The sequence below is a fragment of the Chenopodium quinoa genome, unplaced genomic scaffold (assembly GCF_001683475.1).
Source record: "Chenopodium quinoa cultivar QQ74 unplaced genomic scaffold, ASM168347v1, whole genome shotgun sequence".
NCBI lineage: Eukaryota > Viridiplantae > Streptophyta > Magnoliopsida > Caryophyllales > Amaranthaceae > Chenopodium > Chenopodium quinoa.
The window spans coordinates 8,042,102-8,184,628 of NW_018743955.1; the positions used below are offsets into that span (position 1 = coordinate 8,042,102).

Here is a 142,527-nt window from a genome sequence, read left to right on the forward strand (position 1 = left end):
AGGGAGAGCAGAGGAGAGATAGAGAAGGGAGAGCAGAGGAGAGAGAAGGGAGTAAAGAGGCGGAGTGAGAGGAGAGATAAGGAGATCAGTGTTTTAATTAGGGTTATAAAATGAGAGGAGGAGGCGGCCGCTTTTTTTTTTTAAATAATTTAAGGTCCGGTTCAAAAAGGCACCGGTTCAAACCGGTGGCCTTTATTATTTTGGCACCGGATTGAAGTGAACCGGTGCCTTTTACTCTAGTTTAGCTTCCCACCAATTTTATAGGCCATTTTTGGCACCGGTTTGGACTGAACCGGTGCCAATTAGGGGGTGCCTTTTTGATATTTTCTACTAGTGGTTAAGAAACTCCATTTGTTAAATTAAATTGGAAGTTACTCCGTACATAATATAAAAAAGGCAAAATTGGCCTCAACACTCTGAAGTTTGGCGAAGGTGCATTGAGCACCCTCAACTTTACAAAGTAGCCAAAACACCACGAAGTATGGGATGCAGGTGCAGTGCGTGCCTTTAATGAAATTTTCCGACCAAAAAGGTTGCCTGAGAACGGAATGTTTTATTTTTATTTATTATTAGCTCCCTCTTAATTTTTTTCCCTTTAATCCTACAACTAAACTTCACGTGCCCTTCTCTCTCCTATTCTGTTTGAAACCCACGTGACCCTCTTCTTATAATCCAAGTTCTTCCCCAATTCGATTACCCCTGGTCTCATATCCCAATTCTCCCCAATTTGAAAACCCTAAAAAGTTTGGAATTGGAATTTTTTCCCCAATTGAAGCATGAGCTCAACATCAACTACTTCGTTTAGGAGGAGATCGAATTTGCGTGCAAATGTGAGGGTGTATTGTGGACATCGATTGGCTGTTGTGTTTTGCACTGCGTGGAGCTTCAATGAAAATAAAGGGAAACGTTTCTACGGGTGTTCAAAGTGGAAGGTAATTGTAATTTTAAATGTCAGTGTTAATTTTTTTGATTTGGAATGGAATAAAGTAGATTCATGTGTACATGCAGGTTGATGACTGCAAGTTTTTTGAGTAATTAATGGTCTAGCTGCAGATAATGAGAGGATGGAAGCTGAATTGGAGCATATGAAGAAAAACACAGGGATTCAGAAACAAGCATATGATCATGGGGTTAAACTAAAAGCACTTAAAACAGAGAACAAGACATTAAAGCAACAACTCAAGCCTATATATGAGAGGGAGAGAAAGGGGCTTTGTGGTTTTCTTTTATTTTGCAAGACTGTAGGTTGGTGAAGATGTCTGGGTAGTTGAATTAAGTAGGGTGGGTAGTAATATGTGAGCTGGTATAATAGTATGTATTTGGGTATTTGAATATGTAATAATGGGAACCACTTTCGTGTGGAAAATCAAGATGTACTCTTTTTAATTCAAGAAATGAAAAGGAAAAAGGTTTTTGGTTCATATCTTATGTGTTGTTATTGTATTGTGTGATAGTGTAATAAAATAAGAACTAATAATGACAAAAACAACAACATGTGTACTTTTCATATTGAATGCTTTAAATCACATGGGTAACAACCAAAAGGTAGTTCAAAGATGCTTTTACAAGGACAAAAACAAATTGTATTAGATCTGAACTCTGACTACCTCCTCAGTATACCAAAAAATTCACACCCAAAATACCAACTCTAAAAACTTATTCTGCCATGGCTGAAGGTTGCTGAGCTGCTGTTGAAGCTTGTGTTCCCACTTCTCCACAGTCTGTTAGGATGGAGTTAGTTCCTTTTCTTGGTCTGCCCCTCCCTCTCTGTGGTTCTGAAGCTGCTTTTTGTCTTGCAGATGCAGATCTTGTGGTAGGTGTATGTACAACAGTAGCAGAAGTGTTCTTGGCTTGTGTTCTTGTAGATTTCTTGGTAGGAGCTGCAGAAGGCGCAGATGCAGAAGCAGATGCGGATTGGTTTTTTCTTCCTCTTTTGCTTGCCTGATTACAGAAATTAGTTGTTAGTAATATGTAGTAGCTCTCAATAGTGTTTGTTGGGCATATATAGGGTTGAAGATTACCTTTTGCAGTTGGTTTGTTGGTGTATTGTCACTTGGTTTTAGAGGGCATTTTCTTTTGGTATGCATCTTTGACTTGCATACACTACAACTCATTTTCAAACCATGCCTACTTAATTTTCCTGGCTTTTCTTGTCTTTCATGTGGAGCCTTTTTCCTAGCTTTTCTTGGTCTTCCTGCTCCTATTTTTATATCAGGTGGGTGCAATGGGAAAATTACATGTTCCTAGTGATTCTCTCCCCTTAGTGGTTTAATTGAACCACTATAAGCTTGCAGATACCTTGCCTTAGTCAGGCTTGCATCTACATAATCCTCACATGGTACCCTCAGCCAGTTACACGCTGCAATAACATGACAACAAGGGAAACCATGTAGGTCCCACCGTCTGCATGTGCATGTCTTCAAATCTAAATTTACCACTAAAACTTCCATGCCATGAAGAACTTCAAACTCTGTTCTACCAGATGCCAATACAGTGCAACACTTGGCATACTCTTTGTTTTTTTCAAGTCTTTTCCTTATTCTTGGACAGATTATGTCCTTAGCTCTCTCCATTAGAGTTTTCTTCTTGAATAACCTCTCCATCAAAGCCCTTCTTATGTCTTCAAGCATGTGTATTATTGGTTTAGATATGGCTTCTAGTATCCACCCATTGAAGGTTTCAGCTAGGTTATTTACAACTAGGTTGCACTTAGTGACTGTTCTGAATCCATATCTGCAAAAAGCTTGAGGTTTTTGCTTGATGAAGTCTTCAACAGCAGCAGGAGAGATTGTTTTCATTTCTTTAAGGGCCTTTTCATGGTCTGCCTTGGTGTATGCATACACTGCCCTCCAGAACAGCTTCTTCAACTCATCACCTCCATGTTTCTTGTGCTATGGTGGGTATATGTGCCTTGCACATAGTCTGTGTTCCACAAGTGGGAACCAAAGCTTCACTGCTGCAACAATTGACTGCAAGGTGAAGTGCCAAAAGTTGTGTTTAGCATAGTTTCACAAGGTGTTAGATTATTATGTAAGCAAATTAAACTTTGATTTTACCTTATGTTGATCAGAAATAACTGTGCTATCTTCTCCACCAAAGTCAGGCATATCAAGCTTTAGTGTTTCCAAGAACCAAGACCATGAGTCATTATTTTCAGCCTCCACCACACCCCAAGCAACTGGAAACATTTGGTTGTCTGTAATTAGACATGTACCCTTCCCTTAGAGCTGGAAAGATGATGTACACTCTTTTAAAGACTTGATCACCATCCTTTTCTCTTTCAATTGTCTGCAATTGAAACCTCATACCAACATCACTCTTCTTCAACTCAGACAGATAAGTGGCCAGCTGAGAGTAATGATCAAACAAGTTACCATGAAGTAGTTTGTGAGCAATAGTTTTCACTCTGTAGCAATTCCACTTTGAGAGTCTAACCCCAAACCTTTCCATCACATCCTTTTCCAACTCTTTCCTTGACCAGTTAGGATTGTCTATGTATTTCTGCAAATACTCCTTAGCAAACCAACCAGCCTTAGCTTGCAAATTCTCATAATCAGCCCTGTTGCATGTGTTCTCTGGATTGCATGAGCTGACAACAAAGGACTTATGCTCACCATCCCAAGATGCATACAACTTCCACTCACACCCAGACTTGCACCTAGCTTCCATTTTCTTATTTTTCTCAACCTTGAACCACCTAATGTTGTACCCTGCATACACTGCATACCTGTTCACCATATCTCTAAACTACTCAGGAGAGTGGAATTTAATTCCCACCTGCCATACAAGATTCTTAAAATCAGTGTCCTTATCCATTACTTTGACTGCATTGGTTGTTAGTTCCTGTAGTTCACAATCACTGTCTTCAACATCTGAGTTAGGGATTACATCTTCATCTTCATCCTCATACTCACTCTCCCATCCACTTTATAATGGTATACTTAACAACTCTTTTGCCTTTGAACTCCCAGCCAACTCTTTCTTTGGAATTTTCTTGCTTTTTTTTCAAATTGATTACTGACTGCACATGTTCATCATCACTAGAACTGCTCTGCTCCTGTTGGTAATCATCATCACAGCTGTCATCATTGTCCTCTAGAGATTCAGCTGGACTTAGGTCAAGTTCACCCTCACTCACAACCCAATCACAGTCCTTATACTCAACATCACCACCATCCTCTTCATTAAATGCAAAATCATGATCACTCTCAGAGTTATAATCCTCATTTTCAGTGTCATACCAATCATCTACATGAATGTACTCAGATGACTGACCTGCAACTCTTAAAGTATCTGAATTATCTCCAAATCCATCTTTTCCCAACTCATCTGCATTATCTCCAACTCCACCAAAATCAGGAACATTGTCACCAACATCATTAGGTGTACTTAGATATTCAAGTCTAGACCTAATTTTGTCAAGCCTTTTCTGGAACAGGTTACTTGATTTGTTGTTCAATGTTGTTTTCTTACTTCTATTTGGTGGGTTAGTAGAATGTGACAAAGGTTTGGGCAGAATTGGAGTTTTTTGTTTTCTAGGGCTGGTCCTAATTGGTGGTTGTGGTGGAGGTCTTCTCCTAGATGAAGTGTAAGAAGACTGAGAGGAAGGGTTTGGGACTACTGGGGTTTTTTGTTTTCTGGGGCTGGTCCTAATTGGTGGTTGTGGTGGAGGTCTTCTCCTAGATGAAGTGTTAGCAGACTATGAGGAAGAGTTTGGGACTACTGGGGTTTTTTGTTTTCTAGGGCTAATAGGTCTTCTTGGATTTAGTTTCTTCAATTCATTGGACTTTAGGATTTGTGTATTTGTTTGACTGCTTCCCACAGTTGGAACTCCATTTGTTGCTTGACTAGGGCCTTCAAGGAAGGTGACTACTTCTGCTTCATCCACCCCATGAATGACATACAATTCAACCATCCCATTGACAACACCCACTTTCACAAAATCTAACACTTCACTATCCTTCCACACTCTTACTAGACCCTTTTTCAAATCCAAACCAGGCAAAAGATAATACATACCACATGTATTACTGTATTTCACACCCTCCTCCTTCAACATGGCTAAAAATTCAAAGTAACTCACATAATCGGGGTCAACATTGTCCCAATAATGCACATTTCCCCCAATGTACTGCCAATCAGGAGTTAATATCCCTCCATGATTAAGTTTTATAGTAAACTTCTCATTATCCATCACCTAATTCAATTTCGCAAAAACGCATGGAATTACAACCAAATTAACAAAAAAATTTCCACAATCAAACAATATAACAACAATACCACATCAATTACATAATTCAAGCACATTGTAGTAAAAAATCCAGACTTTTTCCACTACACATTTCAGCAAATAAATCAAAAAATTGATCGCATAATCACAAACCGCAATTCAGTGCGAAAAATGTAAACTTTCTGAGTTAGGGTAACTTACAGAATCTGTCACGAAAACAAATTGCTCACCCCGTTGATGACGTCTTCTGATGCTCTAGCTCTGCAACAATGGAGGTCTTCAATTTCGGGTTGGTGGGGGAATTAATGATCAGAGAGAAAAAAAAAAAAGGAGGGTTTCAAACAGAATAGGAGAGAGAAGGGCACGTGAGGTTTAGTTGTAGGATTAAAGGGAAAAAAAATTAAGAGGGAGCTAATAATAAATAAAAATAAAACATTCCGTTCTCTGGCAACCTTTTTGGTCGGAAAATTTCTTTCAAGGCACGCACTGCACCTGCATCCCGTACTTTGTGGTGTTTTGGCTACTTTGTAAAGTTGAGGGTGCTCAGTGCACCTTCGCCAAACTTCAGAGTGTTGAGGCCAATTTTTCCTATAAAAAATAGTTTTTATGGAGTAAGAAATAAAGGGGGAAGCTAAAGAAATCCTATGAAAATTATAAAGAAAAATAAAAACATTAATGACAAGGGTTAAATCGGTCGCTACAATCTAACTCTCAATCAAACAATACTTATACGAACACCCTATAACCAAGTACAATGGCAAATAAAGGTTCGGTCCACGAGGAACGAGAGTAATTGCAAATCAATCTTAAACCTAAGCTAGTTCGAAATCAATGGAAAATGGTGTTCTAAAATACTACTAATAAGATGGAATAAATCAATAAACTAAGACACTAGGGAGAACGGGAATTCACCAAACCATCGGTAACTACGCAACAAGGAATCACAGAGACAAACGGGATATGCAAAGACTATATGTCTGATCAATATCATGTGATAGGAAGACAACAGGCAATACTAAGCTTGGATTTCTCATGCACTTAACATTACTCAATACATAATCAAACCACATTCAATAATGAAATACTCAATTCACAATCTCTTGTTCAAATCAAGGATATCATGCAATCAAATTCAAGATTCTAGGTTAGCTACTCCTATTATAATGAATTAACATGCAATCGCATATAATCAATTTAATCACAATCCGTTTATCAAAATCAATCCTCAATTACATAGATTACCTAGGCCGGGTTTCATCCCGAAACCCTAGCTAGGAGACTACTCACACATATTCATAATCAAAGCAATAATGAATTCCAAAAGCATAATAGATATAAACATGAATTCTGATTAAGGAATAATAAAGCTTGATTAATAAACAAGAATGAATAATACCAATTGTATTGATGCGAATCAATGGAAAAGTTCAGAACTTTGATATCCGTCGTCAATGAATAATACAAAGAACCTTCGCAAATCTTGCTTCAAATCAATCCAAGAAAACTAAAATCTCTAGGAAATTCTCTAAGAAAACTAATGAATCTCTAATACTAAAAAAGTTCTCCAATAACTCTCTACAAAGGCTCTCCAAACTATCTCTAAAACTGTCTCCGGAATCCTCTTAAAGTTGGGCCTTATATACGTCTTCTAATTCGGAGAATTCAAGCGCGCAGTTAACCCTGGATCAGCACGGCCGTGCTGTATTTGGCACGGCCGTGCTAGCTTGTCAGTAAGTAAACCGGGTTTCTTCTTCAAATTGGCACGGCCGTGCTGAAGTTGGCACGGCCGTGCTAATGCCTAGCACGGCCGTGCTGAATCTGGCACGGCCGTGCTGAATCTGGCACTGGCACGGGCATGGAAATTGGCTTGGCACGGCCGTGCTGAATTTGGCACGGCCGTGCAGCATAGGCAGGAAGGTTGCAGGCACTTTGGTTTTCTTAAAACAGTCACAACTTCTTATCCAGAGCTTCGTTTAAGGCGTGCAATATATCGTTGGAAAGCACTTCAAGTCTACTTTCCAATGCAATTGGAATCACTCCATTATCATTTGTATACCGAAAGTTGTGAGCAAAATAGTGAAAAGGTGTCATATTTGTGAACTGTTCTGCCTTGCCTGCTACTTAACTTGCCTTTCAAGGCCTTGAGAACCGCAGCAAAGCCTTAGCTTGGTGGACTAGGATCGATAATAGCCTGATTACGCACCAATGGTTCGGGACTCGACATAACTTGGTCAACTATACCTGTTATCACACCAAAAACAGACCGAAACCCGTGAAGCACGTAATATGAAGGAAACGAGTGTAACAAGGCAATAAACGACCAAAACGGGCCTAAATACATCCAAAACCACCCATTTATATGCCTTAAAGCGCGCCCTAATGTGCGCTTGTCAATTAATTATACTCAAGAAAAAAAATGTAAAAGGGTCATAGGGAAGGAAGACATGTGGCACTTCAACTTGTGTTGATTTGTGTTTTTAAATACTAAGTATAGATATAGATTTAAACCTATGGTTATATGAAGGCTATTACATAATTTTTTTTTTAATTAGGTCGGATTTGACACTATTAACTAGCTTAATTCATGATAGCAATAATTATTGTTATCGTTACAATCAATCATGGACTTTTTTAACATTAATTAAGAATTAAGGATACATTTATAGACTATATAACATATGTGTTGCAATCATTCATGATCAAGTAACCACTTCCAACTAATTATTTTTAAGGTATTCCCTTAAAATAAAGGTATATGTGTATGTGATATAATATATAAATATACATTTGTGTAATTTGTGTGTATGATAATATAAAAATACGTATATGTGGTTTGTATATATTGTTGGTGTATATTTTCAAAACTTGTAGGCCTCTCCATATCCACATAGAAAAGATTAGAAGATATAGATTAGGAAAGTACATTATAGAATGTTGAAGGATTTTGAATAAACTACTAGGACGGAGAGAGACTACAAGTATACATGTGTGACTATGTAATATACTTGATATAATCATAAAATAAAATATATATCCTGCAATAAATATGACAAAGCAGTAAGTGATGAAAATCATGTATGAACACATCACACATCATATCAACCACACATGAACATACATTTTGAATGTACAAAAGAATTTTTGGTTTGCAATTTTAATGTTTGCACAAATTTCGAAAAAAAAATCCATAATTAGTTTAAAATACCTTAACATTATAAGTTATGGAATAGTTGTAATCAATTCTCCTATAAAAGTAGCATACATATGGTACACAAAAAGTGAGATAGAGGATTTTCGAATCTTTGATGACTATAGTTTCAAATTATCACTATATCTTGCATCTTTTTTCTTCAAATGTTTGTCTACTCTCTTTCTTCATTAACTTAAAAAGAATGTTCTATACAAAAAAATTTATTTAACGTCCTCAATTACCCAAAGCTATATTCACAAATATCCTCTACATTTCATAACCCTTTTGTAATGAATTCAATTGGCTTCAGTCAACTTCAATTACAATTAGGTTATACATGCATATATTGTGTGCCATGATATAAAAACAATATTAAGAAACTTAAACTTTAGTCAAATTCCGTTAAAGTTAGGTTGTGCATGTAAACTTTGTGTGCCATTTTCATTAAATCATCAATTCATCATACTGAATTTGTGATGTGCCCTGGCCTAGAGGCTATGAAGTGGTCCAAAAATTGGATTTATAGTAACGTTTTTTTTCTGTTAAGATTTAGTTGGTTAAGATTCACTCGTCATCTCCACAAATCAAGAGCAGTCTATGCAATGAGAACCAGGATTTTCGTTCCCTCGTAGGCTCGTAGCGACAGAAAGAAGCAAGAGCCGTCAATGCAATGAGAACCAGAATTTTCGCTCCCTCGTTAAACCAAAGAAATGAGATAGATGATGGGAAGTGGGTCATTGGAACAAAGAAAAATACAATAATGACAAATTCTTATTAAGCAAATACGTAGTATATAAAATTTATATCCCCTTGTGTACTTCAGCAGTATAGTGTCTTGTTACAATTACTAATGAATGGCCGAAGTATATGTAAGTAAGCTCAAAACATATATCGAGGAATAAACCAATAAGAAATACTCGTAGCCTATAGATGCTTTCTTGTCTATGGGCTAATCAACTAAAACCTAAGTGGTAATACATTCAAAACTAAAATAAAGGGGAAAAAAATTGTAAACCAAAAAACTTAACCAAAAAAGGCCGATTACAGGATACAATAAAATAATTTTAAGTTAATTCTACAGGATGTAACTGCTGATGGCTAAGTATTGGCCTCCAATTCTGGGCGGGTGAAACATTTAGGAGCGCATAGAACAGAACCTTTGTGTTTAGAGTTGCTTATTCTTCATCTCTGGAGTTTCGACTTGAGAGCCAAAGCTTCTTTTGAACAATAAATACAACTTCATCCCCATCCTGATCTGAATCTGAACTTGCATCGCTTGTTGCAACTGCCTCCCAATGCAAAGCTGACATGTATTTCTTTACATAGTCCACTACGGACTGTTTGTCTCGGAAAATAATAAAACCAGTAGGCCTGAGAGTTCGATCCATCTCAAGTAGAAGATCCTCAGGGCTACAGCTTTTCCTCTCGATGTCAGAGATGATGTTCCAGGCATGGAGTAGATCATAAGTCCTAGGATATGTTGAGAAGGCCTCACACCTAACACAAAGGCAAAGAAAAAGTGACCACTCCTCCACAAGCTAGCGCTTTGTACAGATAAAAAATCAAAATTTGGAGCAATGAAAAATTTACTTTAGAGGATGTGCCACTGGTTACATAACCTCTCAAGGAAAAATAAATGGTCAAATTGGTCAGAGGAGCAAGGTAAAATGGTCAAAAATTGTCTTGCAGCCAGGGTAGCCAGAAGAAACTGGTAAAGTTTTTGCAAACAGCAGAAGCATATTCCGAATCCAAACTCAATTCAAGCAATCTAACGCACAAGAGATCACAAATTCACAACATATGGGTAGTGTTTAACAACTCTCTCTCCCCCCCAACAACCTAGCAGTACTCGACAAAAATAACCTCTAGAAGACTGGAACTAGAGGCCACACAAGCATTCTTTGTGTCAGGACTCTTGAGTTCACAAAATTAAAGTACTACGAGTACTCTATTGCAATGAAGTAAGTGGTCTAATTCCAGCTTACTAAGTGATTTGCTAATTTCTATCATATAATCAGCTCATATCAGCAGAGTTTCAAGATAAAAGCTAGGCCAATAAGATAGTAGATCATATACAAAAGCAAGGATAACAGCAAATTAGCAAGCTTGCTTACCAGTTGTGAGCTGCCCCAATAAGACCACGATCATATACAACCTTAAGAGTGTTTGGTCCATCTTCTGGAACAACATTCATTACCCAGACATCCTTATCCTTCAAAGCAGCAGCAAATGATCCTAAATGTGCCTTCATATCCATCACATTCCTTATAGTATCAGACTGGATCTTGGGACTTAAAAGGTTCCAGTAATTCTCAACTCTACGACCCCACATATCCTGTATCAGAAAAGAAACATCCCGTTGATGAACAACTGTTATTTAATCTGTTCCAATTACTGTCTTCGAATCTTGATTCAAAATTATGATGCATGGCGAGACAAGGATGTTTGACATACCATATCTTTTTCAAACATGTCATTTGAATAGCCAAAATCTGCAAGCCGGGGAGGAGGAGAAGTCAATCTAGCAGGCCAGGGTGCCAACTCACCTCCACCAGCCTTGTGATCATCTACAAAAGATCAATAAAAAAAAACTCAACTTAGTAAAGCAGCAAAGCAAATTCAGAAAATTTATTTCACATAAAAAAACCCCAGGACAGTATAATAAGATCCCCCATTGAAACATAAAAACAGATATCCAGAATAATATTCCAAAAGTAAGAGGGGAATGAACCAATCCAAGCTCAAGCAAATTCTAGCAGATAAGAGGTTCAAAACTAGTCAATACACAAACTGAAGTAAAGAACGATAGTTATGCAGCATTCAGGTCTTCTTCTTTCTTTACTGTTTCAGCATTCTTATAGAAATGGGTGAGGCAGTAAAAATAAACAGGGGTCAAGATGAAAGTAGGAGAAAGCAATTGAAGAAATTACTGCACAAAATAATGATGCCTAATGCTTTGTCTTTTCTTGTTCCTTCTATAGTCTGAAAGATGTTATGAAAATTGAAAGGATTGCTACACTCTAAAATTTAGTGAGCAATTAGTTTGGCTATTTGGAATACAGAGTGGTTGCACCCTGGACCCAACACAGAGTGCTTAAGATAAAATGAAGAAACACTTTGCAGTGGCTTTGAGCCTTTGACATTCCAAGCTAAGAGCAATTATAATCAAGGAATTCAAAAGGGTATTATAAGGCAGAGTAAAAAAGAACACAGCTTGACTGAACAAATGACCAACGAGACACTTATGGGATAGACAAAGCTATGGAGAGACAATTTTTAGGAGTGGAGAAGAAATTAAAATTATATTCATTTTCATTCGTCACTTCACCATATATAAAGGACAATGTAGTAGGATGTTTTGTGAGCTTTAATACTGTATATTCTAGCAAACAAGGGGGTATAAGACTGTACGATCACTATCAATGAGAAATAGTACTTTGGAGAATAAATTCACTTCCGAGATTAAGGAAGAAAAATTATTGAAGTGATGAAGACATCTTCCACGAGGTAGCTTCAGAAGAATTAAAAAATGCAGCACCAGAAAGAAAGCAAGCACGGACATTCACTACTCAAAGGTCAAGGACTCAAGGTATGAAAGATGAGCATGAGAAATACTTACGATCGGAGTATGGTGTGATACATGCTTCCATATTCACACCTAAAACAGCATCTGGGTCAGCATCTGATCGGCAAAGGGGAGGTTGAGTACCAGCACGTCTCTGCAAGTAGCAGTCATTATTCAAAGGCTTGACCCAAATGACAGTTTGGTTTTTTTTTGCAGCTATTTTCCAACACATCCGCTTCACAAGAGCACTCATCTCTCTCCATATCCTTAGATCCTCTTCGTCCTGAGCATATGCTTCAGGAGAAGAGTAAGCAAAATAGCCTCCTGGTCTCAGCACCCTATCTAATTCAAGAAGAAGTATACCGTCCCTTTGAAGCCAATCAATTCTACATCGAGAGCAGTGAGCAAGTTCAAACGACCGGCTAGGATATGGTAATCTCTTTGTGCCTAAAACGCCAAGATAGGCAGGAATTCCTCTCTCTAAGGCAAACTGGATTTGGTTCTGGTGAACATCATTTGGTGCCAAGGACATAGTTATGACATCAGATGAGAGAAGATAACCTCCAAAACTTGCAACACCACACCCCACATCAAGAACAGTCCTCAGCCTGCCTTCATCGTTAATGACATTGTTTGAAAAGTTGAGCATCTGCCAATACCGAACACATTCACATTTAAAACTCAAAAATTCCATTCAGTCATTCGGTAAACACTGTAGGCCTATTCTAGATGTGTGAACACGGGTATTAAACCCAATATTCTGATTCAACCATGAAGTTAACAGATAAGGTGAACTTAGCTGTTGCCAAAACCATGGCTTAAATATTATAATTCATCCATGAATTAAGCAGCATTCTCCATACATATATAATTGAAAAAACTCACAAACTTCGTCTAACATAAGCCTTACAGAGCTATTGAAGAAAATGAAAGATTACACATACATCCACAAACAGTAACCAAGACTGATTATGCTCCAATATTAAGATGAACTTAGAACACCCTCAACTCCATATATAAATGCACAAGACCAAAGAAAAATAAGAAATGCTATTCACAAATGAAGGGGCTTACATTGGCCATTGCAGCAATGTACTTTCCAGCACCATAATGAAAGTGAGTACCTCCACCAGGAAATACAATTTTTTCACCTTTAACAACCATCCAATTTTGATCAGACTTCTCATGAGCAAGGTGAGTGTGAGGTATATTAGCTTTCCACACTTCATCTCTACTTTTAGGCCACTTGATCGGGACCTACATAGTTAGAGTAGCTATATAAATACAGTTTCCAGAAAGAGCTACAAATATACTATCTCAAAATAAAGATAATAGCGCAATCCTCACTTTGTACCCATGAGGCGGAGGAATCAAACAATTGAAGCGCCTTTCTGGAGGAGGGCAATGCCTTTCATAGTGTTCCATCAAAGATAAGTCCAACTTCAATCTCAATTGGTATATCAGATGTCTGTCTAGACATGGAATCAATTCCGAATGCCGATCATCACAGACCTTAAAGATTAGAAGCAAACAAAGTCAAGTAGTGTACAAACTCTAAAGGTTTCTTTTTCAACCTGTGTTACTCAGACTTGACCGTGGTAGACATCACATGTACACAACTACAATTTTATGAAAACATGCCCTTTAAAGAATCCAAAGGTTAAGTGTTATAACATCCTATGCAGAGTGAGGCTATCTAGCAAAAGGAATTGGTCAATTGAAGTGAAATGAAGAGTCTGAATAACATAGCTTTAGCATTTAATTATGTAAACTATCTTTTAGATATTGACAGCGCATGATAGGGGTAAAGACACTTACAGGGAAGCTTTTAACCATAATACCATCATCTGCATCGTCCAGGGAAAACTTGGAGGAGATATCATCTGCATCTTCATCCCCACCCCAACCCAATTTTCTCAAAGATTTGCTTCCATACTCTAAAGCTGTTGCACCACTACTTTGTGAACCAAAAATAGATCCCTGGTATACATACAGAAAACAAAGGACAACTGCTGCACCCACTAAAGCAGTGACCAAGCGCTTCTTTTGTACTTCATCAGATCTCCCTCTCATCTTACCACCAAGTATTTTTCAGGTAAGATTATTCCACTTTAACTGTTTAAATCAGACGATCATGACCGAATCCGCTATTATTATTTTTCCTGTACGCAAAACACAAGCATGATCAGCCTTCACATATACAAGAAAAGTAGAAGAGTAGAAACAAATTAAGGTGTGACAAGAGAAACTGAAGATAAAAGTGGCATTATTCTCATCATTTAAATATGTGCTTGCATCAACTATAGCTTCTCTGCCATTTTAGAGTATGCATCTAATGTTTCTAGGGGTTAACGTGATGGATCAGCAAAACTGATGAAGTTTCTCTACTGTTTTGCAATCAGTTTACCTTCCTCCATACACATAAAATCACCGAAGTACTAAAATCTAATCAGACGATGCAACATAATCCAATAACGACACTCACAAAGAAACGCTTCCAATTCATCATTTACACAATACCGATCATACTTCCTAACACACTTGAGGTAATTGACGGATACAAATCGCTTGATCCACACATACTCCAAAAGTACTTATGATTCCTAACAAAACAAATTGTCTACAAAAATGAGCTGCATCAGGTCACCAAAACCACACCATTAGGATCCTATACAAGTTGAAATCTTTTACGGTTTGTTTCGTAAATCACAGCTAGTAATACCATAAACATGTGCAATTAAGCTCTCCTAAATTTGAGAGTAAAATCCAGGTGTGGGCCTAGCTAACATATCTATATTTCACATGATCCCACAAAAAGATAAAAACACCCAACATACCAAAATTAAGAATACCATCACTATTCACAGAAAGAGCATGACTTTCCTATTATAGTAACCTTCCCTATTGACAGAATCTTACATTCCTTAGCATTGTTATGCATTTCCTCACCATTATTTCACCTCAAAATCGAATAAATAACATTAAAATATCACATTATTAAAAACATTTATACTACGCAGCAATTATCATGAGATCCAATCATTCAATAACATCTCAATATCAATTAATTAATTAATCACATAAATTAATCAATAAACTAATCAAACAACCTCGTAATTCCAGATCTAGCACAAATAAACAACACTTTCAAATCAAACCGACATTCAAAAATCGTAAAGCCGGCAATAAATCAATCAAAATCAGATCTTACAATCTTCAGCAATGACAAACAAAATCAATCGTAAAGCAACGAAAATATTAAAGAGAAATGAATTACCGGTGGATCTGGAATTGAAAAATCGATCGAAGAATGGAGATTGGGGGATGAAAAATTGGGGATTAGAACCCTAGATTTGATTGAAGAAATAGGCAAACAAAAAGAAAAGAGGAGAGAGAAAGAAGAAGGAAATGTGTATGGAAGTGTGTGTGACAGAGTGTGTGAGAGTGAGAGAATAGGGATCTAAAAATGGAAATTTTAATATTTATTTTAATTTGTTTTTATTAATAGTTTATTTAATTAAAAAATGAAAAGTATGGAATTTAGATCTCAATTCAGATAGGGGAGTGTTAACCGGATATTAGGTCAAGGTCGTTAAATAATTACTTCCTCCGTTTTTTTATATTCCGTAGTTGTAATAGTTTGACTTTTTCATTATTTATAAGGCTCATTTTGACTAAATTTGATGATTTATACCTAAGTAAAAATATATCTTGTTAGATTCGTCTTGCTTTGTATGTACTATTTTAATATCAAATGTTTATAATTTTTACATATTTGTAGTAACGAATACTAACGATTAAAATCATGCATCGACAAGCGTAAAAAGAAAAGTGTTACAAGTATTTTTAAAAAAACGGAGGAACTAAATGTGAGTAAAATAAATTCCATTAATGATTATATAAAATTAAATAAATCATTTTGTTCATTTATTATATAGCTTATCAGCGTCAAAGGGTATCAATCGTATCATATTTTTGACTTGATGTTTACTTAGTGTCAACCATTTAATTGTTTCACTTCAAGTTGGTGAATAACTACAAATTTTGAGAATTTGAGATTGTTGTATTACTTGTATAGGAGTGTGATATTTTGATGTTACTTTATGTCAAGGAGTTTTTATTGCGGATTCCCCTATTCCAATAGCTTATACTTTGTATGTGATTTAAAAATAATTGTCTTGATTTATGAAGTCATAAATGAGTGTGCGTAGATGTGTTATGTGTGTCGACTAGTGAGTGAATACAGAATATACGTTTTATAAGTACAAGGGTCTGTTTTAATTTACTGAAATAAACTAAATTGGAATGATTGGAGCTAAACTGAACTGAATATTTTATGAGAGAAAGAAATTAAGAATTGAACTGAACTGAATGGAGCTAAACTGAACTGAAAATAAGTTGAAGAGAACAACCCTTAATTATAATTCAAGCAAGATTAATTCTTCAAATATTGCATGTATTGATATATTTATACGAAATAGTCAATATTAAACTAAAAATTTAATAAATGAATTGAAGAGCAATGGATATTTACAAGCATTACAAATTTAGTGTCAATAAGTTTGATTAGGTTAAAGTTTAAAGATATTTCATGTCAAATTTCATCATATAAAAATACTAACAATCACTTAGAAATTGGTATTTATCATGCCATTTTAGCAAAAAAAAAGTATTGAAAATGTTGAATATGTGAGGATTAGAGCAACTCCAATGGTTGTAGCTAGGGAGTTGCTTGCTATTTCAATAATTCCCTAGCTACTAGCTTGACCATTGGAACTGGAAAATTCAATTAGCTTGACTTAGAGTTGTATTCTTGTATAAATAAGCTATCTTACCATAATTTCCAATTGAGAATTTTACGAAAAAAAATACAAATACTTTTTTATAGTGTTTTTTTTGAATTTTTTTACATGGTTTACATAACCTATTTTAACCGACAATTATACATTAAAAAAAATAATTACATAGATATTTATTAGACTCGTTTGAAACGAAAGATTAGTAAATCAGAAAACAATGTAAAAAAGGCAAGGGAAAGAAGATAATATGCTACAATATTTTTCTTCGAACTTCAAAAATATAATCTTGCGACTACTTGTTATAATCCTCTTAAATGTATGATTAATACAGTAAACTATGAAAAAAGGTTGCCGACGCGGGCCATGACAAGTTGTCAAAATCGAAAGGAGCAAGTGGATCTCACTCTATAGTGAGTTAAGAGTCTACTCTTTTAGGGATAACACCATTATGTATTTATTTATTTATTATGTCACTTTTTAATTTTATTTTTTTGTTGGTATATAATGCAATATTTAATGTCAGATTTCAGTCGCCAAATTCCGTTAATTTCCCACTTTAAATTATTATACTCGTAATAAAAAATTAGAATATGGTACGAAGATTATAAATTTGGGTATAGATCCATTATTAATAACGCGTCATGGTCGAAAAAAATAACGCGTCATGGTCGAATTTCTTGGTTAATACGAGTACTACTTGTTGCTTTTTCTCCTCTCCCTTTTTTGATGCTGACATTTAATACCGACACTTTTTTCATTTTTAACTATAACCGACAATTTTTTGGAGGTGATGATTTGGTATTGTTGTTTGGCTAAGGGTTTAATGGTCTATTATCTTCAGTTTTTTTTAAGTTCAATTCAATTCAGTTTAGTTTTAATAAATTCAGTTCAATTCAGCTCGGTTCACTTCTTAATTTCTTTCTCTCATAAAATTTTCAATTTATTTCACTTTTGTTCAGTTCCAATAAATTCAGTTCAGCTTTAATAAGTTCAGTTCAGTAAATTAGAAGGGTCTGTTCACTTCAGCTTAATTTTAGTTCAGCTCGACTCCAATCAATTAAATTCATCTCCAGTCGGTTTAATTCAGTTTAGCTCGGCTCAGTTCAGTAAATGCGAACATGTCCTAGGGCTTATTCTAATTTACTGAATTGAGCTGAACTGAACTAAACTAAACTGAAATGGTTGGAGCTAAATTAAACTGAACTGAATAAATAGAGTTTAAATGAATTATTTATGAGAGAAGGAAATGTCCAACTATTGAGGAATCGAAAAATTAGCTCACAGTTACCGGACTGAAGCCATTAGGAGTTAAACGGAACTGATTGGAGCTGAACTAAACTAAAATTAAGCTGAAGATAATAGACTCTCAATGCCTAAATATATATGGGCATTCAAAATTCTCACGAGTTTCATTTTCAACCTCTTGTTTGGTTGACATAAAAAAATGAAAATTTCGAATTTACTTACCTTACTCTTTTTAGTAAGTTAAAATTCTCATGGGAATTTACTTTCATTCTTAACTAAACAATTTTTGTTGAATTTTCATAATTTTGACAATGAAATTTATTTCCTACAAAATCGAAACTTTATGGGAATTAAGTAATTAACATTTCCCTAATGAATCAAATGACCCCTATATTATTTGTATTCTTAAAAATTAAAATATGTCCAATTGTATACGAAATATTCTTTATCAAAATACGTGTAGAAAAAGTAAGAGAAGTGGATATAATTCCGTTGTATTTGTCTCAATTGCTTACAAAATACTTTCTTTATTTCGAAAATTTTGATTTTTTTTGCGATTTTTAACACGTGTCTTTGAAGATTTTATATTCATTTTCATTATGCAGGAATTATAATAATAAATATTAAAAATATATATATAATGAGACAAATCTAACAATATCTCATATAACTATATTATTTTTAATAGATTTTGATTATTGTAAGGTCAAAGATTTTAAAATCTGGTCCATATCTACACAATATGGTAAAAACTTAGGGACGAAGGATGTACCAAACAAAGCTTACTAGATATATATATTCTTATCAATTGCTTAATGTCAAATAAAACTTATGGTCTGTTCTAATTTACTAAATTAAACTGAAATAAATTAAATTGTTTATGAGTGAAAGAATTTAGGAATTAAAATAAACTGAAATTACGTCGGAAAGAACAGGTCCTTGGTATAATAGGTTGGAAATTCACCTTATATCCTTAAGAATATAAAGTCAAAACTTTTCGATTGTAATATTTTGGTGTGATCTCTTACCTTTCCTCCTCATTTTTAAATGTCCTTTTTACCATTAAAATAATCAAAGGCTTTTCAGTGCAGCTGGCCACATGGTGCGGCAGGGGTTACTTGTATTCTAGGTTACTTGTTTCTGGAGTTACTTGTAGGATGTTACTTGCATTTTAGGGTTACTTGTATTATGGGGTTACTTGTATGGATTACTTGCAGGGGTTGAGTAACACCTACAAGTAACCCCAGACCAAAACCTCGTACCAAATCAGTAACACCCTGCAAGTAATCCCTGACCAAAAACAGTAACACCCATACAAGTAACCCCAAAAATACAAGTAACACCTACCTACAAGTAACCCCTGACAAAACCAGTAACACATATACAAGTAACCCCAGAATACAAGTAAGCCCCGACAAAACCAGTAACACTATACAAGTAACCCTTGTCGCACCATGTGGCCAGCCACACACAAAAATTTGTGTAAAATAATATGGTCTCAATACTTGTTTAAGAGAAATAATATCACTAAACAGGTCATTAAGGAAGAATATAAGATTATACTAGGTATATGATATTTATAAATGTTGAGCCCATGAGAAAACCCACATATGAGTTGTGTGCTGTCCCACATTAACTGAGTGTATGAGTGAGAGTTTGTATAGAGATATGTATCCCACATTATTGTTAAGGCTCCCGTTAATCCCTCTATGTTCCGGCCATTATTGTTCAATCCCATAACCTCAATTTCACTTCTTAACAACCAAATCTTTATTCTCGCCTACCGAACAAACGATAAGTATTACGTAAAATTGACCTATCTATTAATTGCGTTTTTTTTTTTTCAACGTTTAACCACAACTCTTCCTACTCGTGTGCGTTAACATGGGTGGGTTATACATGAAAATATCGAAGCAATTATGATAACGGACCAAAACAACGACACAGAACACATAAGTGCATATACAATAAGTTAATTGAATAGTATACACTAGACCCTAGTGTAGGTACCATAACCTACACCCCCTACAAAACGCAGCGTTTTGCGTTTTTCCCCTACCCCCACAAACTACAGTAACTACCCCCACTAACCACAGTAAAAAAAAAAACTATCCATATCAAATTATTCTCTCTCTAAAAACCATCTTCTTCATTTTTGTAGAATTTCTCTCTCATCAACACCGTCGAATCGGAACGAAATTCTCTTCAAATTATTGCAAAATTGCTTCAAAACACTTCATAATTACTTCAAATGTCTGATATTCGAGATGAAATTAAACAATCGCAGCAGCATTTTGATAAAGAGTAAGTAATTTTGTTCATTTGATTACGATTTTAGTACAATTTTTGTATGAAGCATAATTTTGGTTCTTTTCCTTGTGATTGTAGAGTGATTTTGCAAAAAAACGCTTTAGAGAAGAACATGGAAGATAAAACTGGAAAATCAGAGCAAAATGTTACCAAAGAGTAAGTAATTTTGTTCATATTCTTGCGATGACAATTATAGTGCGATTTTATGTGTGAAACCTAATTTTTGTTCAATTTTTTGCAATTGTAGTATGATTTTGGAGAAAAATACTTCACAGACGAGTAATTTGTTGAAAATTTCTGAAGAAATGTATGAACCCTAACTTTTGTAAAACCTAATTTTTGTTAAAATTTTTTGCGATTGTAGTAATTGTTCTAAGATTTTACTGAAAATAACTAAAACATTAACAATTTATTAAATAAAACAGAGACGATGATGATGATGTACCTCTTCAGTCAAGAGTAGACAAATTGAAAAAAAAACCGCCAAAATGATCCAATTGTAGATCCGGAACTTTTAAAAGATATTGACAAGTCAATTGGTACGGATTTAACAATGTCTCCACTACCAAGGTAATTAGTCATTTACAGAATATATTATGTTCATGTCTAATATGCTAGTTGTATTTGATAAAATTGGTTTTATCTTTGTTTAATATGTTATTTGTATATGATCATATTTGATACTCATAATGTTCATTTATAGATATAGTTATGATCATATATTTATATTTGTTCATATGAGTATTTATTGAGATTTAAAAACAAAAGTACATTTCATTGAAACATCATTGTATATGATCATATTTGATACTCATAATGTTCATTTATAGATATAATTATGATCATATATGTATATTTGTTCATTTGAGTAGTCATTGAGATTTAAATAACAAATATACATTTCATTAAATCATCATGCACATATATAAATATGATAATAATCATTTCAGTGATATGCATTCAAACTAATGTCATGTAATTAATTTATAATGTAGTGATGTGCCATTTAGAGTGATACACTTGCTTCAATTTAGAGATGGGAAATCTGAACCATTAACTCTAAAGAAGGTTATACAACAAAATGAATATGGTAATAGTTATGAAAGATACACTTTAAACAAGTAAGTTTATATGTATAAAATAATTGTTTTTACATTCAATTATTGTACATTGTATATATATACCAAACTTATTAGGTAATTCTTAAAATTTTAGTGAAAAAAAAAAAGGTTCGAGTGAAATTTGTTATGTCAAAATCAAGACCACCAGAGACAAATCAAACAATAAGGTATAAAAGCTTTATACAAAATAACTAATTATCTTCTTCATTGTATAAATTAGTTCATACTTTAATATCATATTATATAAAATAATTCTGTTTTTTTTAAGTGAACAAAGTGAGAACATTCCTGCTACTAATGCAACAACTAAGAGTGTGTCTGCTACACATAACACAACTGACAAAGAGAGCAGGGATGAAAGGTATACTAATGATCAATTTTATATAAACAAATGTTCATTTTTATAACAGTATATTTTATGTACAATTTATGTGCATTTTTTATTTAAAGTATTTCTTAATATTGATTTCAGCAAGCAAGAAGAAGTTCAACCAAAAGTGCAAAGCAATCCAGTAAAGAATAGTCTTGGCCAAAAGTAAGAAAACTTAAATGTTCAATTTAGATAGACTATATGTTCATTTGAAAATCAGTACAAAAAAGTTTGCTCATGGCCAATAGTAATATAAGTTATATGTTCATTTTTTTATTTACTAATCAAAATTGTAAATTCAAACATATTTTTAATGAAATATCAGAAAACCCAAAGATGATTCAAGAATAACAACATTAAAGGACAAGATGCAAGAAATACATTTAGACATAGAGAGAAACCCAAAGTATGTTTAAATTTAAATAATTGAATTAATTTAATCAATTAATGAATATATTTCAAAGTTAATATCATACATTTACAGAAAGTACAAAGAATCGACAATCAGAATTATGAGAAATCTCAAAAGAATGGAAAAGGCAAGCAAGGAAATCAGGAAAGGTAAATGATCATATTTATTGAATATTTTTGTTTAATAGTCATAAATATCAATTTTAACAATACTATTACTTTTGAAGGTGAAGCAAAAAAGAAAGAAAAAGGGCCAATAGAAGAGAAAACTGTGGAAAAAGGTAAAAATTTTAAAATGTACATTTTTATTACAAAAAATGTTCATATTGGAAAAGCATAATATTAAATATTCAATAAGATTAAAAAAATTAAATTTTAACTAAATAAATTTTAATAGAAGTACAAGAAGGAAAAAAAGGGACTGAAAAAGAGAAAAGCCCTAAAGACAAAACTGTGGAAGATGTCTTTCCAAAGACAACAAATGTAGAAGGTAAAAATTTATAAATGTACATTTTTATTACATAAAATGTTCATATTGGATCTACATAATATTGAATGTTCAATAAGATTAAAAAAATATATAAATATTAACTAATTAAATTTTCATAGAAGGACAAGAGGGAAAAAAAGAGCCTGAAAAGGAGAAAATCCCTAAAGAGAAAACAGTGGAAGATGAGTCTACAAAGACAACAGATCCGAAAGGTAAATAGTGGAAAATGTACATATTCATTACCTGAAATGTTCATTTATATTGTATATAGTAAACTTTTGTCATCCAATTTAATAATGTTTATTTAATCTTTTATATTTGATCATTTCATATGCAGCACAAATTGCACCTGATTTTGTTCAAATTGAGGATGAAACTTATCTTCTAGATCAAGATGATGATAAAGTTTCCACAAAACTTAGTGAGGAGACAGCTCCATCATCACAAAAAAGTGATCAGTCAACCAAAATGAAAACAAGATACAAAATGGTTGCAAGGAAAAACAAAAACAAAAGCCTTGTTGTTGTGCCAAGTGGTAGAATTACAAGGAGCCAAGGTAATCATAATACTTTTCTGTTACACAATAAATATTACACTTTCAAATATACTAACATAAATTTTTTTAAAAACAATAGATGTTCTGTTAGATGAATCTAAAAAGGGAAGCCTGAAGAAGGATGTTGAGCCTGCTAAAGAAACCGCAAAAATAGGACAGAAGAGAAGAATGTCTACAAGGAATTTTCCTATTCAAAAGGAAGCTGATGCACCACCTCCAGCACCTACTCCAATAAAAAAAATGGCAGGTGCTCCTGCTGAATATCCTCCAGACCAAGGCAAAAAGGGTAAATGTTCAATCTTAATGTATAGAATGATCATTTATGATGGTATATCATTAATGTTCAATTTCAATATATAGGTGGGAAAAAGAAAACTCTAGAAGTGAAGAAAACTTCTAAGGTTGCTGGCAAAAGAAAAGCAGGTATATAATGATATATTATAAATGTTCAATTTCTATATATAGAATGATCATTTGAGAAAACAATTTTGTTCATTTTATCATTTGCTTACTGTACATTTTCAATACTTAAACAAAATTATATATTTAATTTTCAGATGTCAGTCCTGCCAAGAGAAATGCTGGAAAGAGAAAAAAAATACAAGAAGTACCATCAGATGAACCCTCTCAAGATCCTGACAGTGATGATGATAGTGAAGAGTCAGTTTATAGAGCAGAAGAAGAGCCTGTCAGTGAGGATGATTATGAGGTGGAGGAAGAGGAGGAAGAGGAAGAAGTAAAGCCAAGGAAGAAACAGGCAAAGAAAGGGAATTCAGTGAAGGCAAAGGTTGAAAAGGAGGAGCAAAAGATGGTACTGTATGATGAAGGAAAGATTGAAGGTAGGAGAAAAAAGAAAATGAAAACTGAAATGGTTCAAGCAATAGAAACTGATGAAGTTGAGGAAATTCAGGAAGATGAATTTGAGGAAGAGAAATCTTCAAAGAGAGGAGGACATGTGAAGTTCATTGCATGGATAAAAAAGATGACACCTACCCAAAAACAACAAATTATTGATATAGGGTTAGGATCACTTCTTGACATTAGTTTACCTCAACTTGATCAAAAGTTCTGTAACTGGTTATTGGGAAGTTTTGAAGAAAATAGCCAGTATTTTGAACTACCAAAGAATGAAAAAATAGAAATTGAGGTAGAGGATGTTAGGGTAGTTTATGGCTTGCCTACAGGAGAAATTCCAATTGTTGAGCCAAAGTCTGATAAAATTAGTGAGGAGTATGCAGAATTTCTGAAGAAATGGAGAAAATCATGGTCAGGAAAAACTCCATCAGTGAGTCAGGTATGATCAATTTTAAATGTTCATTTTAAATACATTAAATGATCAAAAGTATAAATGTTTTGTTCATTTTGTTTGCAGATTGTGAATGGATACATAAATGATAAATTCACCAACAACAGACCACCAAGTGAACATTTCATTACTAACTTTTTAGCAGTGGCTGTGAACTGCTTGATGAAATGTGTATCAAACAATCAATGCCATTTCAAATTTCTTTATTCTATGATGGACAAAGAAAACATAAAAAATTTGAACTGGTGTCAGTTTGTATATGACTCACTTATCAAATGTCATGTTGATTGGAGAAAGCAGCAAGGCAAGGGGTTCTACAAAGGCCCTCTTCAATTTCTGATGGTATATTCTTAGATACAAGATGTTCATTTAAATTTAAATAAATGCACTTTTTTTTATTGTTTATGTTCTGTTCCATGTTTTCTTTTTTCTTGTAGTTGTTCTATTTTGATAGAGTTCAGAGGTTAGACAAAAGGCCTCCAAGAACAATTCCTATCATATCTGCATGGAATAGAGACATGGTTCTTGAGAGGTTGAAGATTGAATTAGAATTGGGATTTGGGAGAGGGAAAATTCTACCAAGGATTGCTGCAGAAGTTGAAGAAAGTCCTAAGGTTATAAAATGATCACTTTTGTTAACATAAATGTTCATTTGTATAATCTGAAATGTTCAACTGCATAATTTTTAATATTCATTCATATAGGTTTTTATGGATGATTTTGTTTCCCTGGTAAAAACAACTTGTTCAAACCTGTCAAAGCTTTCTTCAAAATTGGTGAAGGCAAAGGATATCTTCCCTGGAAATGACTTGGTGAAAAAAGTTGATGAAGTTTTAGGAAAGGTGGTAGCTAGGGAACCATCAATTCTAAGCCAAGATGAAGAATTCTTTGGCAGTGAGGATTTCCTAAATGCACTTGCACAAGCTGAGAAGAATCTGATGCAAGGGTCTGAAAAGCAAACAACTGAGAAGCAAATGACTGGGAAGAAATTAACCAAAAAGGGAAAGGAAAAAGAACAAGAATATGACATCAGAAAAGCTTTCAGCTTGGGGTTGACTCCACCTTCTCCAGCCATTGGTAAATTCTAACTAAAAGAGACTATATATCCTAATTTTTATATGAAAAATTCTAAATTTGTGGTCTAAATTGTCCTAAACAGAAACAGGGCCCACCTTTTCAACACTTGGTGATATAATTGAACAACCAATAATTTCAACAAATGGTAATATGTTCATATATTTAATAATAATGTACATAAACTTAAGTAGAAATGTTCATTTCTAATTATTATGTGTAAATACTATTAACTTAGTGTATCTCCAAAATGATGATTTATAATACAGCTGGAGAAAAGGATGTGGGTAAAACTTCAGCAGCTTCAGAACAAAGAATTGAAGAATTTTCTAGAACTGGTATAATGTTCAATTAAAAAGTGTAAAATGTTCATTTACAAACAAGAAATATTCATTATTAATTGTATTATTTTGTTAGACGCAGCAACTGGTTCAAAACTTGATGCTGACACTAGGTCAGATAATGAAGGATTGCCTAGAACAGGTATAATGTTCAATTATAAATACTCAAATGTTCATTTACAAAGAAATTATATTATATCTAATTAAATTTTTTCTTAGATGCAGGATCTGGTTCAGTGGTTGATGCTGACCCTAGGTCAGATGGTGGTGAAAAAAGTGATGATCCAAAAAACACAGTTGGAGGTGGAAAACAAAACAAGGAAGATGTTTTTGAAAAAACAAAAAATGATGAAAAAGTGGAGGGGTAAAATCCTGAAGACATGTCTTACTATTAGGGTTATGTAATGGTGTAGGATAAAATATCTAGATGGAACAATTTAACTTATGTTACTATCGTGTTGTAACTTGAAACTGGTGTTTCTCAAACTATTGTATGTGTGAACATTATTTTGTTGAATATGTAATATGAATGTGTGGTTTATGTTAAATCAATAGGTTTATGTTAAATCAATATCTTTCATTTTATGAATTGAAAATGATTCAGGGTGTTACATAAGAAGCTTTTATTTTATTAATATGTACTGACATTGTTTCACTTTTCAGTGAAAACAAGAAGATTGTTGCTTCATCCTCAAAAGTCACAAAAAGGTACATTATTTATATTAAGTAAATGTTCAAAAATAATAATGAACATTTTCATATACCTAAATGTACATTTGTGTTATGTAATATGACCAGGAATGATGATAAGAAAAAGTCAATTGCAGAAAAGAAGAAAAAAACTGAAAAGGAAAAGGTTGAAAGGTATAATTTCAAATTTATTTATATACACTCAAATGTTCATTTATGTTCCTCATAATTTTCTTAATTTAACAATATTTTATATTGAACAACAAGACCAAAACGCGAAAAGAAAACACTTCCTCCTGCTTTCCGATCTCCTTACTTGGTCAAGTACAAGGATCTGTTTAAAGATGAGAAAGCCATGAACCAAATTGCAGTAGACTTTGCTCTTGGTGGAAAAGATGAAAGGTAATTACTTACACTAATTAAACTTAAGGTTTAATATCTTTTATAAAAATATGTTCACATTCATATTATTAAATGTTCATAATGCAGTGCACTCTTATACTATGATGGCTTGAATCTCATCAATAGAAATGAAATGAAAACTCTTGGAGATGATGTTGAAGTGACAAATTGTGTCATAGATGGATGGGCAAGGTTTCTTAATCATAAAAAGCCGAGAAACAAGATTTATTTCTCAACAGTGCTTCATGTTAGTCTTTCTTCTTTTTTTATATTATTGATTCTATTTTCCTATGATAAATAATTGCTAAAAATTCATTTAACTTCTATATGTTTGTTTGTATTTCAACAGCACATTATGTGCACAAATAGAGTTTGTCAAGAAGGATCATCAATGAAGACAAGAATTAATGCCTTCATAGAAAGAATTGACAATGAACTGAAGTTGAATAAAATTGACAGCATTGTTGGATATAAACAGGTATTAATTCTTGTTTAATACAAATGTTCAATTACCTTCAATATATTGTCCAATAACATTATATAATTTGTTCAGGTCTTCTTCCCAGTATCAACTTCTCAACATTTTTTTCTGTTGTGCGTCAATCATATAGAAGACAAAATTCATATAATTGACAATAGAAAACTACCAAAAAAGGTATCAGTCCAAGCAAAATATGAAGAACAACCAAAAATGATGGTGAGATAATATGTTCATTTATAGTTGACTACATGATCAATTATATTTTATTAATTGTTCATGTCTTCATCACAATACAAACTTCTAAACAATTTTTACTCTTTTTTCTATCAGTTAAAAGGATTGGCAGAGTACATGAAACACCTTGGATATCAAGATGCAAAAAGAATTGAAGACTACACAGTTGTTTTGGAAAAGATGAAATGGCGTAGCAACAATGACTATACAAACTGTGGAGTTTACATTATGAAGCATATGGAAACCTTCACTGCTGATCCTAATGAGAGCTGGATTTGTGATTTAAAACCAAACAATGTAAGAGTTATAAATGATCAATTATTTAAGATATAATATTCATTTATGAAACAGTAAAGATTGTTTAATTAAAATTTGACAATTCATTTTGTTCAACAGGTGGAACAAATTAGAAATCTAAGGCTCCAATACACAGCAGAACTGATGTTATTTGAAGAAAAACACTGAATCAAGAGCAAATAGAAGGAAAGCTAGAAAATTTGCAACTTTGTAGTTTCAAATGTTCATTTACAACTATGTATATGTTCATTTCTTATATATGACTATTTTTTTTTTTTAGAAGTAGACTTATGGATTTTATTTTAATATTATTGTAATTGATATTTCATTTTAATCTTTGAATGAAAGTTTTTTATATAATAGATCGAAAATTCAAAATTACAAAATAGTAATTAAATCAACATTACAAAAAAGTCTAATGTTTATAAAGTTCTGGAATACTAATTATTTATCTTTATTAGCCAAACGTTTAGCTACACTTGTATCAAAAAAGGCTAACAACCTATCATATTTAGAAGAAATCTTTTTAGAACCTAATTGAACATTTCTTGATTGAAGAATTGGAACACGAGCACCTTGATCATTTCTTTGAACTGTGGGAGGAGTAACTTGAACATTCTGAACAGGAAATCCTTGATCATTTATTTGAACCGTAGGAGAAATAACTTGAACATTTGTTGATTGAACATTCCTGGAGTTGGATATGATCATTTCTGGATTGGTGTTTGAACAATTCTGAGTTTGATTTTGAACATTCCTGGGAACAGTAGGTTGAATAACAACAGGAGATTTTGTTGACGCACTAGTATGAATTGGAACTCTTGGATTAATTTGAGAGTAAGTTTTAACACCAGAAGCACCTTCATTTGCACCAAAATTAGAACAAGGTTGAACAGCAGAAACACCTTCAAGATTTAAATCCTTCGCCTTTAAAAAAATTAAATTGATCATTAATAAACCAGTATATGATCAGTTACAAACACTTATACAAACAAATATGGAAAAAAAAAACCTTAGCAATAGATGAAATATCAACATCAATAGATATGATAGATGAAAGAGAGCTTTCACCAGTAGCCTACAAAAAAACCAAAAAAAATATAAAAAATAAAAAATTAAATAAAAAAAAATTATAATATAGATCATAAATGTTCATATACCTGATCAAAATCATTGGAAATACTATGATTTGATTCCTTAGAACTAGAAGGAATTTCTTCTACAACAGCTGATTTTAAGCCGACCTATATTTTTAAATTATAAAAATCAATATTAATAAAATATAAATAAAATGTTTTTTTTGGCACATTTGAATTTACCTGAGCCCGTTTATTGCTCAAAACAATCAATTCAATGGGATCACTAATAGAATTAGCATAAGTAACAGCACAACCGTTCTCATCAAGTTCCTATTTAAAAAAAAAAACATAAATGATCATTTACGAAAACTGAAATGATCAATTTGAAAATATGAAATGATCATATACCTGTACAACTGCTTGCCCTATACCCCTTTTGTAAGGAGTGTACAGAGACTTTTTCCTCTTGAAATTACCCTTTGCCTTGTTACACTGCTTCTCCAAGGTACTCTTAGGCCTTACATTCCTCTCACCTTTAGGCCTAGCTTTTGGAGGATTCTTGATCTCAAGATCAACAATTTCAACCTCTTTAACAGGTTCACTAAAGTCAATTACACCTGATACACTCTCAACCTTTTCTTTTAACAGATTGAAATAACACTCAACCTCTGCCCTTGCATTCAAAGAATTCTGACAACTTGTTATCAACTTAACAAACTTTCTGATTGTTTGTGACCTCCAAACACTAGTAGCCACAACATTTGTCCTCAAAGTAGGTTCTTCAATACCATGACTACACATGGCAGCCTTTGTCCATCGTTTCATTATATACTCTTGTGGAATATTACGCACACAATGCAAATGATATACTCGAAGAGAATGAGAACAAAGTAAACCAGTCTCACTAAAGTACATGCATGTGCAACAAATTGCATGTGTTTCCTTATTAAAAACAACTTCATGCTTAATTATATCCTTCCCAGGCCTCCAAAGAAGATATGAATATTCTGGAAAACGCAAACCATTATCAACATGATCATAAGCTGTCCCCCTAATGAACTCCTCTTCAAAAAGAACATAAGCTTGAATAGTGTACAATGATCTTGCATGAACTAATATACCAATATTAGCAAAAGCTAGGTGCCTATTACCCCTCAGAGTATTGTAATCTCTTGCACCTTCCTTACTTCTCCACTCAGAAATGACATCAAGAAAAACATGATAAAAATCACATAAACCTTGAGTCTTATTAAGACGTTGTGAAACTGACTTATTAGTAGTTTCACTACGTTGAGAAGACAATATACCACCAGACCAATACTTCTTAGAATAAGCAGGACACCACATTTCCTTTATTTTATACAAATCACATAACCAATCATCATTTTCACATTTGTATTTATCACACATCCTGTATAACAGAAATGATCATATATTAATTTAAAAATGAACAAAATATAAATTAAAATATGTACATTTGTGTAAAGAATAATGATCATAAACAATATGGACACTAATAATATTATGATAACATACATAACAAAGTAAATTGTATGATCATATGTAAAACACTAAATGTTCATATATATATCACATAATAATCAAATATATCACATAATAAAAATAAAAAATAAATATAAAAAACAATAATTTACCTTTTCCAGAAATATTCAAATTCAGCAGGAGTTTCACAATACTTCAAAAGATATCCAAACAAATCTGTAAAGCCTTCCAAAGCTCTCAATGCTCCAATGTGTTTCTTAGAATTTTGTTCAAGATGCCATACACATAAACGATGATGAACAGTTGAAGGAAAAATGTTTCTTATACCCGCTGCAATCGCTTGTGCTTGATCAGTCATAATTGTAATGGGACTTTTCCTCCCCATTGAGTGCAAAAATGTATCAAACAACCAATCAAAAGACTCGGTGCGCTCATTAAGAATAAAACCCATACCAAACATGACATTGTTACCATGATGGTTCATCCCAACAAATGGAGCACATATCATTCCATATTTATTAGTTCTATAAGTTGTATCAAAAACCAACAAATCTCCAAAGTAATGATAATCTCTCATCATCCTACCATCACGCCAAAAAAAAACTAACTAAAGCACCACTATCATCTTGTTCAAAATCATAATAAAAATCTGTCTCATCCACATGTCTCTTGGCAAAATATTTAATCAATTGGTTACCATCACATCCTTCAATTTGGGCAGCTTTTTCAGATGACAATGCATTATAAGCATCAGAAGCAGTAAAACAAAGATTAGGAGATCCCCCAACCTCCTTCTTTAGAACCCTCAAAGAATCAGTAACTTTGACTCCACTCAATTTCATTGTTGAAATGAAAAGAAGCTGCTCTTTATTCACATCTCTTTGAGACCTTATCAAATGCCTTTTTTCAGGAGGAATCATAGCATGATTATGAACCATTTCATGTCTTGTACATGTATAGACCCCTAAATGATCAATATGAAACTGCACAAAAGCTAAACAACCAGTTCGATGATCCAACTTCTCATAAATCCTTTTATTCTTACACTTATTATCTTTGAATCCCTCATTACAACAAACAAATCTTTTCATCAAAAAAGAATCATCTCTTCTTCTCTTACTCTTCCCAATTCGAATTCCAAAACCTTTCCTAAAAGCATATTCATTATACGCTTCGAAAGCTTCATCTTCAGATTTAAATTCTTTATCCTTTAATTCAGACTGTTCTGCTTCTAAATACATAATATCATCATTTTTTTCCACTGCACAATATACAATTATAAATGATCATAAAGAGTTTCATGAATGAACAATAACAAATAAGTAAAATGTTCAATATCAAAACAGCACATGATCAATTGCAAAAAGAATTTCAGCACATAATATTTTGAACAATATTTTCATTATTTACCACTACACATAATATCGATATAAAAATGTAAAAATAAATGATCAAAAATGACTTTAAGACTGAACATAAACACATTAGTAACAATGAATAAGAAAACATAAACGATTAATTGAAAGTATAATCTACAAAATATACGACAAAAACACACAATTCTAAAACACAGAGAAAACAACAAATGAAACAACAAATGAAGCAACAAAATGTTCATACAAAGTACAACAATCCAAAAACGTTCATCATAATGTAATCAAAGTAGTAAATTCAAAAATCGAAAGTGAATAATAATACATCAATTAAGTTCAAATTAACAGAGCATTATAACAGAACAAATTAGGGATAATTAAAAATTGAAAAATTATGATCACAATTACTCACATTGTTGCACAAACGAATCAACGAAACGAAGTCCAGAAGGAAACACACGCTCGCAATCGCGATCAAAATCAACGCAATCTCCAGATGCAGAATTCGCCATTGATGATCGGTAACAATTAACGAATTCGTTCAAAAAATCAAATGAAGAAGATGAATTAGCGAGAGAAAAATGTAGATCAAAAATGGAGGTTGGTTGATCAATTGAAGAGAGAGAAAAAATAGGGTTTAAAATCATATATATACATAAATTGAATAATAAGAATCAAAGGAAAAAGGAAAAAAGAGGAAGAAAAGAAAAAAAGAAAAAAAGGAAAAAAAAAAAAAAAAAAAAAGGAAAGAATCGCAAAAGGAAAGAAGCTGCACATGAGAACTCAATACCAGCTACAAAACGACGTAGCATAGGGGGGGTGTAGGGAACACACCCTACACTAGGGTGTAGGGTAAAATTTTCACTAATAAGTAATGTCAGAGTAAGATCAAAGCATTTTGTTGGGCCAAACCACGCCACAATGACCCAATATTGAAATATGAAACTGGACCAATGTTAATCGAGATGATAGTACATAGCTTATGTGAGTGCCTTACAGATTGGAGGAATAACAATTTGGCAATATTGGGCCCATTGTAAAAGTTGGCTCTTATCCATTTGAATTTTAAGGTGCCTTTTATTAACCTGATTTTTACTTTACTAATCCCTATTAGAACTTATTTTAGATATAATTTTATTTTTTTATTTTTTTTTGAAAGAAGCTCAAACAAGCGGGATTAGAATTAATTAAACGAGATCAACTCCGCCAAGGCGACAAGGCCTTGCGGAAAGTCAGTTTACAAACACTTGCTCAAAAGAATTAGAAGGCATCAACCTGGCAGCCATATGAGCTACACAGTTCCCCCCTCTTTTGACATGATAACACGAGAAAAATAAGAACTCCTTAACACAGCAATGTCCTCGAAAACCAGATTAATAGGGGCACGACCATTTCGTTTGTTGTTGATGGCGTTAACAACAGTAGACGCATCACATTCAAGCTCCACCCCTGTCCCAGCCCAATCTCCTAGCTAAATACACTCCCATTCTGGCAGCCAAAGCTTCAGCCATAGCAACCTGCATCTGAGCCTGCAATCTGCGCACAATCACATCAAGAATCACACCATGACAGTCCCTAATAACAGTAGCCAAACCAACACCCCAACCTTCAAATACAGCAGCATCCGTATTAATACGAACCACACCCGCATCCGGAAGGACCCAAGAACCTCTAGAGACACCACCAGCACGATTCGACACACAAGACACTGCCTTCATATGTTCAGAATAATCATGAACAAGTTTGACAAAACCCAGCACACCAACCTCTCTGCTCTGCCAAGGCTCCTCAAACACAATAGAGTTCCTGTAAGCCCAAGCAGCCCATGCCAAAGACACAAAGAGCAAAAAATCATCATGATTAACCTTCAAATGAAACCAAAGCAGTCTCTCTGAGAAGGAAACAGACGGAGCATCCCCCAACAACTCAGCAAAGGGAGAAAAATCCCAAATTCCCCTGACCTTCGAACAAAGAAAAATGGCATGAATAATGCTTTCTCCCTCGCAACAGCAGATTTTGCACAACCCATCACTTCGAATGTGTCTCTGATTAACCCTCATCACAACTTATCAAAACTTATTTTTTCTGAACATGTCTTATCTAAACTTATTAACCGTTATAGAAATTTATCTGAACTTATTAACCCTGAAAATTTAAAATGAAAAATATCCACAAGACTATATTTTGTCTCGATTTCCAATCCTCCATTCTCACGTCAACATAATATTTTTCTCTTAAATGGTATGCCATCTTATTTTATATGGTATACCGAGTGTAAACGATATGTTATTTTTTCTAAATTAAATCTTTCTAAACCCTAACTCTCAATTCACAATTTTTCTTAATCATCATCAATATACACTTCTCGTATCACATTCATTGTTGACGATGTACTATTTTAATCACTAGCATCTTTAATTAATGATATGTAAAAATTATATGCTTTTCGTATTTAATCAATTGACTTAGATAGTTAAATAACCACATTTTCTATGAGACGTTGGATGTTCAAATCTCCTTATGCTTATATTTTTATATGGAGTAGTTGTGATGTGGCATATTGATTAAGGTTGATTGAATGGTGATGTGGCATAATGAGAGTTTGAATAGCTGACATGGTGTAAGTGAAAAAGTTTACATGACATATAGACTTTGTTATAAACGCTTTTTAATATATTAGTATAGACTATTATGAGATTTAAATCTCATAGATTATATTTTTGTTTAACAAAATCATAAAGGCAGCGAAATGATGGCCTAATTCATTGATTAAATAAGCATAATCTAATAAAGATCTTTATAATTAGTGCAAATTAGATATTGAGTGTGACAAACATTGATTAAGACTATACAAAATCATGAGGTCTAAACACCACACACACTTTCAACTCCTCAAGAGTCCCAACTTTGAAGTGACATAGATATATTGACAGTAATGCCACGTGGCAATTGTTGAAAATTAGCAGGAAAATTGGTAAGACAGAATGTGGGCCCAAAGGCTAAGGCTAAGAGGAGCCCACTGGGCCGACATTAAGGACAAAGGACCACGTGAGTGAGTGGGCCCAATAAAGCCCTTTATGTCAAATCAGAATCCAATGGTGGAATTTTTTGGGGGAAAATCTCGTACCCTCACCTTTTTTATGCTTTATAGCCGAGAAACTTCAAGGCTAAAATGGTAAAATCGTAATTGTTTATTAATTTTAATTGGGAATGATTATAAATAAAATTCTTAATCTTCTGTACAAGTAAAAGGTTTCTGAAAATGACGACTCCTTTAGTTCACTTCAAGTTTATTGAGATGACCTTTGAGACTGTTCTCTGAAATTTTGCATGCTTTTTAATTTTTTTTTATTTTAATAAGGTGAAAAGAGTCCAACCAGGGATTATCTTGAATCCGCCCTACTCCGATCCGATCCGAAGAAAAATGTCCAAATCGAATCCAAGAAATAATTATCCGAATCCGACTTCGAGTCAAAGGAGGGTCGGAGTTGGAGTCTACTTAAAACTCGACTTATTCGATCCGACTCCGACTTTTTCATGTACTTATAAACTTCCTCCGTCCTGTTAATATTACAACAGGGAGGAAATTACGCCACCCAAAATACATTTTATATGATAAATATCTATTATTGTGTAAGAGTAAAAATCATAAAACTTGATATTGTGAAAGTATTTAATAAGATGAATCCAACAATATCTCACTTGACTATATTTTGCTTAACGTATAATTCATATTATATGGTCAAACAAGAGTGATGAATAGTGCTAAAAGTCCATTATTGCAATATTAATAGAACGGAGGAAATATTCTTTATCATTTAATTTATGAATTTATTGGTCTTTAAAGTTGATTATATATTGGTTGCTATGGATAATTGGGTCAAAATTACTTTTAAAGTTTGAGTCAAAGTCGAATCGGGGCGGAGTCCGAGGATGGAAATTTAAGTCCGATCGGAGTCGGATGTCGGAGGCGGAGGCAGATAAAAAATCCGACAGCTTGTAGGGTCGGAGTCGGATTTTGCATAATCCGATCTAAATCCGACCCATTGCCACCCCTAAGTCCACCTAGCTTAGGTGAAAAGAGTCCAACTCTTAATAATAATAATAAAAGGTAAAAATCAAATAAAATTATTTGATACAGTATACTCCATATAAATATTGCAATAATTATCATTTTAAAAAATTAACAAAATTCTAAGAGTTGCAACATTATACTATTTGCACATGCTTTTTTTTTTTCTCCTCATCATATACTCCCTCCTTGTTTTTATAAGTGTTACAATTTGACTTTTTTCACTATTCATATAATAGTTTTAACGAACTGATTAATTCACTAATATATAAAATATAAATTAGAAAAATAATCCCAACTTCCATAAATTTTTGTACTACCTCTGTTAACAATTACTTGCAACTTTGGAGTATTTTATAGCTCTCAAATAATACCCCAAAGTTGCAAGTAAATGTTAACGGATGTAGTAGAATAATTCCAACTTTGGATTATAATACCTTTTTAAAAAAAAAAAATTGATTAAAAACTTTAAATGATGCTAATTGTAATGTAATTCCACTTTGTTTGCCCTATACCCATTTTTTTATATTAAGGTTCATTGACTTTGATTTGTGAATTCTTGTTGATAAAAAGAAAAACTTATGTATATTAGATCCATATAATTGGTGAGAAATTCATCTTTATGACCTTAAAATCACAAGTTTAAGATTAAATCCTTCCAACCATAACATTTAGGTGTGTGAATTTTTAAGTTACCATTTCCCCTTACTTTTTAAGCTCATAAATGGGATGAAATATGTACTCCTAACGAGGTGTTAAAAGCACACCTGATCCGACCCAATCCGAAAAATATCCGATTTAAATTTAGACTCGCGTGAACATAACAATTTAATATGACTTAACTTTAAAAATTTACCCGATCCGACCTGATCCGATTATTCGAATTGACACCCCAATTTTAAGACTGTTAAAAAAAGTAAAAGGGGAGGAATTAAATTCAAGGCCTGGAAACCCACCTCCGCTTTGGTCTCCCAAATTTCTTTTAAATTACATATTCCTTTAAGAGAAGAGAACCAAACATATTTCAAAAAAAAAAAAAAAAAAAGAAAAAAAGAGAACCAAACAGCTTATGGCCATTTCCTAAGAATTGTATATAGAAAAATATTTTCCTTAAAACACTCCCTCGCAGCCTCGCTTAGTCCCGTTTTTTTGCCCCATTGCAAATAATTGAGTTAAACTCTGAAAACATTGACCATAAATATCCATTAATGTACTAGAGATAATATAGTCAAGTGAGATTTTATTGGATTTGTCTCATTATATATTTTATTAAATTTTTATAATTTTTACATGCATAGAAAATGAAATTATAAACGTTATAAGATGCGTAGTATTATAAACCGTAAAAAGTCAAATAAGGCAAAAAATATAGGGATAGAAGCAGTACTAATTATGTAAGGGCCTGTTCTCACTGACTAAACTCAGCTGAACTGAACTGAACTGAATTGAGTTGAACTGAACTGAACTAAACCGAGCTGAACTGAACTGAGCTGAACTGAACTGAGCTGAGCTGAAATGAATATTTTATAAGAGAAGGAAATTAGGAACTGAACTGAGCTGAGCTGAGCTGAACTGAACTGAATTTCAACGTAAGAGAACATGCCCTAATTATCATAGGAATTATGTATTGAAACTTGAAAGATATTTATGTTCAAATTATGTACTCAATCTATATTAAAAATTGCGAAAAAGAAAAAAAAAAAGAACGAATAAGAATCTCAATCTACAAGAATTACGTAATATTGATAGTTGCATCAATGATGAGCAGTATAGACACAGTAGACACGAACATAAAATTATCTTTTTAATGATAAAGTTTTGTGTCATTTATTAGCAGTAGAATTATGATAGATACTGTACGTTGTGAATAATAAGAACCTGTGATGTGCCATGCATGATGACTTGTAGCATAAGTTCAACTACCACCTAAATTATTCTTTGTCAATATGCTGCCCTTGTTTTCTCCATGCTTTTATGCCATTAACTTGTTTGCCCTTTGAAGTTCATATAATCACAACATATTGCTAAATACTCCGTCCGTTCTAGAAATATTGCACTATATTAACGACGTGTTATGATTCAGACCAAGATATTCATTCAATACACGAGTATACAAATTAGAATGTCATTAATGATGAATGTACTTTCTTGTGTGTATTCAGACAATTTCGCTAGTTGTTAAATTAAATGCAATTAAAACCCTATTATTATTAAAATAGTGTAGATTTGAATTGAATGTGATAGATACTTTAATCTAAAGGGAAATTTATAGATATCTTTATCTGTAACGTACTTCAAACTGCATTGTTATAAATGCATACACAAGCCACCATTAATCTTAATCACTATGTCAAGACCTCATTAAGAGTTGAAGTTAAACGAGCCTCTATTAGTTCTTCCATTGGCATCATTAATTGTGTGCAGTGAACTATCAAGAAGGACAAAATAAAGTAGCTCAAAACAAATGATAAGCTAGAATTTACTTTGAAAAGAGTAATTAGTTTACAAGATGACCTATGATCTTTGAGTGTTGAATCAACTTATGTTGGAGAAGAGGAGATATTAATAATCTTACAAGTTTGCAAGTTTGAGGAGCAACTTAATTTCATTTTAAGTCAAGGTTCATTGCTCACTTTTAGTTATTCATTTAATTATCTATTTTTGGGTTATCAAAATTAAGCATGTGAGTACTTAATAATTTAAACCATACTTATCTTGTCAGAATTCCAAACTAATACTATAATCTATCTCTAAATTATTCATTAATCCAAATTCCAAACCTGTTGCGGAGCACTTGGCCTACATACAGCGTATCCTAACTAGGGTTAAATGGTTAATAACTTAATATGTGACCAATATTTTTTTTTTTGAAACAATATGTGGCCAATATAAAAACAACACATTATACACTTATTGGATCATAACGAAGGAAGAACTTTCTTTTAGTATGAATTTGGTTCAAATTCATGTATTATCAATACATAAATTTCATATTTCCGCATTTATCCCGATTCAAAATGGAATTTCCTTCGATCAAAGAATTAAAAATGGTGATCGAGAATAGTTTAGCTATTATCAAAATCGATCCTTTTGATCACTAAAATAAATTTCATCATGAAAAAACAAACTTTTCTTGTATCGGAGGTAAGTAATTCATTATCATTTATTAGTGATCGAGATTCAAATTAAGGCCTTTAATAATTCCTTCTTTTGGACTAATTTTCAATGATGAGACCCTTAAACTAAACAGGTAACTTTTCACTTAATTATCATATTAACTACATTATCCGGTCATTTAGCTCAACATTTAGTACTTTTTATTTTTGATATGATGCAAGTCTACTCTCATTTTGCTACAAGCCTACAACCCTTAGAGATGCACTTATCAACGTATTAAAAAACAACCACCAACTCGACATTGTGACAAAAATCCTACCGGAAGCTTGTAGGAACGAGGGTCATACCAAGACCATGGGTACCAAACAGGAGGTCCAATTGGTGACAAACTATTAAAGTCGCTAGACAATGTATGATGCACAATCTTAGATTGGTGGTACATCACTACGTAAGTAACTTGTTTGAATTCATGCTTCATGCATGTTAACAATGTCTTGGACTCTTACCAATGCACATATATAAAAACAATACTTATATGATAAAAATCTCCTCATCTGAAAGTATGTGACAAAATTTGATATTTATATACACCTAATTAATTAAAAAAAATATACTATATATTAGGTAAACATGCTAGCCCAAAAACATGAGCCAAGGACAAAATTGTGAACCAAAGTAATTAATACAATTATTTGACCTACTTATCTGTTGGCCCTCCATTCAATCATCAAAACATAATTATTCATCTACATAAACCTATATATATAAATAATATAATTATTAATTATATATAATCTACAACATTAATAATATAATTTATTAGGGCATATAGATCTTAGGCTTGGCATCTTGCACATAGAATACGTATTTCCACTTTCAGCCATAAATATTGTTTTAATTAAGATATAATATATGATCAACATATCATTCTAGAAATAGGCAATAAGACTCAGCCAAACAGTTGCCAAAAAAGGAAAAGAAATTTAGCAACAATATCTGATTTTGTTGACGAAAGCTAATGTATATTTATGTGAGGTGGCTTAAAAATATGGAAGTCTAGTCATCAAATTAGAAGATGTTTCCAACAATAACTCAACCAAACAACAAAACGAAGCATCACTTTTTATGTCCAAAATATTTTGTCTGCCAATCTAATTTGCTATATAGAGTAATGTCAATTTTTATACTTCGAGTAAACTTAGGGTGGTTCATGCACATATTCACATACATATATCATGTTAATTTCAAATTAAAACTCAAGTGTGTAGTCCACTTAAACTTGTTACATGAATTCCTATATTATGGGGTATAGGTAATGACAATTCATGAATTCAACCATACATACATTATATATTTTCGCCTAGATATAATGTTGTTGGTTTTATTCTCGTATCTTAATCAAAAAAACCCTGCGTGCGTGCATCTAAGATAATAGTTGTATTGTGGTGTTACCATAGAAGTTCCAATTGAACCATAAACATCATCTCTAACAAGTAACAACATATCTATATCTATATATATTACGATCTCTTCAAAATTACTTCCTCTGTTTTCTTCATAAAAGTTATAAAGACTCAAACAGTTCCTTGTAATGAATGTCATGTAAGCTTGTAAGATAGGCTAGACTCCATCTCCCTGAAATGGATCTTGATCGAGTATTATCACCTAAATTAGCACGATTAAACACCAATTAAGTAGATCTAATTTACTAAACAAGCACAAAGAAATTGAAAAAGAATGATTTGATTTGAAAGGATTTAAGGGTTGTTGTTGCCTGCCTGTTGGAGTGCCTTGCAGCAATAAACAAAGGATCTTTTGCAATTCACTCTAAGCAAAGAAGTACAAACATACTTGACATAAGATTGATCACTAGTTATAATCTTCCGGCTCACTTAACAACAATATTCTAATCACCTCTTAATTACCTTGCTTAAAATTGTAATTATGAATGTCCAAGTAATGAAAAGCTTAGCTTAACTCCCTTGTCATTGTTTATAAAAAAGAAAAAAATGCACTTGATAAGGCTAGTTTTGAAGCTAAAGAACTTGGATTGTACATTATCAAAGACTTTATAATCCTTATTAAGGAACTGTAATTAATTATTGGCATCATAATTAAAGGACACTAATTTTAGCTAAACAGTATCGACCGATGTCATACATTGCTATAAATTCAAGGTTTATTGTCTAATTGATAAGTTGTCAAGTGTCTACACAAACTAAGAGGTATCAGAAGTAAATGAAGAGTCCGAGTAACTAAGGAAGACACCGGATGTCTGAAATAGAAAAATTTAGGTTATCAACAAATTCTTAACATCTAAGTGTTTCAATTCTCCAATTAAACAAAACAAGAATTTTCAGTAAAATTCTTCTAAATACTTTGTCAATAAAAATATTTCATACGACCTTCATATATTCTTCATGAAAACATGAGAGTAGTGTATATATATGACCTCTAATTAGGCTTTAGTTCACAATCACTACCATCCTCCACTCAACTATTTTTTAATTGCCTTTTATAATGGCTATAATATAATATGAATGTGATGACTTATACTTGTACATTACAATCAAAGTTATTGAACTATAGATCTTAATTACTATTTCAATGGTTACTATTGATTTAATTTGTAGCCAATAGTAAACTTAATGAATGGACGAAATTGTTCCCCTAAATAGATATAATTGATACATGTAATTAATTACATGAAACAATAAAAATACGGTATAATTACCTAGGATCCCTAATTCCTAGCTAGGAACTAAACTACACATTTAACAACCTTAAATAGTTTCACATTTATCTTTAAGTAGAAAAGTGCAAATGTACAACTATACAAGATTTTTTTTTTTTTAACAATATATTCTTAATTACTATTGCATGTCGAATTCCTAGTTATGTTTCATTTATTGGATACAATTAGACTGTACATATATAGTGAGCAACACAAGTGATCTAATTCCCAAATTAGGCAAAATAAAAATTATAAAAATGTCATAAAAATAATTTGTAGCATGCAACCAAAAATAAACAAAAACCAAAACCCTTGAAAACTTCCCTTAAATGCTCGACAAATCTGACAGAAAATCTTCACAAAAGGGTCTCTTCCATTTTCTCCCCCTTTTCCTAACACATAGTGTTTTGATTTGACTACCCAATTACCTTCTCCACCTCCATTTTTAAATTAATACCCTTTTCTATGATCTCACTTACCACATCCACAAAATTAAAATTGAATTTAAATCATTAAATAGTAAAAAATAATCATCATATTTCAATTTTAACTTCAAAATTTTAAATTTTTTTCACTTGTCATCACATATTGTTGACATGAAGTATGTAGTAGAAGATACTAGGTATAGTACAATATAACAAGATCATATTATATTAGTACTAAAAATCTTCCATTTTCATTTATACCTAAATTGGTTGTAGTAGAGACTACTAGAGTAGTTCCATAGTTGGAATAATAATGACTACTAAGAGAAAAATTAATTAACTAGGGTACACATAATTTAGAATAATTGAACTTACCATGATATATTATGATTGATAACTTATTTTTATGGGAAACTTCTTTCCCCAGCACCACCACCACCCCCATTTCCATGATGTGCATCCATGGTGAGTCCAGTTAGTAATCCGATGCTGCTGCCGCCACTGGACTCACCATGGAGGTGGTGGTGCTGAAGAGGCGGCAGCGGCGGGGGCTGGGGCATTGTCCGGGAGGACGTGGTCGCAGGCGGAGGCCGCTTGCGCTTCTTCTTCTCATAGCTGATGCCCCTAGCCTTAGCCTGGGAGTCCCTGACCTCGCGAAGGTAAAGCCTAACGGCTCGAGCCCCGAATGGGTTACTCTCAGGCGGGCCACCGTTCTCCTCATAGGCCGCCCTAAGACGGCCTATGAGAGCATCGAGTGAGCCCCACGCTTGACGGAGCGGGCAAGGGCAGGGGGCAGGTGGATTAGGGTGTCCGAAAAACGGGCAGCCCGGATTATGAACCTTAGTCTTTCCAAATTGATCCAAGTACCTTAAAAACTCCAAAACGTGGGCCCCACTACAACGGGACAACGTTAACGGAGGACGGTGGTTTCTCAAATACTGCCCGAAAGTGTTCCAATCTCTTCTCTTCTGATTCTCGTACCTACTTAACTGCCCGTTGTTGTTGTTGGCCGTTGTAGTAGCAGAAGACGATGACGACGGTGGTGGGATAAGATCCATTACTTACTTCTCACAAACAATGACTCAAGTATGTTTAAGGTTTCTTTTCTTTTTGGTTGTTATGTTTTTTTGAACAAAACAAGATATAATAACACCTTTGTTGAAATTAAAGGAAGAAGGAATATCAAATATGAATGATATGATGATGATTATGATGATTGTGTCTTTCTTTTTTTTTTTCTAGCTTTTTGGGGAATATTATGTAAATAACTAATTATTGTACTAATTTAGTAAATAAATGGATACTACTACTAAGTAGCTAGCTTTTTTTTGGGGGGGAAATATTGTGAAAATAATAAGAAGAGGAGGAAGAAGATGAAATTTAGGGCAAAAAAAAAATAATGGAGAGAGAAAGTGTAGTAAAAAATTGAGGATTGGATAATTGGGATATGAAAATGGAGAAAAGCTGTATATAAATCTTTTTTATTTTTGATTTTTTTTTTATTAATTAATTTTTTTAAGAAAAAAAAAAGTTGAGACATGATGAGTTCTTTTTGTTGATTGACGTTTCATATGATAAATTTACAAAAGTACCCCCAATTTGGAAAATTTATAATTTTGCAATTTTTGGGTCGAGTCTTAGAAGAACTGTAGCTTTTTTTTGGTAAAAAGGGTGGTAAATTTTTTTAGAGGTAAACCTTAAAAGCAGTACAAAGTACTGTACAGTAGGTTCTTATAAAAACATAATCCTAGTCATACAATATTTTCCCAATAAATTTATTATTATTATTATGACTCTTTATAAAAAAATATTATTATTACTTTCACGACTTGTTATATTTTTAGACGGCATACTTTAATTATCATGGAAAAACTTTATAAACTTTAACCATTTTTTGCCACTACGTTATGCAATTATATTCATTTTATTAAGTTTGTTTCAATGCATATTTTTATAAAATTTAATTATATATTACAGAGTAAAACGGTTCTCTTTCTTTAATTCACTCATTTACTAGAGAATTTTGGTTTTGACAAGTTTTAAAATAAAAACATGTATAGAGAATGTACAACAAAATGCATAAGTTAGTAAAATGTAATCAACAAAAATGAAATAGTCTAACTGTGGATCGAAAATTCATACAAACTTTCGAGAACAAAAGGAGTATAAAATCACCAAACATGATTATATATATATATATATATATATATATATGTGTGTAAAGAATCGAATAGAGATGAGCGATTGAGGTACTTTGAAATGTTTGTAATGGACACATATATATATAAGAATATTAAATTCTAAATGATCACTGCTCCTTTAGTTACACCCAAAATGACCTTGGTTAGTTTAATACTTGTGTTATGCTTACAGAGATATGAGATATCGTATATTGTCGATTGTTTTAAATCACCCTTAAATCCAAAACAAATTAGTAATGACAAGTATGAGTTCCAAAACATATACTTCCTCTGTTTTTCTTTTATTGCACCATAAGGACTTTTACACTATTCACTTAATTTCTTTGACCATTATTTGTGATTTATCCATTAGGAAAAACATAGTCATGTGAGATCTAGTTAGATTCGTCTCGAAATTTACTTTTCAAATATCAAATTTTTATAATTTTTACAAAAGTAAAATTGAAGATATTAATAATTAAAGTAATGCATTGGGAAGTGTAAAATCTCTCATGGTGCAATAAAAAAAAAACGGAGGAAGTATATAAATTTCAACATTGGACCTGGCTTGCTGCCCGACTCAATTTGCTTGACCATAATTAGCCCCTATTCACTCTCGTCTCAATTATTTTTGCCAATAGGCTAGATTGTCCACTCTCTAGTCTAGCTCTAACTTGATGGTCACTTAGTTTGTTTAGGTATAGGCTCACAAAGTCAAAAGTTTTTAACCATCATATTTATCCCCTCACCTGATTTGCCCCTTTTCGTAAATAGACAAGAGCGTGTCACAGGATCAATATTAAAATTTATTAACCATGACAACGATGCATTTGTTAAAAATACAAGGATTGATAAGCACCTTAGCCTTAAGACTATCCTCGTTCTCCTTGATTATACGCATAAATGATTTAATTTTTTTTTTTTAAAAACATGAATGAGAGTAATTTAATCCAGTAAATCTTTTTGCCTTTTCTTCTTATTATTATTACAATTATATTTTGACAGATTAATTACTATTATTATTATTATTATTGAGTAATTTGTTTGAATTTTTTTATTGGAGGGCCAAAAATGTGAATTTGACCATGATGTTGATAAGTGGTGTACTAATTCATGGTAAGTGCCTTGTTTACTCTTCATTGACACCCATCTTCTTTTGTAAAGTATCCCTCTATTACCGGTCATTGTAAGACTTTTGGATTCTTTTTGTACCCTTTAAAATTAACTTGTTAACATTCATAAAATGTCAATTATTTCCTCAAAAAAATGTCCGATCGCTTATTATATTATTCTTAATCCAATTGTGCTATTAGTCTATTACTTGGGGGCCTATACATGGGTCATTGATAATGTGCAGGCTATGCCATTATTATTAATGTGAGTTGTGGTGCAAATGTGAGTTGGGTCTTTGTGATGTAGTGTGTGAGTTGTAGGGTTTGTTTGTAACTTAATATTCCTCACTGTTGATTCAATTACGATATATGCGCTCCTTTATTCCAGGGAAATACTATACACACTATTAAACTACTTTGTAATCTGTATTTAATAAGTATCAATGTATTCAATTATGCAATATAAAAACTTGCGAGTAATATTTTAAAGTTATACATCGAGATGTATTTAATAATTTTACAAGAATTTACATGATTCATATATTTTTTTTTCTCCTCAAAATAAAAATTCTAAACTCTATAGGAATGTTTCATTAGTATTATGAAAATAAAGGATCAAACTTAATGTTAAATAAAAATTGTATACAAGTAGATTTTAGGGAAGATTTTATAAGAGTGCCATTGTAATAATTAATTGCTTGTATATATATATATTTTTTATTATTATTAAACTTAATTTTTCAAGGAAAACACATTATGAAAATAATACCTTGAAACTTAAAAATTTAAAAATCAAATTAAAACCCACATGATGCTTGTGTAAACATCAGTACATCATCATCAATAATCCTAACTGAAATTCGAGGTCGTTGAAATAGTTCACATTTATACACTAATCGTACGACCATTTGAGATAGATTTGGGGCTAAATTATTGGATATTATATTTGTATTACTTTACTACGGTTGTAGACATTATTTAATATTTATCACCTATTTCATCTTCCCGTGAATTAAATTAGAATCCCAAAAATGTAGGTCCAATCAAATTGCTAAAATTAAATTAACTACTTGTACATTTTACTTAATCAAGGCTCTTAAATCAACATCATCATCCCGACAGCCAAATCAGACAACTTGGAATAATATCGAACACCTAATATAATTAAGCATGTTTAGCCCCTATTAACACGTCCGTTAAATAAGCTAAGCTAATGTACCAACATGCTTCTTATATACTCTTATCATCTATTCTCTTCGTTTTATTTAACATTTAACGTCGTTTTAAAAGTAATATCACTCAATCTCTATTTTTAACTAAGAATGTAAGACCAGTAGATCACAACTTTACCCTTTCATACAATATATAGCCGGGGATGGAGAGAATACTCATTTTTTTCGGAATAGGTTACTCAATATCATATTCACATAATTTCAATGTCAAAAAAAAAAAAAAAAAAAAACCTCCGTAATAGTTGTCATTTTTTAGTTTGTCCCCCTTACTTGATTCAAGCTGTTTTCAAATATGTATCCAAAAATTGTAGGTATGTGAGACATTAAATCTTGGGTTGAGATATTTTTAAATATATTTTGTACATACATTTATATATTTTTTAGTCACATGACACATCTAGTCAACATAAAAATTTTATAATATTTAATAAAATGAAATCAGATTGTAGCAATATTATAACCAACTATAACGGTATATAAAATGTAATTTATATGGATAATAATTAAGAATCAATATATTAACTATTTCAATAATTATAATTTTTTTTTGTTAATCTAGATAATGTCTGCCATAAGATAATAAAATATAGTTAAAAATGCAAGCTAAAACCTAGTTAGCTACTAGAAGTAGAATTAGAATATAAACTTTGAGTAATAAATTAAACCAAGAAAAGGTTAATAGAATATTTATGGTTGATTACACTCCAATCCACCAATAATACACGCATCTTTCTTTTTCCACATTCTACTTTGTACGGAAACATCTGTGTGATTTACTCTGTATTTTCTTTTCTTGGTTTATACGTACGTAACTATATAAAACTGTGGACAAACCATAGAATGAAGTAGGTTATTTACGAGTAAACGAATCGCTACCCTCTATCAGTTAAAGTATGCATTAATTATAAATTACGTGTACACGTTACAATATGAGGTTCTCTTATTCGGTAAGGTGAATTGAACTCGATAAGACTGTAAAATAGTGAATCACATATGTGTTGTTTGAAAGAGATTAAACGTTCGTTGACCAGGTGATTGTAAAGCATATTGTTACAAGTAATACAAGACAAAGAGTTGGAAGAAGAGATTATCATTCATGCATAAAATTATTAAACTAGACTGTTTATTTATTTGTTTGTTTGTTTTAAGAGCTATTCAAGGAATGATTCAAAAAAAAAAAAAAAAAAAGAACTATTCAAGGAAAAATAAGAATTTTTGGAGATTATTGGAAAAACCTACTTTGTACAAAATATATAATGATGAACAAGTTGTTCGCCACTTGATCCATATTTTTTATTTGAGAAACACTTAATACATGTATAAATAATAAGATGTACTTATAGTGATATGTTATTCAAAATTTCCAACACATCCAGAGTGTGATCCAAAAATCAATCACGAACAACAACAAATATTGCTTAAGTAATTTTTATTTATGAAGATGTTTCCAAATTTTATTTTTGATATACAATATAATTTTACACTAAGTAGACAACTGATATTAAAATTTACGCGCATTGTTATGTCTACTAATGAAATCGAAAGGACATAATGTACTACGAAATATAATTTTATTTTAATACTCATCACCTGTCTGATCCAAATCAATAACATACTTTAATAATTTACTTTTTTCAAATTTAATTTTTTTTTGTTGGGTGTTAGTCATCTAACAAGTTTTCTTGTACTTTAATTAATTTAATTTAATATCGTTTCTTCATCTTAGGACTTTAACAAAACAAAAGTATTAGGATTACTATCATAATTCTAGTAAATGTCTTTTCAAATAGTATTATCGGTTTCACTTTAGCTTAACACCATTCAATTATGGAGTTAATATTGAACCCAACCTTGTTAATTAATTAATTGTTATTATTAGTTGGGAGGATCTATCAATAGTTGTCACTCATTTAATTTGAATATTAATAATAATACCAAGAATAATTTTGGTACGTATGTACGGACACGTTTTGCCCTCATCTTTTGGTACAGTAGTGATCCTACTACTTAAATTAATTACAATTTCCAACCCAATAAAATTTGATGAATTAATTACAACTAACAACAAAGATTTTTCACTGCAGTAACCGTACAAGAGATTCTTCATTCATCAGTTTCTGTTTAGTTTGGGAAGGAGCGATTAGCTCACTCCCACTAAATTTGGAAAGATCTACTCCCAAGTGCAATGAACCACTGCCAAGTTTAGCTATATGGAGTTTTTTTTTATTTTTATTTTATTTTTTATAGATTGCCCTTTTTGATTTACGGACTCCTACACAATTTTTGAAGTAGAGAGGGACAGATAGAAAAATTTAAAGAAAATTCATAAAATAGAGTGCATCTCAGCGCGTAACTGTTATACATTTACAAAGTATATAGGAGGGTAAAAATGTAAATTTGACAAGCTTTTGGAGAAAAGCCGACTTTATAGTGGTATATTATATGTACCATTATGCATGTATAATGTACCATTAAAGTATAAATTGTCTTAATAGTACTTTTTGTATACTATTATGCATATAGTGATACTTTTTACCATCCTATAAGTTGAATATTTTCTCTCAAAATACTTATCACCTCTCACCTATAATGCATGTAGTGGTACATTTTTCCATCTTGTATGTTTGTTAAACAATAGCAGCTATGCGCTAAGGGTTAATCCATAAATTGAAACTTTCATTAATAAAAAATGGTGCATTTAAAAAAATAAAAGAATTTAATTTGAGCCCCTCGTATAATGAAGATCTATGTATTCATATTTCTTAGGATTTTTTTTTAAAAAATAAATATTGAATGATGTATATGTTTTAGTCTGATCTCTAACATGATTTTGTTTTTAGGGTTTAGGCACAGTATTCCTCAATTGAATTGAATTCTTTTAATAACGAAATTCTAACATAATGAATAAATCGTTAGTTAATTGAATGAGCAGTACAGTCATTTATGCCACATTATTGACCAATCTATGAAGTTATCATTGTATGCTAGAACCCCTATGATGTTTTTATCTTTTCTAAATCTAATACAACTCCGTAGTTTCATTTTATTTTTTCAAAGTCAAGAAAGTGATTAGATGTGTGAGAGTAGTTCAAATGGGTAGAGCTTCCCTCTCGATTTCAAGAAATCTTGCTTGGTATCGATTGTCATCACCTGCCCTTATGGTTTCTAAACACACACAAAAAAATAAAATAAAATGATGAGAAAGTTAGAATTACAAAGTTTAACGAATAAAATCATAAGATACAACAATGATAGAAAATACTTCGTAAATAGCATATATCATGTGATGCATATTTTCAAAGGAAAAAAAATGTAGTGATATATGTTTAAACTTTAAATGTAACATGTTTTATCAAGTGCAATAAGAAAGTGTAACCATTATTTTAAAATGAGAGTATTTTATTTCATCTCAAAAAAAGAGAAAGGACGGATATAAAGCAGACATACTAGGTTTGTCTTCCGAAAAGGACCAACCTACACTATCTTTTTGAATAATGGAAGAGATAAACATCACTACATGAGGAAAATCAATGAGAATGTAGGGTTTAGATGCCCTTAAGCCATAAAATCAGTCACTTGGTGTTTAGATGACCACATCCTTTTTCTTTGTACTGTGTTAGTGTTCTTATGCTAACATTTTAGCTTTTCTACACACTCAACTTTACCTACAAATTCTCAAAATAGACCACAAAAATTTAAGTTAGGAAAGCCAAATACTACATAACAAATTACTTTTATCAATGTAATACAATATAGAGTTTTGTAAGACTCATAGTCAAAGTAATGCTACTATAACGTAAAGTGAATTAAAGATTACAAGAACGAAGTATTTAGATACCGAGGGAGTATATTTGGAAGAAAATAGGTAAGGTTAGAGAAGTATTTGATAGCATGAATTTGGTACAAGGCCTAAAGGGGTACTCCGTAGAGTGAAGCAAGAAACCTTCACAGTCCACATCTCGTGTGATGAGACAAAATCTGAGTAATAGCCCACATCAAGATGCAGATTGGTCCACAGATTCTCATTGATAAGTTTTGACTAAATTGGGGCCCGATTTTTTAAATTTTTTTTATACATATATTTTTTATTTTTATACTAGTAATTTTTTTTTTTTATTTTTTTTTTACTGCAGGAGACTTCTAATTTTCTATATGTAGTTGCCCTTGCATTAATGTGCCAAGATATTTTAAAGTTTAAACAAATGGATTCTCTATACTCCGTACATGGTTAATTGTAAATTCTTGAACTTGTATCAAAACATTTTAACAATGTATACGTTTGACTGGTTGATATTATGAAAATATCGATCAAGACTAAATTAGCATATATTACTTGACATTAGATGTTTTAAATAAATATGAGATCGAAGTTAGTATATAAATAATGTACATACATTCAAATTATTGTAATGTTAAGGGCACCGAGGATAAAATAAGTTCAAACACACCCATCGTATTAATTATGCCATGTGGAAAATAAGTTCTACTACAAACACGTATTGACTACAAGTCCGAATTTGAACCAATAAAGTATAAGTTGAAGTTAAATTAGGGGTGAGAATGTAAACCTCAGCTGATAGGAATGTTTCAGCTTGCCAACTTCAGTTCTATCTGTTATACTTGTACTTCTTAGTTTTGGGACCATTTTTCCATCTCAACTTCAAAATCAGATAAAAACAGAAAGCAAAAAGAGATACCCGTATTTGCATTTAGATATATCACACGTACAAAAAGCAGGTACTGCATATGAACTCGGACATATTTACAAACATTTATGATTAAGAAAATTACAAGCATATATAGTTCTATAGTAATAACATTTTCCCTGTCTTTAAGGCGGGCGCGATGGCGGCATCTGATGAATTGACCTTCATACATATAGTACATAAAGCATACATTTTCTTCTGTGTTATGGTTTTAATCATATAATACAAAATTGCAAGCCAAAAAGTATCAGATGTATATCACTGCAGCATGTAGCATTTCACCCACAGAAAACATATCATTTTAAGGCGATTATGAAATGGCTCAAACAGCATACACCTTAATCACTTGGTCAATATTGGTGCGGCATACAGGACAACCCCATTTCTTGGCTTTTATTTCATTCAAACACGACATGCATCCAGCCATGTGGCCACAGGGCACGCATGCTCCCTCAACTGGGGCATCGAAGCATATTACACATGAAGAAGATCCAGCTCTCTTGCTTCCATCTTCTGTAGTATAGTCCTTTTCAAACATGTTGGGATCAATTGTTGGATAATGGATTGGACCATCAGGCAGAACCTCATCGGTTAGAGTTGGGGCTGATGGAATTGGCATTGGTGTCGGAGTGTTACTACTTGATATAGCAGAAGTGCCGCTAGGCCCTCCTTCCTCGACAAATTGTTCCGAGCAACTTCCTTTGTTTGAAGTAGGGTCAACTTGACCATTGAGGGGAACAGAATGAATAGCGGTAGATGAACTTGCTTCACTGGAAGCATGGGCATGGTCGAGGGGGATACCCTCTTCCATAGCCGACTGAAGAGATGCATTTATTGCCATGGCTAATTCCAAATCTTCCTTAGGATCAGGTGAGGTATCCGCAGCAATTGGTGAGGCTTCGGCAGCAGCTGGCGGGGCAGTTATTGGAGCAACTGGTGTAGGAGTATTAAAGGGGAAATTGGCATGCATCACCTAATAAAAGCAAAAACAGGTTAAGGCAAGCTGAATGCTGTTCTTTCTCAATGGCATGTCAACAAAAAGTGAATGAAATAGGTGCATATTTGGCAGAAACAATCATGTGACTCCTATGTAAAAAATGTCAAGTCATTACCAAATAATTTCAAACCCAAGAATAATATTGACAGATGTATTAAATAAATATTATTGATGCAAATAAATTTTCTAATAACGTTACTCCGTCGTAATTTTAATAGGTGCATATTTGGCAGAAACAATCATGTGACTCCTATGTAAAAAATGTTATTACCATAGAATTCAAACCCAAAAATATTACTGACATATGTATTATATAAATATTATTGATGCAAATAAATTATCTAATAACATTAGTAATATTAAAGTTAGCATTTAACTTCTACAATTTTTTTTATACGAATAATCAACCACAGGCTGGGAATCTAAGTCAAGACATTTATTTTCTTTTGGTTGCTAGAGAGCATGCTGGACCAAGAGCTCTCTTTTTCCCCTTTTAACAGGGGGCCGGGAGAGAAGGTCTACAACATCACATCTATGCTCTTTCTCCAGGTGTTTAAATAGTTTACAAGCAAGTCAACTTGCATTACTAATTAAGAATAGGAACTGAGAGCAAGAGCAAGAGCCAGAAATCAGGTCCAAGGTATGTTCTCCTTTAATAGAGTTCAAGCAAATGAAGCAGTAAAGTCCACAACTTTACACAAGGGAAACGGAGAAGACTGGAAAAGTGATTACATTGAACACAACAGTATTATTCATTGTTAAAAGATTGAGACAACACACTTGAAACAGATACACTAGTCATAAAATAGCACTACAGATGTCACAAGAAGCTGTATCGTGAGATGAAAGGATAGCAGCTTTGTAAAAGGTTATACCTGTGGTATCCCCTTGCATGCACTACAGAACTGCTGAAGTTGTTGCTTGTCACTTTCATTAAGTGGTGCGAGTTTAATGCGTTCCTCTGTAAAGGTAAAAATTAAGTTCAGAGCACATTTCAAACAATTTTAAAAATAGTTCATTCAGAAAACAGAAATAAGTCTGAACTCTAAAGTTAATGATTGGACTTTGAAGTGTAGCAATAGCATGCTTGTTGAGGAGCATTCAACACGAACCTAAAAGATAAGCAAGTGACATATTGATGAACACTAGAAAGTTATAGTCCATGGCAAGCAACTCTAGCATATATGCCAAGTTCTCCAAGAAGCTATGCTTGTTATACGTATAATGAGCAGAAATGATAAAACTTTGTGAAAGTTATTTGTCCATCATGTACGAATAAGTTCTCATTCACCTAAACCAAGGTTCATTTTCACTAGTACAGGATATCCTTCTTAACCTTTTTATGATATCATAACCAAGTTTATGATTTGTGGATGAGTCTAGCACAATTTACCAATTTAAGGCCAAAATATATGAGGGTCATACCTATCAGTAAATAGCTAACATATGGCACACGCCTAAAGATGACATTCTATGGCTCAATTCAAATTTCAAAGTGGTCCTTAGATGACTTACGACTAACATGTCGAGGCCTACAACTTCTCCTTCTTCGACGCCTTGGAACTAACAACAAAGACAAAAACCAATCAAGGACTGCAAATGACATTAATTTCTTTGAGCAACTGGAGAAGTGGGATGGAATTATTACTGGCAGATGCTTCGGATATTGTTACTGCAGGATCAGGCTGGTTAAAATCTGGTTCCTCCATATTGGCCCTCCATAAAGCAATAGAAGTACGAGGTTGAGCATCCTAGTTAACCAAAAAATAAAGAGTACGAGTTAAATTAGATGTTGAAGCAAAACTTTCTCGGCATAGGAAAATATAGATAGCTTGGGAGATCCTCAACAAAAAATGTTTGCATGAAACCTGTATATTTGTATAAATGGCAAGCTCCAACTTGAAAGGTTTTCTGAGATTACGGGAACCACATGGAAGAACAACTACCCACCTGAATCAGATAATTTAAAAGAGGGATTAGGATTTCGTATATTCATTGATCATCAGAACATTCAGAAGAAAGAGCTGCTAACATGATCACATAAAAACTAAAGCAAGATCAGAACCATCCTATCCAAAGACACATCAAGAAGTAAGCAGCAATTCATCAACAACCCAATCATACACAAACTCCAGTAGGCATAACGGCCCAACAAGATGATTAGTTATATGGTGTTTACACTTACACTTTTCTAGAAATGAGCTGTGGGGCAAGTAGTTCCAGAAATCCTGGTCCATAAAGCTCTCGCAACCAGCCAGAGTATAAGCAGATGTGATTCTACAAGTATCAAAACAGAAAGATAAGAGTTAGTTCCGTGTAATTCTCACTATTTTCATGAATAGTTAACAAAAACTAAGGTCTTCAGAGCAGAGAATTACAAAAATGATACCTCAATTGCACGAACTACATTGCTGTAGCCTTTTGCCCTAGCAACTTCTAGTGGGGTTTGACAATCATCATTGACCATAAGAGCATTTGCTAAAAACAGAGGGAGAGCAAATAAATTAAAAATATAGTAAAATCATAAAACTAACAGGAAAAAAAAATAAAAAAAATTCCAACTTTCAACAGGAAAGAACAGGTTGTGCTAGTGCAAATGTAAGAAACTTCAGTTCAGTTTTTTTTTTTTTGAAACTACATTTAGTTCTGATCAGACATTAGAGAATAAATTCAACAGGTACAAACGAAAAGCTCAAGTATAGTCTTCTAAATTAGTGCCCGTAAAAAATCAACCCTCACATTCAATCTTAAATCATGGAAATGATATACCACATAGAAAAATAAACATACCTCCATGCAAAAGAAGCAATTTCACAGTATTTTCCAGGCCCCGTTTTGCAGCATGATGTAAAGGTGTTCCTCCATTACGGCCTGGATGCATCATTCACAATAAAAAGCAAATCAGTTAAATATGCAGGCAGTTTGTTAAACTAGAATAAGCAAGCAACTTCATAGGCAATGATACACAATCTAGAATACTCAACCATTACAGAGAATCGAAAGGCAGCCAATGGCCAATTAGCTTATACATAATTATATAAAACAGAATGAAACGTAAGAATAAGCCATTCATGACTCCATACCATAACATTAATGTACAAATCATCTGCCTACACAAGATTAACGAAGTAGAAACATAGATGACATTAGATTTATGATTTTTAACAAAAGATCTACACAAAATGTGCAAAATATCTCATTCTTAAAGTTTAAATAAGCATTCACAGGTAAAAAGGGCAGCCTCTTAGCAATCAACTACAACTTTAGCTAATAACAAGCAATATGATCAACTTAAATCAATTTTGACACGAACAAATCACCAAAACAAGCAACCAAATGCTATCGAGACAGGTCAAAATCATTCCAAACAAGCTCAGGGATTTAGAATAACCATAGCATACAAAAATGGCAACAATAAAGCCAGTTTTCGGTACCTGGGCGATATGCATTGACATTGGCACCCAACTCTATTAAAGTTTTAGCAACATTATAGAGTGCTGGATTCAAACAAGCAAGGGCTAATGGAGTCTTCCCTTCTCTATCTAAATACTGCAACACAATCATCAGTTCAAACAAATTAATTCTATAAACCACCAACATTATTAACATTAGTAAAATAAACTAACACCCCTTTCCTTAAAATACAGAATTGCATAAATTCACATTTTTAGTAACCTAAAATCAATTGACAAAACTTAAAATTCAAGACCCATCATTTATCTTTACTTTCTTAAAGTACTCTATAACCCAAATCACACAAAATCCAAACCCAGAATTTAAAAACCCTAATTTTCCATAATTTCACCCCAAAATTAACAAAATGAAATACAAAAAATCAAATTATTTTCTTTATAAACTAAATTATTAGGAAATTACCTCAAGTCCAGCACCTTCACTGCGTAGAGATTTAATGCCATCGATGTTGCCATAAGAGACTTGCTGGTACAACAATTCATCCTTTGATTGTTGCTGCCCCATTTTTTTAAAATTATAATTATAAACAATTTTCAATTTTGAAAGTGATTTTTTTTTTTTTAAAATAATGATAAACCCAACAATCTAATTTTCTGGGTGGAAAAGAGAAGGATAAAAACAATACCCTTATCAACAATATTCAAGAGAATTTTTTTAGGGATTTAATGATATAATTATCCCAAATTTCAGAAATTTCAAGAATATGTGTTTGTCGCTTGCGTGTAGGAAATGTTCATAAATGAAAATGAGATATTAAATAAGAAAATGATGGAAATTGGGTAGTTCGTAGTAGATTTTCCAGTATATTTTAATAATGAATTGATAATAATGACATTAAATACCGTGTTTTCATTTCTTGGTGGTTAAGAAAAATGTTTACAAAGGAAGTTTCCTATTGTACAATAATGTATGCTCAATACTCCACAAATTTTAGTCTTAGAAAAATAAGTGCTACTCCGTAATAAACTAATGCGGAGTAGCTATTAATGTAGTCTTAACTTTTAAGCCGATAACTATGAAGTATTAGCTCGTGACGACTTCATTAGAAAAGAGTTACAATCTTATGGAGTATGTAATGGTAATTGGACATGATCACATGATGAGGTGTTAAAGTAAGTTCCTAACTTACTGGAAAGGTTGAGTGACACAATCGTACATTAAACATTAATAATATTGTCTTGTAATATCATCATGAAATTTTAAACTATTACATATGTTACATGGAGTAAAAATCTCTTTAATACTTATGAAACAAGTAGATCAAATTTGTTAATCTAAATAATTATCCATACTTTGGATTTTTTTACAAATCAATCCCTAACAATAACAATGTCAATGCAGGTTATATTGACCTGCATCAGCATTGTTAATTTATACCAAGTATGATACTTTAATCCGTAGACCTGTATGTTAACATAATAGTGATTACAGTAGCTGTTATTTACAGAAATTTGTAAATGAAACATAGTCTAAGTCATTCAATTACTGGTTGCAAGTTTGTTACAAACTTTGAGGTAACTGTATGTAAGGTAGTACATATTTATACCTTCTCTACGATCTAGAATGTACAAAACTATAGTTCAACAAAAATCCAAAGGTTCAACCGAGTACGACTCTACTAGCACTCAATCCATGAATGGAAGATTAAAGAATAGTCAGAGCTGGGCAAAGAATGAATGGACTGTAATCTTCTATACAATCAGGCTTCAGAAATCTTCACAACATTCAGGCTTCAGAAAACTTTTGCATCTCATCAAGTTCGAGTTCAAATTTAACAACTGCTGCATCCTCCTCTGAATGCAAGTTACTAAAATAAGATAAAACACCAAGTAAATTACAGTCAATAATATAATTATGCTATAACTACAGGAAACACATAAAGTTATCATAATAATTAGTTCACCTGTTTTCAACACGTCCATGATCCTCCATTGACTGGAACCTGTAGATAACTCTACCCACTATGTCCATGGTTGGAACGGGACCAAAGGTACGGCTATCATTGGCTTCCTGCAAAGACAAATTGCACATTAATAGAAAGTAGAACCATGTAATGAGCAAGACATGGGAGAGGTACATTAGGAATTGTACAATAAATCACTTAAGAAGCTTGAGGAAAAAGGCAGAACATAAGTAAAGCAGGAAAGCAGAATCAGGAAATCTATACATACAGGAGGGAAGGAAGAAAAGGAATTATGAGAAGATTTGAGGACTTAAATGTAGCCTTTTGTAGTTATAACTCAAGTCCCTCCCAAATACATTATGATGACATCGATCTTCAATTTTCTGTAAAATCAACTTTATCAATCAAAGCCACCATTTCCATTTTATAAAATATGCTGATTCATAACAGAATATTACCTCATTATGCAAAAGCATAAAAATCAATGAGAATTGAGCGCTAGCAAGGGGGTGGGAAAGAATAGATATGAGAGAAATTTATACTCCGTAGCAACTAGTGGATAAAGGTGAATTAAAACCTGAGGCTCATGAGTTAGTTCATCTGAAGGTAAAATTTATAATGCTTGCCTGCTAGGGTGCAACAGTATGATTAGTTTTATTTTAAAGGCACGTTTACAGTGTTTCTATTCATACTAGTCATCTCTTTTGGCTTTTACGATTTGTAGGATTTTTCAAGTGTTGATCTTGATTTAAGCCTAACTTGTAAAGTGTTCTGATCTCAATTATAAGTCTTTTGAGCCTATGGTTTCGATGGTTGGACCAGTGTGTGTGAGATAGAGGGAAGAGGGGGGGGGGGGGGGAGGAAGCACATTGATACTAGCATGAAAATAATAGTTAATCCAATCAGTTCTTGATATGATAAAATTATGTACAAAGGTGAGAATTCATACTTAAAATACACTCAGGACATAGTAGTAGTGGGTTAGTGATAGTACCATTCATCAAATATGGTAGAAAAAAGCACAATGTATTTCTTCTTGGGCAATAATATGCCTTCAGAGAACACACAGCTTAAAACCAGGGAAAATAGCATCATAAACTAGAAACAATTTCAATTTGGCACAAAAAATTGTCAATGAGAGAAAATTAAGCAACACGCAACTGCCGATTATTGGCAAGCACAGAATTTTACAGCATTTTTCTTTCCAAAATTTTAAGACATGCTCACATAAGCTGTTACTGAGTATAATATAACCAAACACCCAACTGCGCAAATACTAAGGTGGCTCCAACGTTAGCCAAGCAATAAAAAATTGTCTTAAAATTGAAAGACATACCCTTGCCTTCAACTCTTTGTTGTCTGAAAGAACCCAACAGTGATCAATGTTAATGACAAAAGGCTCGTCTTTCTCATCAGTGGACACCATTTGATGTCCTCCTAAAGCAGCCAACCTTCTTACTAAAGCCTTATCTGAATCCAACGGGTTCTTTAGGAGGACCACATCACCAACAGACACTTGTCTATATTCCAGTCTGAACCTGATATTCGGTTGACAGGGTTAATTAGCCATTAAAGCTTGCACTCTGAATATCTCAAAGCAATTAGTTTTCAAACAATAAACTTCAAACCCAAATTGAATTGTAGAAACAAGTCCAACTAAAAAGATCTGTCAAAATTAAGCCTAAATAGTATATACAGCTTGGTTAAGGTATGTTTCCAAGATTGGCGGGACCTTGGGTGTTAGAAACACTGCCATCTGTAATAAGGCTGCTTAATTGGGGTGGAGGGCCAGATGCTTACAAAAAGGATAGCATGTAGGTCTAATGGTACACGCTGTGTACATAATAAGGAAGAGGCTTGAGATTTGAGACTTGAAGGGGTATGAAGCTCCTAAGGGTTCAAGCTAGACATGAAAGTATAGTTGTAAGGAAGAGGAGGAGATTTATGGTAGCCTTCACAGCCGGCAGTGGCTGGATGCTAAATATTAAACTTTTAGAATATGCACAGCCATCTTTGTGGTTTAGAGCCTAGAATCAATTGGGAGGGAAGTGTATGGAGTTGGAATAGACAGTCTCTGAATACATGTAGGTTTATCCTATGGCTTGCTATTCATTCACAACTACAAATAAAAAGTAAGCTTGAAAAACTGACACTAAACACAAAACACATCACAGAAGAAACAGAGATGAACTTGCAGCAATTAACATAAGAGTGTTGAAGAAGAATTACTTAAGATTTGGGCAGGGCAAGTTGCGTATAAGAAGAGTTTCATGTCTTCCAGGAATTGTTGGTGCCATCTCTTGACCCTCAATCCTATACAGATAAGTCATTTTCCTCTTGATAAAGTCCTTACACCAGTTAGCCAAGGTATCATCATCTGAGATTCCATCAGCAAGGCGTTTCTACATTATAATGGAAAATATCAGAACACCTTGCATTTAAAAGACAATAAACAACAAGCACTGAGTCATGCTTTACTTTACAATGCTCTCTGAAGTAAACAAGTTGACTTCTTATAGAAATAGAAGCTCCTAAACTTAGGTTATTACCATATGAGACTTATCTAGGTTTCTCCAAACAGCTACCACCCAACAAATTTAGATTTTCAACAACTAGCAGAGGAACAACAAAACAACAACGAACTGGATTCATCTTCACCATATGATAAAAATTTCCAAGAATAAACGCCTTATGAGTATGGTTATGATCACACATCACTTAATTATAGGTATCGAATTTCATCTGAACAAACTATCTGCTCATACCAAGCTGCCTTATTAATAACCAATTGGTTCTGAACTTCTGATATCCTATCACCATTTCAAACTCAAAGAACCAAACTGCCAAAAAGGAAGAAAATGCAAAGTTCTACTGCAATGAACATTAAAGTTCAGTGTCAGCCATAGTCAAGAAATAGAGCTCCTACTCCAGCCAGGAAGATCATTCTGGCTGAACATTGAAGAACTTCATTTTTAATTCAATGTGCTATGTTCTATTAGCAGCAATTTTGGTTTCTTCCTAAGTATACCAGAGATTTAATATCTTGCGTTCGACTCATCATGTTCTTCGAGCCAACAAGGGTAAGCACTATACCAAACCTTCATTCCCATATTCTTGACCCTTTATACATACACGAGATGCCCTCTTTTGCAACGACAGTTGCTAGAGAGAACTCAAATAAGCAAATAGTATTTAGACAATAACTTTGTATGCCCAAGCTTCCAAAAGTGAAGTAACTTTTAAATTAATTTGAGTAATAAACTAAGTTCAGGAGGTTTGCAATGTTCAACCAATTCTTTATTAGTAGATGACCACCCTACACAAACTACAAACTAATCAATGCACCACTGCGAAAACCCTTTTTTCCAGCTTCGTATTTTGCATCGATTCTTCGTTTTACTTCAAGTTTCGGATACTCTGTTAAACTGGGTGTACACATTGGAGACTTGACACCCATTTTGGACCAAAAACAAGCAAATTTCTTATAAAATGGACCAAATACACTCCAATTTACACACCCTAACAACCCAAATAATTAATCTTGTGAACAAGAAACTTCCCCTAATCAATCTTGGAAAGCAATACATTGCAAAAGTAACATTCAACCCAAAAAAATCTTAATTTCTTGCAAAACCCTAAATAACTTAAACCTTCATTTCTTTAGAGAATACTGTAACAAAATACAACTGTCGAAATGAAAATGTCAATCCATTGCACAAACAAGCAAATGGGGCCAAACCCAGAAACAATATAGTGATTGCAGAACTAAAAATGGAATTAAAAATGCATTAATCTCAAAAAATAACAAATACCCAGAAGATTAAATCAGTAATAAAAGACAAATATTATCAAATTGACATTCAAAACAAATGAGAGAGGAAGAGAGAGAAACCTTAGTGGAGAAAGCAGCAGTGTAAACAAGCTTGGTTCGACCATAAAGATATATTGAGGGGATCCAGAATTTGTTCCAATTCATCTCTTTTTTATTTAGTTTTGAACTTTCCTACTTTTGATGCAAAATTCCAAGAAGAAAAGAGAATGCAATTTGATTTTCTGAGTTTCTTGAATTAGAATGTGGAAATTATTGGACAATCTTGGAGTAAAATGTCGGAGTATAAGAGTATGTTGGTAACTAAATGTTTCTGGTTATATAGTTCACTCACACGGTGAGCCTAGGCACAAAACAGTCGTTGGTGAGGGACTGGGGGAGGGAGGGCTTCCAAAATCCAAATGGATATCTGCATATTTGGTACACCGGTCGGAGTTGTTAGGTTAATAGGTTGTGTGTCGGTACGTATTATTATTTATTAACGAGTTAATTCCATGTTACTTAATACAGAATACTTATCTATTTGGAGACTTGGTAATGCAAAAGCTATCGTCAAGGAAGGTATTATTTGGAGACTTGGTAGTGGAACAAGTGTCAATATTTGGAGAGATCCTTGGGTAGCGGATGAACAAAGGCGTTTTATTACATCACCCGAAATTGAGGAGTTGAGTCAAGTGAGTGATCTGGTGGATTTTGGAAAAATGGAGTGAAGAGAAGATCTCATTGCTGCCAATTTTAATGAAAGAGATAGGAAATGCATCCTTTCGATTCCTTTTTCAAAATCACTTGGGCTTTTTCAAAAGACGGGCAATACTCAACAAAGACCTCGTATATGCTTGGTAAGGGTTGTGATTTTGATTTATTTCACCAAGCTTGGGTGGAGATTTGGGGCTTTGAAGCATCACCGAAGGTGAGACATTTTCTATGGAGGATGTGCACCTCCACGCTCCCAACAAAGCTGCTGCTTTTCTCTCGGCATATAATTGATTAACCCCTATGTCCATGGTGTGGCATTGGCGAAGAATCTGCTTTCCATGCTCTATTTTTCTGTGACCGTGTGTGTGAGTTATGGGATGAGTGTGGTTGTGGTGCAGCAAGACCGAGAGAGGATGAGGGGGTGTGTGATATGTTGGTTAGATGGAGTCAGCTTGGCGATAGAGTTAGACAGAAGGCAGCTTACCTTGCTTGGGTAATATGGACTGAAAGAAATAACAAGGTGCATTCTGACCTTGCGACACCAAATGACATTTTGATTGCCCGAGTCCGTAGACTAGCTGATGAACATGGTGCTTACAGCAAGAAGGTGTATGCAGTCCCTAAACGCAAGTCTTGTCCCAGCTCGAGTAAGTGGATGGCTCCTCCTCTAGGGGTGGTGAAGGTTAATGCAGATGCGTCGCTGTGTGATGAAGGGTGGGTGGGAATGGGCGTTGTTGCTCGTAACCATGAAGGCAAGGTTCTGTTTTCAGCAACTAGGAGAGTTAGAGCTTGGTGGCCACCGGAAATAGCGGAAGGAAGAGCCTTGCTGCTGGCCATGAAGCTTGCTCAGCGCTTTGGGGTGGACGAGGTGGTCCTCGAATCAGATTGTCAAGTGCTGATCAATAGGCTCTCGAAGGCTGCAGTTTTCTTCACCGATTTTGATACTGTTTTGGAGGATATCGTGTCGAGTAGTTGTGTTTTTAAGTCTTTTTCTTGGTCTCATGTCAAAAGGGATGGGAATAATGTAGCCCATCACTTTGCTAAGCTAATGACGTTCGGTGTCGAACAAGTATGGATTAACCATTGCCCTGAAATGGATGTCCCTTATGTACTCTCGGACACTTTGTCCCTTGATTAATAAATGCATTAGCTCGCTTGCCCTCAAAAAAAAAAAAATAATACTTATCTATCTATTTATAAACCTATACTAAAGACGAAACCTGGAATGACACTTGTCATTTCTTGGTTAAAAATTTCCCGCCTTTTTTTAGACTTTTTTGGAACTTATAACCTAATTAATTACTTCGTATAACTTAATGAAATTTGTTGGATTCCATTAGACATAATTAAACAAATTGGACTTGATAGAAACTCATTTTGAACATGAAAGATTGAAATACACTCGTACTTCATATAGTATTTTTTTTTAATTTTTTTTTAAAGGTGAAGTGGAACCTAATCTTTAGCATTTGCTGTTTAAGCTTGAGCTTGAGTGTCCATTATCAAATGTCAAACTTGCCAATTATACCAAACTAGATACGAAGTATAGTAAATAAATTGAAACTCTCAAACTTTTAATAAACCGCCTTAATAATTTAATGAATCTAATTACATATACTCCGTATTAAACCACTCTCCAAATGAATGGCAAGATAGCCTACAAATCACCTGAATAATGGGCCATAAAATTTTCGCATCTACCAGAATACACATTTGGCTATTATGTCATTGTTGCAAATGTGACTTTGTCAAAGAGTTGATACTTAAACAGCTAATTCAGCACCTAAAACTAAAACCACACATAACTAATACTCGTACTAAACTGAATCTTGCTGCTAAAACATTCAGTTAAATCGGAGTCGTTTACTCTAGCTGCCTTTGTATCATCCCAATCTTGATAAAGTCAGGTGAACTCCTTATGCTGCAAACCTAAAGAAACAAAAGGGCATAAGAGAGTTGGGGAATGGTGAAAGGAAATTATGACGGGAATATAATAGCAAATACCTGTAGTTCTGTATCTAGCACTCTCATGTTTGAGAGCCCTTACTATTTTTATCATCATTGAGTTGCACTTCAGCAGGATCTAGCTCTACGAAGAGGACTGAAGCATCATCCTGCAAACTGTCTGTACTGCAAGATTCATGGAGGGAGTAAATAGTCAGATTCTGGTGCTTGTCTTTGAAAAGTGGAAGCAACTAAGCCAGTTCAGACTTGAGAGGCTTACCTGTTCACCACAACATTGTGATTTTCAGCTGTTCGAAACCTGTAGATGGCTCTACCCACAATGTTTGTTATGGAGATTGGTCCGTATGTACGACTATCATTACTTTCCTGCAAAGACACAATGTTCGAAACAAAAATGTCGATCCTCATCCCAAAGTTTGATAAGAATATAATCCAAGTGTGAGTATAAAAGTTGAATCAGACTGGACACACACTTTGCAAGTAGGACACTAACAGTTGCTGTCAAAATATGACCAACTTTCTGTGCATAGCTATATACAGCACAAAGTAATTCAGTTATAGATCAGCTAAACTGCTACAACTTGGAATGACCTCGAAGGAGAAGTCTGTAAGGACTGTAACGCATGTTTGGGAGCTTATGTGCATGATCAAAATCTCTACTGTCAGTCTTCAGTGAAGCCTTGATGAGCACAGTGCAATCCTTATTCTATTTTTATATTGTTATTTTTTATAAAGGAAAACAAATTTGTGTTGCTATTCATGACAGAATACTTGCAAGTTGTTTTTATTTGGAAGTAAAATTGGAAGTCGTTTTAAGAAATCTACTAAATTGAAAAAACAAATCTGAGTGAGGGAGGACAAAAAGTCCAACAAATGAATTGAACTTTATGGACAAAAACATGTCTGCTCACAAAAAGTCATAGAATAAAAGCCAATGAAGTGGATGGTACAATAAAACTATGGAAGTAAACATAGTTTGTTAATGGCTATCCAGTAGCTCGCTACTGTTCTTAAAAGAGATGTCTAATCTTGTTGTTCAAAACCCAATGTCATCTCCCCAACCACCCACCCCTGCAAAAAAATGGGCAAAAATAAAAGCAAATATAGGAGCCAATGAAGGAAGTTTTTTTTTTTTTTTTTGTGGGGGGGGGGGGGTGTGGCAGTGCGGTCAGGGACTCTCACTTATAATTCCTTCCCACAGAAACAATGATTCTGTGAAAAAGGTCAAAGTGCACAGTCCGAACGAGTAGCTAGCACAAGCAATAGTTCCAACATGCATACAATGTGGTCATGTCAAAGGATATGCAATTATGCATCATTAGCATTGTGCTTGCATTTGCCTCTAGCGGCATTTTATGTCTCACCAATAAGAGAATACTAGCATAAAGTAAAGGACTGGAGTGAAAAAATTTACAAAGGGATAAAATATGCTTCCACAGGTTAGTGTTTACCTCTGGCTTCAGATTTTTGTTGTCAGAAAGGACCCAGCACTGCCCATCTTTTAAAACAAAAGACTCATCATCCTTGTTAGTGGAGATCATTTCATTTCCGCTGACAGCAGCCAGTCTACTGATGTACACATTCTATACCATATTTTACCCTCATTTTATAGCTATGTTCGTATGATTTCTAAGCTCTACGGAGCTATTTCTCGCTAATATCCTCCTCTCTAGTGTGGCTTGGTCTATTTGATTGATTTTGTAGGCATATGAAGATTTCCGGATGATTTGGACTTGTTTTGGATAGCCACGAAAGCTTATTAAGATGGAGGAGAATTTTACCCGTGTCCGCCCTCATTGCCCTGGCAGCCAGGGCGAAGAAGGAAAGAAGAGAATCCACAAGAGAGAAAGTATGAAGAGTTCAATTTATGTCCGCCCGGACCGGGCAGCATTGCCCGGGCAGCCCGGGCAGATGAGGTACTACACGAGGAGGCTACGTGAAGAAGCATTTGGGCGAGTTTGTCTGTCGCGCCCGACCGGGCGGAGTGTCGAAGACCCCGTTTTCCTATTTTTTCGGGATTTCTTAACTAAGGGATATAAATACCCTTTGTAAACCCCGACTAAAACATACTTAGTTATTATTTTCTAGCTTTAAAACCTTCATTAGAACCCTAATATTCTCTCTAGATCTAGATTAATTTGCACTTTCAAGTTTTGATCTTTGTTTATCAAGAATTGGTACTTTTCTTCATTCAAGCAATTGATATTCATCTTTATTTCTTCCTTTACTTTTAATTGCTTATTAATCATGTTTTCTTCATTGAATATTGTTTTTGCTTTTGTTAATATGTGTGAGTAGTTTCTTTATTCCAAGATCTAGCGGATCCCGAATATGATTAATGCATGAATTAATTCTTTAAATTCTCTAATAATAATTGTAATTGATATGCTTAATTGATTATGCTTATGCCAATACTAGATTAGGGATAATTGGTATTGTTATTAATCCATTGTTTTAATCACAACGGGAGTTGGGTTTTGACGGATTTGAATAAATCAATTAAGGGTTTGAAGTTTATCACGGGAGTAGTTGAATGGATGATTAGGAAGTTAGAGTAATGTGCTTAAGGTCTTTAATTTACATGATTCCACGGAAGTAGGCTTGATTGTGATTAGAGAAGCCATTGATAACTCGGGAGAGACCATTGGTATTATTCATGGATTACTTTTCCTCATTAATCAATTGAATTATGTGTTAGGGGTAGAACGACTATTGCATTAATTGTATTCGTGGTGAAGCTTGATCTTGGATGTTTTTAGCATTGAATTGTCATATTGTTTAGATTTAATCGTTTTAATTAGTTTTTTAGATATTGATTCTTACTTATTTTATTTGGTTACTTGCTTAGTAATTGCTTGAGTCTATTTAATTAGTTGAACCATAGTCTCTTGGGATCCGACCCTTGTTTGCCCGTCTACATAGTAGTGGTCTAGTTAGGTTTATTTTTGTTAGGTACGCGACACGCCTATCATCTACTAACCACATAATCATTTGTATTCAAAGGATCCTTTATAACAACTACATCACCCACGTAAATTTGATTGCCCCAAAACCTGAAAATGAAATTTCAATTTAGACTGCATGCAACCGCTTCGACATCAATTTGCAATTAGAAACTCTATAAGAGTAAGGAAAGAGATGTCTTTTTAACACCTTAAGAAAGAGAGAATAGTAAATTTATAGAGGACACCTATACAAGTCCAAATTGAGAACGTCACAGTATCAAAAGACGTCTCTATGCCTTATAGAAAAGGTCTTGCTAAAACACGTATGACTGTAAACTATAACAATGTTCTCATCTAAGCAAGAAAGGCACAACAATCAAACAATAGAAAAGAAAATCAAAGGCTATTACCTAGCATTCGGATACAGGAGTTTCCGAACAAAGAGAGTCTCGTTAGCAGAAAAAGTAGGCTCCATTTCTGAACCCTTGCTCTGACATAAAAAACTCATTTTCTCAACAACTGCATGCTTCAATAAAGTGTTTAAGACATCTCCACGCAAAAGTTGACTTGCATTACGTTTCTGCATCATGATGCAGAAGACATAAGAAGAATCACTACTTCAATCAAATTAAGTGTGAAAATCTCAATTGGTTTATTAAGTGACATTTACTGGGGATGCCAAACATGGAATTTACATGTAGTCCAACCAAAGAGATATGATTATCCAAATTCAGCAGTACGACATTCAATCATTCAGTTAAATCACAAGCATCTTTAAAAAAGTGTTCATCTATGGCCATATGTTATCATTAATTTATGGGTGAATACTTTTGTATCTCTAATCAATCAACGAAAATTCATGGGAGGGTAATCAACACGATAAAATCTGTACCAACCGTATTAAGAAACAAATTATGCATCGCTGTGTCACTGATAATACCTTTCAACTGTTCAAGCATATAATAAGTCAAGAGTTATTTAGAAAATTAACATTTCTTTAGAAATGAGGTGCTAAACTGGGTATTTGGGGATGTTCATAAGTTTAAAATCCACCATAATCCAGCTGAACAAGAAGTTAATCAATCCACCAAAATGACTACTTTTATCTTTAACATCATCTATATTCTAAATATTTATGGGACAAATTGAAGATTAAAGTATCTAAAATCAGAAACCCTGAATTAATCTGGAAGCAATACTACTAAAAATGCTTTCAATCATAACTTCATGTCACAAAAATCCCAAAAAAATTATAATCATACAGTTTAAAAAAGGCCACAAATTCTGGGAATTAACCCAATAAAAGTATGCAATATAAAATATGGAAATCAACCCAGAAAAGTAAATAATATAAAATGTAACTCCAAGACAAACTAACCAGAAAAAAAACATGTAATATAAAATTATGCAAACCCAGAAAATACAAAATTGTTCAAAAATTCAAAATTTCATAAAAAAAAAAAAGAGAAAGAGAGACCTGCATAGTAACCAAGGCAGCAAAACGGCATTTTTGACCCAGATACTCCAAACCAAACTTGAGGCTCCAAAACCTATATACTATTGGCCACATTCTATTCCAAAAACCCACAAATTTGGCCTATTTTTCTTTCTAAATCACTCCATGAATAGCCCTAAATATGCAGTTGAGAAATGAAATTTGTGTAGAGTATATAAAGAGAAAGAGAAATGAGAATGAGATCATGGTTTTGTTGTTGCAGACCTTGCACCGGTACTGGTATAAGTGGTATGTACTCTTTCAGCTATAAGCAGTGCATAACAAAATGCTCTTTCCGCTCTATAATGTACACCAACACCCAAATTGCGAAACACCTCATATTTTGCAAATGGGCGAATTCGACATTTTTAATTAATAAGTTGGGTTAACGTTGTAAATTTGTCTAAAAAAAATTGTATTTTTTGGCAAAATAAAAAGTTTTCATTCATGAGTGTACAAATGTTCAACTTAGCTGTGCTATTTTGACTGTTTGCACATCTCAATAACCGGCCATGGAATATGACATCTCGATCCAGTAATGTGTATACCTCTACAACCACAATAGGTCAATAGGTCCTACGTCGAGGTGAATCATGTGACACCAATGTATACCGAGTACTCATGATATTAAGACGCACAAACTTGCCACACCCAAATTTTGTACTATTTTAAAAATTAAAGATCATCAAGGCTTTTTTAGTTTAACCTTTTTCAATATTTCTAATTCTACAAAATGAAGTAGAATTTTCAAAATTAGGGAAATTAGGGAATTGTAGCTCAACTAGCTAGTACATAGATAGCTATAGTATCTATTGATCGATAAAATTAGCAATACTATGAAGTTTATATTGGCGGTAAAGGTTGTCCAAACGTATACTCTCTTTGTCCCTATTTATTTGCTCTACTTTTCACAAAAGGGTGTCCCTTAAAGCAAAATTGCTCTATACCAAGTGGACCACAACTTTATTATCGCACACTTACTTTCGGCCCATCCAGTTTTCTTTCAATAATTTATTCATCCAAAACTTACAAAAACAAAATATGAGTAGACGAAGACAGAAACAAATTTCAAACAAAAATTCACAAGTGAACGGGCAAGTGGTTCATCAATAAAAGATGAAAATTGTAACCTAATGATTTTATTACTTCTGAAATATTCTCACCGTTTGTACAACTATAAATATAACCAACATACGAAATACATGAGAGGAATACAAGATATCTACTTGTAAACTCTAAGGTTCAAATTGAATAAAAGAATGCTTGGCTACTACGGTCTACGGAGTAGTAAAGTGTTTCTGGACCAAAATTTCTTCAAATACATACTCCAATTCTCATCTACCTAAGATAATTTTCTACAACGCTACCCGACTTCGATGACATCAAACAAGAGATTTACGAACATGTTATATTCCTGAAGGGGCTGCATTGTTGGCATTGCAAACTTCTTCATTGGGTGGCGGTAGACCTAAAGTGGCAGCCGTTGGCAATGAAGTACGAGATGATGGTTTTACACTATTTGGTGGTGCAGGAATAAACTCTCGATAAATACTCTCCCTGTTTTCTCGCCACCAATCCTCAGCCTATGTTGCTATATAAAGTACAATTTTTTGCTACAAAATATGAACAAGTTAAAGAAGGGTGAATGAGACAAGTATAGAGAGTCCATTATCAAATGTCAAACTTGCCAATTGAATCAAACTAGATATAAATAAAATGAAATCTCTAACTTTTGATAAACCACCTCATTGCTTTATTTAATAAATCTAATTACATATACTCTGTATTAAACCACTCGAGATAGCCTATAATCACCTGAATAACGGGCCATGATGAAATTTTCGCATCTACCACTATGCACATTTGGTTATGATGTCATTGTAGCCAATGTGTCTTTGCTAAAGCTGAAATTTAAACAACCAGATCAGCAGCCAATGCTTAAAGATGCTAAAACTAATACTAAACTGAATCTCGCTGCTAAAACATTCAGTTAAATCGGAGTCGTTTACTCTAGCTGCCTTTGTATCATCCCTATCTCGTCAAAGTCAGATGAACTCCTTATGCTGCAAACCTAAAGAAACAAAAGGGCATAAGAGAGTTGGGGAATGGTGAAAGGAAATTATGACGGGCATATAATAACAAATACCTGTAGTTCTGTATCTAGTACTCTCATGTTTGAGAGTCCTTACTATTTTTATCATTATTGAGTTGCACTTCAGCAGGATCTAGTTCTACGAAGAGGACTGAACGGTCATTCTGCAAACTGTACGCACTGCAAGATTTAGGAGAGAGAGAGAAAGAAAGCAAATAGTCAGCTTCTGGTGCTTGTCTTTGAAGGGTGGAAGCAACTAAGCCAGTTGAGAGGCTTACCTGTTCACCACAACATTGTGAACTTTGGCAGTTTGAAACCTGTAGATGACTCTACCCACAATGTTATTTATGGAGATTGGTCCGTATGTACGACTATCATTACTTTCCTGCAAAGACACAATGTTCCAAACAAATCCTCACCCCAAAATTTGATACGAAAATAAGCCAATAATCCCTTGTGTAAGTTAAAAGTTGAATCAGACTGGACACACATTTTGCATGCAGGACACTAACAGTTGCTTTCAAAATATGACTAACTCTCTGAGCAGAGCTGCAGAGCTAAATACAGCACAAAGTAATTCCGTTATAGATCGGCTATACTGCTAACTTGGATATGACCTCAGAAACCCAAGAAGCACTAAAGTTGACAAAGAGTGACAAACACAGCAAGGATTGGTCAATACTGAAGTTTGTAATAACAGCTAATGGCATCATCAGTGTGTTCAAGCTAGCAGGGCTGCAAGCCAAATTACAGACAGTTTGAAGCCAAGACTCAGAGAAAAATGGGAGGCTCTTGACAAAAGGAAGATTATTATAGATATTTTTTAAGGCTAAAAAGATTTTGAGGTGACTTTCATTAGTATTGACAAACTGGTAAGCTTTCTCATGCATTTATTGGTGGTATTTGTAAAAATTGTAATGAAATGGATGTTCAATGTTCGCTGCTTAATATTACAGCGGTGGCACATTCATGCTATAATTTTTTATTTTTTTATTTTTTTTATTTTTTTTTAATCATGAAAGGATATTATTATGGACTCATTTCTCAATATCCTCTTAAGGACATTGAAAAATTAGGAGGGATTACAAGGTGAGCTTCAGAGTTTCAATCGTTCTCTTTCATTTGTACTCTTATACGACCTCTGTTCCCGAAAGAACGACCCATTTGGCCTAATTTTAGTCCCAAAAAGAATGACCCATTTGCATTAAAATCCCCACCAATTTGCAATAATATTTGTGCAAAATTAGCTTCCCCATATAAAATTTTGTTTCTCGATGTACTTTTATTACTTTCTCTCTCTACTTTTTTACAAACTCCATGTAAATTTATCTTTCCAATATACTTTTAATTCTTTTTATTTAACTTTCTTAATACTCGCGAAATCAACCCAAATGGGTCGTTCTTTCGGGGACGAAGGGAGTACTATACAAAAACAAAGACTTTATTAATTAATAATGCAGATGGGCAGTATGTAGACTTGATGAAGCATAAATCAAAACTGTTCAAGGGCAAATTTTGTAGAAACCGAAAAAGGGGATTAGTTTTTGGATAGATTTCAAATTTTCAAGTCTTTAAGATGAAACTCAAATTTTGCAGATCAAAGGAGAAGTCTGTACCGCATGTTTGGCAACGATGTGAATGATCAAAATCTAACTGTCGGTTTTCAGTAAAACCTTGACGAGCACAGCGCAATCCTATTCAATTTTTATTTTGTTATTTTTGATAAAGGAAAACAAATATGTGTCGCTATTCATAGAATACTTGCAAGTCGTTTTAAGCAATCTACTAAATTGAGAAAACAAATCTGAGTGAGGGAGGACAAAGAGTTCAACCAATGCATTGAACTTGGTGGACTAAGTAGACAAACATGTCTGCTCACAAAAATTAACAGAATAAAACCCAATGAAGTGGATGCTACAATAAGACTATGGAAGTAACATAGTTTGTTAATGGCTATCCAGTAGCCCGCTACATTTCTTAAAGGAGATGTCTCATGTTGTTGTTCAATACCCAATGTCATCTCCCCAACCCCACACCCCTGCAAAAAAAAAAAAAAAAAAAAAAAAAAAAAAAAAAAAAAAAAAAAAAAAAGAAGGCAAAATGAAAGCGAATATAGGAGCCAATGAAGGAAGTACTACTATGGGAGAAACGTTGTTAATGGCTATTGTTCTTCCCAATGGAACTTCTAACTTTGTTATTCAAAAGCCAGTGTCATCTTCTCTACTCCCCACCCAAATAAAGAAGCAAACATTACACACATATGCACGGGGGGGTGGGGTGCAGTGTGGTCAGGGACTCTCACCTATAATTCCTTCCCACAGAAACAATGATTTAGTGAATATAGGTCAAAGCGCACAGTCCAAGCGAGTAGCTAGCACAAGTAATAGTTCCAACATGTATACAATGCGGTCATGTCAAAGGATATGCAATTATGCATCATTAGCATCGTGCTTGCAGTTGCCTATAGCGGCGTTTTATGTCTCACCAAAAAGAGAATACTTGCACAAAGTAAAGGACTGGAGTGACAAAATACAAAGGGATAAAATATGCTTCCACAGGTTAGTGTTTACCTCTGGCTTCAGATTTTTGTTGTCAGAAAGGACCCAGCACTGCCCATCTTTTAAAACAAAAGGCTCATCGTCCTTGTTATTGGAGACCATTTCATATCCGCTGACAGCAGCCAGTCTTCTCACCACATAGTTATTTGAGTTCAAAGGATCCTTTAAAACAACTACATCACCCACATGTATATTCTGTGGATTTCCCCGTACCCTGGAAATGGAATTTCAATTTAGACTGCATTCAATTGCTTCAACAGCAATTTGTACTTAGAAACTCTATAAGAGTAAATAAAGAGATCTTTTAAACACCTTGAAAAAAATAGGGAACAATAAAATTTATACAGGACACCTATACAAGTCGAATTTGAGAATGCCACAGTAATCTGAAACTAAAGTTGAATAACAGAAGAAATCTCTTGCTAAAACACAAAAAACTGTAAACTATAACAATGTTCTCACCCAAGAATGGCATAAGGATCAAACAATAGAAAAGGAAATTTCACTGAAGACAATCAAAGACTATTACCTTGCATTCAGATAAGGGAGTTTCCGAACAAAGAGAGTCTCGTTAGCAGAAATAGTGGGCTCCATCTCTGAACCCTTGCTCTGACAGAAAAAAGTCATCTTCTCAGCGACTGCATTCTTTAAATAAGTGTTTAAGACATCTCCACGCAAAAGTTGACCTGCATTACGTTTCTGCATCATGATGCAGAAGACATAAGAGGAACCACTATTTCAATCAAAAAATAAAACTGTGAAAATTTCAATTGGTTTATTAAGTGACATTTACTGGGATGCCAAACATGGAATTTAGTCAATTTACATGTAATCCAACCAAAGGGATATAATTTACCAAATTCGGCAGTACAACATTCAACCATTCAGTTAAATCACAAATTCACAAGCATAAGTGTTCATCTATAGCCTTATCTTATCATTAATTTACCCTTTAATGGGGGTATACTTATGAAAGTATCCATAATCAATCAACAAAAAGTTTGTGGCAGGGTAATTAATGTGATAAAATCTGCACCATTCATATTAAGGACCTGTTCTGTTCAACTTAATTTCAGTTCAATTTAGTTCAATTCAATTCAGTTCCTAATTTCCTTCTCTCGTAAACAAGGGTTGAACATTTCTGTAGACATGAGGTGCTAAACTGGGCATTTGGGGATGTTCATAATTTTTACAATCCACCATTATCAAGCTGAACAACAAGTGTAATCAATTATCTATATCCAATTCTTATGGGCCAAATTGAAGATTAATAAATTATCAAAAATCAGAAACCCTTCATTAATTTATGGATGCAATATTACTAAAAACGCTTTAATGCTCAAAAAAAAAAAAAACTTGAAAAAAATTATAATCAAACAGTTAATAAGGGCCACAAATGCTGGGAATTAACCCAATAAAAGTATGAAATCTAAAATCGGGGAATTACCCAGAAAGTATATAATCTATGTATGTAAGACCAATACAAAATACCCAGAAAAAACATTATGCAAACCCAGAAAATGTGAAAAATTTCAGAATTCGAAATGAAAAGAGAGACCTGCATAGTGATCAAGGCAGCAAAATCGCATTTTTGACCCAGATAATCCCAACAGAGCTTCAACCTCCATAGTTGCCGCATTGTATTCAAAAACCCCACAAATTTTTTTGCCTCTTTCTAAAATCACAACCCTAAAATTTGCAATGAATTCAGCAAATGAAATTTGTGTAGATAAAGAGAGAGAGAAACAGAGATGAGAATGGGATCATGGTTTCTTTGTTGCAGACTTATAGTGGTATTTATTTACTGGTATATGCTTATGGAGTGCTTAGAAATGCTCTTTCAGCTCTCTAAATTGTACCAACACCCAAAATAGTGAAACACACTACTCTATATTGTACCATTTGCCAAAGTTAACCATGGGACGAGGTTTGTTAGAGGCCCACTAATTTCGTGTCGTGCTCACCTGTAAATTTTAAACTTTGAAAGACATGACATCCCGACATAATAATATATGTGCTTCTCGAGCCACAATGGGTCCTATGTCGATGTGATCACATCAATATTTACTTAACATGGTGAAATATTAAAATACACAATCTCGTCACACCGAAGATTTTACTCGTCGTAAAAAAAATAAAAATAAAAATTAATAATCAAAGTTATTCAACTTTAGCCTTTTTCAATATTTCTAAATCTGTAAAATATAAAGAAATTATTCAAATTTAGGGAAATGTAATTCATAAGAAATTCATAAGTGAATGGGCTAGTGGTTCATCAAAAGATGAAAATTGCTACTTAATGATTTTATGTACTTCATGTATATTCTCACCATTTGTACAACTGTAAAATTAACCAATATACGAAGTATATAAGAAGAATACAGGAAATATACTTGTAAACTAAGGTACATATATTGAATAAAAGAATGCTTGGCTACTAGTAAACTTTTTCTCGACCAAAATTTCTTCAAACACAAACAATTCTCATCTACCTAAGATAATTATGCAGGTATGACATAATTTTCTACAACGCTACCAGTATGGAGCGCGACTTCTATGTGACATCAAACAAGAGATTTATGAACATGTTATGTTTCTCAAGGGGCTGCATTGTTGGCATTGCAAACTTCTTCATTGGGTGGCGGTAGCCCTGAAGTGGCAGCTGTTGGCAATGAAGTACGAGATGGTTTTACACTATTTGGTGGTGCAGGAATAAACTCTTTATACACCCTCTCCCTGTTTTCTCGCCACCAATCCTCAGCTTGTGTTGCTACAAACAATTTTTTGCTATAAAAAATGACAAGTTAAAGGAGAGTGAATGAGAAAATTATAAAAGGAATCAAGCTCTACTGCAGTACTGTGTAATAAGTACATACAAATGTATAACAAGCTAATGAATTGATCTTTTGAAGGGTATTACCTGAATCTGACTCGCTTGAAGATTTTAGTACCATTAGAAAGTTCTAAATAAGTTATATAAACCCCGCGTTCTATTTGCTCTGTACGTTCATCTGATCCTGATCCCTCATTCCTTGATGTACTAGATAGTTTTGAAGCTGCACTTTTGTTCCCTTGATTAGGTGTAAACTCCGTAGTAGGTGAAGGTGATTGATTAGGCTCCTGAACTCCTCCATTTTCTTCAGACCTTTCATTAGCTGAAGATTCTGCTTCGTTAGATAAAGGATGTTCACTAGCCTCTTGAGTCCCATCTTCTGAATCATGCTTAGTAGTTGTATCAGTTGTATCAGATGACGAAGGTGTTTGAATAGGATCTCGGACCTCATCTTTTGAATCATGTCTAGTATCTGCTTCAGTTGTATCAGATGATGGAGATGTTTGATTAGAATCTTGGTTTACACTAGAATCTTGGACCCCATTTTCAGATTCATGGCTAGTGGTTTCGGTTGTATCAAGTGATGTAGGTGCTTGATCGGAATCCTGGATTATAGTAGAATATTGACCGCGATCTTCTAAAGTATGCCTAGGAGTTTCAGTTGCATCAGTAGACAAAGGTGTTAAATTTGAATCCTGCATTGCATTTTCACCAGATGTTGGTAGGTCTCCCAGTATAGTGGGGTTTAAAGATAAATTCTTGAGTGACGAAGGTGTTTGATCAGAATCTTGGATTGCACTTTCACACTGGTCATCTAGTATTTTGGGATTTAAAGACAAATTCTTGAGTGACGAAGACATTTGATCAGAATTCTGGATTGCACTTGCACTTTTATCATCGACCTGATTGCCTTCACTTTGTTGGCTCTGCTGCTCACGTTGTGCTTCAGCTGGCAAGTTAGTGGATGCTTCATTTTGAACCTGTTGGTTCTGCTGTTGTGTCTGTAGGTCTACCGACAAGGAAGTTTGAGGAGTGGATTCTTTATTTTCACTCTGTTGGTTTTTCTGCAGCGCTTGTAGATCTACTGGTGTGGTAGTTTGAGAATTAGATGCTTCAGTTTCATTTGTAAAAAGAAAGGCTAATATTTGGGTTCGCATTGCCTGGAGGTTTACACTTTGGTTGGCTCCACTAGGCATCTTCTCAACAATATCCTTCAACTAGATGAACATAGAAATTGCCAAGAATCATTCATTGAATATTAGATTTTAATAGACCAGAGGGGACCAAGACTGAATAGATAAAAGCATAGGAGGCAAGTCGATATATTTTCCTATATAATGAAAGACATGAAGATCTTGAACACATACCTGAACAGACAAGGATTCAACAGCTTTCCTTGCAGATTTGCATTTGGAAGATTGGTCAGCAGCGAGCAAGGAAGCTTCTTTAGCATTGTTCTGTAGTTTTTGAATCTCATCGTCTTGGTAGTCACACTTTTGCTTAAGAGTTTTAATCTGATATCAAATGAAAGCAATACAATATCTAAGTAACTTAACCATGACCAAAATGTAAGATTAGTAGGTCTCAAAATAAGTAGAGTAAACAATACATGGTTCTGAAACTTTGAGACTTCTTGGCTCAAAAGTTCATTTGACTTCTTGAGACTATCAAGGATGCCTCTAGAGATTACAGGAGTTCCAGATCGAGGAGGACTAGGTCTCCTTGTATATGGTGAAGATGGTCGTGCAGGTAGACTACTGGGAACCGGAGGTGCTGGAGGTGGTGTTGGTGTAGAAGGCCTCAAAGCGCTTTGAAGAGCACTTAAAGAACTAGGAAAAGCAACATCTTTAAGCTGCTGAAATGTTGGCACTTGTGAGGCTCGAACCATAGAAAAAGAATCTAATTTTCCTCCATACCTTTGACTCTTGACCTCAAGGTATTTCACCGGTTCAGTAGTGGGGGTCAACAAAAGCTTTGAAGACCTTGATTCAGGTCTCTCGGACCTTTCCTTGGTGCCATCCATTGAACGTCGAGGAGCAGAAGTAGGCCTTTTGTTGAAAACTGAGGCATTTCCAGAGGCAGTAGCCCTAAGTTTACTATAGCAAGCATCACAAACACGATGTGGCTTGCTCGGTGTAGGAGCAAGCGCTGCTCTAACGGCCTTTTTAGAACTACATGCATGACAATGTACAAGACCACAATTATAGCAGTTGTGCCTTTTTCTAGTAAAACCAAATGCTTGCCGACACCCTGAGCAAACAGATTGATCAGCTCCAGAAACCCACTTATGGATGCATATTACAGCAGTCAAATTTGAGCCGCATGCTACACTTTTCACAAGCCTCTCTCTCAGTGCCTCCACCATTGTTGGGGACTTCCGGTCTTCTACATCTCCATGCCCAAGTCTTCCGTTTGCACCTTTACCCCAAGTGTATACCTCACTTCTTGAAGTCAGGACTGCAACATGATGTGCCCCACACGAAATTTCTTCTACATACTCGCCTATTAATTTGTCTTGGACTAAACTAGGTGATTTCCCATCGGCTTGTGGATTTCCAAGTTGACCGTGTGATGGACTGCCCATGGTGAAGACATGACCTGATGTTGTAAGAGCGACTGTAAAATTATGTCCACATGCTATCTGGTTAAAGCTGTAATCAATGAGTGCGGACACACACGTAGGAAGCAAATATGCATCTTTATTCCCTTGACCCAAGCGAAATTTGTCACCATCTCCCCAAGTGAACAATTTTCTAGAAGAAATGCTACTACCAGAAGTTGAAGGACTCATAACCTCCACAATAGCTGCAGTATGCCAAACTCCGCATGCAACCTTAACTGTTTTTAACCCGCTTAATAGTTGAACCTCTTTTGGGTAAGAAACACTTTCTCGATCTCCATGGCCTAAAACTCCAAAAGATCCATCGCCAAACGTGAAGAGCTTCCCATTAGAAGCAGTCAATGCTGAATGCCAAGTGCCACAAGCAATGGAAATGACCTGAAGACCTTCTAAAGGACCAGAAATTCTTTTCGGAATCCAATGGCAAGCATCAGTGCCATGGCCTAGAAGTCCAGCATGATGAATACCGTCACCCCATGTAAATACATCACCTGATGTTGACACTGCACATGAGTGGTACTCCCCACAGGCAACAAAGTCTACAGTACTGACTGCGAGAAATTCAACAAGATGAGGTCGAGTGAAATCTCTTTCGATTCCATGACCAAGTCTTCCTCCGGATTCTTCACCCCAGGTGAATACCTCACCTTGTTTAGTCACTAGAGCAACATGTGAAACTCCACAAGCAATTTGTTGAACATCAAGAACTACATTGGATTCCAAGGGTTTTGGAGTTAAGACATCAACCTTTGTCGAATTTGGGTTTCCGGATCCATCTGTTAAACCTCCATCTGACCATAGTTCACCCCATACATAAACATCTCCTAATGACTCAATGTCATCTGGCCCTGAACTTTGACTTGAACAAGTTGGTGTGCTAGAGATACTAAGTCGAAAACCATCTGCACTAAGTCGAAAACCTTCTCCTGTGCCTCCTCTTAGTTGCATATTTGCTTGCTCAGACCCAACATCTGAACTCAAAGGACCCAAATCAAGAGATGGCCTACTACGTACACTTGAAGCAGCTTCTAAAACAGGACGACCATGTTGAGAATATTCACCCTCATTTAACTGAAAACAATAGAGCAAGCTAATCAATCATATTGCTTTAAATTAGTTGACATTTCAAGGAATAAGAGAAGTCATAGAATCTTACACTAATATTCCATGCCATTATTTGAAAAGAAAAGAAAAGAAGATAGTTACAAAATGTTTACATCTACTTAAAAACTTAAATTTCATGAAGAAATGGCCAAACTCACATCAGATATCTCACTTCTAGTGCGTCTATTTCGCTGCAGACCAATTAAAGCCTTTAGACCCGCGAGCCAAACTTCTGCCTCTGCTTTATCTTTACAAATCTATCACAGAATAGTAGTGATCAGCTTGAGAAAAAACAACCAGAATAGCTCAACAACGTCAAAATAAAATTTGTATAAGTAAAAAAACAAACAGTACAAATCCAAGTGCAACTAACCACGTCAAGAGATCTGTCACCGTGATTGTATATAAGAGAAAATGATAAGTAATCCTTTTCAGGGCGCAAGAATCTACGAAACACAGCCTACAAGAAAGATTTTGGAAACTAAATTTAGGAATTTGATCATATCTCAAACTAAACCTTCATAGGATGAATGATAATATACAAAATTGAATGTAGAAAAAAGGTTAAGTAGCCCTTTCAATTTCGTAGTAGGTCTAACCATGATTGGTATGTATATAAATTCGATAGGTTTATCTTACAGTTCTTTGTCCTTGGATGATTTTTGAGACTACAGATAACTTCAAATTCCTTTCTTCTCCATGTGATAGCCAAATCAGAGTTGTTTCATCCTGCAAATTTTGCATCAATAATTAGCTCCTACATTACCAAAAAAAACACTCATAACTCACAGAACAATAATTCTGATGGTTCTTAAGACTACAAATAACTTCATACTCATTTCTTCTCCACATGATAATCAAATTAGACTCATTTCTTCTTGCGAGTTAAGAGTTATTTTTTGTACATAGAAAATCTTACTAAGTTAATAAGTTTGTAACATGACAATTTAGATGCAATGTAATATATTAAATGGAAATATAATCACATTATAAAAAGCAATGCAAACTCGAGTCACTAATCAAAATAGCCTAAAAAACCAGGGGAAAAAGAAGAATAGGCACCGTGGAAAGTCTAAATGGGCAAAACTTGGGCTTTCCCTTCCTGCTGTACTTGATGAAATGAGTACCTTTTTTCAAAGTAATTAGTGCCTAACACAGTTTGAAACAAATAGATCAGTTTGAAACAAATAGATCATATGTTAAATGAGAATTAATCACCTCAATTCTTATAGAAAACTTACAATTAGATTATGAATAAAGTCTTGAATGTTCAAATAACTGGATTTATACGAGTTCTAAGCAAAATTATCAACCACAGTTTGAAGACGAGAAATATGTTAAACTTCAATTACGTTAAGTGTTTCAAGCCATTTTATAATTATGATTAATTTTCAATTCATATTCCCTTTCCCTTCCTCTTGTCATGCATCCTGACTTTATGTATAATTCCTCTAATTGCTAGATTATATAAAGCTCGATTTTTATCACTATTAACCTAGTTCACTCTAACATCCAACTAACTTAATCTTCTTTTGATTCTACAATACGATAAATTAATCTTGATGCAAAATTTGTGCTACGTATTTTTTTTTACATAGATTAATCATTTATGCAAATGGTTTATGGCATACAAGTATAATAATGTCCTATACATAAGCAACATAATTGAAAATGCACAAACTAAAAAGATTACTCAGCATATAACAACTCATGCATTATACAATCATCTATTCATCATACTAATAAACATATTGGTGGCAAATTAATCAACAGAACACCCCACATAAACATAAACTCCAAACTAATACCCAAACATGGCTTATTTTGGTGACACAATCTTTATTATGCATCTGAGTGCATTTAGACACAAGTCTAAAAATGTACTCTATCAATCCCTATTTCTCTTTATTACGTGAGTAATAAATTTTTGAAATAGGCGGGACGGAGGAGTACATTTTTTGTTCATATAATCCCATTTGAAGAATTCAAAAAAAACAATAAAAGTGCACCCGAGTGTATTTAAGAATTTTTATCTAGTTGTTTGAGTTTTAACCTCGATATTCGGAATTCCAGTCAGCCCATTAACACAAATAAAATGTTAAGAAAAATAAAAGAGAATTACTTGGTCAATATCACGGTCAGAATGGCCATAATTAACAAGATCTGCCATTCCATCTGAAATAATTTTTGGAAACACAGCAACTCTGCTTTTGCTTCTCTAACTGCATCTGTTCTTCCTTCTCCCTCTTTATCTTCATAGATAGATGTTAATTTCTTTCCTTTTTACGGCCTCTCATTAAAATTATTATAAACCATATTCAAGTAAATATGAAATAGATTATTGTAGGATTAAATTGGGCAAAATTCAATAATTTTTATGGAGAATTAATGATGATATTTTGGAAATCTGGATTAGAGAAAACTCATAAGGAAACAATTTTTTATTTTTTTTTTAATTGAAGAGAAGAAAATGAATTAATTAGAGAAAGAAGAGAGAGAAATTGTATGTAAGACATGAATTTAGAACCCATTTTTGTAGTTTCAGCGATTTTGGCGCACTTGCATGGCTATTTTTTTTTACTTCCACACAACCTCAACAAATCTTTTCTTAAAATGAAAATTCTCTCTCTCTCTCTTTTTTTTTTTTTTTCTTTATCAATATTTTTTTGGGTGTTTATCTTATGTGCTTTTATGAATTTATAATTGTTTTTGTAGTTCGTCAAATGAGAAGAGTACAAAAAAAAAAATAATAAAAATAAAAATCCACTCCTCTTACTTTTGCCAAAAAATTAAAAATATAAATGTTAAGTTTATCATGAAAAAGTGATTTACACAATATGAAGCTACTATTTTTTTTTCAAAAAAAGCTACTATTTTTTTTTTATAAAAGAAAAAAAAAAAAAAAAAAAACTATAAATGACCTTTATTTTTAGATAATATTTATTGATTAAAAAATACTTATTAAAAATGGAGGAAGAATGCCTGTAAAAAAGAATGCACAACAAAATTTTCCTCAAAAAAAAAAAAAAAAAAAGAATGCACATCAACATTTGGAATTTTTAATTCTCCTATACTTTTGAGAATGGAATATGTTACAATTGAATGTAAAAATGCACAATCAATTGGACTCGGGTGAGGAAGAACACACATCGCCACACCAATGTTGTGGGTTCGATATGTGCACCCAAAAAAATGTTGTGGGTTCGATATTAACCAGGCTCATGAGGTTCCCCCACCCTCTATAATGGGCAGCGCCGTACCTCATGTGAAAATGTTCATCAGTCAATAGGGTCCTTATTTCTCTTGAAAATGTATTCAATATCCTGCATTACTTCCCAAGGCAATGGCCGCTCAACTGTCAGAAAGGCATCAATGTCTTCTCTAAGCTGATCGACTGAAGTTGCACCAATGATCGAACTTGTCACTAATGGATGATCTCTGACAAAGCCAAGAGCTAGCTGCACAGGAGACAGACCATGTTTTTTGGCCAGCTCAACATATTTGGCAGTTACCACCTGAAATTAGAGATGCAACATACGATATCAGTATCGCTGGGACAAGCAAGGATCCTTTTGACATATATTCAAATATTTCATGGAAGCAAATATCATAGACTACCATAAATAAAAGAAACATAATCAAGGAATTGAAGAATCTTATTAAGAGTGTTTCAGTGACTACCTGACTGTATGACGAACAAGAAATAAGATGAATATACATCATAAAAGATTTGTTTGTTTAGATAAACTACTTACCTACCTTTGCATAGGGGTTAATATATCTTTCCATATAACCAGGGAAAAGATTCAGCCTTCCTTTCTTAGCAGCCAGACAATCAGGATCCAAATATTTTCCAGTGAGGTTTCCACCAGCCAAAGGAGAGTAGGCAAGTAGACTAATGTTATGATTGTTTGGATGACAAACTTCAACAAGGTCAGCTGCAAGCATTTTTGGTTGCATTCAGTTAGCTTAAGGATGGACTGAAGTATGTTACCATAACTCTATTTTTGTATTAAGTATTCAAGTCTGATTCTTGATACTCTGACTCAGATGTGAAATCGGTATCTGAACTTCAATACTCAGTTGGCCAGAACTCGATACTCTGACTCAGATGTGAAGCTCGGTATCTGAAACTTTGATACTTAGTTGGCCACAAACCGCACAAAGTGAGCAAAATTTTCAAAAATATTCATATACTAAAGAGGGACCCCGGGGGGAGGGGGGGGGGGGTGGCAAAAGGTTATGTGAGATGCTCAAAAAATTGTCTTCAGATTAATCTTGAACAACAATTAGTAAACAAGAGTGTTTAATCTGATGATTCAGAGGTATAGGCTAAGGTAGTAGTTAACATTTAACAAAGTTAACCTGAAACATTTTTCACATAATTTGCAGACAACTAATGTGAAATGCCACACAGAAATGTCTTACATTTTGGGAATAGTTTCATGATTTTCGACTCACTGTCTCGTGTCTCTAATATTTATGATGTTAAACATGTCAAATGACACTCAATTACGCACTCAAATATGGTTGTAGCAGGGTTGAACAGGCATAAAGAACACAGTATTAGATGTAGATGCTCAGAGTCACAAATTTCATAAAAAGGCCAAAGCAACAAATAAGAGTGAAGAGCCCCAAGGGTCAATAATGATGTTGCTTGCTTACTGATAGGCATGAAGGCTAAAACTTCAAAAATGTGACAGGCATATATATTCCATGTTACCAATTGTGGACTAGAAGGAAGCAAAAGCAAAGTCATATTAAACATCACTACTCTAACTTGATAACAAGAGTATACTTAATTAACATGCACAAATGATGAGTCTCCCTTTGAAAGTAAAACCCAAAAAGCAGGCAAAATTTACAGAAAATGAAGATAAAAATGGTAAACTTGCCTTCAAACCGACATCGAGTGAGTAGATTGTAGCAGTTTTGAATGCTAACGATCTTTGGAAGTCCTCCAACTTTTGCTGCATGGACGAACTCCATAACACCATAACAACTTTCATTCGAGATACCAATGTATCTCACCTACATGTGTACGTGACAGTGTGTTAATGCAGCAAAACAACAACAATAAAACAGAAATTAGTAACAAAAAAAAAAACAATATAATAACTTACATGACTAAGATGCATGCCAACAAGGAAATTTCACGCCAGAATTTTGGCACACAAGTTAATAAACTACTACTAAAACAACAAAACGGAGACAATAAAGTGGGTGGTCCTTGGAAGTTATAAAATGGAGGCAAAAGGGAACAATTAAGCAAAAATAAGACAGGAGAAGATCCAGTTGAAAGGACAGGTGAGCCGCGTGAAGTGATTATGTGCTTCAGTTGATATGGTTTCTAAGAGAGGGAGTAGCACAGGCCACAGGGCCTTGCCATGGTTTCTCTGCATACTACAAGCAATTAAAAAAAAAATCTTGAAATGAAGGGAGTATTATTCTCATATATATAATACACTACTTAATATTGATGATATTTCTCCTTCTTAGGCAAAAATAATAAAGGGAAACCTTTATTATATAATAAAAAAAAAGGAATTACAAAAAAACTTTAAAGGTAAAATCTTCTCATGAGATATATAGTACTACTTTTAGAAATTAGAACTCAAGAAATGGTGGCTAGTGAAGTTCAATATCTTGTGAGTTGTGACCAATTACAAACTTGATCCTCATTTAAGACAAGCCAAAACACCAAGTCACTCCAAAATATCATGTATTAAAGCAGTTATCCATTATTCCACATCCAACACTCACCCTGATATACTATGTAGCCAACATAAAACTTCTTCAGAGCTAACTTTTAGAGTCTAAATGTTTAAATCTGACGAAAGAATCCTGCACCTGATTGGAATTAGTTGGTTGTTTATTGATTTATAAGAGAGAAGCAAGCAATTCAATGTTTAAAGCTACAAATTATAGATGAGGAAAGCAGCTCACATGAATACATGATACGTGCATTTTAAACCTCTGAGAGCATAAATAAATGCATTTTTGAAAACAATTCCTTATGTTTTCCCATATGTTCTTTTTAATTTATAGGCTGGGTTAGGGCAGGACCTTAATGAAAATTAGAACGTCTGCAAGATGCAATGACCCTCTTATGCTTCCTATAAGCTGTTTGTACCTTTCCTTCATCAATAACTTCTTGCAAGGCCTTAAGTTGCTCCTCAAATGGCGCACCTTCCCTCCATTTGTTGTAATCATAATAAAAATCACCAAACAACGAAACATAGCGATCTGGCCTGACAAATAAGCATCTCTTCTTCACTTTCTAAGTAACAAGAGGCAAAATTAAAATTCAAAGCAGGGGAAACAGAAAAACTGATGCTACTTGGCTCTTGAGAAAAAAAACAAAAAGTGCACCGAGTATTATCTCACCAATGAATTTGTAATAAATCAATATAGTCAGTGTTAAGCCTCTTAAGGCTTTTCTCCACACTTTCTTTTATATTAGCAGCATCCACACGCACCTCTGCATTGTCACGGACATAACTGACATGCTCTGAATAACCACATACTTTTGTTGCTATAATAATCTGAAGATACAAATGAAACAAAGTGTGAGATTCAGCAATCCAAAATAAACAACCCAAATAATTATACTAAGTACAGAAGATTATTTTTGGAGATTGGATTCTAAAGATGAACTTGACAGAACTTTGAACATTCAAGACTATCTTTCCCCAGTCAGTCATGTAACTGTAAGCATACCTTATCACGAGGCTGAGACTTCAACCAGCTACCAATATAAAGATCAGTTCTACCTTGTGTTTCCTTCTTCATTGGGATCGGATACTGTACAACAATTGCCAAAATTCAACAAGCTAAACAATAACATAAGTTGCACATATGCAGAAGAAAATTGTCACATGTTTGTGAGACTGTAACATAATAATAATCTCAAAACCTTGATATCACCCTTAATAGCATCTCAAAGCAGATTTGAGCTTAAAAAAACCATTACACGCTATATTAAATTACAATAGTAGACGACCTTCCTCTGATTAAAAAAGTCAAATAAATCAAGACTATAAATGCTAGTGAAAGGTATTGCTTGCTGATGAAACTTTCATCTTGATTTGTATGGTACATTTATTTTAAAGTAGACACAAAACAAGGACGATACAAAAAGGCATGGGATGCTTACAGCTTCTGCAGTGTCCAAGATGTTGATTCCCTGATCAAATGCATAACTAAGTATGTCGTGAGCTTCTTTCTGTATTTTGTTCTCCAAATGTCATCTGGGAACAGTTGCGATGGTTAACATTTAGAGAAAAAAAAATTGAAACAATACAGAAAAGAACGTGTACAAAAAATAGTAAGCATTGAATGCAGCTCATACACAAGTGAAAAACTAAATACATCAATCCCAAATGATAGATAACAAATCAAGAGTAAGATAACATAAAATGAAACACTTGAGTGATATTCAATATATTTGTTCACATGCACTTTAACCAAGTTAAATCAAAAACAAAAGGAGTAGACAAAAGAATAATTTATCTTGGATCAATTTAAGGCTAATAATCCTAATATATATTCTGTACATTTATAGTTGATGATTAGAGCTGGACCCCCTAAGAAACTTTACTGGCTAAAGGCCACCCGAGTGGGGTTTATGAAGAAAATCCTCCCATGAATGTATAAACCCCTAAACCTGAATACCTGATTCATGCTTAAAATCCTACTTCATGGACTTTAAAACAAACATTCACGGGAAGGTTTATATTACGGAGATTATAAAAAAATGGATAAATGATGTGATGATATGATATGGAGCAGCATTGTTTTTTAATCACTATACAGCTAAAGTTCATTTGTGTTGATAATTGACAATGGTAATTATGCTCTTCATATACTAAATATAATATCAAACAGTTATACCTCACAACTTTTTATGCACAACCCTTTGAGTTATAGAAGGGCAACTAGGTGCAAACATTATGCTTACACAAACCAATAAAAGGGGTTTCAACCAATCCAAATTCCATCCATTACAACTAATATTAGTTTTTGGCAAGTTTAATCATTTAGAAAATTAGAACGCTTTCAGCATAAAAAACACAAAAGCTAGGACCTAAGTTTGAAGAGTTGACTAGCTTTTAGGATATATTAATTATAAAAGCATAGATTGCCTCCAAAGCTAAGCTATCAATACTGACACCAGACCACCAGCAATCCTTGACACCCTCCAGCACCATCCAACTCATCGCCAAAGCCACCTGATTACATCAACATCCTCTCACTGTCTCACATCCCCTACAATACCCCACACGGCACAACCACCACATTTAGGCCACAAGACGCCAAGTTTAACCATTGCCACTCTTTACCATCAAATGACGTACAAGACCCACTACCTTCACCAAGCACAGAATGGTAAACCCCTTCACTCACCCTGCAGAGACTACTGCGAACACCTCCTGCACCCTCTCATACCACTATAGACATCTCATGTATTTGGCAGACAGGACTTAGGATATACCACATAAGTTATATGATATAACTATGTAAGCTACTTCGAGACAGGACTTAGGATATACCCTCTCATACCAACATTGTCAAATTTTTTATTCCAATTTCTAATACCCATGTTAGCAGCCATGTACAAAAACCAAACTAAGATTTGGCCATGTCTTGTACTAACTCCCCTTCATTAAAAATTAATTTTGTTTTTTTGTCTTTCCAAATTTTCCATTAGCACTTATTATTTAACATACCAAATGAGTTAAAATAGTAATAAATTATCGAGTCTAACAACATACAAGCTCAGCAAGGTTTCATCCTAAAACTAATTAGAAATAGGTGGAGTAACTCACCAATCTTATACTTCGAATGTTAGTCATACTCGTTTCCCTCATTCAACAACAGACAATAAGTTCCAATTCACATTTGTGTTACTCTCTGTACAATTAGTTTAAATAAGTACATTCAACACCCACTCTTAATCTCAAATTAGCCTAATTCCGTATTTTGGACTCTTCAACAACAATAAAAGACCCTCTCCTTCCCCTACCGGCCCTAACTAACACATTGTTGGTGAACCACGTAAACCGTTCCCGTTTGTGGGTTCCTCAAACATAAGACATTGTTAGTGAACCACGTAAACCTATGTAAACAAACTGCATTAGACATTGCTAATTATAGACAACTATTATGACACTGCATATATCAAAATGAAAGTAAGAGAGAGAAGAGTTTACAGTGCCGAGGGTGATTTCACTAATGAGAAGATCAGAGTTGCCAAGTTGATTGAATTGCAAAGAGGTTTTCTGGGTTTCTCCAAGCTTAGCTTCAATGGCGAAATTTGCAGCGTAGTTTCTATTCCTACTAAAATGCGGCGAAAAAGGGCGGCGCGTGAAGTTGAAGCGAGTTGAATTGCCATTGTTTCTGAAGAATGTGGTGGTGGTTGTTGTGGTTAGAGTGCCAGACGCCATAGCTTATCTGGATGGACGTTACTGTCTTCTTGGACAAGCTCCATGTGGCAAATTTTTTTATCCAATGGTAAATACTACCTCCATTTTATCTTATTTGCAAAGATTTAACACAAATTAGGAGTCTCGAAAAAAAAAAAAAAAAACCCCACAAATTATGAGTTGAAAATGTAAATAATTTAAAACGGAGATGATATTTGAATTTTGCCTCAGTTTGATTTCATGATGATTACTTGTAGCTTTTTTTTTTGTTTTTTTTTTTTGTTTAATTTTCATAAATTACACTAATTTTCCACTAGGATGTCAATGTTTTATCATGCATTTATCAATTACTAATGTGATTATTTTTTGAGAAAAGTAATATAATTATATTGCTTAATTCAATGATCAATACTTTCTTCTTTATTTATTCTAAATGTGACTGTAAAAAGAGAGTTTTTTTTTTGTTTTTTGTTTTTTTTTTTTTTTTTTTTTTTTTTGTGGAAAGTAAAAGGAGAGAAAAATACGAGTACATACTGTAGTTAACTCAAACTTTCAGCCTGTCAAAAAGAAAATACTGATATATTTAGTTAGGCAATGCTGTAATTTTCAACACTAGTAAAATTGAGAATACTCATTGACTCATTGTACAACAAAATTTGGATATTATTTTCCCAATGACAACGTTAGAGAATAATAAACATATGATACAATTGAATGTAAAAATGCTCAATCAATGAATGGGATTCGAGTGAGGATTAAGACATTGCCACACATTCACACCAAGCTCATGGGGTTCCCCGGCCCTCTACAGTGGGCAGCGCCATACCTCGGATGGAGATGTTCATCAGTCAATAGCAGGGTCCTTGTTTCTCTTGAAAATGTATTCAATGTCTTGCATTACTTCCTGTGATAATGGCCTCTCAACTGTCAAAAAAGCATCAATGTCTTCTTTAAGCTGATCAACGGAAGTTGCACCAATGATCGAACTAGTCACAAATGGACAATCCCTGACAAAAGCAAGAGCTAGCTGCACAGGAGACAGACCATGTTTGCTGGCCAGCTCAACATACTTGGCAGTTACCTCCTGAAATTGGAATAGCAACATGTGATCTTATTATCACTGGGAACATTCAACAAGGAGCCTTTTGACAATTTGACATAAAGCAAAATATTTCATGGCGGCATAATGAATAGACCACCACGAGTAAAACACAACATTATCAAGGAAGCATCTTATAAATGGTGCTTCAGCAGCTGACTGACTGTATAACCAAGAAGAAGATGAGATGAATATACAACATGAGAAGATTTATTCCTTTACAAAAACTACTTGCATACCTTTGCATAGGAGCTAATATATCGTTCCATATAACCAGGGAAAAGATTCAGCCTTCCTTTCTTAGAAGCCACATAATCAGGATCCAAATATTTTCCAGTGAGATTTCCGCCACCCAAAGGAGAATAGGCAAGCAGACCAATGTTATAATTGTTTGGATGACAAACTTCAACAAGGTCAACTGCAAGCATTTTAAGTGCATTCAGTTAGCTTAAGGATAAATTTAACTATGTTCCCATAACTCTTAATTTTATAGCAAGTATTCAAATCTGACACTAAATCCGTATCTGAAACTTCAATACTCAGTTCGCCACAAACCACACAATGTGAGTTAAAAAAAAAAAATCAAAATGTCATACTTCATACTTGGTATATGAGAGAAGAAATTTGGGGGGTGGGGATAGGTTATGTGAGATGATCACAAAATGGTCTTCAGACATATCTACAGTTAGCAAACATGGGTATTTTATCTAGTGATACAGAGAGATACAAAGTAATTAACAAGTTAACCTGAAACATTTGCAAATGAAATTGCAAACAAATAATAGCCAATACAGAAATGTCTTGCACATCATTTTTTGAAACAGAGTTCTCTGGTACAAATTTATGATGTTGACATGTCAGTATTTAGATACATGCCCAAACATAGCTGTATCTGGGTAGAAAAAGAATGAAGAAAATAGTAAAACCCAAAGAGCAGGAACAAGTTACAGAAAACGAAGATGGAAATGGTAAACTTGCCTTCAAACCGACATCGAGTGAGTAGATTGTAGCAGTTCTGAATACTCACGATCTTTGGAAGTCCCCCAACTTTTGCTGCATGGACAAACTCCATTACACCATAAGAACTTTCATTCGAGACACCAATGTATCTTACCTACATGTGTACATGATAGTGTGTTAATGCAGAGAACAACAATAAGGGCAGGAAGTAGCAATAAAAAAAATAATAAAAATAACATACAAGACAAAAATGCAAGCCAGCAAGGAAATTTCACGACAAATTTTAGCACACATGTTAATACTTTTTAAATTTTCTAGGCCCGGTTAGGGCAGACCTCATTGAAAATGATAATTTCTGCAAGATGCAATGACCCTTACATGCTTCCTATAAGCTGTCTATACCTTTCCTTCATCAATAACTTCCTGCAAGGCCTTAAGTTGCTCCTCAAATGGCACACCTTCCCTCCATTTGTTGTAATCGTAAGTAAATTCACCAAACAAAGCAACATAGCGATCTGGCCTGACAAAAAGGAAAAAAAAAAAAAAAACTGCTTCACTTTCTAAGCAACAAGAGGCAAAAGGCAGGGGAAAACAGAAATATTGATTTTACTTGTTCTTGAAAAATAAAAATGCACTGAGTATTTTCTCACCAATGAATTTGTAATAAATCAATATAGTCAGTGTTCAGCCGCTTAAGACTTTTCTCCACACTTTCCTTTATATTAGCAGCATCAACACGCAATACTTCTGCATTGTCACGGATATAACCGGAGCGCTCTGAATAACCACATACTTTTGTTGCTATAATGACCTGAAGAAACAGATGAATCAAAGCTAGGAGATTCAGCAGTCCAAAATAAACAACCCAAAAGTCGAACCAATAAATCAATCAAAGCCTTAATCCCATAAGTGGGGTCGGCTACATGAACCAAAAGTGATTAATCTGTGCAAGTACAGAAGAAATCTAAACAATAGAAAGGCAACTTAAAAGAAGAATGTAGCTAAAGATTATTTGGTGATTGAATCCTAAAGAGGAATTTGACAAATTTTTGAACATTTAAGACCATCTCTCCCCAAAGTCCAGTCAGTCATGTAACTGTATGCATACCTTATCACGGGGCTGAGACTTCAACCAGCTACCGATATAAAGATCAGTTCTTCCCTGTGTTTCCTTCTTCATTGGGATTGGATACTGCACAACAATTGCCAATAATTCAAAAGGCTAAACAATAACATAGGTTGCACATATACAGAAGAGGAATGTCACAGGTTTGTGAGACTTTAACATGATAAAAATCTCAAAACCTTCATATCGCCCTTAATAGCGTCTAAAAGCAGGATGAGCATTAAAAAAGGCATTACATGCTAAAATACAATAGACGAAGTCAAATATCAAGACTATAAATGCTAGTGAAAGGCACTGCTTGCTTGTGAATCAAGGTAGATACAGAAAATAAGGTAGGTACAGCAAGGGATGGAATGCTTACAGCTTCTGCAGTGTCTAAAATGTTGATGCCCTGATCAAATGCATAACTGAGAATATCGTGAGCTTCTTTCTCTGTATTTTGTTGTCCAAATGTCATCTGGAAACAGTAGTAAGATGAACTTTTAAATTTTTAGAAAAAATATGGAAAAGAATGTTTATGCAAATAATAAGCATTGAATGCAGCCCATTCACAAGAATGGTCAACAAGTAAAAACCTAAGTCTATTTGTCCAAAATGAAAAAAGAACATGAAACACTTTAGTGATCTTCAACATAATTGTTCACTATATAACTGGGTTTTGATTCATAGCTCTGTTTCTTGTGAAATTTTAACAAAGATCTCATTGTATATTTCTGGGTTTTATTGTTATCTTGCAAAAAAATGGAGAGAATTAAGCTTAATTTCTTGCATTTATTTTTGCTACTTTTAGTGGGTGTCACTGTATGACAGAATGACCCAGATGAAGTTTCTAAAAATTACATTGTTACTCTCAAGTCTCCACAAATACTTTGAAATAAGTTCATTCAACAAGTAATTTATCACAATGCTTTTATGTTAAGGGGTAATTCAACAAGTAACACTATCTTATTCTTAAATTAGCCTAGTTCTATGATTTAGACTCTTCGACAACAATAAAACCCCCTCTTCTTTGGCTATCAACCCTAGCCAACACATCATTAGTGAACCACGTAAACCTAATAGTTCCCATTTGTTAATTTCCTTTACCATTCAAAATAACCTAGAAATTCAATAAAAGGGGTAATTCAACCACTAAAACTCTTTAATTCTTATAAATTAGCCTAATTCTATGATTTGGACTCTTCAACAATAAAACTCCCTCTCTTCGCCTAGTGAATGTAGCTAACACATCGTTAGTGAACCACGTAAACCTACAGTTTCCATAAGTAAATTTCCTTTATCATTCAAAATAACCTAGAAATTCAATCAAATTCAAAAGGGATAATTCAACTACTAAAACTCTTTAATTCTTAAATTAGCCTAATTCTATGATTTGAACTCTTCAACAACAATTATTCTCCCACTCATTTGCCTAGCGGCCCTAGCTAACACATCGTTAGTGAACCACGTAAACCTAATCGTTCCCGTAAGTTAATTTCCAACATCATTCAAAAGAACTTAGAAAAAATTCTACCAAATTATGAGTAATAATAATACTAAGCATACAACTAAAACACAAAATTGCATGAATATAATTGAAAGTAAGAGAGAGAAGAAGAATATACAGTGCCGAGGGTAATTTCGCTAATGAGAAGATCAGAGTCGCCAAGTTTATTGAATTTCAAAGAGGTTTTCTGGGTTTCTCCAAGCTTAGCTTCAATGGCGAAATTCGCAGCGGTGCTTCTCCGCCTACTAAAATGCGGCAAAAAGGGGCGGCGCATGAAGTTGAAGCGAGTAGAATTGCCATTGTTTCCGACGAAAGCGGCGAAGATGGTGGTGGTTGTGGCGGTGGTTAGAGTAACCGACGCCATAAGTTATCTGGATGTTTCTGGACGGACAAGCTCTATGTGGCAGCTTTATACTGTTTCATTTTTTTAAAAGGGTAATACAATCGTAAGGAGGAATTAAGGATTTGTCTTTAGTGTCTCTTAAGGGCGTGTTTATTTTTAGTGGTTTGACTTTAAACAAGTCAAATCACTATTTAACTAATTAAATAAAATATCGCCAAGGAAACTCCAATTAACACTCTTAAAATAAAATTTATTTCATGAACTTACCTTTATTTATAATTTAACTCTCTCTAAACCACCACTACCATAAGTGAAGTTATTTCATTGCATTTTATCATAGTGACCATCATTCTTGAATATATTGACACACTAACTAGATTAGAAAAAAATTATTCAATCGCTTATTCCTATTACTATCTTCTTTAGGCAGCCATTATCCCTCATAGATGGTCTTTGGTCATATAAATTTTCCACCACCTCCTCCTTTTACCACCACCCCCACATAGATCAACCTGATTTATGGGCGGATATGCTGAGGAGGGATAAAGGGAAGGTCGTTGTCATACTCGTAGATGGCGTCGCTGGAGGCAATGTTTTTTTTTTTAATTTTTCAGTATGGGTTAAAATGCCTTTTTTCGTAAAAACAAGGGTATGTTTACTTCATCATAATTTCATTTCAGTTCAATTGAGCTCGCTCCAATCAGTTCAGTTCAGTTCAGCTCCTAATTTTCTTCTCTCATAAAATATTCATTTCAGCTCTATTAAGTCCGGTTCAGTTCAATTCAGCTCCAATCAGTTCAGTTCATCTCCAATCAATTCAATTCAGTAAATGTGAACAACCCCTAAGGCGGAAATGCGTAGAAATTTCAAACCACCACTAGACGTTCACAAATTAATTTCAAACCACCACTAGATGTTCACCATATCGTCAGTTAATTAATAGTTACCTATACAGCTAATAGATACTACCACAACTAACGTTTGCCTTCATTCACAACTAATTTTACCGAACACACCCTAAGAGGGTTTGGTAGTTCAGTTAGAGATTTTAGAGGGGTTTCAAATTAACGATGCGCGCATATTGTCTTGTATCAATCCTAAAATTAGTTGTGTCACGGCCTAGGGTTTCAATTTTTTATTTATTTTTTTTTTTAAAAAAAAAAACCATACGGAAATTAGCTTAAAATTGAATTGAATGAATTTTCAATTAAGTATAACTAAAATTGTATCTATCTAATTTAAACTTTGTTTGCTGCCTGTAAATTAAGCTAACAATTTGTTGACTATTGTTGACATGGTAATAGTAAGGATTGTTCCTCACAATTTGTGGACTAATTCTAGTTTCTTATTTACAATTGTGTTGACTTAAGTGAGATTTTGGTTCAGTGTTATTTTCTCTTTACCTACCAAAAAAATAAGTATTTATTTGATAGTGTTATTGTAATTAGGAATATTTCTCAATTTAATTGAAATGAAATCAATTTAAAAGATGAAAACACAAAAATTAGGATTCAAAAATTATGGACCAAATAAAATTAGATGACTTGTTAACACCTTAGCATATTTGGAGAAAACGATGTGGGGAGCTCATTTAGCTTGTGACATAGTGGTCACAAGTTCAAGCCTCAAGATTTATTACAATTTTTAAATATAAAAGCTAGAGTGAAGTTACATAAGTGTAGTTTGAATAATCTTTTTGCATAATGATCTACACCTTATTTTAAATACTTATTTGATTCAACTTACACATTGCTACAATCACTCCATAGAACATAGGAAGAGCAAATCAAACATTGCTTCTCCACTTTAACACCTCATATACAGAGCCATGAAACTACAAGATCAAAAACTCATGCATCACACCATCCAAGTGTTAGACATAAGCGCTTGGCATACATGCATAGAATATAGAAGACTACCAACATGCTCACCATTAACGTGTCATTGAAACTATCCTTATATATATTCCAATCCCCTTAATATTTTCTCTAATTCATTAATTGCCTTTAATCTACAATGGCTTTTACCACCACTAATAATAATAACGCAATTCTCTTTTTAGTACCTCTATGCCTTCTTGTTTTCCTTATTACTCCCTCCTTTGCTCAGCTACCATTTCTGCAAAGGCGGCCGCAACAACCAAGGGGCCAGCAATGGCAACATGATTGCGATATCCAGCAGCTGCAAGCGGCTGAGCCAACTTGCCGTCTTAGGGCTGAGGCCGGGGTGATCGAGGTTTGGGAATCTAACAGTGAGCAGTTCCGTTGTGCTGGGGTTGCGGCTGTCCGTTATGTTATTGAGCCTAAAGGCCTTCTCTTGCCTTCCTACACCAATGCTCCTTATGTCACCTACGTAACACAAGGTAGTGTACTACTTCCACCGTTTTTATTAGTTGTCATGTTTAATTTAGGCACACATATTAAGAAGATGAGATAGAATAATAAAGCAAGTGAGGTACACTAGTAAATGGAAGAGAAAAAGTTTACCCAAAAACATATCAACCAAAAATAAACTTTTTAAAAAGAAAGCATAACTAAAAAAACAGAGGTAAATATTTAATCAACATTTAAGTGCTTGTTACATAATATGGAGTATTAATTTTCTTGTTGTACCAAAATTTAATTTCTAATATCTTATTCTAATAACATGATGTTTAAAAAAAATGTTTTGGGTTTTTTTTTTTTTTTTTTTTTTTTTGGTGCAGGGAGGGGTATACAAGGAGTGATAGTCCCAGGGTGCCCTGAGACCTTCGAGTCACCACTAGGTTCGGCTACGTCTCGAGTAGGACAACGTGATCAACACCAGAGGGTTTTCCGAGTTCAAGAAGGTGACGTTATAGGATCACCTGCCGGTGTTGCTCAGTGGACTTACAATGATGGGGATGCCCCTATTGTTAGTGTCACCTTGCTCGACCTTAGCAATCCTCATAACCAGCTTGATCTCAATTTTAGGGTACGTCTTAAGATAAGCCTCATAAACCATAGGCTACCACTATTTTTTCTAAACTGTCACGGCTTATTTTATCATCCTAAAATAGTATATGTGACTATTAATTTCGGACAGAGTATCTACTAAAATTAAAATGTGAACATAATACGTGAAAATGTATATTAGTGGTGAATAAAATTTTGAATTATTTCAATTTTACATCTCCCTTTCATAAATACAGAGTTTCTACCTAGCTGGAAATCCCCAAGGAGGTCAAGAGCGAGGCCCTAAAGAAGTTGCAGGGAAGAACATCTTCAATGGCTTCGACGATGATCTGTTAGCCGATGCTTACAATGTAGACACCGAGACAGTAAGGAGTATGAAGGGCGAGAACGATGAGAGAGGCAGCATTATTCGAGTCGAACGTGATCTCGAGATATTAAGCCCTGAATGGGATGACATAGAAGAGGAGAGAACAAGGAGACTAAATGGGTTGGAACAAACCTTATGCTCCTTAAGCTTTAAACAAAACATCGATCAACCTTCGCTTGCTGATGTTTTTACCAAGCATGGTGGTCGTATTAACACCATTAATGGCCGTAAACTTCCCCTCTTGCAATATCTGCAACTCAGTGTTGAGAGGGGAGTGCTCTACAAGGTAAAACATCTGTCTATATAAATTGTACTCGTTCTGTTTCTTTTTGTTGCTCTTTTTTTATTTGAAATCTTTCTAAATTTTAATGAAAATAGAATTTAACACGTGTTAAATTAATATTAAAAAAAAATAAAAAAATAAAAAACCTTGTAAGTTCTTTATGGTTTTTAATGTGTATTTTTATACATATGTATGTCTTTATGGTTTTTAATGTGTATTTTTATACATATGGATGTCTTTATGGTTTTTAATGTGTATTTTTATAATATCAAAAACTTGTAAATTATTTAAAATATGTACAAAATTAATGATACCTATTTATGATTAAATGTGTACGTAGGAAAAAAAAAATGTAATTTAAACAACTTTTTGAAATTATCATAGTACTGCTTGTATAGTTATATGAACAATTATTTATTGAAAGGAAATTTAACTTTTTCATATTATTGTGTGTAGAATGCACTGATGACACCCCACTGGAACATAAACGCCCACAGCATAATCTACATAACAAGGGGTACGGGTCGGATCCAAGTAGCCCGAGAAAACGGGCGGTTAGTATTTGATGACCGAGTCCAAGAAGGGCAGCTCTTGGTAGTCCCACAGAACTTTGTGGTGGTAAAGAAGGCAGAACAAGAAGGGCTAGAATGGGTGTCGTTTAAGACCAATGACAACGCGATGATTAGTCCTTTGGCCGGAAAGCTATCGGCCATCCGAGGCATGCCGGATGAGGTGCTCATGAGTTCTTATGATATGTCTAGGGAGGAAGTGAGGAGGCTCAAGTATGGAAGGGAAGAGTTAAGTATGTTTAGTCCTAGGACTAGGTCATTCTAGAGAAGTTTGTGTTATGACTTTGTAATTTTGTGTGTATAAATTTAAGTGGGTTTCGTAGTTGTTTTTAGAATGTAATTAGTTGAATAAGAGAAAGAAACTTTACTCACCTATGTTTTTATCTCTGTTTTGGTTTGTTATATGAGATTAATTAAAATAGCTCTTTTTTTTTTTTTTTTATTTTTTTTTTTTTTTTTTTTTTTTTTTGTACATGCATGCATATGATTAAATTGGCCTTTACTATGCCCTCGAATTTGTATTTTGAAGCTAAAAAGATATAGTTAGGTCTTGTTCACTTCACCCTAAAAAAATAAGGGAAATTCTCGTTGATAATCATCAACTTTTGCTTATTTTCATTGGTAGCCACTTGGTATATGAATTATCTTTGGTAGCCTTCAACTTTTAAAATGTTACTTCCGTAACCTTATATGGTTAAAAACTGTTAATTGGCTGTTAAGTTTAACTGAGGTTTAGTTTTATAAAAATTAAAATAAGTTTAAGTAATGTTAATTATATTATAATTTGATTAATAAAAAATAAATAAATAAAAAAAACACCCTTTCCCAACCAGTACTCCAGCCACCCCCTCTCCTCTCCCCCTCCGCTGTCGGCACCGCCCTACCCTTTCCCGCCGGCGCCCAATTCCCGATACCCCAGCCTCAGCCGTCCCTCCACACTACTACTCATGCTGCCTCCCCTGCTCCTTCACGCACCAAACCCACAACACCAGCCAGCAACCGGACAACTCCCCACAACCGTCACATAGAAGCTGTTGAACAACCAACGATCATCGCACCAACCCGCAGCCAGCAGCACCAAACCGTCGCACTACCGAGCAGCGCCGCAAGCTCCAACTTTAGCCCAATCAATCCCACCCAGCAATCGAGTCAAATATCACCACCATGCCCTCACCACAATTGAACCACCATGGAGAACATGGATTACGCTTCAAAGGGAATTGTTATTCGAAGATTACAAAAACCATCTTACCTCACAAACTATTTCAATGGAAGAGAGAAAGCTCAAAAGCCGTATCGATGGAGAACTCAGAGAGTAAAAGTAAGCTATAATGAGGCTTAGATCTACCTTTCATCAAACAATTTGGGGGAGAATTAAAGAGAATTAATTACTAGTAATTAGCAAAGGGAGGAGAGAAAGAGGAAACAGCACGGGGATGGAGGAGAGGGAAGGAAGAAAGGATTTTTTTAATTATTAATTTTAAAGATTAATTAATAATTAAAATTACTCTAATCAAATCTTTCAAAAAAAAATGACTCTAATCAAAATTAACTTTTATTTTAATGTTTTTAACCATATAAGGTTACGGAAGTAAACCCACCTACAATAGGTGGGTAACAATTTCAAAAAAGGTTACGGAAGTAACATTTTAAAAGTTGAAGGCTACTAAAGATAATTCATATACAAAGTGGCTACCAATGGAAATAAGCAAAAGTTGATGGCTACCAATGAGAATTTCCCAAAAAATACTATTAAGTAAAATTAATTTCAGTTCAGTAAAAATAAGTTCAGTTCAGTAAAATTAATTTCAGTTCATCAAAAATAATTTCAGTTCAGTAAAAATAAATTCAATTCAATAAAATTCAGTTTTCTTAAAGAAGAATTACAACAGAAAATCAGTAAAAAAAAATAATTTTAGTTCAGAAAAAATAATTTTAGTTCAGTAAAATTAATTTATGTTCAGTAAAAATAATTTAAATTCAGCAAAAATAATTTGATAACCTGTCTTCAAAAAAAAATTGATAACCTATTTTGATTCAGCAAAAGTAATTGGACAACCTATATAAATAAAAAAAATAAAAATAAAAACTTATTTTGATTGTAAATTAAACTTTAATGACTTTTATTAACTGTTTTGGGTGTTTTTGTCCCTTGGAAGAGTTACAACACGAAAACTGATCCGCAGTGAACTGTACCTGCAAAACAAACGGAGACACCGGTTGGGTGGTGCTCCGCCTCCGACGCACAAGTTAGTAACTTGAAACGGAATAGAGAGAACGGAAATTTAGGTGGGTATCTGCTCGGATTCCAAGCTCAGGTCTTTCTCTGATGTAAGAGAATAAGGGTGTAATAAAATGATTGAATGTGTCCCCAAAATGGGGAAATATCTCCCTATTTATAGGGTCGTTGGAAAAGGTGCCCCTACCTACGTCACTTGACCTAGATTCTACTGGGCTGCGCCGTTTTACGGCGCTCCTAGGAGTTTGGGCCTTTGAAAGCCGCCATTTCAGAAACATATCTGAGGGCGCCAAGTGTCAAGACTCAAGAGGATCTTGAGCCACATGGGTCATCCTGATCTCGACACGTGGCAGCCTCTCATTGGTCCACGTGTCTAGGGTAAAAATACCCTAAACATTAACTGTTACTCGATTAGACCTGTGCGATGCACGAAATTTAAAAAATTATTAGAATGAAATGAATTGAATATATTATTTATTTTCCCGTGCATACTTATAAATTAGATCATAAAAACATATCTTTCATCATAAATTACTAAGTAATAAAATATAAAAATCAAAGACAATCTAATAATTTTTTATATGGAATATTATTTGTGCTAAAATATTATTTGTGCTATTGTTCGCTCACTTGCGGACTTGCCCCAACCATATGTGCAACCAAGCTATCGGTCACTCACTTACGAGATATATAACTCAGACTTGAGCCGACACCTAAAGAAGGATAGCTCCGATCCCTAAGGCCCTGTTAGCCTGTTAGGTGGTACTTGGTAGTGTTTGAGGTAGCGGTTAGCGTTTTGATGATCAGTCAAAATACTATTAGAAAAAATCTGAGAGTGTTTGACAAGGTAGTGATTCTTGTAGTGGTTAGCGATAGAGGTAGCGTTTAGGTAGCTTTTCTCAAACGTTTAAAAAGTAGCGTTTAGAAGTAGTGGGTAGCGTTTGACAAACTTTTTATTACTTTTTAAACAATATTTATATAATTTAACTATATATTTTAGTATTGCACCCGCTGCTTTTGCCAAACAATCATACTATCAACCGTTATTTTGACGGCTAACATCTACCCACTTCTAATTGACCACTACTTGCTACCTGCTACTCGACTGCTAAAAGCTACCGTTACTTTTGCCAAACAGAACCTAAATAAGTAAATAACTCGATAATAACTTTTTTCGATTTACAAATAGGGTTGCCTTGCTAATTAAACAAGTTTAGGCTTAATGTGGCATCTAATTTACGTGGACACTTTTTAGGGGGTCAATGATTAGTGTACTTCTTATAAACGGCTTAATCCCAAATACGTATTAATCCTTGTATAGGATATATGGAAAACATATCACTTACAAATACAATAATAATATATTATTTTCCTATAAGATAGAATTTGATTTTGTATCTACGGAGTGTTAGTTTCACATTATACGATAGGAAAATTTTTGTATGTGGCTGGCCACATGGTGTGGCCAGCCTATATAACGGGCCCAAAGTTTCGAAGCCCAAAATATAACGGACTTTTATGTAAAAAATAACGGACCCATTTGGTACCCCGTTATTTTTTTTAAAATCGTTTGATTTGAAATTGTGTTTTTGTATCTCTTTTCCTAAAACCGCCATTATTATAGAGTTGCCTCTTCATTCAACCGCCATTATCACAGTTTTTTTTTTCTATTTTCTCTCTCATCTTGCAATTTTCTCTCTCATTTCTCTCTCTAAATTATTTACTCTCTTTATTGCTTTGCCTTCGTTATGAGTTTAACTTGTTTTTTGTGTCATCTAAGTTTAATTTTCTGATTCAAAATGGTTAAATTCAAGATTATCAATCGCAAAGGAAAGAAAGGATCGTCTTCTTGTACAAATGTTGTTGAAACAGGTATTTTTAAAATTTTAATTTGTATTTCTTTGATAATTTTGCACATTGTTGTTGTTTTTCGAGTGTTTAGATCAAAGATTATTTGTATTTTGTTTTGATTTTGTGTTATTGTTGTTTTTTATTGTTATTCGACTTAGATTTAAAGTATTTTACCTATATTTTGTTGTTTAATTCATTTAATTTTGTTTTTGTTTTTAAATTTTTGTGTGTTTTTTTGTTAGGGTTACGTGTTTGATGTTAGGTTTTTTACTTTTAATTTTGCGATTATTCTGTTTTCAATCTGTTTTATTGTTTTAAATGCTTAATTTGTATTTCTTGAATTGTATTATATCTTGATTTTAGTTGTAGGATATGCTTAACTTTGTTGAGTTTTTTTAATTTTTTTTTAGGGTTACTGTTATTTTTATTAGTCATTATTTCTATGGTTACTTGTATTACTATCTTATATTGTGTTACTTTAATTGCTTTTTTGTATTTAAATTTTGTGTTTTGTATTTGGTTAGTTGTATAGGATTAGTTGTATTTTTTGTAAACTAGTGTTACTTGTATTAGTAGTTCCTTATTGAAGGATGTAAATGTTATGGTTACATCTATTGAGTTACTTGTATTTAGTTATTTGTATTGAGTTACTTGTTTTGATGAATTTTACACTGAGTATTATACTCTTACTTGATTACTTGTATTGAGTTACATGTATTGAGTTACTTGTATTTAGTTACTTGTATTGAGTTACTCGTTTTGAATTACTTATATTGGGTTACTTGTATTTATTTTAAAACTATGGTTACTTGTATTTGTTGTAATCTATTGTTACTTGTATTATTAATGGTTACTTGTATTTGTTATACATAGAGTTACTTGTATTGATTGTACTTGTAATTAATATATAATGTCTTAGTTTGACTTATTATAGTGTGTATCACTAACTCAAACAAGTATTCTAATTTATTTTGAATTTGTTTATTGAACAGAAAAACATAATGCTATAGGTGATATTGAACAAGAGAAGGAATTGAATGCTGAGGATGTTAATGCCAATTCTGACAATTTAAATGTTGAGGATGTTAACTTAGAAAAAGATAATGCAAATGCTGGTGTGAATGCAGAGCATAGTGTGAATGTTGAGGATGATGTAAATGTAGAGGGTTTGAAATCTGATAAAGTGAATACAGAGGATATGAAAGCTGATGAAGTTGATAATACTCCAGTAGAGGATGTTAAACCTGATCTTAAACCTGCCATTGCTAAAAGAGGACGCAAAGGTCGAAGAGCTGCTGCAACTGCTACTCAAGATAGTCAAGTGGTCGAAGTTGTAAAACTTGAAGAGGGGTATGAAACATTATCCTGATTAATACATTTATTCTGTTTTATAGCTTTTATATGTTGTTTCTGTAATATGGTTTAGTTTTGGTTACATGTTTTATTATTATGGGTTACTTGTTTATTGATTATTGGTTACTTGTTTGTTGATTATAGTTTACTTTTATGGATTGTTTGTACGATTTTTAATAATTATGAGTTGGAAGTGAAATAGAGTTACTGATTATTTGTAGTGTATAACTACAATTTGAAATTGATTTTTTATTTTGTTTTGTTTTAGGGAGGATGTAATTGTTTTGAGATGTAGACCGTCTGGTGTTTTAGACATATATAAGAAGTTATCTGAAGATCAAAAGCAAGCAGTTGAATCTATTAGGTTTGGGAATATATCATTGATCAAGTTAAGTACCTTTCCAACAGAAATGATTCGTTGGCTTTGTAGTTGTTTTGATCCTGCAACTTGTATCTTTAATTTACCTTCTGGAAAAAACTTTCAGCTTACAGCAGCTGATGTTTATGACGTCTTTATGATTCCAATGGGAACAACACCTGTTCCTATTTCTCTTAAAAAGCAGAATTCTGATTTGAAGACTGGTTGGAGGAACTTGTATGGGAGTAAAAACCTTGATATTTCAGTCCCCCTTTTGTGGAATAAAATGATAAGTGATGATGGGATAAAAAAAGGAAATGATGATTTTAAAAGATGCTTTGTCATGTATATTATGGTTACTCTGCTTGCTCCTACATCAAATCGATCTGCTGACTTTAAGCTAGTTTTAGCTTTAGAGGATGTTAACAAAATCAGTACATACAACTGGTGTCAGTATGTATTAGATGACTTATGTGAGAAATTGTCAAGTTGTTCTCTTACACAGAAGTATTTTCCTGGTTGTCTTTTATTACTGCAGATAGTTTATTTTCATAGAATTAAGGTGGAAGGAAGTACAGTTGATAGTTCATTGCCTTTAATTAAGCATTGGACTTAAGAAAATTTTAAAGAAAGGTTGGGCAATGAAAGTGGGAAGTATGGTCATGGTATGTTAGATGAAGATACGTATCCTGTATCTAAAATTGGTGATACAGTTGATACCAAGAAGCAGAAAAGTAAGGAAACAAAGTCTGTTGTTTCTAAAAATAAAGGTGAGAAAGTAGAAAAGAAAAAAGAAGAAAAGAAGAAAGAAGTAAAAAAGAAAGATGTTGTTGAGGCTGAAAGAAAAGTTGTAGGAAAGGACAAAAAGAAATAAAATTTGAGTTCAAAAAAGAAAGTTGAAGAAAAAAAAGAAGAGAAGGAAAAGAAAGTCCAAAAACAAAGTTTGAAAAGGAAAGAGCAGGCTGAAGAAAAAGATCAGCCTAAGGAAAAAAAGAGAAGGCGTAGGCTAAGAAAGGCTGACTTTTATGTTTTTGAAAAGGAAAATATAATTGATTTTGATGAGGCTGGAAATGAGATTGAGAAAAAACAGAAGAGAAGACTTGTGAGTGATGGAAATGAAATGGAAGGTGATGTTGTAGCTGAAGATTTAAACATGGATGATGCTAATGATGCAGTAGATGATGATCATGGAATTGAAGATTTAGTAGGTGCTGATGTTGGACAAGAAGATGTTGCTGGTTCTTCTCGTGTTATTTCTTTTGAAGTTCCTCATGAAATTCAAACAAATGATGAAATTTCTGAACTTGCAAAAAATGTAAGTGTTTTAATTGTTTTTTTTTTTTATTTTATTGAAGTATTAATGCAGTTACTTGTATGTTTTTTAAGTGTTAGTTGTAGTTACTTGTACATATTCTTATATATGTAGTTACTAGTATTTTTGTTTAATGTTAATTGAAATTACTTGTATGTGTTTTTTTGTGTTACTTGTATATTTATTAGCTTTGATTGGAGTTATTTATACATAAGGTTACTTGTGTTAATTGAAATTTGTTAACTTGAGTTACTTGTATTTTAATATAGGGTTACTTGTATTAGGTTACTTTTATATGGTTACCTGTATTTTAATATAGGGTTACTTGTATTTTAATATAGGGTTACTTGTATAGAGTTACTTTAATATAGAGTTACTTGTATAGAGTTACTTCTATGAGGTTAGGGTTACTTGTATAGGGTTACTTGTATTTTAATATAGGGTTACTTGTATATGATTACTTGTGTATATTTTTTTTTATTATTAAATTTGTTAACTTGAGTTTGTTGTTTTGGTTATTTCTTATGGTATTACTTGTATATTTTGTATTTGAGTTACTTGTATATTGAGTTACATGTATGTTTAGTGTTACTTGTATAATAATTAGGGTTCATTGGATTTATTTTTATATGGAGTTACTTGTATATTTTTATTTTATAAATTTCTTATATTGAGTTACATGTATGTTAAGTGTTACTTGTATAATAATTAGGGTCCATTGGATTATTAATCCAAAGTTTTTGGTTTAAAATTTGAATGTGATTTATTTGTAGGATGTGGAAAAGAATTATATGCTAATGCAGAGGGATATGAAATTAATGTCATATCAATTTGAGCGTTACGTTGAATCAATGAAGCTGCAATTGAACACTGTTGAAGTTCGTTCTAAAAAGGATAAATCTCCTGTTCTGTCTCAGCTAGATCCGATATATAATGATCAGTCATTCTGGGATCAAATCGACAAGATTGTGAAACAGAATGTTGAAATGAAGAAAGTCGTTTATGAAATGCCATTATTTAACCTTTTTTCTTGCACTGATCCAGAATCAAATGCTAGGTTTTTATCTAATGAAGAAGTTCAGAACATTTTTAAAAATGATTCTGCTCAACAAATTCCTATCGAGGATGTTCCTATATTTGATGATTTAATGGGGGTTGATCGTGCAAGATCAGTTGTTGAAGATGTTTTGCAATCTATTAATCTAAATGAGATTAATGATAATGATGATCCTACTGATGATGCACAAGGACAGAATGGAGAACAAAGAATTTCTACTGCTTCTGAAGTTCAGAATGAAATGAAAGGAACATCTGCTGATTCTGATGTGCAAACTGATGTACATTTAAAAGTTCCTGAATCATCATCTTCTGTTGCTTCTGATGTTCCTGATGTTAATCCTTTGGCTATGGTTCTTTACAGTCCAATTGTTGAAAGTCAGGACATTCAGTCATCTAGCCAAGATAATCTTGAATTGGCAACAAGTCAAGATATTTTTCAAAGTCTTGAAACTCTGGCTACACTTTCAACTCAAAATGAAATTATTTTGTCAAGCCAGGAGTTCAATCAAAGTCAGATAGTGGTTTCAAGCCAAGAATTTAATCCTTCTTCTCAAGAGGATATGAAGGAAATTTCTGAATATGTTATCGAACTTTCAACTCAAGAGAACACTCAAAATATAACAAAAATTCCTAGTGCTGGTGATGTTGCCCTTCCTCTTTCAACTCAAAAATGGCTTGATGAAATTAGAGAAATACAGAGAAAGACAACCCTGTTACTTCAAAGAGAGGGTTATCTGATAAATCTGCTACTATTTCTGGTGAGGCAGCTGAAGGATCTGATAAGAAAAAGAAGGCCCCTCAAAGAAAGAATCCTCAGAAAAAGGCTTCCACTCAAGCAAAAGGGAAAAAAAGAGAAATAAAAGAAGTTTTGACATCTTTTGTGGCAGGTTACACTCCTGAAGAGTCAATGAAAATTCTTAGGGAAAAATTTGATGAAGCTGGGATGCCAGATGGTGAGGAGATTAAAACTTCTGATGATACTGCTGTTCAATCTGCTGAATTAATTAGCTGCGATATTGACTGTGGTGCACATGGTGCTTATAAATTACAGTTATTATCAAAATTTATGAGGCTTAACTGCAAGAGAGTATCAACAATGAGGAGTTTACGGCTGATGGTTGCAGATTATTGTTTTATTCAAAATTATTCTGGAGTGTCGATGTCGTAAGTTGTTTTTATGTTTTCTTTTTATGTTGTGTTAGTAAAAACTTTTAAAATATGCATTGTGTGTTACTTTTGTTATTAGTGTTACTTGTATAGGATTACTTATTTTATTAGTGTTACTTGTATAGGATTACTTATTTTATTAGTATTACTTGTATAGGGTTACTTGTGTTACTTATATTCAGTTACTTGTATAGGGTTAGGGTTGTTTTTATAGGGTTACCTGTATAGGATTATCATTATTGGTGGTTACTTGTATAAGGTTACTTGTATTGTTGGATACTAATTACTTGTGTTTGTATAGAGTTACTTGTATAGGGTTACTTGTATAGAGTTACTTGTATAGAGTTATTTCTAAATTAAATTCACTTAGTTATATCTTTTACTATAGAGTTACTTGTATAGAGTTATTTCTAAATTAAATTCACTTAGTTATATCTGTTACTTGTAAATTTTAATTATTTGTGTTATTTTTAAATTTTTATGTATTACTTGTAAATCAAAGTCATTTATATGTGTTACTTGTAAGTTATAAAATTTCGCTTAAATTATATTTTATTTACTTGTAAATTTTGATTATATGTTGTTTTATGGTCTATGTTACTTACTTTTATTCATTTTTAAACAGGGAGATTCTAGTATATTTTAATGAGTTCTACACTTTACCTAGAGAAGAGTTTTTGACATTGTACCAAAAGGAATTGATTTCAAGTCGAATTTTGGATTGTTTTTTTATCTTGTTGAATTATGTTGAGGTTAAACAAGATAATCAATTACCAAGATTCTTTTTTGGTGGTGAACATATGGTAATTCTTAAATACTTTTTTTTTATAATTTTAAATTTTGTATGGTGTATGTCTTATATCATGTGTTTATATATTCTTTATGTATACAGTTGCCTCTTTTGCGTTGTATATGTAATGGAGATGGTTGCATATATGAAAATGAAGTTTTTGGAGCATGGGATTTGTGGACTGAATCAGTTCAGTGTTGTGAATTATTGGATGCATTGTTGATATGTTTTTGTTTTACTCTTTGTTTACTTGTATTCTATTATTTGATTTATTTTTTACCAGATGCTTTAGTTGAATTTAATTCTTTTGTGCAGATATTCATACCAATCTATCATGGCAATCACTATTCTGCTGTAGTGATAAATTTTTACACTGAAACTGTTGACTACTTGGATAATAGAACCTATTCCATGCATGTTGAAGTTGAAGAAAAACCCAATTCAAAGAAAGGGAAAGTTGCAACCAAAGGGGGTACTAAAAAATTCAAAATTACTACAAATTTTGATGAATTTCACACTGAGTATTATACTATTACTTGGTACTTGGTAAGTTTTAAAATTTTGTTAAGTTAAGTTGTATATTACTCTTAATTTCTATAATTACTTGAATTTGTTTATTTTGAGTTATTTTTAATGAAAATGGAAAATATGATCTTGGAATAACTGGGGTTACTTGTAATGAAATTATTGGGGTTACATATATTGTGGATTACAAGTATAATATGTAATTAGAATTATTGGAGTATAGTTTATAGTGTAATTAATTACATGTTAGTTAGAGTTACTTGTATTTTGAGTTACTTGTATTTTGAGTTGCTTTTTGAGTTACTTTTATTTTTTTTTGTAATTTTGAATTACTTGTAATGAAAATGGTAAATATGGTCTTGGAATAACTGGGGTTACTTATAATAAAATTATTGGGGTTACATATATTGTGGATTATAGGTATAATATGTAATTAGAATTATTGGAGTATAGTTTATAGTGTAATTACTTACATGTTAGTTACTTGTATTTGGAGTTACTTGTATTTGGAGTTACTTGTATTTTAGGACTTTTGGAGTTACTTGTTTTTTGAGTTACTTGTATTTTTTAGGACTTTTGGAGTTACTTGTATTTAGAATTTCTTGTATTTTTAGGACTTTTGGAATTACTTGTATTTTTTTTTTGTATTTAACAGATTTTAATTGTATTAGTTGCTTTTGTAGTTTATTTAAATTGTAAACCTGTAGTTCTAATATTTATTTTTTTCTAGAGGCTTTATATGTCGAAATATTTGGTTTTAAAAGGCCATGATTCTGGAGAATTTGTCAAAGATTTCCCCATTCAAATGATCCCACTTGATTCTCAAAAGTGCTCTTCTGAAACAAATGATTGTGGAATCTTTTGTTTGTACCATTGTGCCACATTTGAGGGGAAAGCATTCAAATGTAAAAGTTTGACTCAGGTATAATGATTTTATCTATACTTTTATTTAATTTTATTTGCTATTTTTATTTTTATTACTTATTACTCTAAATTTGTATTTTAGGCATTGGAAAGACGTCGTTTCAGAGCAGAAATATGTGCATCTCTGGTTTTATGTAATTTGAATTTAAGACGAGATGATGTTTTAACAAGTGTGAATGCATTTTGTGACAATAACGAAGAGATTTATGCTGAAGTCATACTTAATGAGGAAATAGAAAAGACTAACAATATTGCTCATTAAATAAAGAAGGCGAAGAAGGTTAGTCTGTCTAAAAGCAAAAAAAGGAGTTTGTTGAAGAAAAAGATGAAGGTTAAAGAAAATACACCTGATAAAGAGAAGGAAGAAGAAGCCTTTATGATTGCAGCAACTATAGCTGCAGAAAAAATGCAGAGAGAATTAAGGCTGCTGCAAAACGGTGTTCTAAAAGAAAGAAGTAAGAACTTTTGTAATAAATTTTAATTAGTTATATTGAACAGTTTTGTTTTAATATGCTGAACACTTATTAGGGGGTTGTAATATTTAATAGTATGACAGTCTTTCATTTGTTTATTTTAGTACATTTTAATCTAAAATTATATATATATATATATATATATATATATATATAAGAGTTATGTTACTTGTATTTCATTACTGTTATAGTTTTACTCAAGATAATTTTAGTTAGTTACTCTTATTGTTTTACTTATCTACTAGTATTGGTATAATTGATACTGTTAACTACTAGCATTGGTATAATTGATACTGTTAACTTATATTAAGTTAATTTTATTGAGTTTAGTTTGGTTATTTGGATTTTGTTAGTTTTGGTTACTTGTATTGTTTGTTACTGTAACTTATATTGTTGGATGCTAGTGGCTTGTATATAAGTTATATAGAGTTATTTTATGTTAGATTTGATTGTATAATAACACTTGTATTGGTGGTTAATTGTATAGAATTAGAGCTACATGTATAAGATTACTTGTACTGGAGATTATTTGTTTTATTGGATACTAGTTACTTGTATAAATTAACTTGAATAGGATTACTTGTATTGGTGGTCACTTTACTTGTATAAGGTCACTTTTCTTACATATGGTTACTTGTATTTACTTGTATACGGTTACTTGTATACGCTTACTTGTATTTGAATATAGGGTTACTTGTATTTCAATATAGAGTTAGTTTTATTTTAATATAGGGTTACTTGTATAGGGTTAGATTTAGTTTATAGGGTTACTTGTATGAGGTTAGGGTTACTTGTATAAGGTTACTTGTATGAGATTAGAGTTACTTGTATATGGTTAGATTTACTTTTATAGTGATACTTGTATAGTGTTACAGTTACTTTTATAAAGTTACTTGTATTTTAATATAGGGTTACTTGTATTAGGTTACTTTTATATGGTTACTTGTATTTTAATATAGGGTTACTTGTATTAGGTTACTTGTATTTTAATATGGGTTACTTGTATTAGGTTACTTTTATATGGTTACCTGTATTTTAATATAGGGTTACTTGTATTTTAATATAGGGTTACTTGTATTTTAATAGAGTTACTTCTATGAGGTTAGGGTTACTTGTATTTTAATATAGGGATACTTGTATAGTGTTACGGTTACTTTTATAGAGTTACTTGTATTTTAATTTAGAGTTACTTGTATAGGGTTACTTTTATAAGGTTACTTGTATTTTAACATAGGGTTACTTGTATTAGGTTACTTTTATATGGTTACCTGTATTTTAATATAGGGTTACTTGTATTTTAATATAGGGTTACTTGTATTTTAATATAGAGTTACTTGTATAGAGTTACTTCTATGAGGTTAGGGTTACTTGTATAGGGTTACTTGTATTTTAATATAGGGTTACTTGTATATGGTTACTTGTATTTTAATTTAGAGTTACTTGTATAGGGTTACTTATATAAGGTTACTTGTATTTTAACATAGGGTTACTTGTATTAGGTTACTTTTATATGGTTACCTGTATTTTAATATAGGGTTATTTGTATTTTAATATAGGGTTACTTGTATTTTAATATAGAGTTACTTGTATAGAGTTACTTCTATGAGGTTAGGGTTACTTGTATAGGTTTACTTGTATTTTAATATAGGGTTACTTATATATGGTTAAATTTACTTGTATAGGGTTACTTGTATTTTAATATAGAGTTACTTGTATAAGGTTACATGTATGAGGTTAGGGTTACTTGTATAAGGTTACTTGTATGAGGGTAGAGTTACTTGTATATGGTTAGATTTACTTTTATAATGTTACTTGTATAGTGTTACGGTTACTTTTATATGGTTACCTATATTTTAATATAGGGTTACTTGTATAGAGTTACTTTTAATATAGGGTTACTTGTATATGGTTAAATTTACTTGTATATGGTTACTTGTATTTTAATATAGGGTTACTTGTATATGGTTAAATTTACTTTTATAGGGTTACTTGTATTTTAATATAGGGTTACTTGTATAAGGTTACATGTATGAGGTTAGGGTTACTTGTATAGGGTTACTTGTATAAGGTTACTTGTATGAGGGTAGAGTTACTTGTATATGGTTAGATTTACTTTTATAATGTTACTTGTATAGTGTTACGGTTACTTTTATATGGTTACCTGTATTTTAATATAATGTTACTTGTATAGAGTTACTTTTATGAGGTTAGGGTTACTTGTATAGGGTTACTTGTATTTTAATATAGGGTTACTTGTATATGGTTAAATTTACTTTTATAGGGTTACTTGTATTTTAATATAGGGTTACTTGTATAAGGTTACATGTATGAGGTTAGGGTTACTTGTATAAGGTTACTTGTATGAGGGTAGAGTTACTTGTATATGGTTAAATTTACTTTTATAATGTTACTTGTATAGTGTTACGGTTACTTTTATATGGTTACCTGTATTTTAATATAGGGTTACTTGTATAGAGTTACTTTTATATGGTTACCTGTATTTTAATATAGGGTTACTTGTATAGAGTTACTTCTATGAGGTTAGGGTTACTTGTATATGGTTACTTGTATTTTAATATAGGGTTACTTGTATATGGTTAAATTTACTTTTATAGGGTTACTTGTATTTTAATATAGGGTTACTTGTATAAGGTTATAGTATGAGGTTAGGGTTACTTGTATAAGGTTACTTGTATGAGGGTAGAGTTACTTGTATATGGTTAGATTTACTTTTATAATGTTACTTGTATAGTGTTACGGTTACTTTTATATGGTTACCTGTATTTTAATATAGTGTTACTTGTATAGAGTTACTTCTATGAGGTTAGGGTTACTTGTATAGGGTTACTTGTATATGGTTAAATTTAATTTTATAGGGTTACTTGTATATAATTAAATTTACTTTTATAGGGTTACTTGTATTTTAATATAGGGTTACTTGTATAAGGTTACATGTATGAGGTTAGGGTTACTTGTATAAGGTTACTTGTATGAGGGTAGAGTTACTTGTATATGGTTAAATTTACTTTTATAATGTTACTTGTATAGTGTTACGGTTACTTTTATATGGTTATTTGTATTTTAATATAGGGTTACTTGTATAGAGTTACTTTTATATGGTTACCTGTATTTTAATATAGGGTTACTTGTATAGAGTTACTTCTATGAGGTTAGGGTTACTTGTATAGGGTTACTTGTATTTTAATATAGGATTACTTGTATATGGTTAAATTTACTTTTATAGGGTTACTTGTATTTTAATAAAGGGTTACTTGTATAAGGTTACTTGTATGAGGTTAGGGTTACTTGTATAGGGTAACTTGTATTTTTATATAAGGTTACTTGTATTTTAGTGTAGGGTTACTTGTATAGGTTACTTGTATTAATATCTTGTATTGGTTATTTCTATTGGTTATTAGTAAACTACAAGTAATAATTTGATTGCAGTATGTATAAAAAAAATAAGTCTAGTATGTATTAAAAAAAAAATATGTCTACTATTATAGTATGTATCCCTCACTTATACTCGATAATTCAAAACCTAAAATAACTTTGGGTTCTGAATTGGAGTTAAAGTTCCAAATTCTCTGGCATTTCCTTTTGCTTGCATTGCTTTTGTTTTCTTTGCTTTAGGCTGCTTCCCTTTCTCAAAGTGCCCTTTTATTCTTTTGCTTCTTCCTTTTGTGTTAGCTTTTTCTGGATCTATGACTGCAGGAATATCTAGTTCTGGTGATGCTTCTTGATGATCAGCTGAAGTTTGCTGTTGATTACTTGTAGCTTCTTGTTGATCAGATGAGTTTTCCTTCTCCTTGTTCTTTTGCCATTCCCTTTTGAATTCATCTGCCTTCTCTTGTATCATTTTGAAATGTTCTTCTACCAAGTTTCGTGTCTCTTTGTGGTCTTGACATTTTATTAGTAGATTGTAGCTTCTTCTAGCCATTGTGTGACGCCAAGGCATTAATTTGTCTGACTGAGATTCTTTTTCTGCTCCATCTTCATCTTTCTTTTTCCAGACATGTGCTTTTGCCATTTTAGACCATCTTGTTGAAATGTATAAGCTAGGAATTCTTGTCACATTATGATGATGCAAGATCTTGATACAATGATAACAAAGCCAACCAATTTCTTCGAAATTCTTGCAAGAACATGCTATTTTATTTTCAGCTTTGTTATATGTAACCTTCTGTCTGCTGCTATCATCATACTCAATCTGCACTTCATAAAAGTAAAAATCTCTCACAGTAGCATGAAGATAAGTTATGCATCCAATTGAGTACATAAATTCCGTTTCAAAATATCTGAAAATAGTTTGAGTGTACACTTCTGAAGCATGTTTAAGTAATCCAATAAAAGGAATACTTGAGGTTGGGTTGGAATTTGAACATTTAAAATCAGCATCAGACTCATTCTTTCTCCACCTCTTCACTGTTTGATTGAAAATTTTGAAGAAATCTGTCAGGCTTGTGTTTTTATTGGCCTTAAACCCAACTGCATTATTTGCACTTTCACTTCTTTGTGATGATAGTATACCAGCAGAAAAAAAGTCTTTACTTAATGCTGTACACCATTTTTCTCTCAAACCATACAACCTTTTAAACCATTTATTGTTTTCAAGTTTGTATTTGGCAATCATAGAATCCCAACATTTCTGTAAATTCAGATTTATAAGTAATGGTTTAGAATACAAGTAATTAAAGAATAAAAGTGAAATTAAATTCAGATTTATAAATAATGGTTTAGAATACAAGTAACCATACATGTAACATCATACAAGTAACTATAAAACCATTACATGTATCATCATAATTATAATAGTTACTTATTAGTATATATAAATAATAGTAATAGTATGATGTAATAGTATTAAGGTTACATGTAATATTTAATTTCTAGTGAGGTTACTTGTATTATATGTGTTGTATTATATGTGTACTTGTATTGATGTTACTTGTATTATATAGTTTTAAGTGAAGTTATTTGTATTATATGGTTACTTGTATTGAGGTTACTTGCATTATGTATTATTTGGTTACTTGTATTAAGATCACTTACTTGTATTAGGAAGATAGTTATAAAGGTTACCTGAAATTCTTCTTCTGTCACACATCCTGAAAGACATTTGTTGAATGCATCTTTGAATGAGGTATCTCTTTTCAGTGCTCCAAATCTTGATACAACATTCTTTATAAGATGCCAAATACATAATCTGTGTCTTGAGTGAGGAAGGACCTACAACATTGTAAATGAATTATACTGTTAAAATTCTGTTGTGTTTTTTTTATTTTTTTTTAAAGTTTTGATCTTATTGAAATTATAAGCTAATTCATAAATCACCGTTTCAATTGCTTTAGACATTTCCAAGTCTTGATCTGTAAATATTGAAGCAGGTTCACTACCTCCCATTGACTTTTTAAAAGTGTCTAACACCCACTCAAAAGTTTCTATTTTCTCATCAGCAATAAAAGCACATCCAAACACAACATTCAGCCAGTGATTATTGAGACCAACAATAGGGGCACAAATAAGGTTATATTTATTTGTCCTATATGTGGTATCAAACACAACAACATCTCCATAAATTTGAAAATCTTCCTTCATTTCAGAATCTCTCCAAAAAATAGCAGTGAGTTTGTTTTCATTTTCACCATCTCCTAACTTAAATCTGAAAAAGAAATTCCAAAGTTAGTTGTTTTGGTAATAGAAGTTACTGGTATAAGTAGAAAATATTAATAGAATTTAGTTTACTTATTATTATTAAAAGTAGGAGTTACCTGAAGAAGAAATCATCATCTTCAGATTGCCTTTTGTATAATCTATCTATTACTGTTTGTGCATCACCTCCTTGAATTTCTTTAATTTTTTTCCTTGAAATGTAATTGTAATGATCCGTTATAGTGTGTCCTACAAGTTCTTCTCCACCAGCTTCACTACTTATTAATCTAAATGCATCTGCTGGTCTTAACCCACTGTCTGCCATTAAATCAATGGCTTTTGCCTTTTCTTCTGTTATCTTTCTCTCTGATCTATGTAAATGCTGCCAAACACTTCTTGTCAACTCATGGTTATGTGCTATAACATGTTGTTCAACTACAAACATTCCTTCTTTGTTTTTTTTTTGCCCTAATGAATGCATTGCAACCAGTCCTAGTAATAAGTACTTGATGTGTTCTTTTATTTTTGTTTTCACTTGGTGGAGGAGGTGTTCTTTTGCTTTTGGTACACATCTGAATCCTTCTTTAGAACAAACAAATCCTTTCCTTTAATTTCTCTGTGTTTCCCTTGTGTATACCTTGTTGTTGAATGTCTTATACTAAATCCTACAACCATAGCATGAAGCCTATATTGCTCATATATTTCATCCAAAGTTAAGGCTGTAAAACCTAGTAGACTTCCTGCAAAATCATCCAATTGTAGTCCAGCTTGATTTGCACTTTCTTCTGTCAATGTGCTATTACTTATTTCTGCAGTACTTGTATTTATTTCTGCAAATTATAAACTGAATTTAGGAATATATAGCTTGAAATTGACATAATACATAGAAGTTATAATCAGGGATTACTTATTAGAAAGCACTACATTTACTTGTAAGTTTTTTTTAAAGTAGAGTTACTTGTTGTTAATTATTAAAGTAGAGTTACTTGTTAGATTTTTTTGAAAGTGGAGTTACTTGTTGTTAGTAAATAACAATATAATCTGGGTTTACTCGTTGTTACTTATTAATGACATAAAAATGTAGGGTTACTTGTTTTTCAATGGTTACTTGTATATAATCAGAGGTTACTTGTTATAAAGCACTAGGGTTACTTGTAAGTTTTTTAATATAGAGTTACTTGTTGTTAGTTATTAATGTATAGGGTTACTTGTATTTTAATATAGGGTTACTTGTATATGATTAGATTTACTTTTATAGGGTTACTTGTATGAGGTTAAGGTTACTTTTATATGGTTACTTGTATTTTAATGTAGGGTTATTTGTACAGGGTTACTTGGATTTTAATATAGAGTTACCTGTATTGAGTTACTTGTATTTTAATATAGGGTTACTTGTATATGGTTATATTTACTTTTATAGGGTTACTTGTATTTTAATATAGGGTTATATGTATAGGGTTACTTGTATGAGGTTAGGGTTACTTGTATAAGGTTACTTTTACTTTTATAGGGTTACTTGTATTTTAATATAGGGTTACTTGTATATGGTTACTTTTATAAGGTTACTTGTATTTTAATATAGGGTTATTTGTATTTTTATATAGGGTTACTTGTATTTGGTTACTTGTATTTTTGTTCATAGTTACTTGTATAGGGTTACTTGTATAAGGTTACTTGTATTTTAGTATAGGGTTACCTGTATTAAATGATAAACACAATGTAGATTTTACCTTATATGTAGTTGTTGACATCAATTACTTCAATTTGTTTGTATCTGTGTTCATCTTCTAGATCCAATACTTGATTATTGGTTTCGATTTCGAGATTCATCAATGAATCCTCAATTTGCTCCATCTCTATTGATTCCTGCGAATCAGGTAATTGTTCGAATTCTTCTTCCATAGTTATTCTTCAATTTCTGAAATAAAAATGTATCGAGTTTTCAATTCGATTTTTCTTCGTTTTTATCGCCCTTCTGGAAGATTGAGTTTCGCCGCAATAAATGTTTTTTCTGGGTTTTAGGGTTTAGGGATTTGTGCGCGTCTTTTTTATAGTCATTTAGTTTCATTTAGCGCGTGTGATCAATCCCGTTTTGCGCGACTATACTCCGTTATTTTTGCTGACATGGCAGAAGGCCGCACCATGTGGCCTGCTGCACCAAAAAGGCGCCGTATACGATATTATAGGAAGTAGTGATGTTTAGAATTGTATATAAGGCAATTATTCTAAAACTTAAACCTTGTTGATGTAGGATATGTGTTAGATCGATAGCTAGCTTATATAACTATTATTATAAATATAAACCCTCCTAAAGCCATGGTTGATGTTTGACATCTGATTAAAGCAAGTTTATATAAAATTAATTACTCGTAAATTTGTTCATGTTCGATCGATCTCAAATCATTATTCCGAGTAAACTCGAAAACCATGGGACTCAAGGCTTTTCTCCCCCACGAAGTTTGAAGTATTGAAGTTCGTATATGTGGTGGTTATTTTGGTGATGGCTACCTCAAATTTTAGCGTAGCACTAAGCAATGAAAACGCGGCTTGCAACCTGCCTTTGATTTCAAAATCGCAGCGGAATTGGCTTTTTATATATCATTATCATCTGTGTCTTCCTAATATGCTGCTGCTCAATGTCGATTTCAATTTGTTGATATATATTTTATTATGCCCTCTTGTTATACTCTTCACTTGATTTTTGTCCTAAACAACCCAAGCAAGTTACTACTTGTTTTAAAAGTGTTGTTTAATTTGTTTTCTTTCATAAAAAAATTGTTGTTTGTTTAATTTGAGCATTATAATTTAATAATAAATTGGATTTTTTTTCACCATTTTTGTTTTGCTTTTTTTTTTTTAAAAAAACAATATATATTTAGTATCGTAGAGTATTTTCTGGCACTGGATTAATGACATATTATATTAACCCCGTGCGAGACTTTTAACACGTATTGAAAGAAAATAACTGCCTCATTTTTCCTAACTAATTTCTAATTAAATATGAATATACAATTCCCGAAAGTGCATAATTTTCATATTTAATTAAGAAATTTCAATTAAATTATGGGTAGCATAATACGGAGTAGCATAATATGGGTAGAAAACCCGAAATTTAAAATTTAAAAATTCAAATGGAATATATTTTCAAAGCTATGTTAAATAGCGTAACTTAAAAAGAAAAAAAAAAATACTTGTATAATATTATCCTAAGTGACACGTAATCAATGATGACATTAGCGGTTGTTATTTTAGTATAGGAAAAATGTAATCTAATAATCCCACCTTTAGTCAGTATTCCATAAACAATCCCACCTTTTGAAATTCCAGAAACAATCCCACCTTTGACATAAATCTTCCACTAACGATCCCATTGACCTACAACCTGTTAAACAGGTTGATTTTTTTTTTTTTTTAAAAAAAAAACATTCTTCTCAAGCCACCAGCCCACTACCATGGCCACCCCAACACTCACACCTTACCACCACCCCACCCACCAAGCCACGCCGGAATATTCTATAACCACCCCCAAAACCCAACCACAGCCCCGAAAACCCCACCCATAGCCCCAAAAAACCCCACTCAGCCCTGAAACTGAACCCTCAGCCCCAAAATACTCTACCCTATCCCCGAAAATTCTACCCACAGGCCCGAAAAATGCCACCCATCTTGAAAACTCAACCCCCAGCCCTAAATACTCAACCCCGACAGCCCCAATTGCCTCTCAATTCGATTTTCGGTTTGAAATTAAAAGCAAATTATGATTTCAATCATCTGAAAAAATCGAATTGAAAGGAAAATTGATGAATTTAGAGGAGAGAGAAACGTACCCAAGAGAAGAGAGAAAGACAAGGAGAAAGAAGGGTTCTAGTGCTAGAGTAGTAGCGTGCGAAGAATAAGAGCGAGATATGGGCTGCGGTTTTTGGGGAAGCAAGGCGGCTACAGTAGGGGTTGGATTTCCGGAGAAAGTAAGAGCGGAGATGGGGAGGGGATACGGTGGTTGGGATGGGGACGAGATATGGTGGCGTGGCTAAGGCTTGGGTTTTTGGGTTTTTTTTTTTTTTTTTAATTAGTTTTGTTTTTTAAATTATTATTAAATATTAAAATAAACATATTAAAATCTGACACGTGTCTTATGACCTAAGAAAACCGGTTACTAAAATAATCCAACCAGTTAGGGACTGTTAGTGGAAGATTTATGTCAAAGGTGGGATTGTTTCTGGAATTTCAAAAGGTGGGATTGTTTATGGAATACTGACTAAAGGTGGGATTATTAGATTACATTTTTCCTTTAGTATATATAGTAATAGATAGGTTTCATGAGCTTATCTTTCCTAGCTATTAAAATAAGTGGACATGAGTTGAGCAAAATCGTTTCCATATAAAATGACTAGATGAAGCCCGTGCGACGCACGTTTATTTGAATTTTTTTAAAAAATATATATTTTTATGTATGTGCTAAAATTTTGTTATATATTTAGATAAAATTCATAATATCAAAAGATAAGTTTTTATATTTAATTAATTTAAACTTAAAAATCTAATTCGACAATTTTTCTTACCTGACATTTGAATTATTTAATTTTAAAAGAAATTAATAATCTCTTATTTTATTGGCTGCAACTAAAATTTATAATCCTACGTGGCGCGTTAAGAAAATTAAATCATATATGGCTCTCTAAAAACCCGGGAAAAAACTCACACACACACATATATATATATACGGGGTGGTTCCGCTGAAAACAGGTCTTATGCTGAAAACAAGGCTTATGCTGAAAACAACAAATCTCAACCATTCATTAGTATCATAAAAGATCAGACGGCTTAAAAGCTCTAAGACCTTTTCAACCTTACATATAACCAATTCAACCTTTTAAAGGGTACTACATACTAAAATAAGGTAACTTTATCTAAATTGACGATATTGAAATAGAGTCACTATATATAAAAAAAACGTAACTATATTAATTTTAACGATATTTACACAAAGGTCATTATATACAAAAATAAGGTAACTATATCAAATTTGACAACATTAATATAAATGTCACTATATAAGAAATAAGGTAACTATATCAAATTTGAGTTTTTAAATCCATTTACATAAATGTCACTATGTACATAAATAAGGTATCTAAGCTATATCGACATTGAGTTTTTGACTCCATTTACATAAAAGTCACTATGTACAGAAATAAGGTAATTATATCGACTTTGAGTTTTAGCTCCAATTACATAAAGGTTACTATGTACAGAAATAAGAAAACTATATCGACTTCAAGGTTATGACTCCATTTACATAAAGATCACTATGTATAAAAATAAGGTAACTATATCGACTTTGAGTTTTTAACTCCATTTACATAAAGGTCACTATATACAAAAATAAAGGTTACTATACATAAAAATAAGGTAACTACATCAATATTACAATATTTACAATATAACAAAAGAAGTAAAAATGAATGCATGTCACTAGTATTATATTTAAATATACTATATAACAATGTTATTAATAAAAATATAACTTCATATGTTTATAAAGACTAATTTTACATTACATATGTACATCACCATCTATGATTGCAGACTCTTGCCTATGAATTACAATGTTCTTATCCTTGTTTGTCTTCACTTTTTTCACTTTACGACCTTCATTTTCATCCAATTTTCTCTTCTTAGCTGACAAAACAATAGCATGTGAAGAAGAAGCCTCATTCCCCTTATTTCCTTCCATGATAGCAGACAAAGCTATAGCAGGTTGAGCGTCCTTTGCATTCCCATCCATTGTTTCATTTGTATTCTCAACAATAGAAGGTTTCTTTTTCTTAGTGATACTTTTCGTTTTCAATCCTTTTACAAAACCATTCTATAGTATTGACAAATGCCAATATACTACTGCTCCCCAAGAATTATAAGTATGAAACATTAGAAAAAAGAAACTAAAAAGCTCAAGCCATCAAATTGGATGACTGATGCAACTATGTAAGGAAAAACAGCTTAATTTCTTTGACAAACTATTGAATAAATTTTAAAAAGCACAATTTTCTTTGAAAATTTTAACTATACCTAGAAATTCTATTAGATAACCCATAAGCTCACGCCAACAACGCATTCGTTCACAACCCAGAAACAAAAGCAACATAATTCCAGATAACATTAGTCCTCCTATAATTAATCCCAATATTTATACATATCCATAGAAATTATTAGTTTCCGGCCTAGACCAGACAAAAATTACATACAATCAAGAACAGAATCTTATAAATTCAACTAATTAAATCAAAAATCATTTTACCAAAAGGTGAAGCACAACAATTAGAGCAGAGTCTCGAGCAAAAAATTACACTTAAAAACCTAATTAACTAAAATCAAGCAGAATTAAACAAAATTCGTTCAAAACTACTCCTACGAAACTCAAAAATTCAAATCAAATTGAAAGAATCAATAAAAAAAACTTGCAAAATTACAAAATTAAACAAAAATCATAAACAAAAACACAATGGATAATATTAAATTTCCAGCTGAATATACAAAAAAATGCAAATGAAATTCAGGTAAACAAAATGACAGAAACCTAAGTAGAACCTCACTACCTCAAATCAAGCAAAAATAGCGAAATTAACACAAATAACTTACTTGATAATAGATTGTAGAGCTGAGAAATCGCTGAAAATCAAAGTAATTGAAGCCAGATTTGAAAAAGTAGCATGGTAGAAGAATTGGGAAAGTAAGAGAGAGAAAGTTGGAGAGAGGAAGTAGAGGAAATTAGAAAAGAAAGAAGAACGTGAAAATGAAGTAGGAGAGAGAAACTAGAGGAAAGAGAGAGTGTGCAAATTGAGAGGAAAAATATCAACGGCTGAGATTTGATGAGTTAGTGTAGATTAAATCTAACGGTCTGGATTGTTTATTTTCAGTTTTCAGCCATAGGCTTGTTTTCACATGATCCACACTATATATATATATATATATATATATATATATATATATATATATTATATATATATATATATTATATATATATATATATAATATATATATATAATATATATATATATATATATATATATATATTAGATTGTAACGGGCTGGTTTGTTTGGGATATGAATACTGGAAACTAGGCAAATTGGGAGATATATTAAGACTCGCAAGTCATTTAAAAAAAAAACCATAATCTTATGGATCGCGGAGGCTAAATGGCTAATTAATTATGACACAAAGGCTACAATCTTATGGATCGCAGAGGCTAAATGGCTAATTGACTATGACTACAAGCCAAGTGCAAATAAATTAAGGATTTTTTTTATGAAAAAACTACCTTTAAAAAATTTGTTGTAAATGACTACCCTTTTTTAAAAATATGTTGTAAATGAATACCACTTGTCGAAATCTCGCCATTGACTTTTTACTCCGACGTTGACAAGACCGTCCCTACCCCCTTTGCCTCCCTTTTCCAATTTCCAGAAACTGGAAAAGGGGAGGGGCAGGTGACGGGGAGGGGGGTGGTCGAAAACTGGAAAAGGGAGGAGGTGGGGGTGGTAAAAAACGAGATAAAGCCGCCAAGTGGTCTAGTCGACGCCGGAAAAGTGAGTCAACGACGAGATTCCGGCAAGTGGTAGTCATTTACAACATTTTTTTTAAAAAGGTAGTCAACTAAAACAAACTTACCACTCCGATAATAATGTTGACCTAGTGCTTTGAATGCTAAAACTTAGGGCTTGTTCTCATTGACTGAACTCAGCTGAACTGAACTGAACTGAGCTGAACTGAACAACTGAGCTGAACTGAACTGAACTGAACTGAAATGAAATGAATATTTTATAAGAGAAGGAAATTAGGAGCTGAGTTGAGCTGAACTGAACTGAACTGAACTGAGCTGAGCTGAGCTGAGCTCAACTGAACTGAACTGAACTGAACAGGCCCCGTAGTGTCATTTTTATCCTCAATCTTGAGTTTCACCTCTATTTTGTTGATTAGTAGTCATCTTAGCTTGCATCAATGCATTCATGATAAACATCAACTAATTAAGCTATTACAATGAGGCTAAGAGGGCAACCTAAAAGACAATTCGAAAGTCCCTCTTAGTTTAATTTATAATTATCCATCTCTAGAGTCTAGACTAATTGATCGATTATTGATTATTAATTAAGAATGAACAAGTAGTATCGTAGGATATATGCATTTCCCTTTGCCAAAAAAATATCAAATAGAGTACATGACATGGCTACAGAGTATACAAATGTGGCAACAAGTAGTAGTATATTTCATTGTAGAGTTGAGGCCTTGTTTCATCCGCCAAATTGTGTCGACATTCACCATATTTCTACCATTTTTATATAGTAATCATTTGTCACTAGTGTTTGCTAGACTCCAAATTACACCGCGGCAAATTTTCGCATATATCATCACTCATAATACATACATACATACAACTAGCTTTTACAACATGATCTCGTTCTGTTGTAAAAAAATAAAAAAAATAAATAAAGAAAAAAGAAAAAAAAATGGTCCAGTTCATCTAAAGCATATAATCTCTGCTTAATTATTTATATGTTTAGTGAATTAGAGAACCATAAATCCATAATTAGCAATGATAACTTCCTATAAGTTTCATTACATTTATGTATAATTCATAACCTTAGTAGAAGGTACCAATTGATTGTTGGTGTAGTGGTGATTGAGACTACACTTGGTACAAAAGACCCGTTTTCGATCCCTCGCAACAACAATTAGGAGGTCAACCCGGTGAACCACATAATCCCCGAATCTGAATCGGGTGGAATACAAACCAAAAAAAACATCATTAGTAGAAGGTCAACAAATTGCAAAATATATATCATCCAAGTTTTTTTTTTATGAGATATAGATACAGTCTACACCAATTAATATAATTAATTCTTTTGGCCAACATCTCACTTTATTGAATTGGCTAATGATCAAGCTGATTAACAATCAATTAATATGAATATATACCTTAATAACCAAACTCAAAACATAGATACAACGAGCATATATAAAAAACAAAAGGCTTACCATAAATAACATTTAAACTTGCACGTAATACAAGTCCTAGGATTAATTGAAGCCAAATGTTAACATTGTTGCATGCACCATACTCGCCACATACCCTAAACCACAACAATTACGTGTTCACACTCAAACATCAAACATCCTCATTTTCATGCAACACTTGTTCAACGTGTCAAACCATGTTCATTCAAACCTCAACTATAAATACCAACAACATACACACTCACTCTTTCATTCACTACTTAACTAGCTAAGCTAATACACTTCACTCGTTTCACAATGTCTAGAGTATTCCTTCTTCCTCTTGCTCTAACTCTACTCATACTCTCCCTACTTCTCCCCTACTTCCTTGGCTCAATTAGGGTTCCAACTAGGGCAGTCCCCCTTCTTGCCTTCCGGCCAGTCGTCCCCCAACACGCCCGGTTGCAGCGCGGCCAGCAGGCTCTTAATGATTGCCAAATCAACCAGCTTAGCGCTAATGAGCCGTCTATCCGAATCCAAGCCGAGGCCGGTATTACTGAGGTATGGGACCCTAAGGAGAACCAGGAGTTCCAGTGTGCTGGTGTCACCGTGATTCGCCGTGAGATTGAGCCTAAGGGTCTTCTCTTGCCTCATTACACCAATGCACCTTCCATCTCCTACGTTATTCGAGGTACTTGACTTATACGACTATATATTTTTTACTAATATATACTGTAATTAAATATATTAATGATCTACCTTCGTTAATTATTATCTGCAACTTTGGGGTATTATTTGGTAGATATAAAATATTCCAAAATTACATATAACAATTAACGGAGGTAGTATTTTTTACTGATATGTAATTTTTTTTTTTTTTGAAAAGCTTACTGATATGTAATTAAAGATATTAATGGTTATGAACGTATTATTCAGGTAGAGGATTATTGGGTGTGAGCGGCCTAGGTTGCGCTGACACCTACGAATCAGGCTTCTCCGAATCTTTCTCGGAGGAGTCTAGGAGCTCCGAACTAGGATCCGAGGAAATGAGAGACCAACACCAGAAGGTTAGACGGTTCCACAAGGGTCACGTCATCGGTCTACCAGCCGGTGTGTCGAAATGGATCTACAACGATGGAGAGGACCGTCTCACCATTGTCACATTATTTGACACTAACAACTTCCAAAACCAACTCGATGACAATTTGAGGGTGAGTTCCCTTTATAACAAAATTACACTAGAATAACAATATGATTTTTAATTTTTTACTCCAATCTTTACACAATTTTAATTATTTATTAATTTATTTTAATTGTCTAGTACAACATTATCCACAATACATTTATCTAGGGTCCTTTTTTAAAAAAAAAATTATGGTACACTCAGTGTATATAAATTCTTTTAAAATATATGAGAATATTTATATATTTTTTAATTGTAGCTAGTTACACATTACTAATTATTTGAATGATGAGCAGAGCTTCTTCATAGCCGGGAACCCACAGGGAAGAGGAGGAGATCAATCAGGACGACACCACGAGTCTCGCCGCCAGCACGAGTCATCCCGCCGTCACACAAGAGGAAGCCAGGAGGAATTTGGCCAGAACATCCTAAGCGGCTTCGACAAACAGCTCCTAGCAGATGCCTTCGAAGTAGAAAGTGACACAATCAGCAAGATCCAAGGCGAGAACGACGACAGAGGTGCAATCATCCGTGTCGAAGGCGGTGAGCTCGAGATGTTGATCCCTGAATGGGACCAGGAAGAGCAAAGATCAGAGAGACACCACCGTGGAGGACGACAAAGCGAACGTAGTCGTCCTCACAATGGCATTGAACAAACTCTTTGCAGTGCTAGGCTTAGTGTCAACATCGACAACCCCGAAAGGGCTGACGTGTTTAACCCTCAGGGCGGCCGCTTGACCAACGTCAACGGCAACAAACTCCCCATCCTTAACTACCTCCGCCTTAGTGCTGAGAAAGTTAACCTCTACAAGGTACGTTACTAGTTTATGATCGTTCGATTGATAACATTCTTGTATCTGATACACCCTCTCACATTTCTCTCGATAGCTCCACTATATGAAGAGGGGAATATGAGAGGGTGTAATTTTACCGTTTACACCCGAATGTAAAATAGAAATTTGTATTTACAATAATTTTGTCCACCAAATTTATCTTACATTTTTTTTAACCTAGGAAGTATAATTGAGTGATGTATGTGTTTTTACCCTAATGCAGAATGCTATAATGACACCAAACTGGAAGATAAACGCACACAGCATAGTCTACTTCACAAAGGGAAGTGGCCGAGTCCAAATCGCGAACCACGAAGGGGAGCTAGTCTTCGACGACATGGTCCAAGAAGGCCAACTCGTCGTAGTCCCACAGAACTTTGTAGTCCTAAAGAGAGCAGGACGAGACGGACTAGAATGGGTTGCACTCTTGACCAACGACAACGCCATGAGCAGCCCACTAGCAGGCCGGATCTCAGCCATTCGAGGCATGCCCGTCGAGGTAGTCATGAACTCGTACAAATTGTCAAGGGAGGAGGCACAAAGGCTCAAGTATGGAAGGCAGGAATTGAGTGTGTTTAGCCCTTCAAAGAGGTCCTCTGAAAGGAGGGGAGATGAGTATGCCATTGTGTAAGAGTATGAGTGTTGACTAGTGAAGTTTTTGGGAGAGAATGAATAAAGTAAAGTGGTGGAAAAAGCTAGTTAGCTAGTTATAATGGGTTTTGTTTGTTGTATGGAAAGCTTTAGTATGGTTTTTTAGGTGTAAAGTTTGATGATAATAATATGGCCACCTTTACTTTGGTTACACTTATGAATAATGTTGTTTCCAAGCGCGTTTGTTGTTTGCAAGAATCGTACCCACGACCTCATGAATTTCTAATTATTAGCTTAAGAATCTAAGACAACATGTTAATTGCAAAAATAAGTTTATTGCATACAGCTTAAAGCTAGCTAATTCTATAAGTGTAACCAAACTAAAAAAAAAAAAACTAGTATAAAATGTTCATAATCATACGCCTCTCTATTTTAATTTGCTATAAAATGTTCATAATCATATGTTTTGTCCAATTTAAATTAACAGTTACATTTGAATTTTTAACGTCAAATCTTATAAATTTTGACCGTATTCTAAAACTAACAAATAAGAAAATTATGAACAACAACAAATGTATACTTTTTTATACTTAATATATATAGGATATGATCGATTTATGAATCTTGTATACTATTACCGATTATTTTGAGATTTGAGAGAGTAATCAACGATGAGAGGGGAGGATAGTGGGCCATGGATTACAGTATTAGCGAATGAGGTGTAAAGGATGTATGTTTTTGGAAAGTGATGATATGATGCTACCTTTTGGTTTATGAAGAGAATCAGCCAAGCTAAGTAAGTACGGACTATGGAGTAATAGTGTTGTACAATAATTGATAAGTAATTTTGCTTGGTTGGCCATTAAAAGTGCTAATTTGACCACGTTTATATGTGGTCAGGGTACAAAATTTAAGTATACATATAATGTCTTGCTTTAGTGCATATGACCTGCCCTCAAATTCCAAGTTATGGCGTGATTTCCACGTCAGATTTCGACCAATTGAGAAAAGTAGAGACTTTATTGCAAATAGCAATCAATATCAAATCAAGATTTTTTAGGGTGACAAAATATATACTTTCTTAATCAAAAAACCAGTTTAACAAAAGTTTTTCCCTTGCAATAGACATATGCTTATTAAGTGTCCACTACAACTTTTAATCTTTTATTGTTGAGGAGAAAAAAGAACTGTGTACTACTACTAATAATGTGCTTGGGATAGATAACTCCCCACTATTACATTACCACGATAACTTAACAAATGCAAAAACTAGTAACTAAAAATGAGGAAAGACATAGTATTACTGTATTATTATCGATCTTTCACTAACAACCATAATTTGAAGCACTACATTCAATAAGTTGGTTATGTGATACCAACCTCATCATGAAATACATATAAGTCAATTAATTGCTTGGTAACACACTATATGTATGGTATATGTACTAAAACCAATTACTTCGTCTTTATATATTTAAGAAAATATGTGAAAAAATGAGCTTTTAAGTGGTCGAATTTTTGTAAAAGGAGTTTTTAAGTGAAAAGTTGTGAAAAATGACCTTTTCAATTATATTTTGTTTTTACAGGGTATTTGGGTGAGTTTTCTGGGTTTCTGGATGGTCATGTGAGTTAAACATAAAAAATAAAATAAAAAAACTCCCCCTAAATTTCTTCCTATTCGAACTACCCCTTTTATTTTAACTCCTTTCTCTATCTCTCTCTACCCAAAATTTTGATTTTTTTTTTAATTCACGTGAGTAACACGTGAAAGTCAACACCGGAGCTCCGGCTTTGACCACCCAGAAAACTCACCCAAGTCTCCGTAATTAATTAAAAGGTCATTTTTCACAACGTTTCACTTAAAAGGTCTTGTTATGTTATTACAAAAAGTCGACCAATTAATTAAAATGTCTTTTTTCACACATTTCTCTATATTTAATTGTGTGTAATCTGTAGAAGTAGCTTGCTATACGTTCATGACCAATTTCAATCCGTTTCAAAAAAAAAAAAAAAAAAAAAAAAAAAGAAATGTGTAATCTGTGTAAGTAGCTTGCTATACGTCATGACCAATTTCAATCCGATCTTTAAAATTCAAAGGAAACTTCGACAAATTGATAAAAGAAATCGCTATTGATGATTGAATAAGAAAAAGTAAGTATGAGCTTTAAGGGGAAAGTTGTAGTACTGAGGGTCCGGAGTTCCAATATCAAATCAAGTTGGATTGCCGAAAGTGCTGCCTATATTTCCTGGATGTGGGGTGCTTTCGCACATCCGCGCAACTCTTTTCTGTATTTCTCCTTTATAATTTCATATCATTAAAGTGCTTAACAAGTCACAACCCATGATATATATATGCACTAGAATACTTAATTTCAACGGCAAAACTAGAATTGAATTCAGTAATTACCGTGAAAGAAAGTGCTCGTAGTAAAAAGTGTTTCGTGATAAGTATCGTGATACAATATTCTCTACATCAAAATAAAGTTTAGATAAGTGCAAATCATAGAATAAAGATTATTATCTAGGGAATTGAAAATCTCAAACTTGGATGAAAAAGTCCCCTGTGTCGATCATGAAGTTCTTAATTATTTATATAAGAATTACGAAACGCCTTCTTTAATATTTAGAATTTTAGAGTTTCTGCTAATACCTGATTTTTAAGGACCTAAGATTGAAATTATTGTATGGTCCTGAATCATTACTTTCACTTTACACAACATTAATTTTCTTTCTAACACAATCAATAACTAACTACACATGCATCTTATCATGAGTGGACGGAGTAATGGATCGAAAACATGATATAATTACACTTCTCTAATTCAAGCAGATTAAATTTATCTACTTTGTAGAATCAACACATACATGACAAATCTAGTAGACTAGCTTAGCTTTTAAGCATTACTTGTTGTTGATGACGCAAATGTATTTTGAACTCCAACACAATAACACAACCTTATTTGGGAAAAATTTTAATCCTATCCTATCCACAATTGAATTACAAACTATACCAATCCTAGTCAGCTTTAGCTCATACAACGACAATAACTAACTTATCTATACACTATTGTTGTCAGCTTTCTATGATTATAACTAACCATAGTATTATCCATCAATTTAACATAACTATATACATATTAAAGAGGCATTAATTGCTAATTAAATAAATTGGTTACAATTAAATGTTTCCTTAACTATGAATAAATTCAATCTACTTATTCACCAAACAAAAAAGTATGATTAGTACATTTTTGTACGTAACAATAGCATATCATGTCAAGTCCCCCACCTCACTAACCATGTTTCTAACCCAAAATTAAATATTCAAAAAGATAACCAAAAAAGCAGCCAGCTTACAAAAAACCCCTTAAAATTCAAAGAAATTTATTTTATTTTATTTAAAAAAAAAAAAAAAAAAAAAAAAAAAAAAAAAGCAAACAGCATCTTGTACCAAATCCCAGCCTAGCAAGAACATAATACATATTTGTAACAACCCAAAACTTAGGCATAAAGTCATCCTCTTAACCATTTAAAACCCACATATTATAAGTTCAAAAAAAATAAAATCATCTACAAATTCAAATATTATTCCATTCTTTCTCTCAAAGTTTAACCTATTATTGATGTCTTGCTTCTACCTCCCTAAGAGGCTTAAGCAGCTACCTTCTTCCACAAAGAAGGCTTGGAATTCCTTCACATCCTCTGTCTCCCCTAAACTCGGCAACCTCCGCAGCAGCAGCCTCCCTAAAACCCTCACGAGAACCGCCACTCGTCTTTTCAATCTCCATCACAACAACAAGCGCAGTCGCTCTATTCCAAGGCGGCCGCACTCCTCCTCAGCTGGTATAGCACGTGACTTTTATTACTACAGAGAGTACAACTACTACCAACACCTTCAACCCTACGCTTCAGGGCCTAATAGCCCTGCAACCGTCTATATCGATAGGCTTTTTGGGGAGTCGTCGTCGTCCATGTCTTCATCATCGATGTCGAAACAAGAAGTGAATAAAAATGATGTTACAAGAGATACAACTATGGATGAAGCATCAGCAAGTGGTGGTAGCAAGACACGAGACGATAGCCGAGGTGGCGGCGTTGGTGGTAGTACTAGTGGTGGAAAGAAGAGAAAGAAAGTAAAGAATCATACAAATAATAATAGTAGTAATAATAATTGGAAAGAGTATATTTCGTCAATGCCTAATATTAGGGGAGTTGATGAAAGGGCTGAAGAGTTTATATCAAAGTTTCGTCAAGATATGCAAATTCAAAGAGAACAGTCTATTATTGAGTTCCAGGAGATGTTAGCTCGCAGTGCATAATTATTGATGCAATGATATATATAGAAGTATGTAATTAAATTAATGTGTGTGTGTTAATTATTCTTGCTTCATTTTTTTTTACTATTATATTAATTTGTTGGTTGAATTATTTTTAAAATGGGTTTGTGAATGTGTACAGGGAATGAAATTATTTATTATGGGACAGAATTAGATAATTATTTTTATATATAGCATAAGAGTGTATGAATGAATCTAATAAGGTTAATAGTTAAGTTATAGCATGAGTGTTTGTTTGTTTGTTTATTTTATAAATTTGTTTGTTTCATACTCAATTTGTATACGTTTTCTTAGTTCATATCTATAGATTATGGATCTAATTCGTATGTGTATCTTTATAATAAAAGTTAGTCAATTTATGAGGCCAGTAAGTCAATGATTTATAGAGATGAGGTTAAACAAGAAATCACATGTGTGTTGTTGAGGATTTGAACTTGAGCCTCAAGGTAACACTAAATTGGGCTATATTTAGTTTTCAAAGGATTTGATGTCTAACACATACATACTCCATATTATTGACACATGAAAAATGAAACACCTTAATTAGGTTAGATGGAGTATAAATTAAGACTAAATCGATTTGTTTCATTTGTTATTTAAATTGGCCTTGTCTAAATTTATCTTGTTTAAACTTGAAATTTAAAGAGCTTCTTCTCTAAGGAATTGTCTTACTTAATTTGTGTGTGAAATTGTGTGAAAATTTTTTACCTAAACATATTTTAATTTGTTTGAAATAAGTTAAAATTAGTTGATCTGGAATGACCTGTCTAAGTGATGAAATAAGTCAATTAAGTTGAAGTAAGGACTTCATTACAACCTTTACTATTCATCTTTAAAAAATTATTACATTCAATATAAATATTTCAACGCGTTCTATAATAATTAGACCTTGTCATTTTTTTCATATTAGTGATCTTTTTTTAATTTAAACTAGAATGAAGTATACATAGTTGAAATATTTTTTATTTTTTCTTGACACATACACATATATATAATTGAAATAATATTGAAGGTATTTACTTTAAACATGAAATCAAATTCAATTTACATTAGTGTCCTTTTTTTTTTGGAAAAATGGAAATAAATAATCCCACCTTTGCGTGGTCTGACAATAACAATCCTACCTTTTGATTATTACAAGGCAATCTCAATTGGTATGTGATTTTCTTTTAATAGACCATTTGACCTACAACCTGTTAAACAAGTTAAATTTTTTTTTTTAGTTTTTTAAAGCCACATGTCACTCATTAATTGGTCAAAATAATAAAAGTTAAACTAAAAAAAACAGGTAGAACAAAACAAAACAAAATAAAATAAATAAAAAAAAAAACACCAGCCACTAGCCACCCCCAGCCAGTCAGCCACCGTGAAACCCCTTACCCATACCCTAGGCCCACCAAAAACCCAGCGGCCGCCACTCTAAACCTCCTAAAACGCCAGCCGAACCTCCCAATGCCATAAGCCACCCCCAAAATCACATCCACTACCTTGAAAACATCACCCTGTCGCCGAAAACATCCATCCCAGCCCCAAAAACCTCCACCCCATCCCCTATAACCGTCGAAGACCACCGACAACGGCCGCCCGTAACCCCTTGACCCAAATTTCACCCCCGAAACCACCACAGCCACCGCCGAAATCACCTCGACCCAAACCTCACCCCTAAACCACCATCGAAATCACCCCCTATACCAAATCCAACCCCGAAACCTCTATAACCCCACTCAGTCGCCGATAACCCACGTCAAAAACCTCCATAACCACCACAGTCATCACCACCGAAAACTCCGTTCAACCTCCTTAACTACCCCGAAAACCCCCCTTAAACACAACCTTGGTGCTGGCCAGTCGATTTCGAAGGTTAAGGAGGGTGGACGATCGATTTTTGGTGGTGGTTGAGGCCAGGTAGGAGCTAGGGTTTGGGGGTTGGTGGCTGGTGGCTGGTTTTTTTTTTTTATTATTTTGTTTTGTATTAATTTTTTTTTTATAATTATAAAAAATGAAATGAGCCTATAAAAATTTGACAGATGGCATATAACCTACAAAAATAGGTCACCAACAAGTCAAGGTTCATTAAAAGAAGATGACATACCAAGGTGGGATTATCTTGTAATAATCAAAAGGTGGGATTATTGTTGTCAGACCACGCAAAGGTGAGATTATTTATTCTTTTTTTTTTTTGAAGAATTACATTATTGATCTTTGTGTCTCTCTTTACATGCAATGATACATTTGTCCTACTTTACTTGAATAGTTGCACCACTTGATCAAATAGTTCTCACAAGAGTCACAACTTTGGTCAAATTAAGCAAGTAATTTAATTAAGACGGAGGTGTCATAACATACTTTGTACAATAATTTAATTAAGAGGGAGTACCTTTTTTTTTTAATGATCAACACTTAATTAAGGGTTCATTAATTGGCATCTAATATGAAGTATCAACGACACAGGTTTCACAAATTACTTCAGCGATTTAGCACGATTGCCAGATTGGAGAAAGCAAACAATTGATGAAAATATTGAGGTAGTCCCAGTTAATCAATTTGATAAACAAAAATTTGTTTATCAAATGGCAAAATGATAAATAAAACAACGTATATGTCCAGTCATCATGACATTTTCGTAAATAAATCAACAATAGTGAGACCCAAATTTAATACAAAATTGTTAATTTATTTAAAATTTTGCCATTTGATAAACAAATTGATTAAATGATATTTTCTGAAAAATATTCGATGCTTGACAGATAATAGATGATGAAGTATAACATGATAGTTAAATTAGATCAAGTACTCCGTACTAAGTACTCGTATTGAATTATTGGTTCTTTAGTGACTTTAAGTTATTATTATCAACTAATCCGTACAAAGCCACTATATTATATTTTATGATTTTAACTTCCAAACAACTTTACTTATACAATATTTCTTTACTCTATTCAATTTTCTTCTCAAAAAATAATGTCAATGAATTCGTAGCTAGTGTTATAACAGATGGGGGAGCATACAAGGGAGTTAAGCCCAAAAGTTACAAACTAGATCCCACAACGAGGTTTCATCCGAAAATCAATTGACAATAAGAAGAGTAGCTTACTTGGGTTATAAACTAAAAACCCTTTGATTTCTTTTTTAATGTAGGGCAAACACAACTCAGTTTGCACCTAACCGTTAGAAGGCTAGAATAGCATCAATTTTTGCAATGGATGCAACATTTGTCGTAAATGCTTATCATTTATAATAGCTAAAATGACACAACTATACAGATAGCAGGGATCATCAATATAATTTAGGATAGCTATTGCTCATTAATTACAAAAGTTTATGTTATTTGGGCTACTAGTTAATGGTGGTGTTGCTTAATGCACTAAAAGTCATAATTGGTGTGGTTGAGGCTAATTATACCTTATAAAGGGAGTACTACGTACTAAATTATGAAGTCAACATCCATACTAGGCAATTATTTAGGCATGTTATGGACCTTGTTGAGTTTCAGGAAGATAATTGGAGGAAGGGAGGCATGGAGCATGTTAAGAATCTTAAGATGGCCTGAGGAATAATGATGCATGTAATTAAACAATGTAATTTGTTATGCTTGTTGTCCTAGTCATATTAGCTAGTGCAAAATAATAAGTAGAATATTGAAAACAATCTAAACTATTATTAAGTGACAATACTCAATAGATATTGAAACATTATTATTAGTGTGGTTATTTACAATAAGCCGTAAGATTGGTATGTTTAATTTTAAATTTTCCAATTAGGAGTAGTGATAGTAAGATAATTTAATTTCTTCATTAAACATTGGTATGTTTTTTCGTTCTCTTTATCATGACATTGAGCTACACTAGATCACGGTCATAAGATTTAAAAGAGAATAATTGGCTTATTATTACCGAGTATGACTCATGACTTTACCTTGCTTGGAGTATTTCTTTTGTAGAAAAGATCTTTTTTAAACTTTTTTTTTTTTTTTGCCACTATTATTGCGTAGTATTTTGTTTGAAATCGATATGTATGACGGTGATGTATTTAAGTTTAATGAACCAGAAAAAATCATGAAGCAAATTAAATAAAGTGTAGTATCATATGTCTCTTATGAACCTATGATGGTTGGTCCTTATGCTTTAATGAAGAGCCATTTTGCTATGAAGATTTTATGCATTATTATCTTTGGTTCAAATAACGCCACCTGGCTCAGGTGACTAGATCATTTGATCAAATATCTGCCATTTTTGTATTTATTTTTTTGGAGTTAGTCACCAACTCATGGTCACCCCAATAAAACAAAGACAGAGCTAATTAAACCCATGCCAGTACTGGCTAAGCAAAGTCAATTTATTAGATCCCTACACTAGTACAAGGACAAACCATATTTATGTAACAAGACTACAAGAATGTGTGAGATATGTTTTTGGGTTGGGATTTACCTTCCAAGATTTAGCCAACTTTGTCCACACCTTGATTATGACTTAAGGCTTTAGTTGTTTTACATTATGGAGTAATGCTTTATAGAATGGGTTACATATGTTGCTATGTGGGGGTCAAGGCTCGGAGTTAGTCGCAAGTAAATGGGGTGACATTACATGTTGCCTTTTTCTCATTTTAATAGTCTGATCTAGATTAATAAACTTTCTACGGTGTAGGATATTATTAGATCTTATTATTTGGTTTAATTAATTAAATCTCATTGAAACTTAGGGCCTGTTCTCATTGACTGAACTGAGCTGAAATGAGCTGAACTGAATTGAATTGAGCTGAGCTGAACTGAGCTGAACTAAACTGAAATGAACTGAATAGAACAGATTTGAAATGAAATGAATATTTTATAAGAGAAGAAAATTAGGAGATGAACTGAACCGAACCGAACTGAGCTGAACTGAACTGAACTGAACTGAATTTCAACGTAAGAGAACAGGTCCTTATTAGTAATTTGGATTACTCAATATTTATCTTACACATCCTTAATTTGTTAGTCCTTATAATTATCATATCAGATTTAAGTTGATTACAAGTAGTTTTTTCTCATTTTATCCAAACTTGTTAGCTTTTTTTTTTTTTTTTTTTTTTTTAAAAAAAAAATCTTATCTTATTATTTAAACTAATCTACACGACTACATTCCCCGGTCATAAAAAGTAATACATGTACTCCATATTACTCCCATTGATCCATTCTTACAAGTTACAATGCTTCATTCATACTCCCATTGCTATAATTACGTGTTCTCTAACATTGAACCATTCTTGAAAACCACAAACACAACGGATCTAATCTCAAATAAAAATCTAAACCCCACTAAAACGCCGTCGTATAACTAATCAAGCAACTAATTAATCCCTTTCCACCCAGCTATAAATACCTTGGTTCTCATTTCTCTCTCCTCCTCACATCACTTCTCAAAACCTTTCTTCTCCACTCACCTGCTTGACTCATCTCACTTTCTCTCTCCTCCTTCGAATTCGTCGCACTAAAATGGCCAAAGAACCACTTCGCGTCCTCGTCACCGGTGCCGCCGGTAATTTCCTCCTCTTTCTCTCTCCTATTTTCTGTTTTCATCGATTCATTTGTACTTTTCCAGATCTATTTTGATTCGTCTTTGAATTTTTTTCTTATTGCGATTGATCTAGGTTTTGTTGATTTGTTTCAGATTTTTGTTAGATTGTTGTTGATTTGATTAATGTGTTAATCTGCATGTGAGATCTAACTATTTGTTTGGTTTTGATTTGATTATTCTGTTTTTTAAGCTAATTTTTGTAATTAGATTCGTGATTTTGAGGTTTTGTTTTTGATTTTGTGATTCATAGCGGTTGAAATGTTGGTTTTTAGCTTAATAGTGAATCTGTTATGACCTAAAAATGAATTGAATAGGAGATCGTAGTGGTAAGATTTGAATTGACTGGATATTGTTGAGGCAGTGATGACAAAGACATTTCTCGATGCTGAATTAGTCGTTTGAGACTAATTGCGAGTATGCATTTTTGTGTGTACTTTCTTGATGACCGCATTTGTGCGTGTCTGAGCCTAAACATTCATATCTTAAACCTTATTCTAATCGTATATCGATTTTTGATTTGTTTTATGTCATTTGTGTTTGTGTTTGTGGTGTTTGGATCTCGATTTTGTATCGTGCCCTTACACTTACACCGGTTGGACTTTGAAGGAGTTCTGTATATCCGTCTGTGTGGGTTGAGTTTCCAAGCGACCAAGCGTTTATGTATTCATGTTGCAATTCGTGTTAAATTAGGGTGTGTTTATGTCTGGTTTGATCGACTTTGCATTGTAGTATTTGACTGCAGCTATGTTGTTATACACTACTTATACTATGTGTGATTCAAACTGGGTGAATCAATGTTCTTTTTCGTGTTTTGTTGTATCGTTGTGTAAGTTGTGTGACCTGTTTGTTGTTTTTGGACATGTAGGGCAAATTGGATACGCTCTTGTTCCCATGATTGCTAGGGGAGTGATGCTAGGTGCTGACCAGCCTGTGATTCTACACATGCTCGATATTCCTCCTGCTGCTGAGGCTTTAAATGGAGTTAAAATGGAGCTGGTTGATGCTGCATTCCCACTTCTTAAAGGTTGGCGATTATGGATTTTCTGATGCGGAGTTTGAAGTGTGTTCATATATTGAGGATCTATGTTTATTTTTTGACTTGTGAACTTATGAATTGCTATGATCCATTATTTGCAGGTATCGTTGCTTCAACCGATGCTGCTGAAGCCTGCAAAGGTGTAAATGTTGCTGTCATGGTTGGTGGCTTCCCAAGGAAAGAAGGCATGGAGAGGAAGGATGTGATGGCAAAGAATGTGTCAATCTACAAGTCTCAAGCATCTGCTCTTGAGCAACATGCTGCCCCCAACTGCAAGGTTTGTTATTTAGCTCAATTTATTTTTAAATTCCGATTAAAGATGTAATTACTGGTGTACACTAGCATTTATCAATATCAAATTGGCTATGATAATCATGTACATGATTCACTACATATTTTTATACTACTTTTTCTATGTCCTTCGACGTCTTACGTAATTAAAGGATAGTTAGGAGTCAATGACATGATGTTTATTCTGTTTGCTAGTCCCTAGAGAATACAAATGAAAACACGACCCTCAGATCTGCTGATTAAATTTGTTATTTTCAGTTTACAAGATTGCTTCACTCGCCTTTTTTTGACTGGTGTTCTGAACTGCTCGTATCATATTGTCCTGTCCTGTTTTATTAGAGCCTGTTGAGCCCTGTTCAGTATTAGAATAGTTGAGGAAAGAAGTGAAATTGCTGTGAAATATGTTTCGTACCACTTATGGACAAGTTTCAAGTTGGTTATTTGGTTTCTAATTTCCATGTTTGCTTGATGTCCAGTTCTCATGATTGCTCAGTCTTTGCTTTATTACCTATCTGTTTCTAATTGGTCACTTGGTTTCCAATATCAATATTTGTCTGGTGTTTTCCCTGTTTTTATGATTTTGCTAATTTTGATGAGACCACATGCTTCTTTTCTGAACAGCAGCATGTATATAATAGTCATTTCTTATAAATTGCCTCTTCTCATGCCTTTTTTCGTTTCCTGATGCTTTAGGTTTTGGTTGTTGCCAACCCTGCCAACACCAATGCCTTGATTCTAAAGGAGTTTGCTCCATCAATCCCAGAAAAGAACATTTCATGTCTTACAAGGCTAGATCACAACAGGGCTCTTGGCCAGATTTCAGAAAGACTTAGTGTTCAAGTATCTGATGTTAAGAATGTGATCATCTGGGGAAACCACTCATCATCCCAGTACCCTGATGTGAACCATGCATCCGTGAAGACCTCAAGTGGTGATAAGCCTGTGCGTGAGCTTGTTGCTGATGATGCATGGTAAGTAGAAGAGGTTAATGATTAGTTAATGATACTTGTTGATATTTTTCTTTCTTTCTTTTTTTTTTTTGGGTGTGTGTTTAATTTGGCGGCATTGTTTGCATTTATGCCTTGCAGGTTGAACGGAGAGTTCATTAGCACTGTGCAACAACGTGGTGCTGCCATCATCAAAGCAAGAAAGCTCTCCAGTGCCTTATCAGCTGCTAGTTCAGCTTGTGATCACATCCGTGACTGGGTCCTTGGAACCCCAGAGGTTAGTTTTCATCTGTGCTCATTTTGGTAACAAATCTAAGTTACTCATATTTCTACCGTCTGTTTTCTCAGCTTTAAGTGTTCTAGCTGTATGTAATGCTTGCTTGATTACTCTTTACAGGGTACTTGGGTTTCTATGGGTGTGTACTCTGATGGCTCATACAATGTACCAGCTGGAATCATTTACTCTTTCCCAGTGACATGTAAAGATGGAGAATGGAAAATCGTCCAAGGTAATTACTCGTATTAGATAAAAAATTTACACTGATATAATGAATATGGCTGCAGTGTGTAAAATCAATTCTTGTCTTTTTAAAGCTATTGATTGTTTATTCTGAGTTCTAACTTTGTTTCGTGTTTTTCAGGGCTTCCTATTGACGATGCATCAAGGCAGAAAATGGATGCAACTGCAGCAGAGCTTGTTGAAGAGAAGACTTTGGCCTACTCATGCCTGGCTTAAGCTCAGTCCCATTTTACAATGTGTTTCAGTTTATGCGAGTAGTAATAGTAAAATTTTGCAATAAGCCCTTTGTGAGACTATTGAGTTGGCTCCCGCTTGTGGCAGACCATTACTCTCGAAGACTGATTTTTGCAAGTTTTCTTCTAAATTTATAGGCATGGAAGAATTTGCATAGCAGTGAGATGATAATCGGAGGGGTGTTGAGGCACGATCCTCTATCTGTATCATACATTTGACATTTATGTGATTTGATCCTTCTGGTTTCTAAATCCCGAATGCTATTCTTTCTTTTGGCTTTTGTTTATTATCTGTTTTCTACTAGCTTGCAAACTTGCAGGTGTGCAGAGATTGGTTCATTGCTGTTTCTGAAAACAGGCTCCACAATTTCACTAATCGAATAAAACCAGCAAGTTTGCAAGATGGCTGGCCTCCTTGTAAGACGATCTGCTCTTGTTGGTGCCCATTTATCTGCTGTCTATACTCTATGTAGTTTAAAATTATCATATACTTGGACACTTATACTGAATACTCCTCTCTCCATGTAAAATTGAGCAATCTTTTGCTCGGTAGATAAAAAAAAAATTGATTGTATGTTGAGGTGGATTCGTCAGACGATAATTCATCAAGCACCGCCAGAAAATCGTGATCCTCATATGTCATAAGTGGGTTGCATATAACACCCAAGAGATGTACTTCGCAGGAACTATGAAGTGCTAAAGCATAGCAGGATTTGATGGTTCTACCTTTACCATCAAGGTGCATATTACCTGTATTGAGTAGTTGTTACTTGTTAGTCTAACAAGCAACATTTAGTGATCTGACTATCCACGGCCAGGATGGGTAGAGGTGTTCTTTCGCCTGCTTCGATCGTGCCAATGTTGAATTACAATCACTGCATCACATGTATGGCTTCATAACCTGCCTTATAGCTTGAGGCTTTTTGAAACTACGAACGCTTGCATGTGAGCTAAGACAAGAGATCAAAGAAGAGTAGAAGACTCTTCATAACATTTGCGTCTTAAACTTATTGGGGACCTTTCTAATAGGCCCTTGAAATAGTTACAATTATCTCATGAAGGTCAAATCCAAAAAGTGAGCTAAGACTCTTAAGAGATAAAAGGAAGACTTCCTATTAGAACTGAGTGGCCTAAATCACATAGGCCCATCACTTCCCAGGCCCAGCCTTATTCTATGGATGTGTGCATTTGGATGCCTATAATCATATGACTTGTTCTATTTTAATTTAGAAAAATTGGCTTACAATAATACCAACTATTAACGGTGTTTGCAAAATAATACGAACTCAACTATTTGCAATTAGCTTTATCACCTTTTGCATTCTCGGAAAAGTATCGCAAGGAATATTATATTTAATACTCAATTATTTTTTTGTATTAATTTTTAGTTTTCTTTTCAAAATACATATCATGTTAACAATTTTCTTTAAAGTACAATCCAAATTAATAATGCTTCACCTGTTAGGATTATTTTTTAATTGTCAATATTTATTTAAATATTTTTCAAAATACCTGTAGTAATTTCTACTACCACACAATAGTAAATAGACTATCTAAATGCATTA

The 142,527-nt window shown here is 33.4% G+C and overlaps 16 protein-coding genes, 1 long non-coding RNA gene and 2 pseudogenes across 23 annotated transcripts; 5 read left to right on the forward strand and 14 right to left on the reverse strand.

The window, feature by feature from the left end:
- Positions 1-2,243: 2,243 nt before the first annotated feature.
- Positions 2,244-3,738, reverse strand: LOC110689530. The gene is made up of 3 exons (XM_021866311.1): positions 3,309-3,738; positions 3,057-3,196; positions 2,244-2,891 (listed from the first exon to the last, which is right to left on the reverse strand). The coding sequence occupies exons 1-3, from the start codon at positions 3,736-3,738 to the stop codon at positions 2,244-2,246; spliced, it is 1,218 nt and encodes a 405-aa protein (XP_021722003.1).
- A 5,456-nt stretch (positions 3,739-9,194) lies between these two features.
- On the reverse strand, positions 9,195-15,443 carry LOC110689419 (probable methyltransferase PMT3). Its single transcript, XM_021866209.1, has 8 exons — positions 15,263-15,443; positions 13,804-14,147; positions 13,333-13,497; positions 13,060-13,242; positions 12,040-12,634; positions 10,875-10,987; positions 10,535-10,755; positions 9,195-9,917 (listed from the first exon to the last, which is right to left on the reverse strand). Exons 2-8 carry the CDS (start codon positions 14,056-14,058, stop codon positions 9,596-9,598), a joined length of 1,854 nt encoding a protein of 617 aa, XP_021721901.1. The 5' UTR covers positions 14,059-14,147; positions 15,263-15,443; the 3' UTR covers positions 9,195-9,595.
- An 11,435-nt stretch (positions 15,444-26,878) lies between these two features.
- LOC110689421 lies at positions 26,879-28,405 on the forward strand. Its single transcript, XM_021866212.1, has 6 exons — positions 26,879-27,100; positions 27,188-27,347; positions 27,450-27,578; positions 27,654-27,797; positions 27,912-28,112; positions 28,212-28,405. The coding sequence occupies exons 1-6, from the start codon at positions 27,054-27,056 to the stop codon at positions 28,278-28,280; spliced, it is 750 nt and encodes a 249-aa protein (XP_021721904.1). The 5' UTR covers positions 26,879-27,053; the 3' UTR covers positions 28,281-28,405.
- Positions 28,406-28,533: 128 nt separating this feature from the next.
- LOC110689418 (protein FAR1-RELATED SEQUENCE 9-like) lies at positions 28,534-32,974 on the reverse strand. Of its 4 annotated transcripts, XM_021866205.1 has the most exons (7): positions 32,480-32,973; positions 30,847-31,955; positions 29,600-30,602; positions 29,432-29,521; positions 29,273-29,356; positions 29,125-29,190; positions 28,534-29,039 (listed from the first exon to the last, which is right to left on the reverse strand). In XM_021866205.1, the coding sequence occupies exons 2-7, from the start codon at positions 31,272-31,274 to the stop codon at positions 28,557-28,559; spliced, it is 2,154 nt and encodes a 717-aa protein (XP_021721897.1). In that variant the 5' UTR covers positions 31,275-31,955; positions 32,480-32,973; the 3' UTR covers positions 28,534-28,556. The 4 variants fall into 4 exon arrangements, with proteins under 4 accessions (XP_021721897.1, XP_021721899.1, XP_021721898.1 ...); XM_021866207.1 differs by lacking the exon at positions 29,432-29,521 and having other exon boundaries at positions 32,480-32,974; XM_021866206.1 differs by lacking the exon at positions 29,125-29,190 and having other exon boundaries at positions 32,480-32,968.
- Positions 31,282-32,579, reverse strand: LOC110689531 (protein FAR1-RELATED SEQUENCE 5-like). Its single transcript, XM_021866312.1, has 2 exons — positions 32,480-32,579; positions 31,282-31,955 (listed from the first exon to the last, which is right to left on the reverse strand). The coding sequence occupies exons 1-2, from the start codon at positions 32,577-32,579 to the stop codon at positions 31,282-31,284; spliced, it is 774 nt and encodes a 257-aa protein (XP_021722004.1).
- A 529-nt stretch (positions 32,975-33,503) lies between the features above and the next one.
- Positions 33,504-34,127, reverse strand: LOC110689532. Its single transcript, XM_021866313.1, has one exon. The coding sequence runs from the start codon at positions 34,125-34,127 to the stop codon at positions 33,504-33,506; it is 624 nt and encodes a 207-aa protein (XP_021722005.1).
- Positions 34,128-40,363: 6,236 nt separating this feature from the next.
- LOC110689423 (protein LIGHT-DEPENDENT SHORT HYPOCOTYLS 4-like) lies at positions 40,364-44,200 on the reverse strand. Its single transcript, XM_021866213.1, has 2 exons — positions 42,791-44,200; positions 40,364-40,921 (listed from the first exon to the last, which is right to left on the reverse strand). The coding sequence occupies exon 1, from the start codon at positions 43,471-43,473 to the stop codon at positions 42,820-42,822; it is 654 nt and encodes a 217-aa protein (XP_021721905.1). The 5' UTR covers positions 43,474-44,200; the 3' UTR covers positions 40,364-40,921; positions 42,791-42,819.
- Positions 44,201-51,618: 7,418 nt separating this feature from the next.
- Positions 51,619-56,923, reverse strand: LOC110689420 (putative E3 ubiquitin-protein ligase XBAT34). 2 transcript variants are annotated; one of them, XM_021866210.1, is made up of 10 exons: positions 56,519-56,921; positions 56,077-56,191; positions 55,433-55,513; positions 55,032-55,120; positions 54,828-54,919; positions 54,511-54,592; positions 54,291-54,393; positions 54,158-54,205; positions 53,518-53,603; positions 51,619-52,618 (listed from the first exon to the last, which is right to left on the reverse strand). In XM_021866210.1, the coding sequence occupies exons 1-10, from the start codon at positions 56,618-56,620 to the stop codon at positions 51,968-51,970; spliced, it is 1,449 nt and encodes a 482-aa protein (XP_021721902.1). In that variant the 5' UTR covers positions 56,621-56,921; the 3' UTR covers positions 51,619-51,967. The 2 variants fall into 2 exon arrangements, with proteins under 2 accessions (XP_021721902.1, XP_021721903.1); XM_021866211.1 differs by lacking the exon at positions 54,158-54,205 and having other exon boundaries at positions 56,519-56,923.
- Positions 56,924-57,566: 643 nt separating this feature from the next.
- On the reverse strand, positions 57,567-62,229 carry LOC110689424 (mitochondrial inner membrane protease subunit 1-like). The gene is made up of 5 exons (XM_021866214.1): positions 61,912-62,229; positions 60,249-60,421; positions 59,356-59,557; positions 58,020-58,126; positions 57,567-57,923 (listed from the first exon to the last, which is right to left on the reverse strand). The coding sequence occupies exons 1-5, from the start codon at positions 61,993-61,995 to the stop codon at positions 57,842-57,844; spliced, it is 648 nt and encodes a 215-aa protein (XP_021721906.1). The 5' UTR covers positions 61,996-62,229; the 3' UTR covers positions 57,567-57,841.
- Positions 62,230-70,016: 7,787 nt separating this feature from the next.
- On the reverse strand, positions 70,017-75,440 carry LOC110689425 (mitochondrial inner membrane protease subunit 1-like). 3 transcript variants are annotated; one of them, XR_002504908.1, is made up of 7 exons: positions 75,158-75,432; positions 74,129-74,298; positions 73,612-73,813; positions 71,320-71,426; positions 71,096-71,221; positions 70,765-71,020; positions 70,017-70,562 (listed from the first exon to the last, which is right to left on the reverse strand). XR_002504908.1 is itself a non-coding variant. In XM_021866217.1 (6 exons), exons 1-5 carry the CDS (start codon positions 75,225-75,227, stop codon positions 71,119-71,121), a joined length of 639 nt encoding a protein of 212 aa, XP_021721909.1. In that variant the 5' UTR covers positions 75,228-75,440; the 3' UTR covers positions 70,662-71,020; positions 71,096-71,118. The 3 variants fall into 3 exon arrangements, 2 of the variants coding, with proteins under 2 accessions (XP_021721909.1, XP_021721907.1); XM_021866217.1 differs by lacking the exon at positions 70,017-70,562 and having other exon boundaries at positions 70,662-71,020; positions 74,129-74,285; positions 75,158-75,440; XM_021866215.1 differs by lacking the exon at positions 70,017-70,562 and having other exon boundaries at positions 70,662-71,020.
- A 199-nt stretch (positions 75,441-75,639) lies between these two features.
- On the reverse strand, positions 75,640-82,326 carry LOC110689533. The gene is made up of 9 exons (XM_021866314.1): positions 82,279-82,326; positions 81,195-81,305; positions 80,796-80,885; positions 80,530-80,616; positions 80,315-80,413; positions 78,042-80,123; positions 77,800-77,946; positions 76,520-77,649; positions 75,640-76,386 (listed from the first exon to the last, which is right to left on the reverse strand). Exons 1-9 carry the CDS (start codon positions 82,324-82,326, stop codon positions 76,197-76,199), a joined length of 3,984 nt encoding a protein of 1,327 aa, XP_021722006.1. The 3' UTR covers positions 75,640-76,196.
- Positions 82,327-83,104: 778 nt separating this feature from the next.
- On the reverse strand, positions 83,105-90,110 carry LOC110689427 (annotated as a pseudogene).
- A 92-nt stretch (positions 90,111-90,202) lies between these two features.
- LOC110689426 (protein tas-like) lies at positions 90,203-94,699 on the reverse strand. The gene is made up of 8 exons (XM_021866218.1): positions 94,371-94,699; positions 93,128-93,223; positions 92,749-92,832; positions 92,291-92,451; positions 92,043-92,160; positions 91,659-91,794; positions 90,920-91,098; positions 90,203-90,665 (listed from the first exon to the last, which is right to left on the reverse strand). The coding sequence occupies exons 1-8, from the start codon at positions 94,614-94,616 to the stop codon at positions 90,426-90,428; spliced, it is 1,260 nt and encodes a 419-aa protein (XP_021721910.1). The 5' UTR covers positions 94,617-94,699; the 3' UTR covers positions 90,203-90,425.
- A 1,778-nt stretch (positions 94,700-96,477) lies between these two features.
- Positions 96,478-100,223, forward strand: LOC110689428 (13S globulin seed storage protein 1-like). Its single transcript, XM_021866219.1, has 4 exons — positions 96,478-96,957; positions 97,300-97,547; positions 97,765-98,181; positions 98,635-100,223. The coding sequence occupies exons 1-4, from the start codon at positions 96,612-96,614 to the stop codon at positions 99,010-99,012; spliced, it is 1,389 nt and encodes a 462-aa protein (XP_021721911.1). The 5' UTR covers positions 96,478-96,611; the 3' UTR covers positions 99,013-100,223.
- A 14,116-nt stretch (positions 100,224-114,339) lies between these two features.
- On the reverse strand, positions 114,340-118,352 carry LOC110689534 (protein FAR1-RELATED SEQUENCE 5-like). The gene is made up of 5 exons (XM_021866315.1): positions 118,209-118,352; positions 116,570-116,832; positions 116,133-116,460; positions 115,881-116,027; positions 114,340-115,446 (listed from the first exon to the last, which is right to left on the reverse strand). The coding sequence occupies exons 1-5, from the start codon at positions 118,350-118,352 to the stop codon at positions 114,340-114,342; spliced, it is 1,989 nt and encodes a 662-aa protein (XP_021722007.1).
- Positions 118,353-121,928: 3,576 nt separating this feature from the next.
- Positions 121,929-123,374, reverse strand: LOC110689429. The gene is made up of 2 exons (XR_002504909.1): positions 123,087-123,374; positions 121,929-122,345 (listed from the first exon to the last, which is right to left on the reverse strand). It is a non-coding gene; the product is annotated as an uncharacterized LOC110689429 (long non-coding RNA).
- Positions 123,375-125,742: 2,368 nt separating this feature from the next.
- Positions 125,743-128,267, forward strand: LOC110689430 (annotated as a pseudogene).
- A 3,402-nt stretch (positions 128,268-131,669) lies between these two features.
- On the forward strand, positions 131,670-132,365 carry LOC110689536. The gene is made up of 2 exons (XM_021866316.1): positions 131,670-132,144; positions 132,226-132,365. The coding sequence occupies exons 1-2, from the start codon at positions 131,670-131,672 to the stop codon at positions 132,363-132,365; spliced, it is 615 nt and encodes a 204-aa protein (XP_021722008.1).
- A 5,376-nt stretch (positions 132,366-137,741) lies between these two features.
- On the forward strand, positions 137,742-141,214 carry LOC110689431 (malate dehydrogenase, cytoplasmic). The gene is made up of 7 exons (XM_021866220.1): positions 137,742-137,896; positions 138,801-138,959; positions 139,073-139,248; positions 139,956-140,233; positions 140,351-140,486; positions 140,607-140,718; positions 140,851-141,214. The coding sequence occupies exons 1-7, from the start codon at positions 137,854-137,856 to the stop codon at positions 140,943-140,945; spliced, it is 999 nt and encodes a 332-aa protein (XP_021721912.1). The 5' UTR covers positions 137,742-137,853; the 3' UTR covers positions 140,946-141,214.
- Positions 141,215-142,527: the final 1,313 nt, after the last annotated feature.

Bases quoted from the DNA above. Each gene is read 5' to 3' on its own strand.
- LOC110689531 (XM_021866312.1), bottom strand. From the start codon at position 32,579: ATGGCGAATTCTGCATCTGGAGATTGCGTTGATTTTGATCGCGATTGC. The intron at 31,956-32,479 runs GTGAGTAATTGT...TATATTGTGCAG, and splicing joins TGATTCGTTTGTGCAACAAT to TGGAAAAAAATGATGATATT.
- LOC110689534 (XM_021866315.1), bottom strand. From the start codon at position 118,352: ATGGAAGAAGAATTCGAACAATTACCTGATTCGCAGGAATCAATAGAG. The intron at 116,028-116,132 runs GTGATTTATGAA...ACAATGTTGTAG, and splicing joins TGTCTAAAGCAATTGAAACG to GTCCTTCCTCACTCAAGACA. The intron at 115,447-115,880 runs GTAACCTTTATA...CTGAATTTACAG, and splicing joins TGACAGAAGAAGAATTTCAG to AAATGTTGGGATTCTATGAT.
- LOC110689418 (XM_021866205.1), bottom strand. From the start codon at position 31,274: ATGATGAGAGATTATCATTACTTTGGAGATTTGTTGGTTTTTGATACA. The intron at 29,357-29,431 runs GTAAATTCAAAT...TTAAAAATATAG, and splicing joins TGAGCAATAAACGGGCTCAG to GTCGGCTTAAAATCAGCTGT. The intron at 29,191-29,272 runs GTATATGAACAT...GTTTTTTTGTAG, and splicing joins TTTCCAATGATTTTGATCAG to GCTACTGGTGAAAGCTCTCT.
- LOC110689426 (XM_021866218.1), bottom strand. From the start codon at position 94,616: ATGGCGTCGGTTACTCTAACCACCGCCACAACCACCACCATCTTCGCC. The intron at 92,833-93,127 runs GTAAGCATTCCA...ATTGTTGTGCAG, and splicing joins TTTTAGACACTGCAGAAGCT to TATCCAATCCCAATGAAGAA. The intron at 91,099-91,658 runs GCAAGTTTACCA...AAATGCTTGCAG, and splicing joins CACTCGATGTCGGTTTGAAG to TTGACCTTGTTGAAGTTTGT.
- LOC110689533 (XM_021866314.1), bottom strand. From the start codon at position 82,326: ATGGCAGATCTTGTTAATTATGGCCATTCTGACCGTGATATTGACCAA. The intron at 81,306-82,278 runs GTAATTCTCTTT...AAACTGTGTTAG, and splicing joins CTGACCGTGATATTGACCAA to GCACTAATTACTTTGAAAAA. The intron at 80,617-80,795 runs GTAAGATAAACC...TCTTTCTTGTAG, and splicing joins TCATCCAAGGACAAAGAACT to GCTGTGTTTCGTAGATTCTT.
- LOC110689421 (XM_021866212.1), top strand. From the start codon at position 27,054: ATGAACCAAATTGCAGTAGACTTTGCTCTTGGTGGAAAAGATGAAAG. The intron at 27,101-27,187 runs GTAATTACTTAC...TTCATAATGCAG, and splicing joins CTTGGTGGAAAAGATGAAAG to TGCACTCTTATACTATGATG. The intron at 28,113-28,211 runs GTAAGAGTTATA...TTTGTTCAACAG, and splicing joins GTGATTTAAAACCAAACAAT to GTGGAACAAATTAGAAATCT.
- LOC110689428 (XM_021866219.1), top strand. From the start codon at position 96,612: ATGGCTTTTACCACCACTAATAATAATAACGCAATTCTCTTTTTAGTA. The intron at 96,958-97,299 runs GTAGTGTACTAC...TTTTTGGTGCAG, and splicing joins TGTCACCTACGTAACACAAG to GGAGGGGTATACAAGGAGTG. The intron at 98,182-98,634 runs GTAAAACATCTG...TATTGTGTGTAG, and splicing joins AGAGGGGAGTGCTCTACAAG to AATGCACTGATGACACCCCA.
- LOC110689431 (XM_021866220.1), top strand. From the start codon at position 137,854: ATGGCCAAAGAACCACTTCGCGTCCTCGTCACCGGTGCCGCCG. The intron at 138,960-139,072 runs GTTGGCGATTAT...CATTATTTGCAG, and splicing joins TGCATTCCCACTTCTTAAAG to GTATCGTTGCTTCAACCGAT. The intron at 140,719-140,850 runs GTAATTACTCGT...CGTGTTTTTCAG, and splicing joins AGAATGGAAAATCGTCCAAG to GGCTTCCTATTGACGATGCA.
- LOC110689536 (XM_021866316.1), top strand. From the start codon at position 131,670: ATGTCTTGCTTCTACCTCCCTAAGAGGCTTAAGCAGCTACCTTCTTCC. The intron at 132,145-132,225 runs GTGGTAGTACTA...ATAATTGGAAAG, and splicing joins TAGCCGAGGTGGCGGCGTTG to AGTATATTTCGTCAATGCCT.
- LOC110689424 (XM_021866214.1), bottom strand. From the start codon at position 61,995: ATGAATTGGAACAAATTCTGGATCCCCTCAATATATCTTTATGGTCGA. The intron at 59,558-60,248 runs GTAATTCTTCTT...ACCGAATATCAG, and splicing joins TTGCCCTGCCCAAATCTTAA to GTTCAGACTGGAATATAGAC. The intron at 57,924-58,019 runs GTGAACTAATTA...ATCTTATTTTAG, and splicing joins CATGGACGTGTTGAAAACAG to TAACTTGCATTCAGAGGAGG.
- LOC110689420 (XM_021866210.1), bottom strand. From the start codon at position 56,620: ATGGGGCAGCAACAATCAAAGGATGAATTGTTGTACCAGCAAGTCTCT. The intron at 55,514-56,076 runs GTACCGAAAACT...TGATGCATCCAG, and splicing joins TGTCAATGCATATCGCCCAG to GCCGTAATGGAGGAACACCT. The intron at 54,920-55,031 runs GTATCATTTTTG...TGATACTTGTAG, and splicing joins ATGTAGTTCGTGCAATTGAG to AATCACATCTGCTTATACTC.
- LOC110689419 (XM_021866209.1), bottom strand. From the start codon at position 14,058: ATGAGAGGGAGATCTGATGAAGTACAAAAGAAGCGCTTGGTCACTGCT. The intron at 13,243-13,332 runs GTGAGGATTGCG...CTAACTATGTAG, and splicing joins CTCCGCCTCATGGGTACAAA to GTCCCGATCAAGTGGCCTAA. The intron at 10,756-10,874 runs GTATGTCAAACA...TTTCTGATACAG, and splicing joins ACATGTTTGAAAAAGATATG to GATATGTGGGGTCGTAGAGT.
- LOC110689425 (XM_021866215.1), bottom strand. From the start codon at position 75,238: ATGCGGCAACTATGGAGGTTGAAGCTCTGTTGGGATTATCTGGGTCAA. The intron at 73,814-74,128 runs GTAATAGTCTTT...TTCCATTTCCAG, and splicing joins CTCCCTTATCTGAATGCAAG to GGTACGGGGAAATCCACAGA. The intron at 71,222-71,319 runs GTAAGCCTCTCA...TAAATCTTGCAG, and splicing joins CACAATGTTGTGGTGAACAG to TGCGTACAGTTTGCAGAATG.
- LOC110689532 (XM_021866313.1), bottom strand. From the start codon at position 34,127: ATGAGGGTTAATCAGAGACACATTCGAAGTGATGGGTTGTGCAAAATC.
- LOC110689530 (XM_021866311.1), bottom strand. From the start codon at position 3,738: ATGGTGAACAGGTATGCAGTGTATGCAGGGTACAACATTAGGTGGTTC. The intron at 3,197-3,308 runs GTATGAGGTTTC...GTCTAATTACAG, and splicing joins GTTGAAGAAGAGTGATGTTG to ACAACCAAATGTTTCCAGTT. The intron at 2,892-3,056 runs GTAAAATCAAAG...TACCCACCATAG, and splicing joins TTATTTCTGATCAACATAAG to CACAAGAAACATGGAGGTGA.
- LOC110689423 (XM_021866213.1), bottom strand. From the start codon at position 43,473: ATGGATCTTATCCCACCACCGTCGTCATCGTCTTCTGCTACTACAACG.